Source organism: Rana temporaria, chromosome 6 (assembly GCF_905171775.1).
Source record: "Rana temporaria chromosome 6, aRanTem1.1, whole genome shotgun sequence".
NCBI classification, from domain to species: Eukaryota; Metazoa; Chordata; class Amphibia; order Anura; family Ranidae; genus Rana; species Rana temporaria.
Genome location: NC_053494.1, coordinates 20,617,802 through 20,741,815, shown reverse-complemented (window position 1 = coordinate 20,741,815; position 124,014 = coordinate 20,617,802). Strand labels below are relative to the sequence as shown.

Sequence of the window (124,014 nt, the reverse complement as noted above, 5' to 3'; positions counted from 1 at the left end):
AGACCCAATCAGAGGCGATTCTGGGGGATGCGCCACCTGGTTGCTCAGGTCTCCCAGTGTGATGGCGAGCTGTGGAAAGAGGGGGGCGAGCCAACCTTCGGCTCTAAAAAACAGTACCAGGGTGATGCCTACAAGCACTTGAAGTCAATAACGTACAGGTACGTGATTTGGCGGCAAGTGGTTAAGGAGGCTTTACTATTATTTAAACCATATAATTTCAGTTAAACTGATAAATTATTTAGAAAGGGAATTTTTTTTCTTTAAAAACAAATAATCTTTTGTTATGCTGGGACCCCAGGGCTTGAAATATACACTGGTTTAATTCGATAAACAAAAAACAAAAATGCAGCCATCCAAGTATGTGCGTGTATATCACAATGTGCATAAGGACAATGGGCATATGGCCAACCACTCATCATATCATATGAAAAATATCTTCATCCAGGCGCAGGATTACACTTTGCCAAGAGGCCCACCAACAGTCTAGATCACACTTCCATGTATCTTTTACGTTTCAACCCCAGAAGCCTCGTGCTGTTCGATTAACACATTCCAGGCCTCTGTAAGTTCTGTCTGTGTTTATAAAGCGGCTTCTGGTTTCTCTATATACACTATGGGATTTAGCTTACATTAATCCATGGCACGGCAAAAACAGTCCTGGGTCATGCTGTAAACAGATCCCATTACAGTTGTGGAGTATAAGAATAATGCTAAACCTATAGCTTTCTTACTGGCAGATATTAAACAAAACTGTAATGCAATCCCTTAAAAACATTTAAAATAAATGTATTTTACTTGCAGCTAGCATAAATACCTGAATCTGTCTTGATAACTTCTTTCATCCGATGCACTTAGATTGGGAGAGGGAGTGATAACAATGAAAGCCAATCAAATGTGCTACATGCACATATGCAGACAGGAGGAGGAAGCAAAATACGGAAAGGGAAAGTATTTTTCTGCTCCTTCATTGTCCAGTGAGTCAGGTTGTGAGTGGGAAAGTGATACCACCATAACTTATCATGTAGGATAGTGTCACCAGGGCCAGTGCTACCACTAGGTAAACTAGGCAGTCGCCTACGGAGCCTGGCCACTGGTGTTCCTTCTCTCTGTAGCAAGCAACTTAGTCTCAGCATTAGCAGGCAGCCGCCGCTCTGTTCGCACATAGTGTCAGAGACCTAGCAGTGGCGGAGGACTGTGTCCCGACTCCTGAATGAATGGAAGCACGCAAATATTCATTGATGGGCGCTGGTGAGGCTGCGCTTGATGGACGCTTGAATAAAAGGGTGGGGTATAAATGGGTAGGTCAAGGGGGTGGAGTCAAGGGCAGAGCCAGGGGGTGGCAAAATGAGGTTTCGGTATCAAAAATCCTTACACCAGCCCTAAGTGACACCCACCTGACTAAGGTGTATGAATCACAGAAAGAGGAACCTTTCTCCTATCTGCTGTTTTTTTAGGCTCATTGAGTCCTAGTAACACTACTATGGTTACATACAGTGCCTTGAAAAAGTATTCATACCCCTTGAAATTTTCCACATTTTGAAATGTTACAACCATAAATGGATGTTATTAGGATTTTTTTTTTTGTGGTAGACCAACACAAAGTGGCACATAATTGTGAAGTGAAAGGAAAATGATAAACCTTTTTACAAATAAATATCTGAAAAGTGTGGCGTGCATTTGTATTCAGCCCCCTTTACTCTGATATCCCTAAATAAAATATAGTGGAACCAATTTCCTTCAGAAGTCACCTGATTAGTAAACAGAGTCCACCTTAATCTCAGTATAAATACAGCTGTTATGTGAAGCCCTCAGAGGTTTGTTAGAGAACCTTAGTGAACAAACAGCATCATGAAGGCCAAGGAACACACCAGACAGGTCATGGATACAGTTGTGGAGATGTTTACAGAGGGGTTAGATTATAAAAAGAAATTCCCAAGCTTTGAACATCTCACTGAGCACTGTTCAATCCATCATCTGGAAATGGAAAGACTATGGCAGAACTGCAAACCTACCAAAACACGGCCGTGCAAGGAGAGCATTAATCAGAGAAGCAGCCAAGAGGCCCATAGTAACTCTGGAAGAGCTGTAGAGATCCACAGCTCAGGTGGGAGAATCTGTCCACAGGACAACTATTAGTCATGCTCTCCACAAATCTGCCCTTTATTGAAGAGTGGTAAGAAGAAAGCCATTGTTAAAAGAAAGTCATAAGAAGTCCCATTTGCAGTTTGCGAGAAGCCATGTGGGGGCAACTTTTTGTCCTAAAAGCAAAACGCTGAGTGGCAGAAAACTAATACTGCACATAACCCTGAACACACCATCCCCACCCTGAAACATGGTGGTGGCAGCATCATGTTGTGGGGATGCGTTTCTTCAGCAGTTAAAGGAAGCTGGTCAGAGTTGATGGGAAGATGGATGAAGCTAAATACAGGGCAATCTTAGAAGAAAACCTGTTAGTCTGCAAAAGACTTGAGACTGGGGCGGAGGTTCACCTTCCAGCAGGACAACAACCCTAAACATACAGCCAGAGCTACAATGGAATGATTTAGATCAAAGCATATCATGTGTTAGAATGGCCCATTCAAAGTCCAGACCTAAATCCAATTGAGAATCTGTGGCAGGACTTTGTGAAATTGCTGTTCACAGACGCTCTTCATCCAATCTGACAGAGCTTGAGATATTTTGCAAAGAAGAATGGGCAAAAAATGTCCCTCTCTAGATGTGCAAATCTGGAAGAGACATCCCCAAAAAGACTTGCAGCTATAATTACAGTGAAAATATTGACTCAGGGAGGCTGAAGACAAATGTACATCACTCTTCACATATTTATTTGTAAAAAAAATTAAAGACCATTTATCATTTTCCTTCGACTTCAAAATTATGTGACACTTTGTGTTGGTCTATCACATAAAATCCCAATAAAATACATTTATGTTTTTGGTTGTAACATGACAAAATGTGGAGCATTTCAAGGGGTATGAATACTTTTTCAAGGCACTGCGGGCTAACATGGAGAGGCATTTAGAGGCAGGGAAAAAAACACCAGATGCCCCTAGAAGCAAATGTAAAAGGTCCAGTGTTCATGAGGTCTTACAATTTCCCCTTGAAAATAAAAGAAAGACCTTTATGGTGGCCACAGACTGATAAAGCAGTCACTGTGTCTGGGCGATAATCGCCATCTATTAGTCAGCTGACTCCTTCTTGTGTTGTTTCCGCACAGATAACTCGTACTGTAAACTCATCACATTCCTTTTCTCCAGCTCTGCCCTATGTACAGTCCACATAATGGCCCATAAATGTGAAGATAAGGACCCAGAATTACAATGGGACAAAAATAATGGAAGTCAGAGATAAAATAAGCAAAACAATGGCTAGAAAACAACAGCAGGCCTCACATATATAAAAAGTAAAGAAAAGCTAAAAGTAGCCTTTTACATTTTTTTAGACATGTTAGTGTGTTCCGTTTAGTATAAGGAACATTACCAATTTCTGCCAAGTTTTTAAAATGTACAGGGCCAAATCCACAAAAGGTATACGACGGCGTAACTGCTGTTACTCTGTCGTATCCCTGTTCCTAACTATGGAACTGATCCACAGAATCAGTTTTCCATAGTTAGGGAGAAGATTCGGCATGTGTAATTGAATTACACTGCCGGATCTTAGGATGCAGTACCGCATCCGCCGCTGGGGGCATTTCATGTCGAAATGCCGCCTCGGGTATGCAAATTAGCACTTACGGAGATCCACAAAGCTTTTCAGCTTCGTTTTTTCTCCGTAAGTATTAAGTTGCATACGCAAAATTAGGGCTGCTTTTACAAGGTGTAAAGTTAGTACACCATGTAAAAGCAGACCTTTCTGTCCAGCGACGCGATTTTTTTTTAAATTTAAATTTTTTTTCCCTGCCGTATCTTTTTTTTTTCCCGACGCAACTTTATTGACCCGTCGCAATCCACAAAGCTCGACGTAACGTAATTTCGCGCTATGCACGTCGGGAAAATGACGTCACGAGCATGCGCAGTACGGCCGGCGCAGGAGCGCGCCTATTTTAAATGGAAATCGCCCCCATTACAATAGGAACGCCTTGCGCCGGCGGAATTTAAGTTACACAGCCCAAAATTTCTAGGTAAGTGCTTTGTGGATCGGGCACTTAGGTAGAAATTTTAAGGCAGTGTAACTTAAATGGAAAAAATTAAGTTAGGCACGATCTTTGTGGATTTGGCCCACAGTTTCTAGATATGATTTGTAATCATACAGTATATGTACGTGGGAGCAGCCATATTTGTATTACATATTAATGTCATGTTTTCTGTTTAAAATAAAACTAAGGGTTCACTTTTTTTTTTAAATAACAAACATGTCATACTTGCCTCCACTGTGCAGTTCGTTTTGCACAGAGTGGCCCCGATCGTCCTCTTCTGGGGTCCCATGGCGGCTCTCTCGGCTCCTCCCCGCATTAGATAACCCCCTCTGGGAAGCTCTCTCCTGAGGGGCCCCGTTTCATACAATCGGCATCCATAGCCGCCGAGTCTATGACTCGTCCCGCCCCCCCGGTGCCCGTGTCATTGGATTTGATTGACAGCAATGAGAGCCAATGGCTGCGCTGCTATCAATCTATCCAATGAAGTGCCGAGAAGCAGTGGAGAGAGCGACGCGGGATCGCGCCCACTGAAATTCTGGGCTCAGGTAAGTAAAACGGAGGGGTCGGACAGTGCAAAGTTTTTTTTTCACCTTAATGCATCGGATGCAGGACAAAAAAAAACAGTGTTGCTTTATTCCCCCTTTGTGTGGATTATATATACTCACTTTTCTTACTCACTCCCTTCTGGGGGCATTGTAAATAGTGGCAGGTCACTGAGGATTGGTCTAGTGCTGTCATATAGGTCTTTAACCACGTGTAAGCTCCAATTAGAGCTTACACAACTGCCCTCCTTTGCTCCTGGTGGATGAATGGGGTGACAGAGGAAGCGACTGAAAGGTCTAGTCACCCTCACTCTTAAGTGGAGATCAGTGATTCAATGTTGCAGTCTGTGCCTGTCGCTGACCATCGTCTTGAGTCATCACACTGCTGAAGCCTTCTGGAGCCTTATACCCTGTACACACGATCGGTTCATCCGATGAAAACGGCCTGATGGATTTTTCCATCAGATATCAATGCTCAGTTCAATGCTTCTGAGCATGCGTCGACTTGATTCTGAGCATGCGTTGATTTTTAACCAATGGATTTCCCCACAGACGATCGTTTTTTTCTATCGCTTTTTGTTAACCATTAGATAATTTTAAAATAGGTTCTAAGTTTTTTTCACCGATGGGGAAAAAAACTGATGGGGCCCATACACGATCGGTTCGTCCATCAGAGCGTTTTCATCAGACGAACCGATCGTGTGTACGCGGCATTAGAGGATCCCACTATTGGACAGCCAATAGAAAGTGTATAAGTCACCCAAATAATCCTTCCACTCTGTAGTCTAGAAGGAAGAAGACTCCTTAAGGTGGCAGAGACTAGTGCCCAGGGTGCTGCAGCAAGAGCTGCTTATTTCGCTTTAACTACTGTAGGTCCCCAGAGTCTTACATATTTTTCTGATAATAGAGTTGGGCTTTAAACAACCAAGGTGTTTGAGTTAACTGGCAGCTACTGAGTTAATCCACAATGCTTCCTGGCATGAGTGGGTGCTGGTCTGTAGAGTCTGGGAACTGAGAACACACACTAGGGAGAACTTGTCATTGGCATCCAGCTGGTGCACCATCCATGTATCTCATATTAATGCCACCCAGCTGGTTCCTTTCCTTCTTTCCTTCTCAGGAGTGAATTGGCCATTTCCAGACCAGCCCTTGGCTTCCGACAGATTAGCCAGATGCCCAATTAGACTCCGGCTTTACCAGGAATCACAAGCAGCCTGGCACAGTTCCCAGTTCGCTGTCCGCAGCCGCTTATCTAAAGAGTCTCTGTGAACAGACTATGAGGCTGAGCACACAATGCAGCCTCAGGAAGAGCTGCATTCATCCACTCTCTTCCTTCCTGACACTCTCTTCTAAACCTGGACCCAAATGAGTCACCCCCATCTGTGCTGGCAAAATGCAGAGACATTTCTGCAAACTTAAGCTGAATAAAGTGGCTTGTGGTATTCCATGGTAGTCTGCAGGGGGCGCTAATCCATGGAGAACGCACCGTCTGATATTTTACTCCCTCTTCATATTATGAACATTCAAAGCTCTAATTGTAGGGATGTGCCAATTTCAATAACATACATATATCCCAGGGTTCCCGTGGAACCCAGGGGTTCCTCCAATGGTTGCTAGGGGTTCCTTGAGCAATGACCAATTTTTGCCTTTGAAATAAGTTCCCAGGGACACCAATGATCTTTTTAGCTATCTGTACAGGGGGAATTCTTCCCCAAGACCACAGATGTAAGGAGCACTCTTCCACTGACCATTACACCAATGTATCATGAGTTGTAGTTATAGCCATTTTTTACGGGTTCACCTGAGACCGAAAGGTTATTTCAAGGCTTCCTCCGTGTTGAAAAGGTTGAGAAAGTCTGATATATCCACTTGCCCTCGGGAAGATTTACCCCCTTCATGACCAGGCCATTTTTTGCTATGCAGCACTGCGTTATTTTAACTGACAATTGCGCGGTCGTGCAACGTTGTACCTAAACAAAATGTACCGTATTTTCCGGCGTATAAGAAGACTTTCTACACCCAAATCATTCGGCCAAAATAGGGGGGTCGTCTTATACGCCGGGTGCAGAGGCCGCAATGTTGATGTGACGCCTGCCGGGTGCTCAGTATCTGTTATGGAGGCCGCCAGATTGAAGAGGAGACACCGCAGTGCTCGTTACCGCGTGAAGACGCCGGTAAAATCATGCTTAAATCCCCGCCTGTTACTCGGTACTGCCGTTGTGGCTGTCGGGTGTCGCAGTGTAATACAGTGCACGCCGCTCAGCCAATCCTGGCGGCGATGCGCTCTGTTGCTGAATGAAGCCTGATTGGTGCGGCGCAGGCTGATGATGTCACAGCCTCTGCCAATCCGAGCAGGCTTTGCATCCATCAACAAGCTAGTCAAATGCATTGCCTGCCGTGATTGGCTCAGCGGTGCACACTGTATGCACACAGTATTCTGCACTGTAACGGACCTAAAAAGCAATATTAACTATACTGAAGTCTTCTACTACAATTATACATTACGGTATACTAAAAGTCATTGATTTTAAAGCCCTACATCAGAAGTTTACAGTACCTGGAAAAAAGCATCATATATTACTGTACCTACTAACATATTACCGTACACTGTGTGTAACAGGCGCTACTTTACGGTATATTACAAAGCATCATATACTGTGTGTACCTGGCGCTACTGTACGGTATATTACAAAGCATCATATACTGTGTGTACCTGGCGCTACTGTACGGTATATTACAAAGCATCATATACTGTGTGTACCTGGCGCTACTGTACGGTATATTACAAAGCATCATATACTGTGTGTACCTGGCGCTACTGTACGGTATATTACAAAGCATCATATACTGTGTGTACCTGGTGCTACTTTACGGTATATTACAAAGCATCATATACTGTGTGTACCTGGCGCTACTGTACGGTATATTACAAAGCATCATATACTGTGTGTACCTGGCGCTACTGTATACGGTATTACAAAGCATCATATACATCCCGTACTGCACATCCAGCTCCAGATTTCCCCTTCATATAAAATACCGGTATGATTTATGGTGCTTTGGAGGAGAGGATTTATTGTTGCTACCCACCAATTGTGGGATCTTTGGGACTTGTAGTTCACCAGTTTCCTTTTTGATTTAAAAAAAAGTGATACCGTAATACCTGACAGATTTTAGAAATGGCTGATAGACAGGGCCCCAGCATGGCTCCAGCAAGGAGAAGGAAACATGAAGCCAGTTTTAAGCTCAAAGTTGTACACTTTGCGAAGGAAACTAATAACTGCGCTGCTGCAAGACAATATGGCGTAACGGAAAAGATGGTCCGACACTGGAAAGCAAAGGAAGATGCATTAAAGAGTATGCCAAGGGCTAAGTGTGCATTAGGAAGAGGCAGGAACTCGAGAAGCATGTAGCAGAGCAAAAAAAGTTTGAGTATGGCCTCAGATAAATAAAATAGTCTTAAAAGTGTACCATCATGAATGAATGACTTGTATAGCGCAACGCATGCGAACTGAATCGCCTCTGGGCGCTTTTTCCAGCCAGGTTGATATATAGAAAAGGGGTGGGGATAAGGGACAGTGGCTAAAGCTGATCCTCTAACATTCCCTCCCCCCAAAAAGGCGATTAATGAACTATCTCGGTACTGGGTAAAGAAATGACATACATATAAAATAATAAGACATTTTATTACATAAAATTGTTGAACAAAGAATACATGATAAATTGGAAAAACAGGACCTCAGGGATACCCCTGGACATCAAGTCCGCCGTACCTGCCGATCAGCTCCGCTGTGTCTAATCACAGCGGGAGCAGGCTGCCTCCGGGTCGTGACCCGGAAGTGCAGAATCATGTACTAGGTACATGAGCCTGCAGAGCAGAGCCGCCTTGCCACCGTATATATACTGGCCCAGATTCAGCATAGCTTGCGCTATATTTGCGGGGGAGCAGGGCAACGATTTTGCCCTGCGCCCCCGCAAATATTTTGCGCTGCCCTCGATTCACGGAGCAGTAGCTCCGTGAACTGCGAGGGCGCGCCGGCAAATTTGCCCGGCGTAAGCGCGCGCAAGTTAAATGATCCCGCCGGGGCGGGAATCATTTAAATTAGGCGCGCTCCCGCGCCGAGCGTACAGCGCATGCTCCGTCGGGAAACTTTCCCGACGTGCATTGCGGCAAATGACGTCGCAAGGACGTCATTTGCTTCAAAGTGAACGTGAATGGCGTCCAGCGCCATTCACGAATCACTTACGTAAACGCCGTGAAATTCAAATTTCACGGCGCCGGAAGGCCGGCTATACTTTAGCATTGGCTGCCCCTACTATTAGAAGTTAAAGTTGCCGTACGGAAACTCCGTACCTGGCTTGCACGGGGCCCGCGCAAGCTTGTGAATCAGTGGTAGTATGCAATTTGCATACTACACGCTGATCACAATGGGAGCGCCCCCTAGCGGCAAGCACAAGAATGCAGCCTAAAATCTGCGAGGCATAAGTGCCTTATGCCGCGCAGATTTTAGGCTGCAGTCGGTGTAACGAGGTTCCTGAATCAGGAGCACTCGTTACACCGGAGCAAGTAAGCAATTGCGCCATGTAACTTATGGTTCCACGGGCGCAATTGCTTCTTGAATCTGGGCCACAGTGTATAACTGTGTGTGTGTGTGTGTATATATATATATATATCTATCCAATATCTCACAAAGTGAGTAAACCCCTCACATTTTTGTAAATATTTTATTCTATCTTTTCCTGTGACAACACGGAAGAAAAAACACTTTGCTACAATGTAAAGTAGTGAGTGTACAGCTTGTGTAACAGTGTAAATTTGTGTGTGACTGGTATATGATTATTTTATTTAGGAAGAACTTTTCTTATGTTTAGTTTAGTAATATGTTCATTGTAACACTATAGCGCCCCCTTACTTGGCATTGCTTTGAACCGATATTTTGATTGGCTGATTTCTTTCCTTCAATCTTCATACCTCAGCCCCGCAGTGCCTTTGTTCTGGAGATCTGTAGGCGGATGATATACACGTATTGATTCAATATGTAGCTTGCTGACTGTGGAAGAACTCTGCATTTTCACTTGCTGGTACTTGTTGTTCCCCAAGAGTCATGCCCTCTGTTAGGAGAAGTCCTCAGACTCTTTGGAGTCATCCGGTCTTTCAGCGGGTTAGCGTGGCGGTTGGATCTGGCGTGAGCACATGTCAGCCTATATTTAGTTCTCTGCCGCCATCCAGCAGCTTGGATATTGCGAGGGGACAGCTGCCTTCAGCTTGTCACACCGTGTCATGTGTCCGAGTGGTCGGGGACATTCGCAGGTCATTCCCTTCCACTCTCACGGAGGTCCAGCTGTTAAAAATAAATAAATATATCTAATTTTCAAGCCTCATTTCTCTTACTGTAGACAATTTAAAACTTTAAAGATTTAAAGTGGATGTAAACACTTACATATACCCAATAAAGTGACTGTCCTCTCTCTGTGATACCCAGAGATTAAACAAATCCTCCCCGTACATTGTACCTGTTTATCTGCAGTCCTCTTTTCTTTGTGTCAATTGCAAGTACAAATACAATATTTACAATAGTTAAATACACAGGATCTCTCAGCTTTGAAAAGCAGGGGGTGGAGAGAGGCAGTTACTCTACAGAGCTCAATGAGGAGAGCGCTGAGAGCTGATTGGAGGGAAGGGACACCCCTGTCACACAGGAACAGAGCTCTGAGGCTCTCAATCAGTTGGAGGTCCATCCCTTGTCACCATTTTTCTCTTGGTGTCAGGAAAACATGTCTGAAGTGACTTGTGCAGATAGCAGAGAAAATTACACTTAGTGCTCCTGATTGAGACAAGTACACACTATAGAGGTATATGCTTTGTTCTTATTTCATGTCTGAGGTTTACATCCACTTTAACCAGTTGCTGACCGCCACACTCGATATAGGTTGGCAGAATGGCAAGGGCAGGCAAATGGGCGTATGCCCGTCGCGTTCTCCATGACCATGCCCGCAGGCCTCCCCGAACGTGTCACGGAGCTGCCAAACGGGGAGATGTAAACAAGGCATTTCCCTGTTCTGCCTAGCAACATAACAGGGATCTACTGCTCCCTGTCATTGGGAGCAGTGATCACTGTCATGTCAGTGGTAGTCCACCCCCCCACCCCCCCCACAGTTGGAATCACTTCCTAGGACACACTTAACCCCTTGATTGCCCCCTAGTGTTTAACCCCTTCCCTGCCAGTGTCATTTACACAGTAATCAGTGCATTTTAAAGCACCGATCGCTGTATAAATGACAATGGTCGCAAAAATTTGTCTGCCATAATGTCGCAGTTACAATAAAAATTCCAGATCGCTGACATTACTAGTAAAAAAAAATATTAATAAAAATGCCATAAATCTATCCCCTATTTTGTAGACGCTATAAATTTTGCACAAACCAATCAATAAATGCTTATTGCCATTTTTTTAACCAAAAATATGTAGAAGAATACGTATCGGCCTAAACCGAGGAAAAAAAATGTTTTTTTTTATATATATATTTTATTGGGATAATTATTATAGCAAAATGTCTAAAATATTGCTTTTTTTTTTTTCAAAATGTACAAAATTATTTTGTTAATAGCGCAAAAAATTACTGTATTGATTGGCGTATAACACTCACTTTTTTTACCCTGAAAATAGAGAGTAAACTGTGCCTGCGTGTTATTCGCAGGGTGCTGTGGAATGTTTTTTTTCCTGAAACTTCCCTCTTAAAGTTAGGGTGCGTGTTATACGCCTGTGCGTGTTATACGCCGATAAATACGGTAGTTGTATTAATGGGGTAGCATGTCGAATGAGTTGTATGAGTCTGGGGTAGACTTTTACACTGGCTGGTCAGAGAGGAAGAGGCAGCATGGGGGATGAGTTGTATGAGTCTGGGGTAGACTTTTACACTGGCTGGTCAGAGAGGAAGAGGCAGCATGGGGGCTGAGTTGCATGAGTTTGAGTAGTTTTTGTTACAGTGGCTGATCACAAGGCATCAGGGAGCTGGTTTGTTTGAAACTATGATGGTGCTTTCTAGAGCTCACTTGTGCACAGTCATGCAGGAATAGGAAAGGGCCTTATCCCAAATGTAGTCGCAAGGTTGGAAGAATGTCTTTGTATACTGTAACATTAACAGTACCTTTCACTGGAAACCCATTTAGAAGGATATCCACATTATACTTAGCCATATAACCATATGGTGTGTGATGGACAGGCAGGCATTTAAAAACGTTTAGCCAGATATATAGTCATGGTAATTTTTTAAATAAAAATAATTTAATAATAATCTTAAATCCTAGTCTGTTCAGTTCTGCCCATCATTTTAAATCACCATTAACATTTTTATGAGTGCTAACAAAGGTGTGATTCTTCATAAATAAAGGCATTTTAAATGTTACAACGCCTCAAGTTACAATCGTATTACAAGGTGCCTTGTATGATCAGTCTGTAACCCAATAAATGTACTTGTAATGTGATGTTTTCAGTCTGCGCAGTCAGAACCTTCTGATGGAACAGAATACCAACTAGTAGAACATTTCTCGTGTCAGCCAATGAATCCCAAACAAGTGGTCAGCTTGTATGATTCTTGTTATTGGCAGATGAAATGTAAGTGTAATAAATGAGTTTTAATTAATATTATGCACAGTAATCATTTTTTTTAGGGTCGCATCAAGCAGCATAGCAATACAAAAAATCAAATAGATGTAACAAAAAAATAATAAATGTCTTGAATGATTGTTAACCACTTAATTAAAGTGGAGTTCCACCCATTTTTTTATGTTTGTCTGTGCTGCATGCTCTAATCTCATAGTGTTCAGAATGGACAATTTTTATTTAATTTGTTGCTTGTAAATACCTTTATTTTGTAGTCCTTCATTACTTCCTCCTCCTTATTTGCCTAGGCTATTTGCAAGGGTTTCTGGGAAAGGGATCATGTTTCCCAGTAGTCCTTGCAAACCTGACTGAAACCTATTACATTGCTTGTGCACTGAGCATGTGCGAGATATGCAAAGCTGAAATCCAGGAAGTCATACAGTCTGGCTTCATGATGCCCACACTTAAGATGGCCACGGTCTATTTCTAGATTATAAACTATTTAAATGCTGTAACAACCTAACAAAACGGACCTTAGTTTACAGACTAACTTTACTAGAATACATTAAGCTTGTGTATTACAGGGGTATTTATATTTAAAAAGTGAAATTGTGGGTGGAACTCCCCTTTAAAGACCAGTGTATTTCTGACATTTGTTGCTTACAAGTTAAAATCAGTATTTTTTGATAAGAAATTACTTTGAAGCAGAGACCCTAGAGAATAAAATGGCAGCTGTTGCAATATTTTATGTTACACTGTATTTGCACAGCGATCTTTCAAACGCAATTTGTTTGGAAAAAATACACTTTCATGAATAATAAAAAAAAAAAAACAGTAAAGTTAGCCCAATTTGTTGTATAATGTGAAATATGATGTTACACTGAGTAAATAGATACCTAACATGTCATGCTTTAAAATTGCGCACACACGTGGAATGGCAACAAACGATGGTACTTAAATATCTCCATAGGCGTCGCTTATTTTTTTTTTACAGGTTATCAGTTTAGAGTTGCAGAGGAGGTCTAGTGCTAGAATTGTTGCTGGCGCTCTAACGCACACGGCGATACCTCACATGTGTGGTTTGAACGGCGTTTACATATGTGGGCGGGACCTACGGTTGTGTTAGCTTCTGTAATAGGAATGGTTTGTGACAGGTACTCTTTATGGAGAGATGCAGGGTCAATAAGACCTCACATCTCTCCTCCAGGTTGGAAAGCATGAGATCGTGAAAAAAAATTCACAGATCTCATGCTTTCAGTCGCGATTGCGGCTTTGTTTACATTCTGGTACGCGGGCGTGACGTCATAACATTGTGCACGGGCCGCCGACGATCATAGAGATGACTGGTGACCATCTGGTCACCAGTCATCTCTATGCCTCCCATCCGACGCCGGCAGATTGTTTCTCCGGGTCTCCGATGGCACAGGAGAGCCCGGAGAAGCACCGGATGGCGGCGGGAGGGGGGGGGACGTCCCCTCCTGTCGCCTATAACAACAATCAAGCGGTGGAACTGCCACTATGATCATTCTTAATGTGCACAGAATCGCCGGCTGAAGAGATGGATATCTGAATGATGCCTGTAGCTGCAGGCATCTTTCAGATATCCCCACTGAAAGTCCAGGACGTCATATGAAGTGGTTAAAAATCTCCAAAGGCGACACTTTAAAATATTTTAACGGTTGTCAGTTTAGAGTTACAGAGGAGGCAAAGTGCTAGAATTATTGCTCTCACTCTAACAATAGCAGCGATATCTCACATTGAACACTGCTTACATTTGTGGGCACGACTTACGTATGTGCTTGCTTCTGCGCACAAGCACGGAGAGTAAGGGTGCTTTAAAAAAAAAAATATATATATATATATTTTTTTTTTACACTGTCCCTTTAAAAAAAATATCTGATCGCTAATCAGATGTAAAAATCTTTTGTGACAGTAATAGGCAGTGACAGGTACTCTTCATGGAGGGATCTGGGGTTTAAATGGCATTGTTGGCTGCCGAGTAAACCGGACGTGACGTCGCTTCCGGGTTACTAAATCCAAGACCCGATCAAGGCTGATTACGTACGTGCCGTCTGGTGGCGCCGGTCTCCTGGGGACAAAAGAGCCGCAGAAGGTGGGGGGGGGGGTCAAAACACCCGACTGCTACCCATGTTTGGGGTGCGATTAAATTATAACGGCACTGCAGGCACGTGTTTTTTGCATGTAGCAGAAACGCTTGTTTGATTTTTTTGATTTGATTTTAATATTTGTAAAGCGCCAAATACAGTTCAAGAACTGCACCTAAGCGCTAGACAGACCAAATACATATACTGACATTCAAAATTTGCATAACAGATATCATGTACAGGATAGATTAATAGTAAATAACAACTGAGAAAGCACAAGGATCATCTAAACAAGGGAAAAGAAATGAAAATAACATTTAAATAAGCAGCAACTAGTCAGGGCGGGCTGATCAGATGGTTAGTAATAGATTGCACACGCCCCTTATCCATATACATTGAAAAGTAAGTGGGCGGAGGCTCCCGTGATGGCGGCTTAAGCTCGGAGCTCCGCACTGCCCCGGCCATTCCGCCGTCCTAGCCTCGAACGAGGGCAGCCGGCAGCCGAAACTTTTGGCCGTACACCTCGGGGAAGCTCAGGGCTGAGAGCCCATGGACAACAGCTCGGTCCGGCGGGACCGGAGGACAAGTTCTACGCCGACGGAGGTGGCGGTCGAATCCAACATGGCGACCGCACCTCAGGTAATAGAAGTTAACGCTGAGGGAAGGAAGGAAGGCAGACAGGCTGTATCCCAGAACCCGGTCTCCTATGCTGAAATGGCTGCACAGGGAGCTCCTATCCTCTTGTCCCTCTCACCTACTACCTCAGAGCCTCATAAAGGGAACCCATCACAGCAGCACTCTGTCCCTCATATTACTCATATGGGAGCCGCTCTCTCCCCCTCAGGCGCCATTTTCTCCTCAGGCAGCCAGGAACCCATCATGCCTCAAAACGCAGGGGAACTCTTCTTAAAATTATCTGAATTGCTAGAAAGGGGCCTAGCCACTACTGCTAATAAGATAACTAATGATATTAGATCCGATTTCCAGAACCTTGGTTCCAGAATGGAGGTGATAGAGCAAAAATTGGATATCACAGTCTCCAGGGCTAACCAGAACACTGACCATATACATTCTTTACAAGAACAACTTGACACTGCTTTGAATAGAATTGATGACCTCGAAAATCGTTCGAGAAGAGAGAATTTTAGGGTCAGGGGGCTCCCTGAATCCATTTTGGACGTTCCCACAGCAGTTCAAGACCTTTTAAAACACCTTTTGCCATCAATTAATGGTCATAAATTAGAACTGGACAGGGCTCACAGATCCTTAGGCCCTCTCAGGAAGGACGGCTCACCCAGAGACATTGTAGTAAAACCACATTACTATTCAGTGAAAGAGGAAGTAATGAAAGCCTCACGTCAACATCCTTCCATTTTGTTTCAAGGAAGCAACATTCAAATATTCGCAGATATATCCCCCCTAACCATCCAGAGGCGCAGGTCCCTAAAGCCCCTACTATTGGTTCTGTCTCAAAAGGAAATTCGGTATTGGTGGGCCTTTCCATTTGCCCTGAAATTTTCATTTAATGGAAAAAATCACTCCTTCTCATCCCTAGCTGAGGGAGAAAAGATCCTATTGTCCCTGAAGCTCATTTCGTTGGATCCAGCAATGGACACTTCCACCCCACAGACAGGATCCTCCAAAAGGCCTACTCCCACTAGCCCTATTTCGCCGCCTTGGAAATCCAACAAAAGCAGACGCATAAAAGAATCAGCCGCAACTTGACTTTCTCATGTCAACACTCCTGCTTTCCTCTTAAAGGTTTCCTGAGATGTCCCTAATGGGGGCTTCTCCGTCGGGATTTCCCAACATCATTGGGGACTCTCTGGTCTACTTGGACCTAAACATGTTTATCCAATTTCGTTCACTTTTGCTCCTCCTCAGGACCGACTTTTGCAAGTCTTATCATTACCGGTGTTTTTTTTTTTTTTTTTTTTTTTTTTTTTTTAAGTGCTACTATGCTACATATTTAAGTTCATGTTTGTTCCAGTTAGGTGAGAAAATCTGAGATAAATACTCTTTTGGTATTTTTAGGTATTTTTTGACAACATCTACACTTATTTTTGGCCCTCTCAGAACCTTACGTTAGGTATCATTGACTCAGGGTCTTTGAACGTAGACGCAAAATTTTGCAATATGATACTGTTCTAGAATTACAGGTTGCCGGGTTTGATTTAATTCTAGTCCTGATTCAGGGGCCTCGGCTGCCCTCGTTCAACAAGTTCTACTATGTCACAGTTTTTTCTTTTTAGATTTACATAACTTTGATAATTTTATGAGCCTTATTCCTCCCAGGGATGGCTTTGGCCGGGGCAGATGCTCTGTGCCCTCGTCCAACCTTCGACTGTGGATACCTCGCAGTCGGGAGTTGGACTGGTAGCCCTTAATTTGGGCTATGTGAATGTTTTGTTTGGCGGGAGGGGGTTGGGGTTTTTCTCCCACCACTCTCGTCTGTATCATTCATTATGCTTTATTATATGCATTTTTCTTCTTCTTTCCTGTTTTTCTAGTCTATATTCTATTATCGCCAGTCTATGGACACAGCACCTTCCAGGCCCTCTCCGGGGGTTTGGTCCCATTGGTACTGTCTGCTCTAGGATCCCACGACACCCACTGTCAGGGGTAAGTTTTCATAGCTATGATATGATATTGTTTTTCAATGGTTATGCCACGTAGTACCACTCCGTCTCCACTCCTTAGAGTGGTGTCCCACAACGTACAGGGTCTAAATTCCCCGGTCAAACGCAAGAAGGTGTTCCAATCCTATAGTTCTCAAAAGTTGGGAGTACTTCTGCTACAAGAAACCCATTTCCCTGCAAGCTACTCCCCCTCGTTCATCCACAATCATTACCCACAGTTCTTCCTGGCAAATGCTGAGGATAAGACCAGAGGGGTCGCAGTTCTTTTTGCCAAATCCTGCCAATTTAAATCGCAGTTAATACACAGGGACCCGGAAGGTAGATTTATTCTAGTGAAGGGGTGGTTAGATGAGCAGCTCTTCTCTTTTGTATCTTACTACACTCCTAATAGAGGCCAACTTAAATTTTTTCAAGATATGTTTAACACTGTAGATCCACTACTGGAGGGGATAATCATATTTGGAGGAGACTCCAATGTGGCTTTCGATCAAAGTCTTGATAAGTCCAGACCTTTATCATCTCAATTAACCCATCCTACTAGGATTAGTTCAAAAATAGCAAAGCTGATCTTCCAACGAGGCCTTGTTGATGTCTGGAGGGAATTTAATCCCTCTAAAAGGGATTATACTCATTTCTCCAACCCCCACCGCTCCTACTCAAGGATAGACCACATTCTTGTCACCTCGAGGCATATCCCCCTGATCACTAAAGCACTTATAAAGGATACGTCTCTCTCCGACCACTCAATGGTGATCTGCTCCCTGAGAGGTCGAACAAGTGACTATCGCCAATTTCATTGGCGCCTGAACGAAACCCTCCTTAAGAACCCAAATGTTATTATGGACATTGAGAAAGCATTACTGGAATACTTTAGTTTAAATGATGTGGAAGGCATCTCAGTTGAGACTTTGTGGGCCGCGCATAAAGCCTCGATCCGTGGTAAGTTGATACAAATTGCCGCTAAACTGAAAAAGGCCAAAGCTTTGGAAATAGAAAAATTAGACAGAGAATTTTCAGAGCTATGCAAACAACACAAAAAAAAACAATCAACCATTACGACTTCTCAGTTGGAAACCGCTAGAATTAATCTTAATTTAGCGCTTACCGTAAGGGCTGAAGGGTCCCTGGGTTGGAGCGGAGCAAAATTTTACCAACATAAGGACCGAATGGGCACTATGCTGGCCACCAAACTATCACCGACTTATCGCACATTCTCTCTCCCAAAAATTAAAACTCGAGATGGGACTACAACCCTCAACCCTGAAAGCATACTTAAATCCTTCCAAGGTTTCTACTCTACACTTTACCAGTCTGATGTCTCAGCTGGGATTCCTGAGATTCAGTCCTATATTGCCAAGCTACCTATTCCTAGCCTTCACAGGGAACATGTGGAACTCATGGAGGCGCCCATCTCCGTGAGGGAAACATTGGAGGTGATTAAGAATTTGAAGGGCGGCTCGGCCCCTGGGCCGGATGGCTTCTCAAACCATTATTATAAAAGCTTTGCCGATACCCTCGCCCCTCACCTTACAAGGTTTTTCAACTCCAGGAGAACAGGGGAGGAACTGCACCCTCATCTGAACGAGGCGTTCATATCGGTTATCCCTAAGCCTGATAAGGACCCGGAATTAGTAGAAAATTATAGACCCATCTCGTTGATTAATAACGATATGAAAATTCTTACAAAAATTTTGGCTAACAGAATAAACTCGTTCATCTCCCATTATATACACAGAGATCAAGTCGGTTTCATACCAGGGAGACAGGGTCCGGATCAGATCAGGCGGGCAATCAATGTGGTCTCATTATTACAGTCAGGGTGGGATGGAGGTCATCCCCAGGAGGGTATGCTCCTTTCACTGGACCTTCAGAAGGCCTTCGATTCTATATCATGGCCATACTTATTTGAGGTTTTAAGGCGGTGGGGATTTGGAGAGAGTTTTCTGGGTATACTGCGTTCCTTATATTCAACACCACAGGCGAAGGTCAAACTACAGGGGTACTTCTCAGACCCGATACAGATTAGAAGAGGGACCAGACAGGGTTGTCCCCTGTCACCGGTGATTTTTGCATTGGCAATAGAAACCTTGGCCATTGCCATTAGATCTAATCAAGACATCTCTGGGGTTGGTTGCGGACAACACACTCATAAGTGTGCTTTGTTTGCTGACGATTGTCTCCTTTTTGTTACCTCCCCAAACACATCCTTAACGGCCATTTGCAAAGAACTTGAATTTTTCGGACATGTTTCAGGACTACGAGTGAATATGAACAAATCACATGCTTTGAATATAAATTTGCAATCCACAATGGTAGAGAGTCTGAGGGCCTCCTTCGGGTTCCAGTGGGCGGACTCTTCCATTCGCTACCTTGGGATAAATCTAACTAATAGATTTGAAAATCTTTATCAGGCTAATTTTCCTCCTATGTACCGCAAACTCGAAATGGACCTAAAAACATGGGCCACTCACAAAATATCTTGGCTAGGGAGAATTAATTCCGTCAAAATGACGCTCCTACCCAGACTGCTATATTTATTCAGATCCCTCCCCATTGCAATAAAAAAAGATCAACTTAAAAAATTCCAGGGAAAGGTGCTGAAGTTTGTGTGGGGAGGCAGAGGATACAGGTTGCCCCAAAATGTTTTATATGGGCCCATAACTAAAGGGGGTTTAGGATTACCACATCTCTTTCGCTACTATCAAGCAGCCCGGCTGGCTCAGTTGTCTTCTATCTACTCCGGTCGTGAGAAACCGGATTGGATAGAAATGGAGGGTCAGGCAGTTCCTCACAATTCTCTGGATGACTTGCTATGGTGTCCCCAAAGATTGAGACCGGCCATTATGGCCCCTACACTCTCCCAAGCCTTCAGGCTTTGGGACGACTTGCGGAAGTCTCCAGCTATAACCTCTGCCACTCAACCTTTAGCTAATCTATTTCAAAATCCCTATTTTAACCCGAAGGGGGACTCTACAATTTTTCGTTGGTGGTTGGACAAGGGACTTTATAGGATTGGACACTTTCTTGCCCCATCGGGACCGATCTCGTTAGCACATTGTGTGGGGACCTTAGGAATGCCGGATACAGAAAAAATTAGATACTCCCGAATATCTCAATTTATTAACTCAATCTGGAAAAATAAGCCAAATCCCCCCGATTTCACTCCTTATGAGAAATGGTGCATCAAATCTACAGAACAAAGAGGTGGCATTTCCATTGTATACAATTCATTATCAGAACCTACATCCAAATCTTCCTACATCGAAGCGTGGGAGAGGGATCTACAGATGTCATGGACCATGGAGAAGTGGCATGAGGTGGGGTCGAGGGCTTCCAAGGGTCTAATCAACATCTCTCTAATAGAAGCTAACCTCAAAGTATTTATGCGGTGGTATTTGGTCCCCTGCAAGCTAGCTGCAATGTTCCCAACCACTTCCCCATTATGTTTCCGAAATTGTTTAGCCCAGGGTTCTATGTTGCATACTTGGTGGGAATGCCCTAGAATCAGGGGTTTTTGGAACAAGGTGTTCTCCCTCATTAGGAAGGTGACCGGGATACCGGTGGATAAATCTCCACAAATAGCGTTATTGGGGGCTGACGTCCCCCAGGCCAACAAATACACTCAAAAATTGATAGCATTCTTGCTCACTGGGGCTAGGATCACACTGGCTGGGGCGTGGAAACAACAGTCTGTATCTTTCCAGAAGACCAAAAGTAAAATCTCTTGGATCATGCACCAGGAGAAAATGGTCAGTACAATACTCAATTCTTCTAAATCTTTCGAGGCTGTATGGGAACCCTGGGCTAGATATATAGGCATTTCTCTGTTATAGGGATAAGGGAGGGTGGAGGATATCCATCCTTTCTTGACTACTGTTATTTTTTGAGGTTGGGACGTATAGAGCGAATCATATAGTCCATAGCTGGCGACAATAATCTATGTTCTCTTTCTCATTCTTTCTTGTCTTTCTCTGTCTCTCTGTTTCTTTTCTTTCCCCCTTTTTTTCTCCTTGTTTTTTTTTTCCCTTTCTCTTCTTATTCCATTACATATCTCCAGAAAAACATTAAGGTATGTTAGGCAGTTGCACCTTGAAAAGATTACAGTAGAGAACATTTTCTTTTCTCTTCTTTGTTTATGCTTATCTGTTATATTGAGCACTGGAGATTATTGATTGTTAAGTAAGCTCTCCTCAGGAGTCTCATGCCTTCACTAAGATATGGAATTAGGATAGGTTAATCCCAGCGTTGGGATGGATCTAGGATCCCGGAAACATCAGTTATTCCGGGACGGGGGTCCACTTTCACCCTAGGTAGGCACACATTCCGAGTTGAAAGTATTCACTGGTTCCTAGGCACAGTATGATCCCACTGGGGGTGCCGGGAATGCAGTCAGTACCAGTTGCCATTTTATTATTTTTTAATCGCATTCATATTCTCGTTTTCTCCATTTTGAAGACTTTAGTCCCAAAGTGGTGAAAATATCCAATTACATGTATAAGTCATGTCCTTGATCTATACTCCTTTTGACAATATTGTTACTTTAGTCTCTATACTGTATGTATACCTTTTAGCCCCAGGTTGTGCTGGAGGCTCATACTATGTACTGTACTGCCTTTCAATAAATTATTTTGAAACTGAAAAAAAAAAAAAAAAAAAAAAAGAAAAAAAAAAGTAAGTGAGTCTTCAATACCTTGCGAAAATGGATTAGCAAATTAATTTTCTGCATACTCTCCGGAAGATTATTCCATAGAAATACACCAAAGACTTGGAGAGATTTTCCACCAGCTGCTGCAAAATTATATGGTTTAGGCATAAGGCGGTTTTGATTCGCCGAACGTAAAGATCTTGTAGGAGACTATACTTGATAAATAGATTGGACCTTGACTCCAGTATGCCTTCAAAACAAGGCAGAGGGCCTTAAATTCGACCCTTTTGGCAATTGGTTGACAGTGAAGCTCTCGAAGAGAGCTTGTGACGTGTTCTCTGTAATTTAATCCTTTGATAAGGCGGGCAGCATGATTTTGAAATAACTGCATTTTAGCAATCTATTTCTTTGGGAATTTTAATAAGAAAACATTTGAGTAATCCAACCTGGAAAGTATGAATGCTTGTCCTATTTTTTTCTGATTTACTTCGGTAAACAGATCTTTTAGCTTCCGAAGAAAATATAGATAGTAGCTTGCATTTTTCACAATATTTAAGACATGTGGTATAAATGTGAGTTCTGAGTCGAACTAGACCCCTAAGTTCTTGATCTTTTTGGCAGCCGTTGGAATAGTGCCAAATGATATAGGCCAGTTAGAAATTGGTGATATAGATGTCATTTTATTGATTAAAAGAACTTCGGTCATAGCAGTGTTAATACCGAGCCTACTAGTAAGCATCCATTGATGTATTTCGGCTAAACAAAGTTGGAGTTTCAATTGCATGTCTGTGCTGCTAGCCACATCTACCAGTAGTTGTGTGTCATCCGCGTAAATTTGAGCCTCTAAGCCATATTTTGTTATAATGTCTGGCAATGGCCGCATGTAACAGTTAAAGGCCAGTGGTGAGATGGCACTGCCTTGAGGAACTACACAATGTAGATGGCGAGGGAGAGATCTATAATCTCCTAAGCGAACTGCATGTGTGCGATTTGAAAGAAAGGACTTTTGCCAATTCAGCACTTTGCCCTTTATCCCAAACAGGAATTCCTATGCGATTCGTCAGGATGTCATGGTCTATCGTATCGAACGCTGCCGAGAGGTCTAGTAATACCAATGCGGCTGATCCTCCGGCGTCCTTAATCATATGGAGTCTTTCACGCATGACTAATGCATATACTTCTGTGCCTCCACCCGGCCTAAATCCTGATTGGGTTTCTGTATATCTGCAGTTGTTTGGCTCTGGATATATTTTACTCCATTTCCAAGTCTTCTGCATTGTAATAGCATCACTACGGGGTACAAAGCGATGACTGTAAACACGTAAGGAGAGAACAATCAGATGCTGCAGGCAAAATGGCGTGTTACACATTTAGCTATGCCAGGTAACACACCACACCCATGTCTGTGGAACAGGAGGACCATTCCCAGCCTCTGCTAACTGCTATTCTTTCCAGAAGGAGTCTTCCAATGTATTTAAAGAGGAACGTCAGTTAGGATACTAACACCAGTAAAGGTACAATATATATTTTTATGTACACTCGCTAGGGGAGGGCTAGGTTGGAGGATAGGGGGGCATCAGATATGATGGCCAACGGGCCCTGAGTGGAGATACTTCACTTTCCAAACCAACCTTTCTCAATCTTTTTACCTTGGAGGACCCCTCTTGAACCACAAAAAAAATAGATTTGCAGTAATAATCATTTAATGAAATTAACAATATTGACCAGAAAAGAAACAGTCATTAGAAAAGTGTAGTGGCTCCTTTTACTTTGGTGATCAGTGGAGAATAAGGCTTCATTTCCACTGGCGTTTTTACAGCCACTGTTGTTAGGCTTTTTTACAGCTTAAAAACGCCTGTCTATGTTTATTTTGTAAAAAAAAAAAAATTTTGTGAGCTGCAGCTTTAAAAATGCCGCGATCGCGTTTTCGCGCGTTTTTGAGCGTTTTTTAACGTCTGGCGTTTTTACAGCTCTACTCTGGAGCTTCAGAACGCCCTGGTCCTGCGTTTTTTTTACAGCTCAAAAACGCCTATGCCATTTGCAGCTCAAAAACGTCTATGTGGGCATGATGCCATAGAATAACATGGACAGGCGTTTTTAAGCTGTAAAAAACGCTCAGAAAAGTGGCTGTAAAAACGCCAGTGGAAATGAAGCCTAACCGCACAGAAAACAATTTCCTCTTCTTGTGGGTGGAAATAAGGAACCTCGTTAGAGGCCCACCTGCTGCTGAAAAGCTCTCTGAGCTCCCTGCAATCAACTATTTTAAAAGCGAGATTATTTAATGTTTTATAAATGTACTTGCGAAAGATATAGTAAACAAAATAATGCAGATAATAATCTTTTCCGTGGATGTTAAAGCGGACCTCTCAGTCTGCATGAAAAAATTACTGTACTCCAAAGAAGGTAAATCTCTACTGATGGAACCTCCTTGATGAAGGAGCCTTTTCCCTCTCCTCTCCTATTCTGTGTACCCAAAGGGAAAACTGTATGTAACTTATTTTATTTTTTTCCCAATTTACTTTTCATGACGCTTTTTTTTTTTTTTTTTTTTCTTTCTTTTATTTCTGTTGCTCTTCCCTTTCCCCTCCAAATACTCTGAATTTGTTTTATACTTCCCATAGGGCTCATTTATACTTGCTTCGACTTCAACACTCATTAAAGCACCTTCCTCTTCAACATGCTTTTTTGATGCTTAGATGATGCTTCGGTGGTGCTTTTTTGAACCTTTAATGAGGCTTGGCAGATGCTCTGTGTGTGTTCAGATATCTCATACCTGCAATTTCTCCAAAGTGAAGCTAAAGCTGAATAAAAGCCTCTCAAAAGCTTCAGATGCTTCAAACGAGATTTGTCATAGACTTCTATGGAAGCTTTGAAGATGCTTTGAGGCTGGGTTCACATATTTGGATCCTCGCATCTAATTCGCATGACAGGCGAGTGTGCCCGGCTCACAATGGAGCCAGTTCACACATGCCCGTGGCGGCCGCGGTTCGCATTCCAAAAGGGTCCTGTGCATCTTTGGGTCCAATTCAGGTAAAAAATTCGGACCTGATTCGCACCTCAACAGGGACTCACCAGACCCCATGCTGTGAACCGTGGCTGCACATATGTGAACCCTGCCTGAAGCCACATGGGGTATAATTTTTTAAGCAAAGCAACACTACTGTAGCTGTAAACAGGACTATAAGGCTGCATTCACACCTGAGCGTTTTGTCGCCTGAAGCGCGACGCTCAAAAACGCTAGAGGGGAAAAAATACATTATTCCCTATGGAGATGGTTCACACTCCAATTCGCCTGACGCCGAACACCTGAAGCTCAAACAAGTTCCGGACCCTTTTTTGTCGCGCGTATCGGGCGGTTTGGGCGTTTTTGAGCATTTCCATTTCCCATAGAAAGTAATGGAAACGCTCGATTCAAGCGACTAGCGCGACAACAAGCGTTTGCTACGGGCGTTTTGTCGCTTTAATCAATAGAACATTTCACCCAGGCAGAAGATAAAAAAAATCTACCAACATAGCAACAAGTGATGAAAAGATGATAATTTTTCCTATTGGCTAAAATAAAAAATGTTGAAGTACAAAAACGTCGGACGCTGTATGCAAACGCACAAATAAGCATGAATACGTGCGACAAAACGCCGGAAAAAACGACCGAACGACCTACGCTCAGGTGTGAATGCAGCCTTAGCTAACCATTTTACTTAGTGACAGGAGCATTAACTGGTGTTCAGGAAGCTTTAAAAGCGTAAGCGCGTCCGAAACCATGTTTTGAAGCAAGTGTAAATGAGCCCTTTCCTAGTCATACTTACCTATTTCCCTGGTTATTTCATAAATATAATTTAATTCAGATTCAACATCTTGAATGTGAAACTGGTTTCTGAACTAACATATGTAAGTCATTGCATCTCTATCACTACACCATTGGGGAGATTTATCAAAACTGGAGCAAACAGAATCTAGAGCAGTTGTCCATAATAACCAACCAGCTTCCAGATTTTATTGTCAAACCTTAATTGAAAAAGCTGAAGTTAGAAGCTCATTGGTTACTCTGCACAGCTGCACCATATTCTGCATGCACCAGCTTTTGTAAATACCCCACATGTGTCATGTCTATGAATATTTAACTCATGAGAAGACTCCATTGAAATTTTGTTCTGCATCTACATCCTTTTATGGATGCCAATCATTTCTTTATAAAGGATGCCATGATCTTTTTTTTCTCTATGTATTTTGTATGCAGCGCAGGATCACGTGGTTACACCTATGAGTATTGGGCGCAAGTGTGCATTGGCGGCGGCTTACTCCTGCTGTGATTCTACACAGTGGGAGCTAATCAGTAGATCCCGTGGACCCGATGACCGCTGGCACACGCTGGTCATTAAGTACACAGGCAAAACGGCTATCTGCCTATGTAAACAAGGTCAAATTGCTGTTCTGTCAGTAGGGAATCCATGCTTTCCCCTAGTAAAAGCACCTCCCACCCTACAGTAAAACACCAGTTAGGCACACAGTTAACCCTTTGATTGCCCGTGATGTTAACCCCTTCCCAGCGAGTGTCAGTACAGCGACGGTGCATATTTTTAGCACTGATCACTGTATTAGTGTCACTGGTCCCCAAAAAAGTGTCAGTTAGTGTCCAGTTTGTCCACCGCAATATCGTAGTCCCGCTGTAAGTCGCTGGTCACTGCTGTTACTAATACAATTTTTTTTAAATAATCCCCATAGTTTGTAGACACATATTGCAAAAAATGGCCTGGTCAGGAAGGGGAGTTAACTGCTGTGATAGCCAATCATGGCAATCGAGTGGTTTGGGCGCCACCTTGACCTCCTGGCATTAATATCTAAATAATTCCCATAGTTTGTAGACGCTATAACTTTTGCGCAAACCAATCAATATACGCTTATTGGGATTTTTTTTTACCAAAATTATGTAGCAGAATACACATAGACCTAAAATGGAGAAATTTGATTTTTTTATATTTTTTTATTGGATATTTTAGTTTTATAGCAGATAGTAAAAAAAAAACCATATATATATATATATATATATATATATATATATATATATATATATATATATATATATATATATTTAAATTTTCAGTCGTTTTTGTTTATAGTACAAAAAATAAAAAACGCAGGGGGGATCAAATACCACCAAAAGAAAGCTCTATTTGTGAAAAAGAACAAAAAATGTATTTGAGTACAATCATGGCAATCAAGTGGTTTGGGCACCACCTTGACCTCCTGGCATTAATATCTTGGGCCACGGGAAGAGGTGAAAAGGCGGTCTACAATCGTTTGTCTTTTATATCTGCCTTGAGTTCTGCTATAAGTTTAAAAAAGCTAGAAGAACAGACAGACTAAAGTGAGTGTCTGAAGAGGCAGTTAAATGCCATGATATAGTGTGGGTGACATTGGAGGGGTTCGGCACAGTTTTCGGTTACAGCAGCTCTCCTGGATTTTAACCACACTGTACCTTTCCGCCCCTTTGTTATCGTTACTTATCTCCCGCTCTCATGCCTGAACAATGACTGTACTTAGATGAATGCTCTGAGAAATGGCATGTGAGTGTGACAATGGATGTCAGAGTAACACACCTCCCTCCCCCAGGCATCGGAATACCAGCTCTAATATTCTTCCCCAGACACACCCATACCTCCATCAACCGCAACGCTCCATCCACCACATCAATGGAGAGAGCAGATGGAGCGCATCTCCAGGTGCTTCCAAATCAACACAGCAAGATGGCAGGAGAAAAATAAAAATTAATGTTAAATGCCAATCCTCAGCTGGGTATACAAATTCGAAGATTCAAGCATTATGTTTAACCATTTGTCATGCATGGCAATTTTGTAATTTTTCACATACATGTTAAAATCTGCATTTTGTTTTTGCTAGAAAATTACATAGAACCCCTTAACATGATATATTTTCTGAAAGCAGAGGCTCTGGAGAATAAAATGGTGGCTGTTGCAATTTTTGATGTCACACGATATTTGCACAGCTGTTTATCAGACGAAATGTTTAATGGAGTTGTAAAGCTTCATGTTTTTTCACCTTAATGCATCCTATGCATTAAGGTGAAAAACACCTTGCACTCTCGGGGCCCCCCAGTCCACCCTGTTTTACTTACCTAAGCCACGAAACTCGTTCCCGCGATGGTTTGCCCCAGCTTGAGACGGCTCGTCATTGGAGATTGATAGCAGCGCAGCCATTGGCTCCCGTTGAACCACCAGGGTGCCGGCAATGCTGATTATAGCACATAGACGGAAAAAAAGTAGCCATGACTAAGCGCTGAATTGCAGCGTGAAACGCGTCGGCCATTCTGTACTTGTTGTTTGCAGTGTCTGCATGTGCTTTTGACAATTAAAGACCAACTTTATTTTAAAGTCATTTTGGAGTGCGGCTATCCAGAGTTTTTTTCGTCTATGTGCTTCTCTTGTTCATGGAGCACCAGTAGGGGACTGTTCTCCATTCCCATTTCTCTTCCACAAATTTTTGGATGATGGTACCCCTTACCTACTTTATGCAATTGATATGCTTTGAGGGCCTAGTCTTTCAATAAACCCAGATGTAATCTCATGGGAAGATTGCTGTTGAAATCACCCGTCACCTTTCCATTCAGGAAGGAAGGGGTGCTGGGGTAATGCAGCAAAGGCAGTATAATTGGGTCAGGGGCTATGAGACCCTGTCACATTTCTTCTAATTGGGCAAAACAAAAGGATCTCTTTAGGAAGTTTTTAATAGCTGACAATGTATGATGTGCTGGTCTGACTCACAGGAGGGTTTCCTTCTCAAACACCACTTACTTCCTGTCCAGACAGCAGTGTTTCCTTTATATGGGCTTTTTTGTTTTTGTTTTCAGGCACATTGCTGAAACATCACTGGATTGCCAACAGTTATAACATGATATTTGTGTCAGTTGGGCCTTATAAAGCGTGGAAACTTCAGAAAATGCTTACTAGCTTTCTTTCCTGTAGATTTCTAATTCCCCGTACACACGGTCGGTCGACAAGAAAAGTTCGATGTGAGCTTTTGGTCGGAAATTGTGTGTAGGCTCTATCTGACTTTTCCTGTCGTAATTTCCGCCAACAAAAATTTGAGAGCTGGTTCTCAAATTTTCAGACAGAAATAATTAAAATCGTAAATTCCAATCGTCTGTAGCAATTCCGACGTGCAAAATTCTGACGCATGCTCGGAAACAATTCGACGCATGCTCGGAAGCATTGAATTTTCCCGGCTCGTCGTAGTGTTGTACGTCACCACGTTCTTGACAGTCGAAAGTTCCAAGAACTTTTGTGTGACCGTGTGTATGTATGCCAAGCTTGAGCGTAATTTCGTTGGCAAAACCATCCAAGGTTTTTCCGACGGAATATCTGATCGTGTGTATGCGGCATTAGCCTCAGTATTTAGCAACTCAGAACATGTTTACATATAAGGAGTTTTTACTTCACTCTGGTCCAGCCTGCGGCATGTTCATTCTGGGTAATTGACTCAGGGTAAGATTGTTACAATGAATGTCCAGTGTGCTGGTCACACTAAATTTGGGCATACACATTAAGGCCCGGATTCAGATACAAGATACGACGGCGTATCTCCTGATACGCCGTCGTATCTCTGAGTCTGGCCGGTCGTATCTATGCGCCTGATTCAGAGAATCAGTTACGCATAGATATCCCTAAGATCCGACAGGTGTAAGTGTCTTACACCGTCGTATCTTAGGCTGCATAATCACGCTGGCCGCTAGGTTGCGCAAGGAATATGCTAATTAGGTATTTACGCCGATTCAGAAACGTACATTTTTTTACGTCGTTTACGTTAGGCTTTTTTTTGGCGTATAGTTACCCCTGCTATATGAGGCGTAGCTAATGTTAAGTATGGACGTCGTTCGCGAATAGGGATTTGCGCAAGTTACGTTCACGTCGATACCAATGAGGCTTTGCGGCGTAATTTCAAGCATGCGCACTGGGATTTTTTCACGAACGGCGCATGCGCCATTCACAAACAACATCAAATACGCGGGGTCAAGTGAAATTTAAATTAAACACGCCCCCAACATCCCCATTTGAATTAGGCGGGCTTACGCGGCCACACATACGTCACGCCGCCGTAACTAAGGGCGCAAGTTCTTTCTGCATACGGAACCTACGCCCAAAGTTACGGCGGCGTAACGTATCGGAGATACGTTACGCCAGCAGAAAGATCCGCTGATCTTTCTGAATCTACCCCATAGTTTTTTGCAGGCTGAATGGAAAAACAAATTCACAGGTTCCTCCGTCCACACTACATAGTGCAGAATGGACCAATCTTCTGCTGCGGCTATATGGACAAATCCCCTGCCATCCCGTCAACTTTCGAAAAATATCTGAACAGTGCCTGCATCTTATTGGATGCAGGACCCTTTAGGTCGACAATTTTCCTCCCGGGTCCTTCCATTTTTCTATTGAGGTAATGTATATCAGGTGGCAGGTAGCTGACAAGGCACCCACTGAGCGAATTCTGGGAGGTTCATCAAGAACTGGACAGCGGTAGGAAATCAGAATATTTATTTATTGTGATTTCTACATCACACAAGAAAGACAATAAAGAAACAAGGGGACTCAATAAAGGACAACTGGTAGATCGTCATCAGCTCTTATTGTTCTTCTCTTCATGAGCCCATTACCGTTAATACACATCTCCCTGGGGCCCATGTCTCAGCATCTGTGGCCCCCTGACTTATAATATGGTGAACCATAGACTGCAAGATGCGTTTGAGTGCCTATGAGATCAGTACATTAGCTGAATATTGATGTCACCCTTCACTTTGCACCGGCTGAGGTCATGGGGCCCCAGCTGTTGACGGGCCCCTTGGGAAACCGCAGCTCCTGGTCTGCTGTAATAGACGAACATGTCATTATCAAGCCCAGCATGTCGATTTACTGGTAGTGACATCCCAGGGGAGCTAAGACCTGTCACAGGCCTCACTTCTCCAGCAACACTTACATATCTCATTATTAATCATTTATGTGTCTTCTGGAAAGGACGAGGAGGACAGCATCAGTTATATTAGTAATGGCAATGGATGGTAATTTTAGATCTTTCACCGGTCCCTTCTTTAGACTCAAATCCCTATTTTTTCTGTTATGTATGGATCTGTATACATAATACATGTATATGTGCTATTTATCTACCGCAATTATTTTAATATAAGCAATGTCATAAAATATCAAGGTGTTGTATCATGAAAAAGATATATAAAATAATATAAGTTAAATTCTATAGTGTCCCAACAGTCCACACATAAAGTGCTCTAATAGTGCGTCTTCATAAGAAAAAATGTTTGTGTAGCTCTTTAACCACTTGCTGACCGCGTATTGTACATTTACTTTGGCAAAGTGGCTCTATTGCGCAAAATCATTTGTCATTTTGTGCAATAGCCTCACGAGGGGCCCACGCGCGCCGCCGGAGACCCGATTCTGCGCTGATTGGACTGAGGGGGAGCCAAATAAGTGTGTCCAGCGGACTCGATGTCCTCCGGCCACCGGCGATCATTCCTGTCTTCCCCCAGTCAGAGCAAACCCCCCCCCCCTCACACAGTTTGCAAGCACTCCCAGGGAACACATTTAACCCTTTGATCACCCCTGATGTTAACTCCTTTCCAGTCAGTGTCATTAGTACAGTGAAAGTGCATATTTTTTTTAGCACTGATCACTGTATTGGTGTCACTGGTCCTCAAAAAAGGGTCTGTTAGGTGTCCGATTTGTCCACTGCAATGTCGAAGTCCCACTACTAACTTGACAGTTAATTATGAAAGCACTCCCATTAGCAGGGCAGCCATCAGAAATGTTGTGGCCCCCTCACACAGCTTCAGGCATGGGCCCCCCTAGAGCAGAGATCCAGGGGGGGGGGGTGCTGTAGCGAATTGAGAACCGGGGGGGGGGGTTGCCGAAAATGACTGGCATCTCACTCACTCCTCCGGCCGCAAAGTGAAAGTGTTTTCTCTCCTCTCGCCGCGACATAGGAGGGGGGGGGGACTACAGATGGAAATTTAAGTTTTCTCCTCTTAGCCACGAGCTGAGAAGGGGTGGCCGGGCCCCTGGGAACATTCGAGCCCCTTACAGGTGTAATGCCCGTACCCCCCTGATGCGGTCCTGCACATTAGACCCATTCAGCACCGAGAAACACATGGATTTCTTCAGAATAACAAAAGGTAGGAATCTGTACCAAAGTTTGATATAATCCTTGCAATGTACATCACCCGTAGGGGAATGTTTTTTTCTCGACAAAAGTGAAGTTACACTTTAAGCTGTTCCTTTCAGAGAAGGATCTGTCTGTCCATCTGAGAGACTCTTGAACTTAATGCTTTGGCATGTATGCCTTTTATCAAGTACTATCCTGTGCTATTACTCAAGGAACCATACTTTTCTGTAATCGCTAAAAAAAAATTGCTTCTTTTCAAAGGTGTAAGCTTCTCTACATGGTTAATTGCAGTACAGAGAATGTTTTTCCAGTCTTTTGAAGTGTAAGAAGACAATGACTTTCCTGAGCACTGTCTTTGCGGATCACTAACACTGACTAGGGTACATGGAAGAGGTGTGTGTGTTGTGTTGTGTTGTGTGTGTGTGTTGGAGTGGGGGGGCTTGGCTAACACTAAAATATCTAGCACTAAACAGGAACGGAGGACAGAGGAAGATATCAAAATGACATTAGCGAGCAAGTTGCAGTGGCCCAAAACTGCCGCTAGATGTCAGCATACTGCAAAACAAAAAATGCTAACAAAAAAATACATGAAATGGGAGCATCACAGCTGTTGTAGTGAATCAATACAAAGCATTCCCAATATAAAAAGATATACAGAGACATACAGTATATTACCTGTTTGATAGCTGATCTATTGGCGTTACCTTTAAAGTGTATGTTCACTCCCTGAGCAATATTATACAGTACTTTTTAGGATACGTATATAAATGACTACCGTATTTATGTGGGTATACCGCGCACTTTTCACCCTTAAAATCAGGGGGAAATCGTGGGTGCGCGATATACGCCGATCCCCGCTGTCTCTGAGCCGCTAGCCTAGAGCCGAGCCGAGTATACTGCGCACTCGGTTAGGATCGGCCACGCCCGCAGTCACGCGAGAGAAGCCGAACACACAGGAAGTCCGGCTCCTCTCGGCTCACGCCAAATCCAAAAACGAACACCGGACTCGCTGGACGGAGACTAACACCTGGATGGAGGCCGCAGACGGACACCTCCAAAGCCGCAGATGGACTCCGCACAAGGCTGGACGACCCGGCGCAAGGCCGCAGACGGACGCCGGACAAGGCCGCCGATGGACGCAGGGCAAAAATGTAAGTTTTCTTATTTTACCTTTCTAAGCTTGGGGTGCGCGTTATACGCCGACGCACGGTATACCACGATAAATACAGTAATTATATTTATTTATATTATTAATTTCTGGTACTTAGCGTCGTCAATTTAGGCAGCGCTTTACACATACATACATATTTACATTCACAGCTGTCCCCGCCCTCAATATGAAATTAATTTCATGAAGTATTTTTGTAGAAAACGTGTTGTGAGCAAGAGAGGGAGCCAGAGCCACCACATCCCTAATTGTAAATGAAGGAAAATTAAAAAAAAAAATGTAATGCGATTTTCAAGGTGCCAATTGTCAACAATACATAGTTTGTTTAACCACTAGAATACCACCCACCGTCAAATGACGGCGGGATGATAAGCCTTTCGTTCTGGGATGACGTCATATGACGTCCTCGCTTTCCAGAGCCACTAGGGGGCATGCGCACCCGACGCATCACTGGGAAACCTGCCCAGCAGTCGCAATGTCTGCCGGACACCCACAATTGCCCAGTAACTGAGCAAGACCGTGCCCGGTATTGAGGTGGTTAAAAAGATAACAAATTTATTCATTTATTTATTATTTTATTCATTTATTCAGTTATTCAGTACTTCCTTAAAATCAGAAACCTTGTTAAAATGATCTAAAATGATTTAAACAACACAATTCATAATTTGAATGGTACATATATTGTTCAAACTAGTAACCACAAGTATGTTGCTTACAGGAATTATTTGGACATATTTCGCCTTTTATACGACTTCCTCAGGAGATTATATTACAACATACAAAGTTCATCAGAATATGAATGTGATGATGGGCATCTCACCAAATGGTTATATATGTAAAAACACAAAGCACAAATGAATGGCGCAACTTGGTCCATACAACTGAAACAACCCAAAATGGCCTCCAGATTGTAAAGGCAAGCCACAGGAGGGGCACCAAGGATAGTCCCAATATTTGTAATTCAAGAGATCTGGTGGAGTGAACCAAGTGGAGAAGGGATCTCAAAAAATCTCCAGGTATATGTTAAACAGATCCTCTTGAGAGCCAATGGCCATATGTACTATAAAGATGGATTGTCTATTGGGCTGGAAAAGCAGGTTGAATCCTCCAGCCAAAGTGTTTTTTTTTTTTAAGTATTTTTGTGCTGCGTTGTTTCGGTTTTACAGAACTGGAGTTCACTGCTGCTTCACTGCTGGTCCTGCATTACATGTGATGACAACGGAATATCTGCAATCGGGCGGACTGACAACTCATGGGGCACCCGGGCAATAGGAGATTATGGGGTCCCCAGGCAATAGATTATGGGACCACACAGTATACACACATACAGTATACATACATAATATACACACACTGAAAAGGTACTGGATGTTGTAATATGTTGAGGCGGGGCAGCTATAATCTTTTTTTTTTATTTATTTTTTTAACACAGATTTTTACATACTCTCCCTGGTTTTACTGAGGCTGGCAACCCTGACCCTAGTGGCATGGGGCCCTCGGGCAGTGCCCGAATGATCAGTCCGCCCCTGTCTGCAATAGAAGAGAAGCAGCTTTGGGGGTCCGAACAATTGTGCAGCTGGTAGGAAGGAGCGGGAGCAATGAATTGGGTAAGAATAACTGCTTTTCTTCTCCCCTCCTGTACAAAAACAAGCATTTAACGCTCACAGTGCAAAAGGAAACCCAATAATAATTAATTTTATACATTACTAGAATTCAGCTTTCAGGCTGCTCAAATGAAAGACCCCATGTTTCAATAGCAGTGTCTAAAATAAAAGCAAACACCTGATTGGCTGATCTGAACTAATATTGATTGTGCCTCAGTCCTTGCTGGAAATACTCCTAGCCCTGTCTTCTGTCAAATGCAGGGAAGGCAGTTGTGCTGAAAGCTTGGTGTGTCTGAGGCCCGGTACACACGAGCAAACATGTACGATGAAAGCGGTCCGTCGGACCGTTTTCACCGTACATGCCTGCCAGAGGGCTTCTGTACGATGGTTGTACTAACCATCGTACAGAAGTCCGCGCGTAAACACTACGCGGGGCGTGTCCGCGGCGACGATGACGCGGCGACGTGGGCGGGCCTGCCATTTAAAGGCTTCCACGCATGCGTCGAAGTCATTCGACGCATGCGAGGGACGGCAGGCGCTCGGACATGTACGGTAGGTCTGTACTGACGACCGTACATGTCCGAGCGGGCAGGATTCCAGCGGACGGTTTTAAAACACGTCCAGGAATATTTGTCTGCTGGGAAAAGGCCCGGCGGGCAAATGTTTGCTGGAATTCGGCCCGCTCGCGCCTACACACGACCGAACATGTATGCTGAAACTGGCCCGCGGACCAGTTTCAGCATACATGTTTGGTCGTGTGTACGGGGCCTTAGATTTAACAAATAACTGATTGGTGTGCAATCTAGTGAGCTTAGTGATGTAGAGAAATAATTTAGCTTTTTAAGCAAAAAGAAATCTGCAGTACCACTAATAAACCAGCAGATGGTACTAATTCCTTGCATGTCAATATAGATTTGACTAGTTTTCCTAGTCTACCACTTATGCCGCATACACACGATCGGACACATCACATCAAAACCGTGGATTTTTTTTCCAACGGATTGGTGGCTCAAACCTTTCTTGCATACACACGGTCACACAAATGTTGTCGGAAATTCCGAACGTCAAGAACGCGGTCACATACAACACTACGACGAGCCGAGAAAAATGAAGTTCAATGATTCCGAGCATGCGTCAAATTGATTCCGAGCATGCGTAGGATTTTTGTGCATCGGAATTGCATACAGACGATCGGAATTTCCGACAAGAACTGTTGTTGTCGGAAGAATTAAGGGCCAAATCCACAAAGATCCGGCGTAACTTATTTTTTTCCATTTAAGTTACACTGCCTTAAAATTTCTACCTAAGTGCCCGATCCACAAAGCACTTACCTAGAAATTTTGGGCTGTGTAACTTAAATTCCACCGACGCAAGGCGTTCCTATTCAAATGGGGGCGATTCCCATTTAAATTAGGCGCGCTCCCGCGCCGGCCGTACTGCGCATGCTCGTGACGTCATTTTCCCGACGTGCATAGCGCGAAATAACGTTACGCCGAGCTTTGTGGATTGCGACGGGTCAATAAAGTTGCGTCGGAAAAAAAAAAGATACGGCGGGAACAAAAGAATTCAAAATTTAAAAAAAATCGCGTCGCTGGACAGAAAGGTCTGCTTTTACATGGTGTACTAACTTTACACCTTGTAAAAGCAGCCCTAATTTTGCGTATGCAAACTAAAACTTACGGAGAAAAAACGAAGCTGAAAAGCTTCGTGGATCTCCGTAAGTGCTAATTTGCATACCCGAGGCGGCATTTCCACACGAAATGCCCCCAGCGGCGGATGCGGTACTGCATCCTAAGATCCGGCAGTGTAAGTCCCTTACACATGCCGGATCTTCTGCCTAACTATGGAAAACTGATTCTGTGGATCAGTTCCATAGTTAGGAACAGGGATACGACGGCGTAACAGCAATTACGCCGTCGTATCCCTTTTGTAGATTTGGCCCTAAGATACCAGTTCTCAAACATTTGGTGTCGGAAATTCCGATAGAAAATGTTCGATGGAGCCTACACACGGTCAGAATATCCAACCAAAAGCTCACGTCGAACATTTGTTGTCAGAAATTCCGACTGTGTGTCCGCGACATCACAGTGATTTCAGAGTATGTATAGAAGGAAACCAAGTCACCGCTCATTTGTTTTCTGCAAATGCTAGTTATATGGCGGCTATACAGACTCGCAGGCTTCAATACTTAGGGAGTTACTAGAATGGGACAAGTATGTCTGTCGGGAGAGGTAGAGGAAATGCATTTATCCTTATTCTATACATGTTTCAAGGCAGAGACAGAAGCAGAGTTTTAAAGCCATGCAAAGAGTGAGCATGACAGCCAGGCAACTAGCATTTGCAGCAAAGTTAGATTTTCTTTTTTTCCATGATGGCTTACATAAAAATTATGTAGGGAGGGGACGGGGAACGTAGACATTATTGGAAGAGGAGAGGGCTATGTTGTGGAAGGAGGGAGGGGGCCGTGCTAGAGCATTGTCTCTTCTTCTTGGGTGTTCAAATTTTTTAGCAAGGTCAAAGACACAATGAAAGTGAAAAACATGATAATTTGTGGAAGGGAAAAACACTGCATGTAAGCATTTAAAACACTTGGGGCCAGATCCACAAAAGAGTTACGCTGGCGTATCTATGGATACGCCGCATAACTTCTATTTTGCTCCGGCGTATCATTGTTTTGTATCCACAAAACAAGATACGCCTGAAGCTGTGCTAGATCCGACTGGCGTACGTCTTAGTACGCCGTTAGATCTTAGGTGCATTTTTCCGCTGGCTGCTAGGTGGCGTTTCCGTAGAATTCCGCGTCGAGTATGCAAATTAGCTAGATACGGCGATCCACGAACGTGCGTCCGGCCGGCGCATTTTTTTACGTCGTTTGCGTTTTTGGCTTTTTCCGGCGTATAGTTACCCCTGCTATATGAGGCGTATCCTATGTTAAGTATGGCCGTCGTTCCCGCGTCGAATTTTGAAAATGTTACGTCGTTTGCGTAAGTCGTTCGCGAATAGGGATTTGCGTAGAATGACGTCACCGTCGTAAGCATTGGCTTGTTTCCGGTTTAATTTCGAGCATGCGCACTGGGATACCCCCACGGACAGCGCATGTGCCGTTAAAAAAAAACGTCATTTACATCGGGTCACGACGTATTAACATAAAACACGCCCCCATCACATAGATTTGAATTGCGCGCCCTTACGCCGGGAGAATTACGCTACGCCGCCGTAACTTTAGAGGCAAATGCTTTGTGAATACAGCATTTTCCTCTCAAAGTTGTGGCGGCGTAGCGTTACTAGGATATGCTACGCCTGCATAAAAATACGATCCGCTACGTGGATCTGGCCCTTGATCTTTATGTGCTTTTACCAGCTATTTTGTAAGTTGGTGACAGGGTCTCTTTAAAAAAAAATTAACGTTTTGTGCTAGCTTTCATTGTTTGCCAAGGGGGCTAGCAAGTCGCAGTCCTTCAATACATTTTTCTATAGGGTTACTGGATAGAAAGTCAGAAATATAACAACGTGCACCTTGGTTGGTGACAAAATCTCTTTAACAAAAACATTTAACATTATCCAGGACAATTTGTGCTTTAAGAGGTCAAAGAATAGCACCGGAGATTTCCAAGATGCCCGGTGCTGGCTGCCATAAAAATGAAGGATAATAGGCGTTGGGCGCATATCAGTGTTCACCCAACAGGGGTCAAATTAGTCCCCGTGAGGGAATAAATAAAATTGTAGACTTGGATCCAGAATCTACAAACTTTTGGGCACTTCCACCAAACATGATACACCGTTCCCTCTTGGTTGCACCCTCGCAAACACAAGGGGGAAGCTCCTGGCACCCAATGGGCAATTCTAGTACTAACATTAGTACTTTGTAGTTAGCTCCTATGAGTGAGGTGTATATAATTGATTTTGCAGCTCCTTGCACCAGTCTGTGCCACTCCCCGGGGTCCAAGACCTCCCCTATATCTTGTTCCCATTTTTCCATATAAGGGAGTTTTCTATCCATAGATATCAAAATGCTGTAAACCTTGGATTTATATCCTGAACAGATGTCAATGCATTTACATAGATATTCCATTGGAGTTGTTGTAGATAAGTCGGAAACCCTTTTCAGTGAAGTGATAAAATGAGCTATCTGGTTATATTGATAGTATTCCGCAGGAGGTGAAGCATATTGTTCCTTAAAGGGGTTGTAAACCTTCCGTTTTTTCCCCCTTAATGCATCCTATGCATTAAGGGGGAAAAACATCTGATAGTTTACTTACCTGAGCCCTCGAAAGTCCTGCGTCGAGAACGTGCTGGCTTCTCGGCCGGTCTTCTCGGCTCTTCATTGGATAGATTGATAGCCATTGCTGTCAATCAAATCCAAATGATGCGGGCACATGGGGGGCGGGGCCGAGTTTGGCATTTTTGTCTGTGGACTCAAATGTTGGACACAGGAGCGCCTTTAGTATCACTTTAAGAGTTGCCAGTGACAGAACCCCTCTGTGGTTGTAGAAATCGGCAATTTGCAAAAGCTCCTTATTTTTCCACCATGCAAACTCCGAAGGGGTGAGGCCTGGGCTGAATGCGGGAATTGCTAATAGCGAAGCAAGGGGAACGTGGGTCAATCTAAAATTGTGTTTGGAAGATAGTCTGTCCCACAATCCTACAGAAAAAGAAAGTGTGGGGCATAACATAAGTGGTTGGATTTTGGCTGGTAACCATAACAAGTGGCATGCTGGGTTTGTGGGTAGGATGGGGGATTCCAACTGCATCCAAATTGGATGACGTTGTTTTGTGAAAAGTAATTAATGGGGACAGTTGGGAAGCCTGAAAGTATCTTGGCAGATCCGGGGCTCCTAAGCCTCCCCTTACTTTAGGAGAATAACGTGTCTTTCTCTTCACCCTGAGCCCCTTGTCTCTCCAAACATACAATAACAGTTTTCATTGAAATTTCTTTAAATCAGACATATTTAAAGACACTGGTGGTGTACGAAAGAGAGTGTGGTCAGTTTTAAATCGGAAAGCAGAAGGACTGGCAGGGATACCACATAAGGGAAGCAATACAAAGAGAACAGGAGACTTTCTCATACAAGTACATGGTAGAGCAGGATCATATCAGTAATATGAAATGTTGGTGTAACAAACACTTTACGACTCTGGGGTAGATTCAGAGAGAATTTACGCCAGCATATCCATAGATAAGCAGCGTAAATTCAAATCTGCGCCGGCGTATCTTCTTTCTGTATTCAGAAAGCACGATACGCCGACATTAGCCTAAGATACGACTGGCATAAGTCTCTTACGCCGTCGTATCTTAGGGTGCATTCTCACGCTGGCCGCTAGGTGGCGCTCCCGTCGTTTTCAGCGTAGAGTATGCAAATTAACTATTTACGCCGATTCACAAACGTACGTGCGTCCGGCGGTAGTTTTTTACGTCATTTGCGTAAGTCGTTTTCGTCGTAACGTTGCTCCTGCTATTAGGTGTCGTAGCCAATGTTAAGTATGGACGTCGTTCCCGCTTCAAAATTTGAATTGTTTGCCTAAGTCGTTCGCGAATAGGGCTGGATGTAATTTACGTTCACGTCGAAACCAATACGTCGTTGCGCCGTACTTGGAAGCAATGCACACTGGGATATGTACACGAACGGCGCATGTAAATCACGTCAGGTCATCACATATTAGCATAAAACACGCCCCCCCTTCCACATTTGAATTACGCGCGCTTACGCAGGCCCCATTTACGCTACGCCTCCGCGACTTATGGAGCAAGTGCTTTGTGAATACTGCACTTGCTCCTGTAAGTTGCGGCGGCGTAGCGTAAATACGATACGCTGCGCCGCCGTAAGCTAAAGCGCAGCTACGTGAATCTACCCCATTGTTTACATTGGGTTGGGGGGTGTTACAAATAGGTGGTTGAGCCACGGTTTTACTGGCAGGTGACAGGGTCTCTTGAAATAAGGCACAATGGATTAAATAAAAAAAAACGAACTAAAGATTTTGTCAAAGTAGAAAAAGCATGGCGGTTACAATATGGTACAGCTAGAACAAAGAGTAACACTTATTAAAGGCACATGAGAACCAGAATTTAATGTAGAACTAAAAGCAACTTTTTTTTTTCATTTCGTATAGAGTAAGGAGGGGGTATAACCCCTGTCGGGGTTTTGTTTTTTTGCCCTCTGTGTCCCATTGTCGAGAGGGAGGAGTTTGGGACTTTAAATGAGGCACAATAAATGTACCTCCATCCCGGGTTCAAGTACATAAAAAAGGTCACACATTCCTTTCTTATGTCTGTGTCCCATTGGGGAGATTTCTCTTCACTTCCTTTCCCATAGCCAAACAGGAAGTGAGAGGAAATCCCTCCAAATAAGGCAATCATTAATTGACAACAGAATAAGTGTCCCGATTGGAAGATTTTCCCTCCTATACTGTTCTGGTGACATTTCATTTTTACTCTTAAGTGATAACAATCACTAGGACAAATAGAGAGGGTGAATCTCCCTAATTAGGGGAACAAACAATAAAATAGAACCTGACAGAAGTTCTAATCCCTTTTCATTCTATCGAAATCTAAAAAAAAAAAAAATGTTGTCTTTAGTTAAACTTTAAAGCGGAAGTTCACCCTGAAACAATTATATACCATCCCATCCAGCATACTGCCGACATGTACAGTATGCTGTGTTTTTTTTTTTTTCCCGCTGTACTTCCCGTTTGATCGTTCTTTTTCTTTTCAGCCTCCCGTGGGGAATAGGCGTTCCTATGAAGAGGCGTAGATGATTGACGTGCGGCTAAGGCGCGTCACGCATTTCCGAAAATAGCCGAACTGTACACTCACTACTTTACATTGAACCAAAGTGTAATTTCTTGAGTGTTGTCACATAAAAAGATAAAATAAAATATTTACAAAAATGTGTACTTACTTTTGTGAGATACTGTATCTCCAGGGCGGCTGCTGAGTGGATTGCACAGGGGCCCTCTACGTCTTTGGCTCCATTTCAGGTCCAAATTCAGGCACAAATTCGGCCCTGATTCATGACTGATTTGTCCCGGAAACGGAGAACAGGGACCCATGGGACCCCTGCTGCAAGCCGCACGCGGCTTAGATGTGAACCAGCCTTATATTTTTCTGGCATTAAGCTTTAAATGGTACACTCTCACTGAGCTGCTGCAACCTTGCTAACCCATTGGAGCACAAGAGGGAGGTTGCATGCCATATAATCTTTTGATGAAGCTTCATTCCCTCTAGAAGCTCAGGTGAAAACATCCTCACCGCCCCATAGCATATTCATATACATGATTCTGCACCTCTGGGTAGGGGGTGGGTGCACGCTGATGGCGTGCCACTTCTGCTGTGATTAGTCACAGCAGAAGCCAAATCAGTGGGTGCCGGCCAATGAATGTCCACCAGCACCCGCTGATCATCGAGGAAAGAGGCTGGCATATGTAAACAATGCAGAGCTCCGTCCTGTCAGTGGTGATGTGATGGATTTTCTTTCCTTACAAAGCATCACATCCCTTAGTAAAAGCAGCACACATATTACACAAAAACATTGGTTAGGCACACATTTAACCCTTTGATCGCCCTAGATGTTTAACCCCTTCCCAGCCAGTGTCAGTACAGTGACAGTGCATATTTTTAGCACTGATCACTGTATTTGTGTCACTGGTTCCCACAAAGTCTCAGACTGTCCCCCACAATATCGTAGTTCTGCTATAAGTTGCTGATCGCTGCCATTACTAGTATAAAATAAATAAATAAAAGTTTTAAGTATATACTGTATATCTCATAGTTTGTAGATGCTATATCTTTTGCACAAACCAATCAATATATGCTTATTGGGACTAGCAAAAATATGTTGCAGAATACATATTGGCCTAAAATGTATTTCAATTTTTCTTTTACTTGATATGTTTTATAGCAGAATTATTTATTTATTTATTTTTTCTAAATTGTCAGTCTTTTTTTTTTTTTTTTTTTTTTTTTTTGTGCAAAAAATAAATAAAACAGTGGTGATCAAATACCACCAAAAGAAAGCTTTATTTGTGAGGGAAAAAATTACAAATTTAATTTATGTACAGCGTTGCATGACAGCGCAATTTTCAGTTAAAGTAACGCAGTGCCGTATAGCAAACAATAAACTGGGTGTCAAGGGGGGGTAAATCTTCCAGAGGTTAAGTGTTTTAAAATACATTGCATCGATATAGACGTCATTCACTCTCTGTACCTGATTTCCTCCAAGACGACCACAAAAAAAAAAAAGTCAGTGATATAACTAACATTCGTTTTTAATAATACCGTATCTGTGTTGCTTATCCTGTCATACAGTCTCGAAGTTTGGCAGCCTCTTTTACAGCGACATCCTGTTTGTCTTTATCTTAAAAAAAAAAAAAAAGGTTGCAAATGCACAGAACAGCTCACAAGATCAGTAGAGCGGAGGTAATGCTACAGCTGGAAGTGGAGACATCAAGGTGACAACAACGAGAGAGGCTATCGCACTGGAGGGGAGATACACAAGCAAAGGCTATCACAGAGGTATCTTGTGGCATTACTTAATCCATGGAAAACTGATATTTTCATTATTTCAATATAATCTAAATTTTTTAATGCATTACACAGTATGATGGGTGCAGCAGCAATGAGACTCCAGGGTGGAATGTGGATACAGACCATGAAAAAGTGTCCCCCGTACAGGTCGACATCGACTGCACAGGGCACCAGTGAAGGAAAATAGGTTTCAGACCTCACCGTCCGCCATCAGTTTTGCCAGGATGATGCCTCTCCGAGGGTGGCAGTGTTTGTCTTCGTTGACTACCATGCCCCTAGAATGTAGTTGACACCTTTTATAGGAGGGCATGGATGAGCAGCTGACCATCTAGTCTCCAAAATGTACCTGCTGTCAGTCCTCATGGGTCTCCACCCAGTGTCTCATGTACCTGCTGATCTTCACTACTGGCAGTCCTCATGGGTCTCCACCCAGTGTCTCATGTACCTGCTGATCTTCACTACTGGCAGTCCTCATGGGTCTCCAGTGTCACATGTACTTGCTGATCTTCACTACTGGCAGTCCTCATGGGTCTCCAGTGTCACATGTACTTGCTGATCTTCACTACTGGCAGTCCTCATGGGTCTCCAGTGTCTCATGTACCTGCTGATCTTCACTACTGGCAGTCCTCATGGGTCTCCAGTGTCTCATGTACCTGCTGATCTTCACTACTGGCAGTCCTCATGGGTCTCCACCCAGTGTCTCATGTACCTGCTGATCTTCACTACTGGCAGTCCTCATGGGTCTCCAGTGTCACATGTACTTGCTGATCTTCACTACTGGCAGTCCTCATAGGTCTCCAGTGTCTCATGTACCTGCTGATCTTCACTACTGGCAGTCCTCGTGGGTCTCCAGTGTCTCATGTACCTGCTGATCTTCACTACTGGCAGTCCTCATGGGTCTCCAGTGTCTCATGTACCTGCTGATCTTCACTACTGGCAGTCCTCATGGGTCTCCAGTGTCACATGTACTTGCTGATCTTCACTACTGGCAGTCCTCATGGGTCTCCAGTGACACATGTACCTGCTGATCTTCACTACTGGCAGTCCTCATGGGTCTCCAGTGTCTCATGTACCTGCTGATCTTCACTACTGGCAGTCCTCATGGGTCTCCAGTGTCTCATGTATCTGCTGATCTTCACTACTGGCAGTCCTCATGGGTCTCCAGTGTCTCATGTATCTGCTGATCTTCACTACTGGCAGTCCTCATGGGTCTCCAGTGTCTCCCAGATGTAAGAAGCTATCAGAAGCCTGCTTCTACCCATTGGTAAAGAATGGGTTTTAGGTGGACTGATCCTTTAAGCAGTGCTGGCGAAAAAAGGTGGCAGTCTTGGGTGCTTCAGCAGGAAGGGATCGCAAAAAGGGCAGGACAACCTATGTGGCTGAGGTAATACAGAGCTCATGGGGACAGGGAAGACTTTGGCCTTTACATTCTGGGTGCTAAAGGACCTGGTTTCACTATTACCTTTAAGTAGCTGTAACAGTAGGTGTGTGAGCTGATAAGTTCTGTGCATTCTGTGTGTGCTCCAGTCTTATTATTGTTTACTGCTACCTATGTTAGAGACGAGGAGAGAGGGAGGTATGTAGTCCTAACATGCTTCCTTGCGAGGGTGACAATGGTGCTCCACCATAGGTACAGTGCCTTGAAAAAGTATTCCTACCCCTTGAAATATTGCACATTTTGTCATGTTACATCCAAAAACATAAATGTATTTTATTGGGATTTTATGTGATAGACCAACACAAAATGGCACATAATTGTGAAGTGTAAGGAAAATGATAAATGGTTTTCAAATAAATATGTGAAAAGTGTGGGTTACATTTTTATGGCGCCCCCCTGAGTCAATACTTTGTAGAACCCCCTTTCACTGCAATTAAAGCTGGGGATGTCTCTACCAGCTTTGCACATCTAGAAAGTGACATTTTTGCCCATTCTTCTTTGCAAAATATCTCAAGCTCTTTTAGATTCTAACACATGAATATGCTTTGATCTAAACCATTCCATTGTAGCTCTGGCTGTATGTTTAGGATTGTTGTCCTCTGGAAGGTGAATCTCCCCTCCAGTCTCAAGTCTTTTACAGACTCCAATGCCCCGTACACATGATCGGAATTTCCGATGGAAAAAGTCAGACAGACTTTTTCCATCGGAAATTCCGACTGTATGTATATCCCATCGGAGTAATTCCATCAGAAATTCCAATGAATTCCAGTTTACATAGAGAACATGTTCTCTTTTCCTCCGATGGAATTCTGTCGGAATTTTGATGTGAATTTGATCGGACAAAGGTCCGACCGTGTGTAAGGGGCATTACAGGTTTTCTTCTAAGTTTGCCCTGTATTTGGCTCCATCCATCCTCCCATCAACTCTGACCAGCTTTCCTGTCCATGCTGAAGAAAAGCATCCCCACAACATGATTCTGCCACCACCATGTTTCACGGTGGGGATGGTGTGTTCAGGATGATGTGTTGTGTTAGTTTTCTGACAAAGTCTGACCAGAGCACCTTCTTCCACATGTTTGCTGTGTCCCCCACATGGCTTCTCGCGAACTTCAAACAAGACTTCTTATCTCTTTCTTTCAACAATGACTTTCTTCTTGTCACTCTTCCATAAAGGGCAGATTTGTGAAGAGCACAACTAATAGTTGTCCTGTGGACAGATTCTCCCACCTGAGCTGTGGATCTCTGCAGCGCCTCTAGAGTTACCCTGGGCCTCTTGACTGCTTCTCTGATGAATGCTCTCCTTGCCCGTCCTGTCAGTTTAGATGGACGGCCATGTCTTGGTAGGTTTTCAGTTGTGCCATACTCTTTCCATTTTCAGATGATGGATTGAACAGAGCTCCGTTAGATGTTCAAAGCTTGGGATATTTTTTTTATAACTTAACCCTGCTTTAAACTTCTCCAAAACTTTCTCCCTGACCTGTCTGGTGTGTTCCTTTGCCTTTATGATGCTGTATGTTCACTAAGGTTCTCTAACAAACCTATGCGGGCTTCACAGAACAGCTGTATTTATACTGAAATTAAATTACACACAGGTGGACTCTATTTACTAATTAGGTGACTTCTGAAGGCAATTGGTTCCACTAGATTTTATTTAGGGGTATCAGAGTAAAGGGGCAGACTATAATTGCATGCCACACTTTTCGCATATTTATTTGGCAACAATTTTGAAAACCATTTATTATTTTGTTACACTTCACAATTATGTGCCACTTTGTGTTGGTCTATCACATAAAATCCATTTACGTTTTTGGTTGTAACATGACAAAATGTGGAAAATTTCAAGGGGTATGAATACTTTTTCAAGGCACTGTACATGCATGTACACCCTACCCTATTACGCAGTCTATTTTTTAAAAAAAATGCTGGATGGCTGCATTCGCCAAGCTGTCATGAATTATCATCATAATTTACCTAATACATTTATTTCCTCTGATCGTCAGCTCCATCTATTGACCATAATGCTTTTTGTTTCCGGATTGAGATAGTTCAGGACAATACTGCATTATGGCTACTAGCTGGAGTTGACATTCATAGGAGAAGATGGCAAATGGCGTTGATTATTTTTCATGGTTTGGCAATTGCTTGTGACGTTCATCCAGTGAGAATAGTAAGAATTACCAGGTGAAAATACTTTAAAAAAAAAAGCCTGGAAAAAAAGGAAAATTATTACTGCCACCACATCTAATGATAAGATACAATTAGCCAGATTCAGTAAGACTTACGACGGTAGATACGCCGTCGTAAGTCCGAATCCGCGCCGTCTTATCTTTAAGCGTATTCTCAAACTGAGATACGCTTAACTGTTGTTAAGATACGACCGGCGTAAGTCTCCTACGCCGTCGTATCTTAGCTGCATATTTACGCTGTCCGCTAGGGGCGTGTACGTGGATTTACGCCTAGAATATGCAAATGAGCAAGATACACCTATTCACAAACGTATTTGCGCCCGATACGCTGTTTACGTAAGGCGTTTTTCAGGCGTAAAGATAAACCGCCAAAATTATGGCGCAGCCCATGCAAGGTATGGACGTCGGAAGTGCCGTCGAATTTTACGTCGTTTGCGTAAGCGTACGTGAATGGGGCTGGGCGTAGGTTACGTTCACGAAAGCAATGAGTATTTGCGACGTGATTCTGAGCATGCGCCGTACAAACGGCCCTCATTTACATGGGGTCACGGGTAATTTACATGGAGCACACCCCCTACCTGCCTATTTTGAATTAGGCGGGGTTACCCTGGGCCATTTGCGCTACGCCGACGTAACTTAGGAGGCAAGTGCTTTGTGAATACAGTACTTGCCTCACTATGTTACGTCGGCGTAGTGCAAATGGGATGCGCTACGCCGAACTAAAGATGCGCCCGTCTTACTGAATCTGGCTAAATATCTTTAATTTTTGTTCTTGGGTTTAGATACGCTTTAACCACTTAAGGACCCCTTCACGCTGATATACGTCGGCAGAATGGCACGGCTGGGCACATCAACGTACCTGTACGTTGCCCTTTAAGCCCAGCCGTGGGGTCACGCGCGCTGCGTGCACGCGACCCGGTTCGAAGCTCCGTGGCCGCGGGACCCGTGGACCCGATCGCCGCTGGAGTCCCGCGATCGGTCCCCGGAGCTAAAGAACGGGGAGAGCTGTGTGTAAACACAGCTTCCCCATTCTACACTGTGGCGCCGTCATTGATCGTGTCTTCCCTTTATAGGGAGCTGCTGAGACATTGCTGGAAGAGGGAACAAAGGAGAGCTCAGCTGCTAAGCCACTGCTGGAAGAGGGAGCAGGGAGAACTTTCCTGTTGAGGCAGGGTGCTGAGTTGCAGAGTCACTGATGGGAGGGGGGAGCAGCATTAGCTGAGCTACTGGATCATTGATGGTAAGTGGAAGCGCTGAGCTGCTGAGTCACTGTTGGGAGGGATCGGGGGCAATGCGAACTGAGTTGCTAAATCACTTTTGGGAAGGGGGAGTTAAAGCGGGGGTTCACCCTTAGAGGGCACTTTTCCCCCTTAGATTCCTGCTCGTTTTTACTAGGGGAATCGGCTATTTATTTTAAAATATGTGCAGTACTTACCCGTTTACGAGATGCATCCTCTCCGTCGCTTCCGGGTATGGGCTTCGGGAAAGGGCGTTCCTTCTTGATTGACAGGCTTCCGAGAGGCTTCCGACGGTCGCATCCATCGCATCACGATTTTCCGAAAGAAGCCGAACGTCGGTGCGCAGGCGCAGTATAGAGCCGCACCGACGTTCGGCTTCTTTCGGCTACGAGTGACGCGATGGATGCGACCGTCGGAAGCCTCTCGGAAGGCTGTCAATCAAGAAGGAACGCCCGCTCCCGAAGACCCATACCCGGAAGCGACGGAAGAAGATGCAGCTCGAAAACGGGTAAGTACTGCTCATATTTTAATACAAATAGCCGATTCCCCTAGACCGAACGAGCAGGAAGCTAAGGGGAGAAATTTTTTTTTTTTTACAAATGGGTGAACTCCCGCTTTAAGCTGCTTAGTCTTTTCTTAGGCGGTGGGGTGGTGTTATGACTAAAAAGCTGCTGGGAGTGCAAAGCAGAGGGGGAGCTAAGCTGATAAGAGAACAACTTGCTCGTGCTGACGGGTGGAGAGAGCAGAGTAAGCAGAGGGATAACCTCTTCAAATCTGCTACTCTTCCACTGGCCAATCAGCAGACAGGTGGTTGCTAGTAACCAAGCTGTGCGGTTGGCACAGTGGAGGTTGGTGACCTAGCTGTACTGTGTGGGTGGAACAGTTCCCATATACTGTATGTAATTCAATGTGATTTTTGCTGTTTTTTAATAAATAAAAAAAGTGTTGATGCCTTTAAGCCCTGCCATTTGCAGGACAGTTTAAATACCAGACACAGACAGTTGATTTGTTTTTCCAGGAAGGCCTCTGCATGAAACACCCTTTTCTGATTTCCCAGTCTTGGTCCCACACTGCGGACATGCTTGAGTTGGTTTCCACTATCGGGGGAGCTGTGAACATTTTCACTTCTTGAGAACAGAGGACTCCGTCACCCACCCACACGCACTTTCCAGCTGTGTATGCCACCTGGTGTAAGTGTCACTTAAACCCACCGAGCAGCGCACACATTAGTCCCCATCTCCACGTCAGAAGAGATGGAGGCCGTGGCCATCTACAACTTCAAAACCACAGAGAGAGATGAGCTGCCCTTCAACAAAGGAGACATACTAAAGGTAAGACCTGACTGTCATGATATGAATAACATCCCAGCAGGTATTTATTCTACTTCATAGCGTGCTGGTACTTATTTTTTTTAAGCACCATTTACAGCAGTCCCTGCCCTGAAGGAGCTTACAATCTAATTTCCTTATAATTTTTATTCATTCGGCACTGCTAGTTTGAGTTGAAGCCAGGTAACCTACCGTGTGATGGATTTGTATTACCAGAATCTGTAGGTGCCCAGCCATTGGCACCCAAAGCAACACCCTTTTGATAATTGCACCAAACAATCTGTTGCTTTACTTGCCCCAACCTGACACTGAGTATTGTCAGCCCATATGAGTTAACTGTAGTCCTACCGTTAATATTTATAGTCTGTACCACAGGTTGGGGAGCTCCTCCCCCCACCCCTTCTTTGAGAGCCGCCGCGGGTTGGTTGCGCGTGGCGGCCTTCGGGCGTACCCCGGGGGCACGGGCGCCCTTTGGCGCTGGCGGTCCGCGGGGGGTTCCCGAGGGGAAGTTAGCAATGGCTTTAATGCAATGTGTTCTGTTGTTGTGTAATTTTATGCATTGCGTGTACTGTGTGTACTATTGTGTTTTATGCTTGTCGGCCCACGTGGCCTTGTCCCTGTTTTACAAATAAAAAATTAAAAAATATATATATATATATTTATAGTCTGTACCCTGTACCCCTCATACCTGTAGGTTATCAGAGTTTATGAAGAAACCACATGAATCCCACAAGTTCAACAACCAATAGCTTTTTAAGCCCCGTACGCACGGACCGAATGCTGGGCAACTTTGGTGGGTTCAATAAAAACTGTCCGACATTCGGCCCGAGTGTATGCCAGCCGCTCCGACACAAGCCGCCCGTTTCTGTTGGATGTGCATGCTGGAAAACCAGCAGCTGACCAGCTCCCTATTAGAAATGTTTTGGTCTGGGGTTTGTCTCCCTGTCAGAACACAACAGCTCAGAGGAGGAGATTGTTGTACTAACATCAGATTGTTAGTACAGTGGCTCCGATCAGATCTGACAGTTTATAATTTTTTTCGTACCTGTGTACCAGGCTTTAATCTCGGGCCTTCAATAGCAAAATCTCCTCACTCTCGAACTACCCTACCCAGTCCCCTTAGAGCAGGGTTTCTCAACCAGGGTTCCGTGGAACCCTTGGGTTCCTCTAGAGCAGGAGTGTCCAAACTTTTTTCAAAGAGAGCCAGATTTGGTGAAGTGAACATGCTTAAGGGCCAGCCATTTTGCCCGACATTCTTTGAACCATTAAAATTTGGTCTAAGTGTGTTCGTCCGAGTACTAATACACGGCCCAACAAGAATTCTCCTGCCTTCGTGGTCGTGTGTGGTGAAGAGATGAGCTTGGGCGTATTATTTGGATACATTGTATTTATCGGCGTATTAACACGCACCTTCACTTTAAGAGGGAAGTTTCAGGGGGGAAAAAATGTAAATAAAGAACTGTGAAGCAAAATAAGGGTCATTGCCCATCAATGCAGCCCAATCATTGCCCATCTGCAGTCTCGCCATTGCCATGAATGCAGCCTCTCCATTGCCCATCTGCAGCCTCGGAGGGGGGGGGGGCAGACGAGCGCCAACAGATTATATACAGGAGAATCTCCTGTTTACACAACAGCCTTCAATGCCTCGCCTCCTAAGATAGACATAGTAGTCATCCAAGCAGACGAGACTTCCTATTACAGATGCCACAGAGTAAACAGGAGATTTTCCTGTATGTAATTTGACAGCACTCGTTCCCCCGCCCCCTCTGAGGCAGCGCTGATAAATACAGTATATATCCAAATTACCAGGGGGGCCACATTAAACTGGAACGGGGCCGCAATTGGCCCCCGGGCCAGACTTTGGACATACCTGCTCTAGAGGTTGCTAGGGGTTTCCTGAGCAATTGTCAATTTCTGCATCTCAGATAAGTTCTCACTGACACCATTGATCTTTTTAGTTATCTGTAAGGGGGTAATTCTTCCCAAGTGTAAGAAGCATTCTTCTCATTGACCATGATACTAATGTATCATGAGTTGTAGATTTTTCATTTTTAGCAGGGGTTCCCCAAGACCGGAGAATTATTTCCAGGGTTCCTCTGTGTTGAAAAGGTTGAGAAAGGCTGCGTTATGCCTTGTACACACGATCAGAATTTCCGATGAAAAAAGTCAGACGGAATTTTTTCATCGGATATTCTGACCGTGTGTGGGCCCCATCTGACTTTTTCCCATCCGAGTTTAGAAATAGAACATGTTTAATTTTTTTCCGATGGAAAAAAATCCTATCGGAAATTACGATCGTCTGTGTGGGACTGCGACGGAGAAAAAAACATGCATGCTCTTTGTTCCCTGCAAAGTAAAAGCATAATGCCCATTATGTGCCACTCACCTGCAGAAGAAGCCTGCAATGTCACCGCTGTCCTTTTTTTTGTCACTTTGGCAGAGGAGGGGCAGGACAAAGCGTAGATCATCGCGGATACTGCAGCGTTTTTTTGCTGGAAGTTGAAGCAAATACCTGAATTAGATAGGTATCTGCTTCCCCCTCTTCCATGAAAGGTGCCAAAAATCCACACATGCTCAAAATCAGCAGAAGTTCCATTTCTGGGTGGAACTCCGCTTTAAGGTTTACACTTAGAGCTCCCATTCACATTACTGTGCTTTGCATGTAGGGCAACCCAATTCATTTTAATGAGCTGCCCTACAAACGGCAAAGAAGCTCATGTATCTTTTTTAGCTTCAAGCTTTGCGTGTTTTTTAAAAATGCGTTTTTTTTTTTTCGCAGCATGCTTGGGGTGCCAATAACATTAGGTGACATGGTAAGTTAGACACGTGCTTCTTGACCACGAACAGTTGTGCAATTTTGCACTCTTTCTTACGCTATGCTATTGTGAATGTTGGCTGACTGTATGAGCTCTGTGCATGGACTAAAAATGTGGAATATCGATTCCAATTCTGATACTACATAGTAGGATCTTGATTTGAGAATTAATATCATTCCCATTATGCCCTGTACACACGATCGGAAATTCCGACAGCCTGATGTGAGCTTTTGAATGGAAATTCCGACCGTGTGTAGGCTCCATCTGACTTTTGCTGTCAGAATTTCCGCCAACAAAAGATTGAGAGCTGGTTCTCAAATTTTCCGACGATAAAAATTCCTATTGGAAAATCCGATCGTCTGTAGCAATTCCGACGCGTAAAACTCCCGACGCATGCTTGGAAACAATTTGACGCATGCTCGGACGCATTGAACTTAATTTTCCCGGCTCGTCGTAGTGTTGTACGTCACCGCGTTTTTGGCGGTCGAAAGTTCAGAGAACATTTGTGTGACTGTGTGTATGCAAGCCAAGTTTGAGTGGTATTCCGTCGGAAAAACCATCAAAGGTTTTTCCGACGGAAAATCCGATCGTGTGTACGCGGCATTAGACTACATGATTTCTGGAGGTTATTACATCATAATGTTAAAGACTTTGGGGTAGATCCACAAAGAAAGTACGCCGGCGTATCTAGTGATACGCCGGCGTAATTTCAAAATTCCCGCGTCGTATCTTTGTTTTGAATCCTCAAAACAAGATACGACGGCATCTGGGTTAGATCCGACAGGCGTACGTCTTCGTACACCTTCGGATCTTAGATGCAATTTTTCGACGTCCGCTAGGTGGTGTTCCCGTCGTAATCTGCGTCGAGTATGCAAATTAGCTATTTCCGACGATCCACGAACGTACGAGCGGCCGTCGCATTCTTTTACGTTGCTTCCGTTCGGCTTTTTCCGGCGTATAGTTAAAGCTGCTATCTGGTGGTATACTCAATGTTAAAGTATGGCCGTCGTTCCGCGTATAATTTTGAAAATTTTACGTCGTTTGCGTAAGTCGTCCGTGAATGGGGCTGGACGCCATTTACGTTCACGTCGAAAACACTGACGTCATTTGGAGCAATGCACCTTGGGAGTTTTGACGGACGGGGCAAGCGCAGTTCGTTCGGCGCGGGGACGCGCTTCATTTAAATGAAACACTCCCCCTACTCGCCGCACTTGAATTCCGCGCCCTTACGCCGCGAGAGATACCCTACGCCGCCGTAACTTACGGCGCAAATTCTTTCAGGATTCAAAGAATAGCAAAGTAAGTTACAGCGGCATAGCGTATCTCACATACGCTGCGCCCACGCAGATGTATGTGGATCTGCCCCTTTACCTATCCCCCCACCCATTTAAAAATACTCAACAATAGATTACTTTTCGTGTCCATAGATCCTATGTACAGTATCTATCGGACCAACATCCCCATAACCTTATCATTTCCAGAGACAAACTGTAGAACAACATTTGGAGATTAGACAAAAGTTCAGAGAACTTTTGTGTGACCCGTGTGTGTATGCAAGCCAAGCTTGAGCAGAACTCCATCAGAAAAAACATCCAAGGTTTTTCATCTAATCGTGTGTACGCGGTATTAGTGTTGAGAATTTCTTTTTCCCCCTATTGAATCAAATCAGAGCATTCTCTATCTGATTTATTTTGCCTTCCTTTGGATCATCTCATACATCCAAGGTTTTGGTGACTTGTCCTTTTTTTAGCCTATCTATGTACTGTCACTGTTTCCCAATGACTTCAAGCTCATTAACCTTTTACTTTGTGACATTAAATGTTTGTTTTGGAATTTACAGAACGAGTTAACAATATGTAGGATTCAATGTCAATGGCCCAAAAAAAAAAAAAAAAAAAAAATATCCTTGTTCATATAAACAGGATGTTGTCTTCCTGCTGGTGTAGTACACAGATGTGCGGAGATCAGGCGACTTTAAGAAAAATAATAATCAGATCCTATGTTATATTCCTATGATAATTCCAAAATGTTTTCCTCCTCTAGAGCAGTGTTTCTCAACTCCAGTCCTCATGGCGCCCCCAACAGGTTATTCCATTATTTTGCACAGGTGATTTAATCAGTTTCACTGCCTAATTTTTTCGCTTAATAGTTGCAAGTAGAAATTGAATAGGTTATTAGAGTCTCGAAAATTCTCGTACGACAGGAAAAAAAAAAAACGGAAGTGATGTCATGTGCTGTAATGTATTTGTATTGTATTTTCGGACAACAACTGTACTGACTAAATAAAAATCGTACGATCTGGCATCGTACAAGGAATATTTTCATGCTTGTCCGACCGAATAATATCAGATGAACTGTCGTGGTCGGCTCTCGAAAGTAGTGTACACACGATCCGAAAACCGTACAATTCTTCCTCGGACGATCGTTTTCGTCCGATATTCGGATGGTGTGTACAGGCCATTAGGCTGGCCATACATTATACAATTTTCTTCTATAGATTTCTTTTAGATATACCAAAACCATATAACATGATGTCAAATCTAAGCACTTGCATTTGTGTGTAATCAGGCAGGCCCTTGTACTACTGTAATCAGGCAGGCCCTTGTACAGTTGAAGGTAAATCTAAAGGAAATTGAATAAGAAAATTGTATGGTGTACGGCCAGCTTTAGTAATTACCACAGCCGTTTCAACTGAGGGAAATCCTGAAAACATGACCTGTTGGTGCGCCTCGAGGACTGGAGTTGAGAAACACTGCTCTAAAAGACACATTCGTTTGACTTGAAATAAATTGTTTAGGTCATTTTGGGTGCAACAGTTTCAGTGACACTTTATCACACCCAAAAATTTATCCTTAAGCCCTATACACACACGATCGGTTTGTCTGACCAATGGACCGTTTTCATTGGACAAACCGATTGTGTGTGGGCCCCATCGGTTTGTTTTGCATCGGTGAAAAAAAATAGAACATTTTCCTATGGTTTAAAAAACGATCGTCCGTGTGGAAGTCCATCGGTCAAAAATCCACGCATGCTCAGAATCAAGTCGACGCATGCTCGGAAGCATTGAAATTCATTTTTCTCAGCACGTCGTAGTGTTTTACGTCACCACGTTGGACACGGTCGGATTTTTGACCGTTGGTGTGTAGGCAAGACTGATGAATGTCAGCTTCATTGGATATCCGACGAAATCAATTGGATTAGATTCCATCAGATATCCGATCGTGTGTACAGGGCTTTATTGTAAGCTCAAGTGAAAAGGGCCATCCGATTCCTCCTGTATTTATTTGTAGTGTAACTGTACTGTCTGCCCCCATGTTGCAAACTGTTGGCGCTTTAAAAATTCTGTATAATAATAATAATTATTGGAAGAGAACCATTTATGTCCCTGCTTATACAAGAATTAGAATGCCTAGTCTTAAATCAGAACCCCAGCTAAAAATAACACTAAAAAAAGTTATAATAGCCTGTTTAAAATAAAATAAAATAAAAAGCAGCTTTTGAAGCAATTTCCATCTCCACTCTGGAGCTGGTATTGGATTTTATGAGTCTTCTGGGTCATTTAGCCTAGGTTCACACTGCTGCGAATTCAAAATCGCGGTAAAATGCGCGATTTTACCGTGATTTCGCGGCCGCGATTTGCCGTGATTTCGGCCGCAATTTAATGTAAATCGCGGCCCGAAATCGTAAAAAGTAGTACAGGAACTACTTTTTGAAATCGCAGATGCGGCGTCGCACTGATTAGGACAGTGCCATTGCCGACAATTGCCGCCGATTTGAGATGCGATTTGACATGTCAAATCGCATCTCAAATCGTTCCAAATCGTACCCAGTGTGAACCAGGGCTGAGACTGCTTTCTCTCAGCCTGGGTTGTCATGGACCCGCCCCCCAGCAGAGAAGCAGCACAAGTGATGAGCTCATCTTTTTATCACTCTGCTTTTTCCTCCTATCAGCATGTTTCTTTAATGTATGAACAAATTGGCTCCTTGTGCAATTTATGACAGCCATGCAGACCAATTTGATGCAGTGTGTGGCGTATGGTCTGAGCACTGACAGGCTGACCCCCCACCCCTTCAGCCTCTGCATCACTTATACCTCTATTTCCCAAAGACAACCTCTGGATATGACGCTGAGCACGTGCACTCAACTTCTTTGCTCGATCATGGTTAGGCCTGTTCTGAGTGGAACCTGTGCTGGTAAACTGCTGTATGGTCTTGGCCACCGTGCTGCAGCTCAGTTTTGGCAAATTTCTTATAGCCTAGGCCATCTTTATGTAGAGCAACAATTCTTTTTTTCAGATCCTCAAAAAGTTCTTTGCCATGAGGTGCCATGTTGAACTTCCAGTGACCAGTATGAGAGAGTGATAACACCAAATTTAACACAGCTGCTCCCCATTCACACCTGAGACCTTGTAACACAAATGAGTCACATGACACCAGGGAGGGAAAATGGCTAATTGGACCCAATGTGGACATTTTCACTTGGGGGTGTACTCACTTTTGTTTCCAGCGGTTTAGACATTAATGGCTGCGTGTTGAGTAATTTGGAGGGGACAGCAAATGTACACTGTTATACAAGCTGTACACTCATTACTTTACATTGTAGCAAAGTGTCATTTCTTCAGTGTTGTCACATAAAAAGATAGAATGAAATATTTATAAAAATGTGAGGGGTGTACTCACTTTTGTGAGACACTGTATCTACAGCGAAAGGAAAAGCCGTGGTTGCCCGAAACAAATTATTTTTTTCTGTATGTAAAAACAAGGTTGGAATATCCGATGGAGTAGGGTAGGGGCTTTGTACCAATCTGAATAGACCTTTAAATTATGCTCCTGAAACCTTTGTGCACGGTGTTGAAAGCTGCTCTCCAATCCTCTTCAGATAACACAATCCCCAAATATTTTTCCCAGTTCTGGACATGAGGGGACAGATTGAAATTAACAACAGCTGGCTATAAATAGTAGAGATGCAATGGCATTGTCGGGATTTGGAAACACAGCTTCTCAACAGTTGTAAAAGTAGAAGTTTAGTGCGTCAGAGAGAAAGAGGAGCACAATGTCCACAAACACAGCTATTTTGTATCCCCTATTGCCTAGCCAAATATCTCTCACTTATGAATTGGTAGATAAACTACACAGGAAAGGCTGCAAGGACAAGACAAAAACAATGGGTGACAAGGGGCTTCCCTGGCACGTGCCATTTGTTATCGGGAAAGCTTCTGACATGCTACTATAAACTCTCACCTTGGCCTGTGAGGAAGTGAATAAGGCTCAAATCCTGCTGCACATGACCTTCCCTATTCCGAGCAAGGATAAGACTGCCATCATGTAATCCCATACCACTCTGTCAAATGGCTTTTGACATCCATTGATAGAAGGAAACCAAGGGTGGCATGCTTAGTTAGGCAGTGATGGATATTCCATGGATAGGTAATCAGATAAAATGTTCCTTCGTATTCCAATAGGATTTTTTCCGTCTGAAAATTTGAGAACCAGCTTTCAATCTTTTGTTGGCGGAAATTCCTACAGCAAAAGTCCGATGGAGCATACACATGGACGGTATTTCCGTTCAAAAGCTCACATCGGAATTTTCTATCGTGTGTACGGGGCATAAGAGTGGTGAGTTGGAGTTTGATCTGTTGTAACGATCTGAACGGGACTGCAAATAGACTGTAATGCCGCGTACACACGGTCGTGTTTTGTGATGAAAAAAAAACAACATTTTTAAAAACGTCATTTAAAATGACCGTGTGTGGGGGAAAATGTCGTTTTATGTCTTCTGAAAAACGACCAAAAAATAATTCGAGCAGGCTTCAATTTTTTATGTCGTTTTTCAAAACGTCGTTTTTTTTTTGTGTCATAAAAAATCACCGTGTGTAGCTGAAACTACGTTTAAAACAACGTTTTTAAACCCGCGCATGCTCAGAAGCAAGTTATGAAGCGAGCTTAAATGGAACAGAGTGCCGCCGTACGTGCTGAACGTAACCGCGCTTTGCTAGAGCATTTTGAAGAAACGATGGTGTGTAGGCAACGTCGTTTTTTCATCACAAAAAACGACCATGTGTACGCGGCATGAGGTGACCATATTTTTTAAATGAAATCCTGGGGGCCTTTTTTTTTTGCTAGTAATGGTGGCAATCTGCGACTCTGCCTGTCGCCGCCTGCCTCGCAGCCTATCAAGTCTTACTCTCCGGGCCCCAGATACTACTGGGTGGGGAGCGCCAGGGAAGGCAAGGAGATAGGCAGGCGGCTGACCGGCACTTGAGTCAAGGCAGAAGAACATGCAAGCGGAGCTGAATGGGCATGCAACCGAAACTGAAGAAATATTCCCTCCGCTCCGACCAGCACATGATCATCAGAAAGGGGCACAGATAATGGAAAAAATACAGCCCCCCAAGCTAGTAGGAGCGGCGGAGCGTGGGGGGGGGGGAGTAATTCAGATTTTTTTTTAATTCTGCTCTGACTGTCTTTGAAATTCCCCCAGCCCCTGTTGAAACCCAATCCGGGGACAGACTTGGTCTGGGGACAGTGTCCTCAATCCGGGGACTGCCCCCGGAAAAACGTGGATGTCTGGTCACCCTACTATAGAGGAATCTAAAAGAGGGTTTAAAGGCAAGTTAATGTCTCCCCCAAACACTAGAATACCCATCTCAAAGGCAGTAAATTGGTCACATACAGTCCAGAGAAATGTCATGTCTTCCAAAGTTCCTATGGTACCTTTGAGGAATAAAGATCTACCATTCTGGATCTGCCAATTGCTCATTGATTTGCAGGGAGAAGTTTTTAAAGATCAATATTGCAATATCTTTGGTATATGCTCCCCAGAGTAATCCCCGCTCCCCATATTATTTATGTCACAACTCTTTGTCTAGTAGCCTAGAAAATGTCCATTACTTTTTTTAACCTTCGGTGCCCATTGATTTCAATAAGGTTTGGAATCTGCACCTTAATATTAGTAAGGTTCACACCAAACCTAGGGGGAATTCCTAGTCAGAGGGAGTACTATGATCTCTGTGAGTGGTGATAACTACCTGGAAGAGTTACACCAACACATTACTCCTTTTGCAAGCACTTATCATGAAAAAAATATATCCAATGATATGAACACTGTAGTAACACTAACATGTTTACTATGAATACTTCTGTTTTTCTCAGTATAGTTTAATACTTATTTTTAAAAATAATTTTCTCTCTCCAAAAGAGGTGTTTGTGATTAATTGTCAGAAAGGAAAAACTCTAGGTCGGACTTTGGAAGCAGATTGGAACAACAATGTATTATCTTAACAAATTGGATTTTATTGAACATGGATACATAGGAATAAACAATATTAAATTAGAAAAAAGTTATCGCCTATTGACGGCCACGCAATGGCCAGAAGAGACGGACGTCACATATACCCAAAGGAAGAAATTATGTTTCAACAGTATGGCATCAGAAACATGCGTGAGCCCCTGTGCATCAACGCGTCTCGCTGGATCGCTTCCTCAGGACACACTTTGGGGGGTATAGAACAGGTCTCGCTGATCCGGGCATTCGCCACTGTCTACACAGGCAAAATGAGAGCTTGTATGGTATACTTATCATCAGACAGACGTATTCGCTGAATTGCAGTCAGTAGTCACATTCACATGAAATAATGAGTATAGCCCTTCAAAAACTTTACAGTTGCATGAAGGTTATCTACTTCACAGCTATAACCGCATAAATCCACAAGGGGGCAGCACCTATAAAATGTGCCTGTGTATCTTCTCCTAAAAACTATAACTGCATAAATCCATGGGGGGGGGGGGGGCCAGCACATGTAACGTGTGCCTGTATATCTTCCCCCGAATGTACTATTCTTGGTACTTTCGGGGGAAGCTACACAGGCACAAGTCAAAGGTGCTGGCCTCCCCCCACCCCCCGTGGATTTATGCAGTTATATTTTTTAGGGAAAGATACACAGGCACATTTTACAGGTGCTGCCCCCTTGTGGTTATCTACTTCACAGCTATAACTGAATAAATCCACAAGGGGGCAGCACCTGTAAAATGTGCCTGTGTATCTTCACCTAAAAAATATAACTGCATAAACCCATGGGGAAGATACACAGGCACATTTTACAGTTGCTGCCCCCTTGTGGATTTATGCGGTTATAGCTGTGAAGTAGATAACCTTCATGCAACTGGAAAGTTTTTGAAGGGCTATACTCATTTGTCGATGTGAATGTGACTACTGACTGCAATTCAGCGAATACTTCTGTCTGATAAGTGTACCATACAAGCTCTCATTTTGCCCCTAGAGGCTGAACCATCTTTTCAAACTTGAAACCCTGGCTTTGGTTATTCTGGTGTTATGACACCCTTCCAGGGAGAGTGCTGTGTAGACAGTGTCATATGCCCGGATCAGTGAGGCCTGTTCCATACCCCTCAAAGTTTGTCCTGAGGAAACGATCCAGCGAAACGCGTTGACACACAGGGGCTCGCGCAGGTTTCTGATGCCATATTGTTGAAACATCATTTCTTTCTTTGGGTATATGTAACCTCCGTCTCTTCTGGCCATTGCGTGGCCGTCAATGGACGATACCTTTTTTATCAGTTTATATTGTCTACGTCTATATCTATGTTCAATAAAATCGAATTTTTCAAGATAAAACATTGTTGTTCCAATCTGCTTCCAAAGTCCGACCTAGAAGTTTTTTTTTTCTAATACATTTTACGGATGTGGCACACGAGTGATTCACTATAAACTATGATTAATAATCAGAGAAGTCATGTTCTCTTTCAGATCCTCAATATGGAAGATGATCAGAACTGGTTTAAAGCAGAACTTAAAGGACAGGAGGGCTACATTCCGAAGAATTATATCAAAGTAAAACCCCACCCGTAAGTAACCCCAGATCAATGTCTTTCATCTAGTCCTGATTTCCAGCAGTGACCAAGAAATGGCTATGTTGAAAACCACTGCAGATATGACGCTTGCCATGCTGGACAAATAATCTGAGTCCTTCTTGTTTTTTGGGGGGAAAATACAAGAAACCACAGAGAGACAGGAAATTACATCATAACCATGTAGCTCCACTGGAAGAATGTTACATTAGAACTAAAAATTGTACCAAATAATTACATTCATTTTCTTTTTCTGGCACCAATCCATTGCAACACATGTTTGGTAGTAGCCCTGTCAATCCATTGGGGCATTTATGTGGTAAGCGGAGCTACTACTACATGTATGCTGCCATGGTATACTACTACATGTATGCTGCCAAAAAAAAAACATGTTAACAGTCAGCAGCTACAAATACTGCAGCTGCTGACTCTTAAAATATGGACACTTACCTGTCCAGGGCGCCCGTGATATCGGCACCCGAAGCCGATTTGTACCTCGGGTGGAGGCGCCGCCATCTTCAGTAAGGGAATCAGAAAGGTGAAGCCTTGCGGCTTCACAGCCTGGTTCCCTACTGCGCATGCTTGAGTCGTGCTGTGTATTCTCACTGATTCCAGCTGTCTTCTGGGGCCTGTGTGTCTCACAGAAGACAGCAGGTGGAGGGGGCGGAAATGTCGCAGATAGCCGCAGCTATCTATGCCCGGTAGTGGGAGAAAATACCTGGATTAGACAGGTATCTGCTCCTCCCTCCCCCTGAAAGGTGCCAAATGTGACACCGGAGGGGGGGAGGGTTCCGAAAAGCGAAAGTTCCATTTTTGGGTGGAACTCTGCTTTAAACATAACACTCCTAACACCACCACCTAGTTGCAGAAGCATTAATCACAGTGAGCAATGGGGAGCCAGATTTTTCAGCCAGTGTAGCTCTTGAACAGCTACAGCACCTTTGTGCTGGGAAGACTGAGCCACTGCGCATACGCAGGAGTGATGTTATTCCATACTGGCCAATCAAAACAGCTGAAGAGGCTGGAGAGAAGATGCTGGTAACGGCAAGGGACCTTGTGGGAGTCGGCCCTTTGAAGCAGTGGAAAAACTTCAGTTCCGCTTTAAATACAAAAGGGCTAGGAGGACCCTGCTTGTGAGAGATTACATTGTAAAATGGAGGGCGAGTGATACACACTGTAAGGGATGAGCTGATGGAGGAAGTTGAAGTACAGTCTATTTGGTAGAGTTTGTATAGTCTTCCCTGAATAGATTCTTTTTCAGGGATCACCTAGTATGAGGTAAGGAGCTCCAGGGGATGGGAAAGGCTCTGGAGAAGTCCTGGAGGCAATAGGAGGAGGTGACAAGGAAGCTAGACAGCAGAGAGGTCTTGGGAAGAAAGGAGTGGGTGGTTTGGATAACATTTTGAGATGAGATTGGTGATGTAGCTGGGTTTGTGGGTGTCTTTGTATGTTGTTAGAATTCTGAATTTTATTTGTTGGGCAAGTGGAAGCCAGTGGAGGGATTGGCTGACACTGAGCAGTTGGATAAGTGGATGAGTCTAACAGGTAGCCTCTACTATGATAGACTGAAGGTAGATTATCCTTCGGAGAGGTAGGCCAAAAAGAACAGAGTTGCAATAGTCAAGGCGGGAAACCAGGGAATAAAAAAACAGGGAATGAAATGGTACCTTGGTGGTGTCATTGGCTTAGAAGGGGCATATTTTGGAAATGTTACAGAGGAAGAGAGCTGCTAAAGTTAGCTATTCCATAGATATTCAAAGTGCTGCAAACAGTCCAGCGCCCGATGACTGAGCCACACATTGCATGGGATTCCCACAAAACAGAACTTTCATTGGTGGCATGTTTCTGCTATAAAATGGGTAGTAATGTACGTGAGGCTGAAGCTACATGAGCTCTGCTGTACTGAAAGGTGGAGTTGGATATATTATTTAGACATGAAGCTGTAGGTGCCCTTGTTCCCAGCACTGGTGATGAGACACATCTGTTGTGTTGGGTTATTTCCCTGAACTCAGTGAAGCACATAGGAAACCCACAGAAACCACAACTTACATTGCAACACGTGGTGGAATTCAGAGCACTGTACCGATCTGCAGGTGGAGTGTGCAACAAATACAGCCTACGCTATGTTTTTATAAGGAGGAACCCCACTAATGGTTTACTTAGATTGTACAGCAGCATTTCTCAACCTTTTTTACCCTGGAAATAATTTTCAGGTTGCAGGGAACCCTTGCCAAAACCAATTCATTGGTGGTCAGTGGGAAAAAATGGCCCTTACATGGGTGACAAGTGGGAAGAATGTCCACCAAGCAGCAATGCTCAGAATGCCACACTTATAGATGGCTTTGGGTTCTTGTGGATGGCCTTGTCAAGTTGCACTGACCCCAGAATGCTGCAGGCACCATCAAATGGTAGCTCAATCGGCCACAGCTTAAGGAACCCCTAGCAACCTCTACAGGAACCCTGGTTAACCTCTTAAGACCCGGACCAAAATGCAGGTAAAGGACCCGGACAGTTTTTGCGATTCGGCACTGCGTCGCTTTAACTGACAATTGCGCGGTCGTGCGACGTGGCTCCCAAACAAAATTGGTGTCCTTTTTTCCCCACAAATAGAGCTTTCTTTTGGTTGTATTTGATCACCTCTGTGTTTTTTTTTTGCGCTATAAACAATAATAGAGCGACAATTTTGAAAAAAAAACAATATTTTTTCCTTTTTGCTATAATAATTATCCCCCAATATATATATAAAAAAAACAATTTTTTTCCTCAGTTTAGGCCCATACGTATTCTTCTACCTATTTTTGGTAAAAAAAAAAATCGCAATAAGCATTTATCGTTGGTTTGCGCAAAATTTATAGTGTTTACAAAATAGGGGATAGTTTTACTGCATTTTTATTAAAAAAAACATTTTTTTACTGTAATTAGCGGCGATCAGCTATTTTATCATGACCGCGACATTATGGCGGACACATCGAACAATTTTGACACATTTTTGGGACAATTGTCATTTTCACAGCAAAAAAATGCTATAAAAATGCATTGTTTACTGTGAAAATGACAATTGCAGTTTGGGAGTTAACCACTAGGGGGCGCTGAAGTGGTTAAGTGTGACCTCATATGTGTTTCTAACTGTAGGGGGCGGAGCTGGACGTGTGACATCATTGATCGGGTTTCCCTATATAAGGGAACACACGATCGATGACAGCGCCACAGTAAAGAACAGGGAAGCTGTGTTTACACACACCTCTCCCCGTTCTTCAGCTCTGGGGACCGATCGCGGAACTCCAGCTGCTTCACAAATGAAAAATTAGCTAATTCCATATTGCCTAATACATAGGGTCCAATACATGGCTACCTATACTCCCACTACTCCCTTGCGCCATTATAATGATTTTAGTACATAAAATACATGCATATGATGGGAGCTGGGCAACATCATTGTGGCACCTAAAAAGTCCCAGTCTGATGACAAATTAACATGTTAATTCCAGATCACCAACAACAAAGCGATGTCAAAGAAAACCTGTCCCATCGTCTATACTTCCGACAGACCACACCCATTAATACTTTCCCAGTGCTCCCATGCCATGCTATTCATCTGCTGTGGCCCTCAGAAATACCTAGTACTTCAGGCACAGGGAAGCATTTTACCTTGTTCCCATTACTCTCAGGATGCAGTGCTTAGATCAAAGTGACCAGTGTCCAGGCCTGAAGACTTTCAGGTGGGGGAAAAAAGAAAGTCATGGACCCTGTGTAAGCTTCAGGGATTAGACCCAGAACTCCAGACAGAGAACAGACCTGCACAATAGTGTGGGGAAGGTAAGTATCATTTAATTAAGGGTGCCCTATTAAGAAAACCTGTGACTATACCATAAATGAGAAAGTGAAATATCATCTTTAAGCAGTGGGGTAAGCTGATGTCCTTTAAATTATGACAGTAAGAAAAGCAGAAGCCTTTTCTGATTTTCAAAACCACAATAGTGCAATTTGTCTTATTCTATGCAACCTTAAGTAATGGAGGCTCTTATCTTCATGATATAGTTGGTACGCCGGTCGGATCTCCAGGCAGGTAGCGGAGGAAATCCTGCTGAAAAAGAGATTTCTAGGCGCCTTCCTGATCCGTGATAGTGAAAGTTCACCCGGGGAATTCTCTATCTCTGTCAAGTAAGAAATAACACGTCTGTATTCTGTATGGATGTTTTTTTAATGCTCCCTTCTACAGTTTTATCATTTCTTGTTGAGAAGACAAGTCACATCTGCTGGCTATCCTTAGGCTGAGTGACCGGTCTCCTCCTTGACCCCCTCTAGTTCTGTAAGGTGAGTCTATAGGACAAAGTTCTGCAGACTCCTTTTGTTATGCTGGAGAAGAAGATCCTGAAGCTTAGTGATGACACTGGGCTTTAAAGAAGGTTTTCCCCTGTCAGAATCAGTGATAAAATCAGGATGGATTAAGGATTAGGGTTAAATATCTGATTTATATTAAAGTGACATTACACACTGGTTCACAAAAAATAAATTCTGTGCAAGTATGTATTCTTCATTTAAAAATAACCTCCTGTCCTCAGGAGACAGTAAACTGGCCATTTATGTACAACAGCTGGACAGCAGGTCATTAAGTGACTCTAAATTCATTTTTTTTAAAAGAAAATTGTATTCAAGTATGCATTCTGAACTAAAAAAAAGTCCCTTCTATTGCTCTTGGGCTCCTCCAAGTCTTCGAAAAGAAGTGACGAGGCCAGTAGACTTCCAATGCTTTCCTTCGGGAATGGTATGGCAGGGGAGTTATCATATTTTCGGCAGTGGTGGACAGCACCTTCCCCATTGTGGGCATGCTTCATCCTATCCCTATTACTACTCCCAACTGCGAATAGCACCCCGACCAGTCCCCCGGGTCCAACTATACCCTGCCTCATCTCTCGCCCATGTCTGCCCAAACTCTCCTCTGTTCTCTCTTTGCATAGAATTTATAACTTCTAAGAGGTTGCCACCTACTGGCCAAGCTGAGAATTGTTCTAAAACTCCCTTACATGCTCCTGAGCCGGACTAGAAACTATGAACTATGGGATGTGTAGTGCACATAGAGCAGTGTACATGATCGCAACTAAAATGCACTACGCTTTTCAAACAAACAGAAGTGGAGAAAAGGAAATATTTGGGAGTTCATAGAGGATGTTATGAACTATTTCATGAACAATAGATTGCAGGACCATTTATTTGTGGATGTTTATGGATGATTTTTGGAGAAGAAGGATGTTGTTTAGTGTCACTTTAAAGCGGAACTTTACCCATAACAATTTGACAAAAAATAATGTTCTTTAGCAAGGAACATACATTACACATATAAGACCCCCTGACTCCTAACTACCTTTGTATAAGACCCCCCCCCTCTATATTTACCGATCCCTCATCACCAAGGAGTGCAGGGAGGTAATCAGAGAGTGCCTCCCTCCCATCCAGGAATACTGACCCCCCTCAGGAGAAGAACACTTCTGAACAGGAGGAGTGCATGGGGGATTAAAAAAGACCCCCACCCCCAATCCATTCAGGAATACAGACAAATATAGGTAGACCCCCATCTAGGAATACAGGAACCCCCTCCCCCTGGACTGTAGAGGGGACCCCAACCCAGACCCCCCTCTCCAGGAGAAGGAGACCCCAAGCTAGGGGGATACAGGAAGGTGATCAGAGGGGACTAACTACTTTTTTTGTTTTGTTTTGTTTAATTCATTAAAGTGTATTTGTTATGAAAAAAATTGCGTTTGAAAGACTGCTGCACAAATATAGTGTGACATAAAATATTACAATGACCGCCATTTTATTCTGTAGGGTCTCTGCTAAAATATATATATATAATGTTTGGGGGTTCTAAGTCATTTTCAAATTTTTCCTTGTACAGTAAATAACAAATGTCAGAAAAAGGTCTGATCTTACACGTGTTTTCTATGTTTCTCCTCCTGATAATTACTTGGAATTGCTGTGCCTTTCTGAGCCCCAGAATCCCATGACGATGTAGTTGATTTTGTTTTAACCACTTGACCACTGGGCACGAAAACCCCCTTAATCACCAGACCAATTTTCAGCTTTCGGTGCTCTCACAATTTGAATGACAATTACTCAGTCATACAACATTGTACCCATCTGAAATTTTTGTCCTTTTTTTCACACAAATAGAGCTTTCTTTTGGTGGTATTTGATCACCTCTGCGGTTTTTATTTTTTGCGCTATAAAAGAAAAAAGACTGAAAATTCTGTAAAAAAAAAAAAAAAAATTCTAGTTTCTGTCATATTAGCAGGTTATTTCTCACACACATCATATGCATACTACAAATTACACCCCAAAACACATTCTGCTATTCCTCCCGAGTATGGCGATACCACATGTGTGAGACTTTTACACAGCGTGGCCACATACGGAGGCCCAACGTGCAGGGAGCACCATCAGGCGTTCTGGAGCACCCAGTCCAATTTTGACATTTCTCTCCTACATGTAAAAATCATCATTTATTTGCTAAAAAATTACATAGAACCCCAAAACATTATATATGTTTTTTTTCAAATACCCTAGAGAATACAATGGCGGTTGTTGCAACTTTTTATCTTGCACGGTATTTTCGCAGCAATTTTTTGAACGCGTGTTTTTAAAAAAAAAACTGTTTTGTGCTTAAAAAAAAAGAAAACAGTAAAGTTAGCCCAATGTTTTTGCATAATATGAAAGATGAAGTTACGCCGAGTAAATAGATACCCAACATGTCACCCTTCAAAATTGCACACGCTCGTGAAATTGCGCCAAACGTTGCTACTTAAAAATCCCCATAGGCGACGTATTGCAAGGTATTGGAGTATTGAGGGTATTGCGGAGTATTGGGGGGGTATTGCAGAGTATGGGGGGGTATTGCAGAGTATGGGGGGGTATTGCAGAGTATGGGGTGGTATTGCAGAGTATGGGGTGGTATTGCAGAGTATGGGGTGGTATTGCAGAGTATGGGGTGGTATTGCAGAGTATGGGGGGGGGGGGGGGTGGTATTGCAGAGTATGGGGGGGGTATTGCAGAGTATGGGGGGGGGGTATTGCAGAGTATGGGGGGGGGTATTGCAGAGTATGGGGGGGTATTGCAGAGTATGGGGGGGGGTATTGCAGAGTATGGGGGGGGTATTGCAGAGTATGGGGGGGGTATTGCAGAGTATGGGGGGGTATTGCAGAGTATGGGGTGGTATTGCAGAGTATGGGGTGGTATTGCAGAGTATGGGGGGGGTGGTATTGCAGAGTATGGGGGGGGTATTGCAGAGTATGGGGGGGGTATTGCAGAGTATGGGGGGGGTATTGCAGAGTATGGGGGGGTATTGCAGAGTATGGGGGGGTATTGCAGAGTATGGGGGGGGGGGGTATTGCAGAGTATGGGGGGGGTATTGCAGAGTATGGGGGGGGGGGGGGTATTGCAGAGTATGGGGGGGGGGGTATTGCAGAGTATGGGGGGGTATTGCAGAGTATGGGGGGGGGTATTGCAGAGTATGGGGGGGGGGTATTGCAGAGTATGGGGGGTATTGCAGAGTATTGCACTTTACTTTTTTTTTTTACTGCAGAGTATTGCGCAGGGATGGCTGGATCTGTGACTGCAATTGTCACAGATCCAGCCCACAGTGCGGCGGCTGCTGCTGCCGCCCGATCCCCCCCCCCCCCTCCTCTCACACTGTACCGAACGGTACAGAGAGGAGAGGGAGGAACCGGCGTCATTACATGACGCCGGTTTGTTTACAAGTGATCGCGCCGTCATTGGACGGCGCGATCACGTGGTAAGGAGCCGCTTCCATTGGCTCCTTACCGCGATCCGTGTTGCTGCGGGTCCCGTGGACCCAGCGAGCGCCTGTGATCGCGTGTGCGCGCCCGCTCGGGCGCGCAATTCTGACTCTCTGGGAGGACGTATATTGACGCCCTCCTAGAGTTAGGGAACCGCCTTGTAGCCGTATTTCGGCTATAGGGCGGTTACCAAGTAGTTAAAAATAATTAAAATTGTTCCATTATGGGGACTGGTTGGTATTTGGTGGTGTACATATTGTGTCCATGATGATATACACCTTTGTGATAGAAATGTACTTTGAGGTCCACTGAGTTGTAGTGGCTTCTAGTGCTGACACATTGAAGTCAGGGTTGCCACCTGTTCGGGATTCACCCGGACAGTCCAGGTTTTGAATCATGTTTTCGGGTTCCAGGTTGACCGAAACCCGGACACAGGATTCAAAACCTGGACTGTCCAACATTATTCAGACAGGAATGTGGCTCGGAACAGGGCCTAACAGGTGGGTGACGGGGCACTATGTGTGCTGCATTACTATTCTCTTCAGATCTGTTACAATCCTATAGTGCAGGGATATGCAAATAGCGGACCTCCAGCTGTTGCAAAACTACAAATCCCATCATGCCTCTGCCTCTGGGTATCATGCTTGTGGCTGTTAGGCGTCGTACACACGACCGAGTTTCTTTTTTCCGAGGAAACCGGTCGTGTGTACACTTTTCGACGAGGAAACTGTCGAGGATCTCGTCGAGCCAAAAAGAGAGCATGTCTTCTTTTTCCTCGATGGGAATGGAGAAATTTGGCTCGCAGAGATCCTCGACAGCCTAACAAGGAACTCGACGAGCAAAACAATGTGTTTCGCCCGTCGAGTTCCTCGATCGTGTGTATGAGGCCTCAGAGTCTTGCTATGCCTCATGGGACGTGTAGTTCTAAAACAGCTGGAGGTCTGCTAATTGCATATGCCTGCTGTAGTGTATACTGAAAAAAATAAAATAAAATTGCTGTGCGCCGCTAAAGTGTTCAGGTTTGGCTTGAAGAAAAAGTGGCAACCCTAATTGTAGTGCTTTTTTGTTTTTGTGGTTGTAACAGTTTTTATATGCTATTGTTTAAAAAGAATAAAAAAAAAAAGAAAGAGCAGGGCATGTTTCTGGCACTTTTATTAGACTTTTAGATAAGTGATAGAATGTTTTTTTAAATTATAGAACAAGTCCAGTTGAAGGTGACAAAAAACTACCAGCTATACCATGACTTGGATAAATGGGAGCATGCTGACACCAGCAGATAAGAACAGGCAATACCAATGTTTATTTTTTTGCTTGCAGCTCTTCTTTGACCCTTCCATGTGATAAAAGAAAACCTCTATCAGGCTCCTTGTTTTTCTTGAGATTAGAAGTCGCCTGCATCTCCAAATGATCCCATACGGGGGCAGCATAGGAATAGAATTGACCTGCAGACTGGATAGGGAAGAAATCCCAGAATAGTAAGAACATTGGACTTTAAGGGGTCAGACACTGCTGACACAGAACAGACACGGCCATCCTGTTCTAAATATAACCAGCTAGGTAATCACAATACACAAACAAATACACAAACACAGCTGAATGCACCTGGAGGTAGTGGGGGTGTAAAGGTGAGCAGCCTGTAGTGGTTGGGGCCTGCTGAGCCCCTCCCACAGCTTTACGCTCTGTACGGGCTATGTACAGCACAGTGATGATGTCACCACTACATCTACAAGATAATATCTGGGTTTACGGACGCATTTGGTGCACACAAAGCGAATTTTCTATAATTTGTGGTTACCTCGGAATATATTCAATTCATAGTTTTTGGGCCAGATTCACAAAGAGATACGACGGTGTATTATCTCCTGATATCTACAGATACACCATCGTATCTCTGACTTACACTGGTCCTATCTATGCGCCTGATTCATAGAATCAGATACGTATAGATAGGGCTAAGATCTGACAGTGTTACACTGTGTTACACTGTCGGATCTTTTTTTCAATTTAAAAATGGCGCCGGGGGCGTTCCCGCTGATTTACGATTAATATGTAAATCAGCGAGATACGCAAATTCACGAACGTACGCGGACCCGACGCAGTCTTCTTACGACGTTTCCGTAGCGGCTTTCCCGGCGTATACTTACCCCTTCTTTTATCAGGTGCAGCCAATGTTAAGTATAGCCGTCGTTTGCGTAAGTCGTTCTCGAATACGGACGGACGTCGTTTACGTAAGCGTCGAAACCACTGACGTCCTAGCGACGTCAGTGGGAGCAATGCACGCCGGGAAATTTCGCGGACGGCGCCTGCGCATTTAAATCGGCGCGGGAACGCGCCTGATTTAAATAGTACACTCCCCTAGCCGCGGAATTAGAATTCCGCCGGGGGATTTAGGATCCGCCGTCGCAAGTTTGGAGGTAAGTGGTTTGTGAATTAGCCACTTGCCTCCTAAACTTGCGGGAGCGGATCTTAATTCACGTAGATCGAGCGGATCTATAGATCCGCTGAGCTACGTGAATCTGGCCCTTTGTGTCTGGAGTTCAGCTTTAAAATTTTAAAACTAACATTAATAAAGCAAAGTCCACCTTTAAGGTACCATTTGTTTAATTAGAATTCCAGAGCAGGCATCCTCATAGCTTATCAAAGAACGCACATCCTGTATCAGCAAACAAATGACATCCAGCTCTGAGCCCTTTTTCGAGAACATGTCTTCTTTGGCTGGGCTCCCATCAACGAGGCGGCTGACTGCAGAGGCAGGAAGACTTGGCCCGCCACAGGATGTGGGTGACACTGGTTGAGCCTATTATCTGTGCAATCCTGTCTATAGAGAGAATGCAAGGTGTAGATTTCTTGACCGCAGTGCAAACCTGACACTGTAGGATCTGCTATGTACTGTACTGAGGGAGAGGGAAATACAGTATCTTCTGCCAGGTCTTAAAATAGAGGTGGGGGGGGGGGTGGCTCTGATTTCTAGGGACAGCATCAGACCCTTCAGTCTTTTAAAACCTGAGGGTTTAGAATGCTGGGAGGCAGGGTTTATGATGATGTGACTGCCGTGATTGGTGTGATCGGGAAGCTTGCAATCGCAAGCAGCGATCAGAAACTTTCCTTTAGCTGCCATTAACTGTTCCTCGGCACAGCTGTATTTGCACTAATGCACACTAATATGCGTGCACTTGTTGCCAAGGCCCACCCGCAGAGAGGCCGCATATTTGTGTGTGCGGCTGGCACCAAGAGGTTAACCGGTTCCCAGCCGGCTCACGTACTTATACTGCGGCAGAATGGCAGGCCCCCCACAAACCACCCCCTCCATTACTACAGACCCTCCACAAACCACCCCCCCCATTAGTACAGACCCCCCCCAGGACAAACCACCCCCCCTTCATTAGTACAGACCCCCCTTAGGACAAACCACCTCCCCATTATTATAGACCACCCCACAAACCACCCCTTCGTAGTACAGACCCCCTCCATTAGTATAGACACCCCCCTCAGGACAAACCACCCCCTCCATTACTACAGACCCTCCACAAACCACACCCCCATTAGTACAGACCCCCCTCAGGACAAACCACCTCCCCATTATTATAGAACACCCCACAAACCACCCCTTCGTAGTACAGACCCCCTCCATTAGTATAGACACCCCCCTCAGGACAAACCACCCCCCCTCCATTACTGCAGACCACCCCACAAACCACCCCTCTCCATTATTATAGACCACCCCACAAACCACCCCTCCGTAGTACAGACCCCCTCCATTAGTATAGACATCCCACAAACCACCCCTCCATTAGTACAGATCCCCCTTCATTATTAGTACAGACCCCCCTCCATTAGTAAAAACCCCCACCTCAGGACAAACCCCACCTCTCCATTAGTACAGACCACCCCACAAACCACCCCTCCATAAGTACAGACATCTCACAAACCACCCCTTCATTAGTACAGACCCCCCTCCATTATTAGTACAGACCTCCCCTCCTTTATTAGTACAGATCCCCCTCCATTATTAGTACAGACCCCCCCCCCCTCCATTATTACAAAACCCCCCTCAGGACAACCCCCCTCAGGACAAACTCCTCCCGGCGGCAGCTGGAGAGGTGTGGAGCCGCGCCGCCCGGGTGGAGAAGAAGATCGTGGCAGAGAAAGCAAATGTATTGTCGGCAGTGTCCTGCACTGCACGCCACGGACCGCCCCGCCCCCAACGACGCCACTAAGCGAGTCTCTCCGAACAGAGGCAGACGCATAGATCTCGTATGATCTAGGGGCAAGGGCAGGAAACAGCGCGGCGGTGCAGTGTCCAAAGGGATGTCGTTAAGGAGAGGAGGAGGGAGGGGAGCACTCTGGCGCTTAAGCGCCCCCACCTCTGTGGCGCCAGGGTGAACTGCCCTGCCCCCTATGCTAGAGCGGAGACTTTGGAGGAGGAATAGGCGGACCGAGGGAGGGGAGGACGGGTGCGCCTTGCTAACAACGGGAACGGCGTTCCCGCTGTGAAGGAAGTGGGGGAACGTCGTTCCCATGCTTTCCCGCAGGACTCGAGCCCTGTTGATATTGATATTGTAGATTGCCCCTCCGAGCCTCGTCACAGTCACTACCCTGCTGTCATACAGGATGAGTGACAGCAGCTTAGTGAAGGTATAATGGTTGGTTACTGATTGCCCAAGGTTTTTCCCAGAGATTTATCAGGGGGATGGAAGCAGCCTATACATCACTCAGATGTCCTGTCGGGATAAAAGTAGTAGAGTATTGTGATTTGTGACCGATGGAGTAACTATCGAGGAATATCTACCCTAGGGTCCCAGGGCCATTCAATCTCCCAAGCAGCTCTGTTTTTGTGATTTTTGGCATCCCCAGCATTCTTGTAACACATGAATTAATGTTTGGTGGGTTCTTGTGCATGATCAGATGTGCTGTTTCATAACTTGTGTTCCGGGTGATTTCCGGCCTGTGGTTCGCATTCAGGTAAATAGAGACACGCAAATACCTGAAATTTCAATGAACCCAACAACAATGAGCAATAACAATGATACAGAAAGAATAATAAAGATACTCAGGTGATCAGCTAGCATGTAATGGCTTTGGAACTTTATTATTACTTAACCACACAGAGATTAAATAACTTCTATAAACACGGAACACCCCTAAAATAAATTGGAAACGTAATTTAAGAATAGGACAAACCACTATAACTGCCCAGCCAACTGGGCCTAACTATGAGATGACTAGAGAAACTGATTGGGATAGAAGTATAGACGCTTCAATTGCTGAGTTGATTTTAAAGAGAGAAGGTGCATAGAGAAAATAAGGGCCACACCAAAGGTTTCGGAGTCTGAGTTTATTTATTTCATCACAAAAGCCAGCAAGGTTTCCCCTTCATTGGGGCTTAAACGGCTGTTCTTTCAGGCTTAAAGCGGAGTTCCACCCAAAAATGGAACTTCTGCTTTAAGTGACACCCTGACATGCCACATTTAGCATGACATTTTTTTTTGGGGGGGGGGCAGATACCCTCTTTTTAGAGGCACCCAGGCCTGCTAATGCGTTACGTAAACGGCGTATCTGTACTGCGTCGGGCTGGCGTACGTTCGTGAATAGGCGTATCTACTGATTTACATATTCTACGCCGACCGCAATGGAAGCGCCACCTAGCGGTCAGCCTAAAAATTACACTTTAGGATACGAGGGTGTAAGACACTTACGCCGCTCGTATCTGAGCCTAATTTAAGCGTATCTGGTTACCAGAATACGCTTAAATTAGCGCCAACGCAAATTCTGACTTAGGCTGGCGTATCTACTGATACGCCAGCCTAAGTCTCTCTGAATCTAGCTAATAAGGTCCATATATCACCAGGGCCTAGTTTAATTTGTTTTAATATTCAAAGCAAACCCACCCACCCATCCATGTCTCTCTGTGCTTTATTTTGATGAGAAATCACTTTGAAAAACATCTCCCTAGCCTTTCTAGCCACCGCCGTCTTGAATAAGGAATGATGATTTATGTAGCATTTACTTCCTGGAATCCATCTGCCCTTAAAGGAGTTGTAAAGGCAAAAGATTTTTCATCTTAATGCATTCTATGCATTAAGATAAAACACCTTCTGTGTGTAGCAGCCTCCCCAGCACCCCCTAATTACTTACCTGAGCCCCATCTCTCTCCAGCGATGTCCATGAGTGTCTTATGCCTTGTACACACAAGCAGAATTTCCAACGGAAAAAGTCAGACGGAGGCTTTTCTTTGGATATTCCGTCCGTGTGTATGCCCCATCAGACTTTTTCCATCAGAAATTACAACGGAATTAGATAGAGAACATGTTCTCAATTTTCCGTCTGTATGGAATTCCGACGGGAAAAAAAACACGCATCCTCGGAAACAATTCGACACATGCTCAGAAGCATTGAACTCCATTTTTCTAGGCTCGTTGTAGTGTTGTACGCCACAGCGTTCTTGACAGTCGGAGTTTGGTGTGACCGTGTGTATGCAAGACAGCTTGCTTGTCAGGGTTTATTTCGATGGGAAAACCAGCCGTGTGTACAGGGCATGAGCCATCCAAGACTCCTCCTGATTGGCTGAGACACAGCAGCCAGCAGCGCCATTGGCTCCCACGGTTGTCAATCAAAATCAGTTAGCCAATCAGGGGAGAGAGGGGGCAGAGGTGGGTCAGGCTCTTTATCTGAATGGACACAGGGAGCTGTGACTCGGATCAGGTGCCCCCATAGCAAGCTGCTTGCTGTGGGGGCACTCAACAAGAGGGAGGGGCCAGGAACATCGAAGAGGAACCCGAGAAGAGGAGGATATGGGCTGCTCTGTTAAAATCCAACTGCACAGAGGAGGTAAGTATAACATGTTTGTTAAAACAAAATTAGACGTTTCAATCACTTTAACCCAGGCATGCAGACTGGAAAGCTCCCTCCTTCCTGATGACTCCTGCAGGGGATGTATGACATAATTTTGGCTAAGGTCAGAAATCAGAAATGAACTGAAGAAATGCAAAAAAAAAATTCAAATCCATAAATATAATATAGCTTCCTATCTGTTTACTAATGCTAGAAGCGTAAGGATAAAAAAATGTTCATGTTGATTGAGAGAGTGAAGTTCAGCTTTAACTTTAGAGAGATTTTTACTATAAGCTGGAAGTGAAGGCAAAATGTCCCCAATGAGATAAAAGCAGATAAAACAATGCAGAGGCTTTAACTCCTTCCCACCCACAATCTACAGAACCAAAAAAAAGTTTATTTGTAATACATAGGGGCACTTGTTTCAGTGACAGCTAAAAGGAGATTTCCCTCACTTTTGTAGACTTCCTTTCACTTCGCATTTTGTCTCCAGGACAGAAAGGAAAGTGAAATTTCCCAAATGAAATACAGTTAAAAAAAGCTTGGCTGAAATTATGAACAGCAATACAGGGGAAATCTTTTAGTGGGAACACCTTTTCCATTGACAGCAAAAACATGATCTTAAAGTAATACTAAACCCATACTAGATGGGATTTACTAAACCTGGAGAGTGGAAAATCTGGTGCAGCTCTGCATAGAAACCAATCAGTTTCCAGGTTTTATTGTCAAAGCTTAATTGAACAAGCTGAAGTTAGAAGCTTATTGGCTACCATGTATAGCTGCACCAGATTCTGAGTGCACCTGTTTTAGTAAATTCAACCCCACTGTTCACGACTGGCTCACATCTTTTTACGGGGGCAGAATGGCACCCCTGCGCGAAAACCCCGTATATATGCACAACGGTGGACCGGATGCACGTGGCTGGTGGTCGCGATCACCGTCGGCCACGTGCAATCGCATGCACGAGAGCCAGCACAGGGATTTGTGTGTGTAAACACACAAGTCCCTGTCCTATCAGGGGAGAGGAGACATATCGTTAGTTCCTAGTAACTAGGAATAACGATATGTCCTCCCCCCAGTAAGTCACTTCCATATACAGTTAGAACACACTGAGGGAACACACATTTAACCCCTTGATCTCTCGTAGCTACAGATCCCTGCGCATGCGCAAAAACATTGCATTAACCCCAATAATGTCGTTCACAAAAACGGCACGCTCAGTGCGCCTGCGCAGTTGTCTACGGCTCTCGGTGCGCCTGCGCCGTTGTCTACGGCGTGCATACGCCGTAGACATTGGTGCCTGTTTTTGTGAAAATATCTCCTTATCCCTGTAGCTTAAGGAGATATTTCTTGCACCTACAGGTAAGCCTTAAAGGAGTAAAAAAAAAAAGTCACCTTAATGCAATCTATACATTAAGGTGAAAAAACATCTGATGCTGCCGAGCCCCCGTTATACTTACCTGATCCCTCGAAAGTCCTGCGCGTGGTCCCGAGATCCTCTTCGCCGCTCAGCCTGGCCGCTGATTGGCTAGAGCGGATGGCTTGAGAGCAGTTTAGCCATTGGCTGGCGCTGCTGTCAATCACATCCAGTGACGCGCGGCGTGCCGAGGGGCTATGGCCGCTCGCTGTATCAGGGGAGCGCGCCCGCAATTACTCAACACCATGCAAGCTCTCTTGCATGACTGTGGTCAGTACTTGCGGGGAGGACCCGAGACAGCCGCCGAGGGACCCCAGAAGACATGGATCGGGGCCACTCTGTGCAAAACAAACTGCACAGTGGAGGTAAGTATAACATGTTTGTTATTTTAAAGGAAAAACATTTTTTCCTTTACTACCCCTTTTATCTAGGCTTACCTGTAGGTGCAAGTTGTGTGGTTGGGTTTACAACCACTTTAAAAATTACTAGGGTTGTCCCGATACCGATACTAGTATCGGTATCGGGACCGATTCCGAGTATTTGCGGGAGTATTCGTACTCCCGCAAATACCCCCGATACCCAAATAGAATACTTCCCCCCCCCTCCCCCTCCGCCGCCGTCGCCGTGACGCCGCATTCCGCCGCCATTCGCCGCATCCCCGCTGCCGCCGACTGTGTCATACGCCGGGAACATTACAGCTTTGAATAGCTGTAATGATTGGCGCCGCGCATAGACACTCCCCCTCGCTCGGGTGAACTGTCCAATCCCGAGCGAGGGGGAGTGTCTATACGCAGCGCCAATCATTACAGCGATTCAAAGTTGTAATGTTCCCGGCGTATGACACAGTCGGCGGCAGCGGGGATGCAGGTAAGTGGGACATGGATACATGGGGGGGAGACGCTGGATACATGGGGGGGAGACGCTGGATGGGGGGAGACGCTGGATACATGGGGGGGAGACGCTGGATACATGGGGGGAGACGCTGGATACATGGGGGGAGACGCTGGATACATGGGGGGAGACGCTGGATGGGGGGAGACAATGGCTGCATGGGGGGGAGACGCTGGATGCGGGGAGACGCTGGATGGGGGGGGAGACAATGGCTGCATGGGGGGAGACAATGGCTGCATGGGGGGAGACGCTGGATGGGGGGAGACAATGGCTGCATGGGGGGAGACATGGCTGGATGGGGGGTGACAATGGCTGGATGGGGGGGTGACAATGGCTGGATGGGGGGGGTGACAATGGCTGCATGGGGGGGTGACAATGGCTGCATGGGGGGAGACGCTGGATGGGGGGAGACAATGGCTGCATGGGGGTGACAATGGCTGCATGGGGGGTGACAATGGCTGGATGGGGGGTGACAATGGCTGGATGGGGGGTGACAATGGCTGGATGGGGGGAGACAATGGCTGGATGGGGGGAGACGCTGGCTGCATGGGGGGTGACAATGGCTGCATGGGGGGTGACAATGGCTGCATGGGGGAATACATTGCTGGATGGGGGGTGACAATGGCTGGATGGGGGGTGACAATGGCTGCATGGGGGGAGACAATGGCTGCATATGTGGGGGGACATCGCTGCATTTGGGGACACATTTAAAAAATAGTATCAGTATTCGGTATCGGCAAATACTTGAAAAAAAGTATCGGTACTCGTACTCAGTCCTAAAAAAGTGGTATCGGGACAACCCTAAAAATTACCATTGTTAAAGAGGACTAAAATTCGGAAGAATCAAACATTTTGAGTTGTCACTTGAACAGCAATCCTGGTTGAAATCTTTCAGTTGGGACACTTGTTCCATTGACTACTAAAACAGGAACTCCTTACTCACTTCCTATTGCACCTCCAGAACAGGACGCACAGGCAAATCTCCCTAATGTGATACATGCAGTTAAAAAACAAACAAAAAAAAAAACATAGGGGTTTTAGTCCTATTACTACTATCCAGAACAAAAAAGTTTGGACTTTACGTATACTGAAATGAATTGTGAAGACACTTGAAAAAAGGGGACATTTGTTCCAGTGACATAAATGAGGCATTCCCTAACTTGTTGAGACTTCCTCTCACTTCCTGTTGTGTGTCTTGAACACAGAAAGTAAAGGAAAATCTCCCCAATGAGATGAAAAGAGTATAAAAAAATCATTGTCACAGGCACAAAAAATTCTGCAAAAAACAAACATTTTGAGTTGTCAACTGAACAGCAGTACAGAGGAAACCTTCCAGTGAGGACAGATAAAACGTTACAGAGATTTCTACTCACTTTATATTGTACTTCTAGAACAGGAAGTAAAATAAATCTCCCTAGTGAGATTTACACAGTTAAAAAAAAAATATCATAGAAGTTTTAAAACTTTCCTGTCTTCACTACCCAGAACCTTTACATACAGTATACCTAACATTTTTGTGAAGACACTCCAAAAATAGGGCAACTTGTTCCAGTGACACTTCTTTTATGTCTGCAAGACAGGAAAGAAAGGGACATCTACCAAAGGAGACACAAACAGTTCAAAGAAACTTTGATGACCATTGTCACAGAGACTACAAATGATGAAAAATCAACCATTTTGAGTTGAGCAGCAATACATGGGGACACTTGTTCCAATGACAGTTATAACCAGATTTCCACACATTTTGAGAATCTTCTACTCACTTGCTATTGTGCATCCAAAACAGGATGTAAAGGAAACTCTCCCAAATGAGATACAAGCAGTTATATATATTTTATAGCGGTTTTAAACTTTCCTTTCACCTACTTTCCAAAAGTAAACCAAAGCTTTGGCTTTAGAAATACATAAAGTATTTATAAGATATTTACAAGCATCTATTTTATTACATACTTACATATACTGTATATGAAGTTAACATACACTTTAATTATAGAAGTGGAGAGTTTGTGAAAAAAAAAAACTGGTTTTGTGTTTTTCTTTATACCCAATCACTGTGGAATGTGAGCTGTGCCATTACTCTACGGTATAACCTGTAAAATTCCTTCTCATTATAATCATTACATTTAACCCTTGACTGGCTGTCCAATTTGGTGACAGTGACGGGCATATCATTGTCTGTCTGTGGGAATCTGATTCATCTTTAATGTGTATTTGTTTTCCATTGTCCTGTGACTCATGGCCTGATAGGACAATTCATTAATCTCCAGTGTTTAAGAAATAGCATATCACTCCTATTTGTGATTTAATTACTGCCACACAAGGTGGAAATTGCTGGGTGCAATAACTGTATTCGCTGTCTAAAGACACGTAGATAGAAAAGGCACATAGACATGTTGGAATGTTGGAATTCCGGTGAAGAGCACCTGTCATTGTACAGGAAATATTGGGCCTAATTAATGAAACTGCAATAGATCTTAAAGAGACAATGTAGTGTTTTTGTATCTATTTCTTTCTTTCTCTTAGCAAGTAAATGTGAAATATCAATTTTTCATAAATGCTATTTTCAGAATGAATCTCTAGACTGCTGTTATGTGTTTATCAGATTGTGGTGTGCGTTTAATAAACCGTGATAAGCCGAGATCATGATGATCACCACTTATCTCAGAGCATTGCCGGTTTAATAAACTGAGATATGTTCTCCGCTTCTCATCACAGCACATGGCTGTTTTGTCACAAACGGACAGTTTAATAAACTGAGATCTGAAGATCTCACAGCCCTTCCACTGAAATATCTCCATTCCAGATTCACCAGCTCAGAGGTGGAGAATCTGGCAGAGAAGCTGGTGTGATAATAGGAAAAAGGCTTATTTCTTCCTAATATCAGCACCAGTGGGTTAAAAATGAATATTAACAACATATATATATATATATATATATATATATATATATATATATATATATATATATATATACACACACACACACGTGTGTGTATATAGATACTGTATATATGTGTGTGTTATATATATATGCGCTCTGAAGCAACTGAATGCCCGTGTTGTTCCTTCAAAGTCCTGTGCCGTGAATAGCGGCTCCCATGTGCGGGGGTGACGTCATTATCCAGTTGAGACCCGCGCTATGGTCGAAAGACGTCCACAGCGCGGCTCTCAACTGCCGGGTGGACGTCCCTGGACGTCCTGCTGTTGTTGTTCCCCGTGCGCGCCGCTGGGGGCGCGCAGCGGGGAAACAACGTGCCCGGCACACCGCTCGGGAGCCGATGCGAGTGCCTGGCGGCCGCGATGTCCGCCAGACACTCGCGATCGTCGGTAAACACAGCCGGTAACACAGCAGGACGTGGAGCTCTGTGTGTAAACACCGAGCTCCACGTGCTGTGAGGGAGAGAGGAGACCGATGCTGTGTCTCTTTACATAGGGACACAGCATCGGTCACCTCCCCCAGTCAGTCCCCTCCCACCACACAGTAAGAACACAATGAAGGGAATACATTTAACCCCTTCCTCACCTCCTAGTGTTAACCCCTTCACTGCCAGTCACATTTATACAGTAATTAGTGCATTTTTATAGCACTGATCGCTGTATAAATGTGAATGGTCCCAAAATTGTGTCAAAAGTGTCCGATACGTCCGTCGCAATATCGCAGCCCTGACAAAAAAAACGCAAATCGCCGTCATTACTAGTAAAAAAAAAACAAAAAAAAAAAAACATAAATCTATCCCCCATTTCGTAGGCACTATAACTTTTGCGCAAACCAGTCGCTTATTGCGATTTTTTTTTTTTTTTTTACAAAAATACGTCGAAAAATACGTATCGGCCTTAACTGAGAAAAAAAAAAAGTTTTTTTAAAAAAAAATTGGGATATTTATTATAGCAACAAGTAAAAATATATATATTTTTTTTTAAATTGTCGCTCTTTTTTTGTTTATAGTGCAAAAAATAAAAACCGCAGAGGTGATCAAATACCACCAAAATAAAGCTCTATTTGTGGGAAAAAAAGGACGCCAATTTTGTTCGGGAGCCACGTCGCACGACCGCGCAATTGTCAGTTAAAGCGACGCAGTGCCGGAAGCTGAAATTTCGCCTGGGCACGAAGGGGGTTTATGTGCCCAGTAAGCAAGTGGTTAAGGTGCAGCCAATAGGCCAGAGGATGTGACTGCAGATGTGAAGATGGGAGCCCAGTCAGTGCGTCGCTGAAGGGCTTCGGTCTATGGTAAGCTTCACATATTGTGCTAGTATGCTATGCATACTAGCACATTATAACTTTACCTTGCAGGTTTAAACCAAGAAAAGAAAAAGCATTGCGGTTTACTACTGCTTTAACTGGAATCCAACAGAGGATGTCATTTTAGATGGGTCACACTATGAACTGTTCCAAAAATGTTATTGCCTCCAAAGCCCCCAACCGCCAAACCTTTAACAATGGTTAAAACCAATGCAACACAGGGCGGGAAGATTCCTTCTCATCCATTGCTCCAAAGGGATTTGCCATGTTTTAGGATCCCCATCCTGCAAAGCCCCCAGCAGCCCCACCTACACTCTACAAACCAGCCAAGAATAGTATGTGACCATACACAAGACTGTATTTAACTTAAAGGGGTTGTAAAGGTTCGTCTTTTATTTTCTAAATTGGTTCCTTTAAACTAGTGCATTGTTGGTTCACTTACCTTTTCCTTCGATTTCCCTTCTAAACTTTTTTTTTTTCTTTGTTTGAATTTCTCACTTCCTGTTTCTCCTCAGTAAGCTTTCCACCATCATCCGAGTGGTGGAAAGTCATTTAGAACAGCTTACTGAACACCTTACTGAGGAGGAACAGGAAGTGAGAAATTCAGACAAAGAAAAAAACATTTAGAAGGGAAATTGAAGGAAAAGGTAAGTGACCTAACAATGCAGTAGCTTAACCGCTTCGAGACCGCCGCATGTACATATACGTCTGCAGAATGGCACATCGGCGTACCTGTACGTCCCTGCCTTTCCGCGCGTCGGGGGTCCGATCGGGACCCCCCCCCCCCCCGCGCGACATGCAGCGTTTGGATTCCTGCGGGGAGCGATCCGGGACGAGGGCGCGGCTATTCGTTTATAGCCGCTCCGTCGCGATCGCTCCCCGGAGCTGAAGAACGGGGAGAGCCGTATGTAAACACGGCTTCACTGTGGCGGCGCATCGATCGAGTGATCCCTTTTATAAGGAGACTCGATCGATGACGTCAGTCCTACAGCCACACCCCCCTACAGTTGTAAACACACACTAGGTGAACCCTAACTCCTACAGCGCCCCCTGTGGTTAACTCCCAAACTGCAACTGTCATTTTCACAATAAACAATGCAATTTAAATGCATTTTTTGCTGTGAAAATGACAATAGTCCCAAAAATGTGTCAACATTGTCCGAAGTGTCCGCCATAATGTCGCAGTCACGAAAAAAAAACGCTGATCGCCGCCATTAGTAGTAAAAAAAAGAAAATTAATAAAAATGCAATAAAACTATGCCCTATTTTGTAAACGCTAACAATTTTGCGCAAACCAATCGATAAACGCTTATTGCGATTTTTTTTTTCCAAAAATAGGTAGAAGAATACGTATCGGCCTAAACTGAGGAAATTTTTTTTATATATATATATGTTTTTGGGGGATATTTATTATAGCAAAAAGTAAAAAATATTGCATTTTTTTCAAAATTGTCGCTCTATTTTTGTTTATAGCGCAAAAAATAAAAACCGCAGAGGTGATCAAATACCACCAAAAGAAAGCTCTATTTGTGGGGAAAAAAGGACGCCAATTTTGTTTGGGAGCCACGTCGCACGACCGCGCAATTGTCTGTTAAAGCGACGCAGTGCCGAATTGTAAAAACCCCTTGGGTCATTTAGCAGCATGTTGGTCCGGTCCTTAAGTGGTTAAAGTAACCTATTTAGAAAATAAAAAAATTAACCTTTACAACCCCTTTATCTAAATCATTCCCTGTTTCCCCTTTCCACCTGTCATGCAGCCCTTCGCCTATTTCTTTCTTTATTTTTTGCTTTGCTTTGCTTTGGCCTATCTTAACCATGGCCTTGAGAGAGGGTCCGTGTCATTTACCACAAGGGGTTTGAGATGAAGCATTTAGTTATACGGTTGATAGATCTAGCAATTCCAGTTGAAGAGCAACAAGGTTATCCACAACTTCATTGGGTCACCCCGACCTTACTATTAAAACTGTATGGCCTTTCACTGCTTAACTATTCCAATTCTTGTTCAATCATGTTGGATTGTCAATTCACCCCTTACTGGTGTGAACATGAGCCTCCACTCTGACTCACTGACAAAATACAAGCTAACCAGCATTGTGCAACCCTTGTAAAATAACCATCTCTGACCACCCACGTTCTTTTTGATGCCAACTCGGTCCTGACATGGCATCCTGCTTACTAGTCCTCATCCAGTCTATAATCAGCAGCACCATTCACCTAGTCATTGCAGATGTGGTGGAGTAGTTTGTACATGTTACAAGAAAAACACGAATCCTTGCTACATATAGATCCAAAGAACATTGCACAATCTGATTCCGCCGTGGATTCATTATGTTAATTTCAGATGCATTATTAATATGTAAATTATACTTTATTTTACATAGCTAAGAATAGAGTGCAGACTTGTCTGTGTTCCAGTAATCTGTAATCAGATGGCATTTAGATTTTCCTTGTCGCATAAAGACAGTGACCACACAAAAGAGGACAGAGCTTGCCAGTAAAGGGAGATACAGTACTTCATTGCTAGAAGAGGCGTGGCTTGCATAAACACATGTTGTATTTATCTATTCTAAGTATGTCTAATTTAATGGGATTCTGTTGACATAAACAGAAAATGCAGGTCAGCACACACCTGACATGCAAAATGCTGGACTTTCTGCAACTTGTTAGTGTGAATAGGTCACATTGATTTTCATTAGTCCCTGTATTTTGCATGCCATGGATTTTCTATACTTCATGCATTTTGTATCCAATTAATTTTCCTTAGTTTCTGTATTTGTATGCGCTGGAATCCAAAAACCAATGGGGAGGTAAAGAGATGATCTTAATGGCTTTGACCACTGTCCTGAAATGAAGAATAATCCTATTTTTGGGATATGTGATTTAATGAAATATAAATATCTTCTGTTTTCGGAAGGCTTTACTATGCTTAGCAATGATTAAGTTGGAGGGATTGTTGATTGTTTTAGTCCTTTCTCACCTGTGATATTAGGGTGATTATACCTATGTGGTAGGTTCTTTTTCAATGAGTTGGGCCAGTCCAAACTGCATTGTGATTTATTTATTTTTTGTGTTTTTTTGCACTTAATATTTTTATTTAACATTATATTATACATGGATTTCACTTTTAAACATGTACACGCTTTAGCAACGTTACAGTATCGAAGTTGGTATATAATGATTAGTAAAGTCAACTAAGAAAGCAAATTAAACTAGAGAAACAAGGTTGGGCACATCTCATTAAGGTAAGAAACACAGGATAAATCTACAATAATGGAAGTAATTTAGGGTGACTTCCCAAAGGGTGGAGTACTAGTGGCATGGCAGCCCACTTTTATTGAACAAATCAGAATCACATACACATCAGTTGTCCACGAAAATGCAGAGCCACCTGGGTCCCTTGTCAGCAGCTCTGCTGCTCTTCATACCAGTCCCTCTGACTGTGATGCCCAGCTCTCCTGGTTCACTGGACTCTCTTATGCCGCATACACACAAACGGATTTTCCATCGGAAAAACCTTTGATGATTTTTCCGATGGAATTCCGCTCAAGCTTGGCTTGCGTACACACGGGTCACACAAAAGAACGCGGTGACATACAACCAGGGCAGCCATCACCCTCCTCTCTCCTGCCGCGAGATAAGCGGGAAGGGGGGGGTTGTGGTAAAGAAGGTGTCATCTCTTCTCTCTCCTGCCGCGAGATGGGGGGGGGGTTGGTGCTGACGAACAAAGCAAAGTCAAGTCTTCTCCTCTCTCTCCTGCCGAGTTGCTAAAGTCAGACGTAAAAAAAAAACGGTGGGCGGGGGGTAGGGTCAGACGAAAAAATAAATAAATTAAAAAAAGAATAAAAAAACGGGGGGCCTGTCGCGAGTTACTAAAGGTGGGGGGGGGTTTAGACTAAAAAAAAAAAAAACATTGGGCCCCTTACAGGTGTAATGCCTGTACCCCCCTGATGGCAGCCCTGCATACAACAATGATTAGCCGAGAAAATTAAGTTCAATGCTTTGAATTATTTCCGAGCATACATCAGACTTTTGCGTGTCGGAATTGCCACAGACGATCGGAATTTCTTCCGTCTGAAAAATTGAGAACCTGCTCTCAATATTTTGTTGGCGGAAATTCCGACAGCAAAAGTCCGAGCATACACACGGTCGGAATTTCCAAAAGCTCACATCGGACTTTTGCTGTTGGATAGGGGGTTCTCCTTAAAACCTGATAGGAGCTGAACTGACTCCTGGAACAAGACCTTCTGGCTGGGGCTCCTCTGACCCCTCGTGAGAGCACTTGTCTCTTGACTCCTGGCTGGGGCTTCTCTGACTCCTGTCTCCAATATGGAAGCTGTCTCCACTCTGGGAGATTTGAGCTATCCTCAGGCTTGAGTATATAATGACCCTGCACACCTGTGTACTCACACAGGCTGCAGGCACTTTATAAAATCCAGACACAGGATTGAAGGTTTCGTCCCACCCAATACGCTTTGGAAACTTCAAGCTCTATGTTCCAATCCAGGAATACAGAATTTGGAGAAAACCAAAAACACAGCTTTCTTTGCTCAGAAACGATAGTCTGGATCTTCACATTAACCCTTAATGCAAATCATGTGTCCTTTTCTCCTACAGTTTGACAGTGGCAGAACATCGCACTGTCACACACTCTAACTTGTCTGGTTATACTGTCTGGTTGGGTCTCAAGCCCTACTCCATAGAAGTCATGTTTTCTGTATACTGAAGTGATGATGGCTAAAGAGCCTGAAACAGCTGAATGCAGTTTGGAATAAATGACTCAATATTATTAGGCGGTAGTTGCACTATACGGCCTCATTCACACTTCGGGCCGTTCACAGACCTGAACGGCCGCTCCATGCATCGCTATGGAGTGTCGCATGTCAGCGGAGACATGTCCGCTGACATCCGACCCGACCTGCTAAAAACCGTCGGCTCAGCAGAGATCTGCTCAGTCCGCCAAGTGTGAATGAGGCCTACACCAGTTGTTCAGGAAGTGTACCTGGTCAATGGGGTGTAAAGCAGGGCTCGACAAATCCCGGGCGCCAGGTCGCCATGGCGACTAGAAATAGGGTCCTGGCGACTTTCAAGAAAGTGTTACTGTGCTACTTCCTTACCTGAAGAGCTGGCTCAGAAATCACACAATCGTGTAAATCCTGGTGCCTGTCCAATTATTAGCTGTGTTCACAAATGTCTGACACAGATCTTATGCTGCTGCCTCTCACCTTGTCATTTTTTACTTCCCAGTAATTACAAAAATTGTTCTTTGCCCCTTGTCCTCATCTGGGGGATGTCTGTCAGTGTATGACCAGCCTAACTAAGATGCTTTTGCACCACTTGGGGTTTTTTGTCTGGCTAAGGGTAGACACCAAATAGACACACCTCACCCCGAGATTTAATTAGAAAATTGAAGAGGAAGAAATTGGACTATAGCGGGGCTTAATTATGTAGTACCAAAACAATAGAAGACTCAAATACAATTTGAAAAAATACAAAAAGATTTCATTTTAATTATACAAAATTGATAAAATATAGAGCGATAATACAATAAAGGTTGTTCACAATGTAGTAGTTTCGAGTAGTGGTTGCATTGGAGATTTAGTCATGGGTTGAGTAATCATACGTTATCCCGACATGTTTTGCCTTTAGGCTTCATCAGGAGATGTATGCGTCAACCATAAACAGAGAAGGCAACTATACAAATATGAAGAGAGAAAATTATAATGTAAAAATTACATATATAGTTTTTTTGGGGATTTCATTGTTGACAGGTCCACCAGTGAGAAAAAGGACTTGCCACCAAGGGCCCTAATACCCCTATGCAGAAGGAAAAGCCACAGAGGCATGGGAAAAGGGGGGGCACCTACGTGGACCAATTTATTTATTTTATTTGCAACTGCCATTCCTTGTGGGACTCTGACTACAATGAGTTTAAGTCTGCGGCTGGATGCAGGGAATATAAATAAACTTTAAAGACCCGTCATCACTAAAGTAAACATCTTGATCAATTGCCTATTAATCACTGTGCCTCGATCCATACTTGTCATTCCTCCTTGCAGACATCCCATTCCTAAAGCATTTTGCTTCCTAATCAATCACAATGCTCCTGTTGCAGGCCACAATAGAAGCTCTTCATTGATGACGATCCACCTTATGTCACCTGACAAAACACAGCCAAACACATATATACGCAGGACACAGAACTGATTTACTTTTTGTCACTGAACAATAACACACACGTGAGGGAGGTGCGCAAACATCAACCAAGTTCTCTAATTATAGCAGCGGTTATCCAAATATCCACCGTGGTCTGTAATGAGTCAAGTAAGGATGTTCCAGTAGATGTTCAGTGGCTGGTGTTTGATCTTTATTTAAAGAGTATACAGTATGTGGTCAAAAGAAAATGTTTTAATTTTGAAAAGTGTGGGAAAGGGTTAACATCCTTTACCGCTGTTCATTTAGGTGATTTTGCTTCACTTCCTGTAATGAAGAACAGGAAGAGAGAGGAAATGTCACTAGCGGGAACATAATGACAATAAAAAGGCATGTTATTAATAAGGTACAGCAAGGAACTTTAAAGCTAGTAGACTAGAAACAAACGTAGACCCAAAATTTAGAAATAGAAGGAGGTCTTTGCAGAGACTTGCTACTGCTGGCAAGAGCTTCACAATGTGTGCTCCAAAAAGACTGAGCACACTGCACCAGCATGGCACCCAAATCAGGTTCCCAGTTGAAGTGGAACTTAAAGCGGTAGTAAACCACAGCCTATTGTTTTTTTTGTTTTTTTTTTTAACCTGCAAGGTAAAGGCATAATGTGCTAGTATGCATCGCATACTAGCACATTATGAAATGTTTACCTTAGAACGAAGCCCTCCAGCAGCGGGCTGTCATCGCTGACAGGGCTTCCATCTTCACCTGGTCTTCCTTCCTGGATCGCAGTCCATTCAGAGCGCATGCGCCAGTGACGTCACCAGCTGCATGCAATGTGAATATCTCCAAAACTTTATTATAGGCTTACCTGTAGGTACAAGTTCAAAAACAGGGTTTACTTCCACTTTAAAGGGTTACATAAAGATAAAGAAGGTGAACTAACACCCTACACACTCCCCAGTCCCAAAAGTACTTATCTTGCGGGTTGCTGAGCTTTCGACGCCCTTGCAGCTGGTCCAGTGGTCTAGGGACTTCAAATCCCTCCTCTTCTCTGTGCAGTGCTTCCAGGATGGACCAGATCAACTCACTGTAACTGTGCTGACCAATAAGAGCTGATGTGGTTCATCCTGAAAGCACTGTATGGAGAAGAGGGAGAAAAAGTGGGATTTGGTGGGGGTGGGAGTGGTGGTCTTAGGGTGTATAGTGTTAGGTTCACATTTGTTCTGTAAATGTGAACTAACACTTTAATAGGAAGATGTGCCCAAAACTTGTCACCAGTTGTGCCTGTGGTCCCCCTGCAGCTGATCTTTCCCCATTGTGTCTATGAGGGGACTGGGCAGGTGGCCATTATGGTAGATGCAGGCTATCTCAGAACCTTCAACAAAAAGAACAACAAGCAGCATAATAGTAAGCCTTAGGTTTTATACTGCAGATATACAGCTATGAGGCTGGAGGCACAGGAAGTATACTGCTAATTTTTCAAAGGAATTGCAGACAAAACTTAAATTTTCAAGCTATTTCTAGGCACAATGAACATTTATAGATCTTCCCTACATAGCAAATCTTCACTTTTAATCCAGGTGCACTTTAAATTGAATTTGGTGTCATGCTGCAAATACCATTTAGTATGAGAGCAAAAACTCGCTACACTCTGGATATACAATACAGAGCACCAAAGAAGCCCCAAAACCAAGGACACTGTCATATGCAAATACCAACCTTCACCTCTACCGCCATCCTATGCCTAATGACTGATCCATCAATATGACACTCAGCCCCACTGACTAAATGTAAAGCCTTGGAGGCAGGGTGTGAAGCTAAATGATGACTGGTGGAATTCCCATAGCCCCAAGCATACTGAGTGTTTAGTCCCAGTGCATGAGGCTCTGGTGTTTTAGAACAAGCAGTCTGCGTTCTGTACATTCATCCCTGGGTGCATACTGGCAGGATTGCCAGGTAGAAATACATGAAACCTAAGCCTTAAAAAAAAAAAAACAGCCCCCATCTCTTAGGACTGTTAAGCTGCATTATTTATGAGTGTAGGTACACTTTAATCACTTGCCTACCCCCTTCTTGACTAGGCCAATTTTCAGCTCTCAGCGCTGTTGCAATTTGAATGACAACTGCTCGGTCATGCAGCATTGTACCCATATGAAATTTTTTTATAATTGTTTTCACACAAAGAGAGCTTCCTTTTGGTGATATTTAGGCATCACTTGGTTTTAAAAAATGTTGCTAAACAAACAAAATAAGACCTTCTTAGCTTCTGTTATAAAATTTTGCAAACAGGTTATTTTTCTCCTTCGCTGATGTGTGGAGAATGATAAGGCTGCACTGATGGGTACTAATAGGCAACACTGATAGACTGCACTCATGAGTAGGCACTGATAAGGCTACACTGATAGGTGACACTGATGGGCACTGTAGGGGCTGCACTGATTTTCAGTGCACATGTCCCCTTTCACACTAGCGTATTACCGTCTCTCCCCATGCTGTGAGGAAAGGAATACCGATAACCGGCAAGTGTTTTTACATCTTGATCAGCTGTGATTGGACACAGCTGATCACTTAGTAAAGAGCCGCTGTGATTTGCTCCTTATAACTATACGCGATCAACCAAAGGACACAGCAATCACAGAGCATGACAATCACAATTGACGCCCTCTTAGAATTGGACAACCGTGCTGTGGTCAGCAAGTGGTTAACTAAAAGGGAAATATTCAACACTACTGAGAATTAAACAGAACAAAACAAGATACTTATGGCTGCCTTCCCTTCCCTACTTTCCATAGCATATTGTTTGCTGTAAAATGAATGGTACACTTTAAATCTTTGATCCCAGATGAGTGGGATTAGTGACGTTAATACTGATAATTGAGCTTCAATGTGTTGTACATCGTATAAAAAATTTACAGGGAAATGCCACGTATGGACAAGCTTGTGGATTACACATGTATTTTGAAACCATACATCAAGGAAAAGTGCCAGAGGGAACGACACCCTGCCCTTATCAACCTTCCGGTGTTTTGGGATGCACATGCTGCTTTCCTAATCTCCCTCGCCTCTCTCCAATGAATAGACAGATTTAGGAGCATAAACAAGTGTGGAAGAGGCTGGGTGGATCAAATGAAAATTGAGTCACCAGAAACAACCAACACAGTTCCCTCCTGGAGAGATTTGTAGAAACCTGACTCTCAAAGCTTCCCTAATCACCGTCCCAATCACCGAGATGGAATGGACCCTAGACGAAGGGTGGCGGTGAAACGAAGGGGGTCATACAAGTCAAAATCTCAATTTTGACTTGTATGACCCCCTTCCATCTCGGTCATTGGGACGGTTGGTCGTACAATATGTCTACCATTTTATACTGCTGTTTTTTTATGTATTTTATATTTATGTGTGTCTCCTGTTTTTTGATATTATGTTAAATAAACTGATTTATATATTTTACCCTTACTACAATTCCTTTCTAAATTTTTCTTATCTAGTACCGATATAGTTTCCCCGCCCCCTATTTGTTCTTGGTTTTCTGGGCCTTTGGGGTCCCATTAACCCTTGTTCTATTCAAAATGTATCTCAAAATTGGATAAAGTCTATGTAGAACCCTAACGATAAATTTCCCTTAGTTTGACCATTTTGGCTTATTAAGTGTTTTCTTGGTATTTTGGTCTTTCAGAGATCTCCGAATTTCCTAAATTGTCAGCATGAGGTCAGCGACTTCCATACCATGGGGCTTCTGTCTACTCTTGACTTTCAGCTGAAAAGTTGTTCTCAGACAAAAATAAGTAAAGGTTCATAATGGATTAAATCTTTCATAAATAAGACTTCACATTTATGATAAAATAAAAATGAATATTTTGATTCTTGCATCAACTATTCTTCACTTCCCACATCTTGTGCTGAATTTTAACAGATCCATTTCTGTTCTAGAGCGTACTAAGTGCCACTAATCCCAAGCCAACGAATACACTTATAGTGAATTTCAATAGAAATCATAGTTCAGTTCTGCACCCTGCATCCCACAAATCACATTTGGTCATTAGGGCCAACTACCATCTTGATGGTATATAATTTCAGCTGCCTATGTCTCTGGATTTGTTAATCATTTATGGCATGCAGTCTTCATTGTAGGGAAGCTCTGCAATCTTTAATCCTGAAGCAGCTTTACTGATGATGATCAGAAGAGCGAAATTATGCCAATTACAAATCATACAAGAACAATCGCTGAGCTTGTCCTGTCCCATCATATCGAGAGCGTGATACGGCTGTATAAACTTGTATAGCCTCTCCCTCTCTTCAGGCTATAGAATGAAGTAATCATATTACAGTCCGTCTGCAGTTTGGCACCCCACTTGGTGCTTCCTATACCTTTCTCTTCGCACCCCACTTGTCCTGTTTTTTGGTAATTTACATGCAAACCCCCTCATTTTCCAAATGCCACTATTCCTTCCTACTCCGTCTCTCAGTCTCTGCCCATCGCTAGTGAGTACTATTGAGGCCTGGTCTTCATTCAAGGTATTGGTTGGATTGTACTGAGCTCAGTCCCTTGCAAGCTATTGGCTGGGTTCTCTTGGGGCTCGGTTTCCCTAACAGAAGTTCCTTTGGGACTCAAATGGATGAGTTCTCCTGGGGTTTTACCCCCTGCCAGGCATTGGTTAGGTTTACCTGGGGCTCAGTTTCCTGTCAGTTAATTTTTGGGGTTTTTCTGGAGATCAGCCCCTTGTGAGTTATTGGTTGGGTTCTCCTGGGGTTTGCTGATTGTCAGTTTTAAGTTGGGTTTTCCTGTGCCTTGGTCCTCTGTTAGTTGTTAGTGGGATTCTTCTGGGGCTTGGTCACATTTCAGTTATTAATTGATTTCTATTGATGCTCTGCTTCTTGAAGTTCGGTCAAATGTAAGATTTTTGTTGGGTTGTACTGGGGTTCCATCCCATGCTTTATTAATTGGGTTATACAGGAACTCAGTCAAATGTCAGTTAATAATTGGATTCTACTGGGGCTCTGTGCCCTGTCATAATTGGTTGATTTCTCCTTGGTCTCGTTCAAATGTTTGTTGGTTCTGCTGGGGCTCCTTGTCATTTATTGATTGACTTCTCCTGTAGTTCTGCCAAATGCCAATTATTACTCAAGCTCTAATGGGACTCTACCCCCGGTGTTTTATTGGTTTGGTATCTCCTGCAGCTGGTTCACATGTCAGTTATTAGTTGGGTTCTACTGAGGCTCCCACCCCCTATCATTTTTTGATTTAATATCTCCTGTTGCTGGTTCACATGTCAGTTATTAGTTGGGTTCTACTGAGGCTCCCACCCCCTATCATTTTTTGATTTAATATCTCCTGTTGCTGGTTCACATGTCAGTTATTAGTTGGGTTCTACTTGGGCTCTGTACCCTCTCATTTTTTGCTTGGGTTCTCCTTGAGCTTGATCTTCTATCATTTGTTAGTGGAGTATTCTGGGGCTTGGTTTTATAGGGGACTTTTATGAGTTCTCATCCAAGGACAAGAGTTTATATTTTTAATTCAATGTACATTCAAAGATCTCTTCCTCTTCTATTGTTTGGTTGTTGTAACGGTCACTACCGTTTACAACCTTCCATCCCATCCACGACAGCTCATCTGACACACAGACAAATCAGCAGGCATCCCATTTTCCCAGAATCAAGACGAGACACAGCTCTGTACTTGTTCCAAATGTAATGATCCTTTAATGGTTTCTTTCAGTCTTGTATACAGTCCAAGGCATTTGACAGTATTCAAAGGGACAATGAGATCTCCACCCCCCTAATCACACACCAAGGCTAATTACTTAAACATTCTAGACAGGTCGGCGCCGGCCTATAATTATCACTACACTTTCCTTCATTAACAGCATAACAAACAAAACATCATCACACACTGAGTTCCCTAGGCAGACGTTCTGTCTCCGCATACAGCTTGACACCTATTCACACCTCTGAGCATCAATATGTTTTAGACAGGGTTATCACACAATTAAAGGTCTTTCAAGAGCCAGCCTTATTTAACATATTAACAGTCTTCACAGAGAGATGAGTAACTATTGACTGGTTGGGGTCATAATTAACCAACAACTTGCAATCTCTCAAGATCCTGCAATATGGACTATTATGAATGTCCCATCTCATGTAATACATGAATTATGATTCACTTGCCACCCCATGCCCAAAAGGCACAGGGTGGACTCAGACCCAAGAGTTATCAGTGACGCTGACACAGGAGTATCCCCCATCCTCACAAAGTCTCTGGGTGTCCCGGGTCATTCCGTTACAGTTGTCATGACATTTTCACCAATATTATTTTCAGTTGTGGTTATTTGTTTATAATTAATTAAATGGCTTGCTTGCCCAGTCACATGGTGGTTGTGGTGATTTCAGGTAGAAGTATACAGGGGAAGTATTAAAAGAACAAAAAAAAAAAAGTGAAACCTTTTATTCAAATGGTGAGCGAGTAGAGTGCCTTATGACTAGCAAAGGATTTCCACATTTTGAAGAATCTTTATTCTCTTATGAGCTCTTCATCTGGTAAAGCATTGGGAATTTTTTTTTTGCTCATTATGACACAGGTATATAAATATTCACCAAAGTACAGGGTTGAGAAAGATACACCCAATATCATGTTTCACAGCTGCAACCTGGAGTACTTGAGTCATTGTTAACCCATTCAGGGTATTGTTATTGCCTTGTTAAGCCTAGTACATACAATGAGATTATCGTCTGTTTTTTTGTTTTGTTCTTTGCATGTTAAGCCTCGTACACACGACTGGTTTTCCCGTCGGGAAAATTGCCATGAGAGCTGTTGGCCAGGAAAACCGGCCGTGTGTATGCTCCATCGCAGTTTTCCAGACAGGAAAACTGCCGGGAAAAAAAAGAGAACCAGCTCTCTTTTTTCCCACCGGGATTCCCGGCGTTTTTTAACCCGGCAGTTTTCCTATGGGAAGCACTGCAATGGAGCATACACACGGCTGGGATTCCCGACCAAAGCTCTCATGGCAGTTTTCCTGTCGGGAAACCCTGTCGTGTGTAGGGGGAAAAAGATACAGAGCAGGTTCTCGGTTTTCCCCTCGGGTTTCCCAGCGGACTTTTTACCGCTGGGAATCCCGTACATGTGTACGAGGCTTAAGTCTCCATGTCGTAAATTAAGAGGTTAATCTAATGATCTGGTATCGTATGAGAATTTTTTTGTGTCTGTCCCTTCGGATAATTTCAGATGAACTGTCATGATCGGCATTTGAAGGCTGTGTACTAACGCTCAGATTATCGTACGATTATATTGAAAGTGGTATTTTTCATATGATTGTCTAATCGTGTGTACTAGGCTTTAGTCAGTTAATAAAGGTAATTTTTCAGGCTTGAAAACATGATTAGGCTTTGTGCCAAATATGATGTGATGGGCCACTAATACTAATTCTAAGCAAAGAAGCGGATCCTTATCAGAGCCCCTGGCCTGGAATAAGTTTACTGCACCGAGCTGAGGAATAGTTCTGTCAGTGCCTGATCACAAAGTCATAAATATACAGAGGGAACTGTTTTTTACCCATGATGGCTTCTTTTTATGAGCCATTTGTAAAACACTGATCACGAAAAAGGAACTGAAGTCCATCCCCTGTTTCTGTGGCCTACAGACAAGTACTTGCCCTTACACATATTGCAGTCCCATCAGGCAGCATTACTCCATTGGTGTTATTCACAAAGCTGCAAGGAGCTGGTTTGTAGACTGTCAATTGGTTTCTGGAAGATATTTTATTAAAACAATGGTTATGTCAGACCATCTCATCACTACATCTATGGCCAGCATTGTAATGCTTTGCTGTCAATATGGTTGTTAAATAACATCTTACAGAGAAGAAAAACTGCCAAATTGTAAATTTAAGCGAGGGTGCCAAAGAAGAGAAAAAAAATGGCACAACCAGTCAGAGATGGACTTGGCAACGTAATAAAATGAAGCTCAAGGGTGACCATTGCATTTTATTATGCTGCCAAGTCCATCTCTGACTGGTTGCGACATTTTTTGTCCCTCCTTTAGCACCCTCACTTAACTTTACATTGGTAGTTTTTCTTCTTGGTCTCTGTGTGCCCTCTGTGGCTTCACGGTTTGTATTGTGTCCTGTGCGGCGCATCTGTGGCTCTGGGTTTGCACGACTGGGAGACTTCACTGGTGACCTTTTTAATAATCCCCTGTGGAAGCCCTTATGGGTGAAACATGTCGGGATAAAAACACCATGTTATCTTCTACTTTGAAAATGTCATCCAGGACATGAATAAATATCAATCTGACAACTACTTTTATGCTACATAACTATTAATGATGTTAAAATAAAATGTGTTAAAGGGGTTGTAAAGGTTCGTTTTTTATTTTCTACATAGGTTCCTTTAAGCTAGTGCATTGTTGGTTCGCTTACCCTTTCCTTTCATTTCCCTTCTAATGTATTTTTTCTTTGTCTGAATTTCTCACTTCCTGTTCCTCCTCAGTAAGCTGTTCTGACTGAATAACCCCCCAGCCAGAACGGTTCAGATGATGGGGGCAAGCTTACTGAGGAGAAACAGGAAGTAAGAAGTTCAGACAAAGAAAAAAAACATTAAGAAGGGAAATGGAAGGAAAAGGTAAGTGAACCAACAAACCACTAGCTTAAAGGAACCTATTTAGAAAATAAAAAACTAACCATTAAAACACCTTTAAATTTTTATTTTCTTCTCCTTTGATACTATGGGCCAGATCCACAGCCCCGCAGCGCAACGTAACTTAACAGATTTAAGTTACACTGCCGCAAATTTTCTAAGTTAGGTATCGATCCACAACACACTTACCTGGAAATTTGCGGCGGTGTAACTCAAATCCGTCCGGCGCAAGGCGTTCCTAATCGAATGGGGCGAGTCCCATTTAAATTAGGCGCGCTCCCGCGCCGGACGTACTGCGCAGGCTTGTGACGCAAATTTCCCGACGTGCTTTGCGCGACGTGACGTCATTTTTTGATCGGCGCGTAGCGTATTTCCGTATTCCCGTACGGCTTACGCAATCGATGTAAAATTTAAAAATTCGCCGCGGGAAGGACGGCCATACTTTACACAGCAGTGCGCCTGCTGTGTAAAAGTAGGGCTGCTTTACAAAAGTGTAACTAAGCGACGGGAAACTAACGTAGCGAACGCGAAAAAGCTTTGAGGATTGACGTAACTCCTCATTAGCATACCCGACGCGTAATTTCGACGATGAATGCCCCCTGCGGCGGTCGCGGTACTGCATCTTAAGATCCGGCAGTGTAAAACTATTACACCTGCCGGATCTTCTGTCTATCTCTTGGAAACTGATTCTGTGGATCAGTTCCAAAGATAGAAACAGGGATACGCAGGCGGAACAGCAGATCCGCCTGCGTATCGCTTTTGAGGATCTGGCCCTATGTGTCTAAGGCACTGCCAAAAAACATCAACAATCCTTTCTTGTATGTATGCCTTATCTAGGGATGTTGGTGCCTCCATTTAGTATGTCATTAGCCCACACTACCACTTTTCTCATTAACATCTTACAGGGGTGTATTGTCCATCTTTATCTTTATTTGTAAAGTTCACAGAATAAACCGCAGGATATTTGCCACCATTTGTTTTTAGATGTCACGTTTGGATGATCATCGCTCTCATGAAATATACCTCTAAGATGTTTATTAGTAATTCGTAAGGCCGGCAGGGATCTGCATTCAGCAGAATTGCCGCCATTGAGAAGTGTCCATCATGCTCTTGACAGATATTTGAAAATGATTTGTGGGTGCAATAATTTTAATTGCACTTTATTTTCATGATGAGCTCCTATTAGATAACATTTATTGAGGAAAGAAACAGAGGGTTACATCATCCACACCCCACGGGTAATCCTCGGCCTTTGTGTCGGCTTCACGCGATCAAAAGGCGCTTTTTACTAATTGATGACAAGCCTAGTTACAGGATGTCTTTATGTGAAAGTGTCACTCACTGCCCAATATGTAATAATTAAATGTTATTTTCTTTCATAGAACGCATTGAGTAACCATGAAGATCCTATTTATACCCTTACTCTGTGCAGCAAATAGCAGTGACCTGCAGCAACCAATCAGAACTCATATTTTATTGATATCACATTGGTAAATAAAAATTGTATGTACTGAATAGGCACAAGTCTTTTTTGCTGTGGATGGAGTAGGAAATGTTTATACCCCTATCAGTTTTTTTTTTTTTTTTTTGCTGTCTGGGTTCCATTGGGGAGATTTCCTTTAACTTCCTTCCCAGAAACAGAACAGGAAATTAGTAGAAATGTTTCCAAAGTGAGAAGAATTTCCTTTCCTAGACAGTTGTCGCCAGAACAGTTGACCTCATTGCTAGATTAACCTACCATTTTTCCTCTGTCTTTTTTTTATCGTATAGAGCAGGGATATGCAATTAGCAGACCTCCAGCTGTTACATAGTTAGTCAGGTTGAAAAAAGACACAAGTCCATCAAGTTCAACCATAAGAAATAAAATAATAATAATATCATACAATCACATATACCCAATTCTATACCCACAGTTGATCCAGAGGAAGGCAAAAAAAAACAGCAAAGCATGATCCAATTTGCTACAGCAGGGGAAAAAATCCCTTCCTGATCCCCCATGAGGCATTTGGATTTTCCCCGGATCAACTTTACCTATAAATGTTAGTAACCAGTTATATTATGTACATTTAGAAAAGTATCCAGGCCTTTCTTAAAGCACTTTACTGAGCTGGCCAGAACCACCTCTGGAGGGAGTCTATTCCACATTTTCACAGCTCTCTGTGAAGAAACCTTTCCGTATTTGGAGGTGAAATCTCTTTTCCTCTAGACGTAAAGAGTGCCCCCTTGTCCTCTGTGTTGACCGTAGAGTGAATATGGACCCCTTATATATTTGTACATGTTGATTATATCTCCCGTTAATCTTCTCTTCTCAAGAGTTAATAAATTCAGTTCCTCTAATCTTTCCTCATAGCTGAGCTCCTCCATGCCTCCTATCAGAACTACAAGTCCCTTGATGCATAGCAAGATTCTGACAGCCAAAAGCATGACATCCAGAGGCAGAGGCATGATGGGACTTGTAGTTTTGCAACAGCTGGAGGTCCGCTAATTGCATATCCTTGGTATAGAGCATAGCTTTGATGTATGCCAGCTAATTGACGGCGTATCTAGAAACAAAATGAAATTTCCTATAATGTTTCAGTCTATCTTACATGTAAGTCAAAGTCGGGAAAGCATTAGAGAAGCTTAACATAAATAAATAAACAGGACCAGATGGATTACACCAGAGAGTCCTTAAAGAACTTAGTCAGATTATAGCCAGACATATTCATAATCCTCATGGACCGCATTCTGACAGGATTGGTACCAGCTGTTTGGCGAAAGGCCCATGTGGTACCAATATTCAAAAAAGGGCAGAGATCTATTCATGGGAATTATAGGCCTGTCAGTCTAATGTTGGTAGTTTGTAAACTATTTGAAGGAATAAGGGATCATATCCAAGAATTTGCTGATGAAAACAGTGTAATTATCAGTAATAAGCACTGTTTTTTTTTGAAAGGTCACTCTTGCCAAACCAACCTATTAACCTTCTAGGAGGAAGTGAGCTGCCATCTGGACAAAGGTAGAGCGGTGGATGTGGTATATCTAGATTTTGCAAAAGCATTTGATACAGTCCCCCACAAATGCTTAATTTACAAGCTGAGGTCTGTAGGCATGGACCATAAGGTTTGTTCTTGAATAGAAAACTGGCTATGGGGTCATGTCCAAAGGGTTGTGATAAATAACATACTTGGGCTAATGCATTTCAAATGGTTTAACATTGAAAAATGTATGGTAATGCATTTGGGGGGGTAAAAATATAAACACAAGTTACTCATTAGTGGGAGAACCCCTATGGGCTTCCAGGATGGAGAAGGATCTAGGGGTCCTAGTTAAAGGCAGACTGAGCAATAGCATTCAGTGTCAAGCTGCGGCTACCAAAGCCATCAGAATATTAGTATGCATTGAAAAACGAATTTACTCTAGAGATTAAGGGCCAGATCCACAAATAAGTTACGTCGGCATATCTATTGATACGCCGCGTAACTTCCAGGATGCTCCAGCGTATCTTTGTTTTGTATCCACAAAACAAGATATGCCTAAATGGGGGCTAGATCCGACTGACGTACGTCTTAGTACGCCGTCGGATCTTAGGTGCATATTTACGCTGGCCGCTAGGTGGCGCTTCCGTTGATTTCCGCGTAGAATATGCAAATTAGCTAGATACGCTAACGTTACCCCTGGGTCTATGAGGCGTACGCAATGTTAAGTATGGACGTTGGGCCAGCGTCAAATTTTCTGTTGTTTGCGTAAAACGTTCGCGAATAGGGATTTGTGTAAATTACGTTCACGTCGAAAGCATTGACTATTTGCGACGTGATTTCGAGCATTCGCACTGGGATACCCCCATGGACGGCGCATTTCATTTACGTGGGGTCAAGTTGAATTACCATAAAACACACCCACATCTTTGTCATTTGAATTCCGTGCCCTTACGCCGACACATTTACACTACGCCGCCGTAACTTATGGCGCAAATTCTTTGTGGGTAAGGATCCTCCACTCTAAGTTACGGCGGCGTAGTGTATCTGAGATATCTGAGATACGCTACGCCCGCATATATTTACGCCAAGGTACGTGGATCTGGCCCTATATAATTATTCTGCCACTTTATAAGACTCTGGTTCGGCCGCATCTGGAATATTCCATTTAGTTCTGGTCACCAATCCTCAGAAGGGATGTGCTGGAGCAGGAGAGAGTCCAGAGAAGGGCAACTAAATTAATAAGGGGACTGGAGGACCTTAATTATGAGGAACGACTGCAAGCGCTAAATTTATTCTCCCTGGAGAGGAGATATTATAGCGATATGCAAATATCTCAACAGTGATCCCAACATAAGTATGAAACTTTTCAGTCCCAGGGAGTGTAAGAGGACACGGGGGCCACATGATGAGACTGGAAGAGAAGCGGTTTAACCTTAAACTGTGTAGGGAGTTTTTCACTGTCAGGGCAGTATGGATGTGGAACTCCCTTCCATCTGTGGTGTCGGCAGGAAGTATGTATAGTTTTAAAAGAATCTTGGATGGGCATGTTAGCAAAAAATTTACAGGGATATGGGAAATGAAAAAACACACCTACGCAGGTTGAACTGGATGGACTGTTGTCCTTATTCAACCTTACCAACTGTGTAACATTAGCAATCTTGCATGTGTTTTTACAAAAACAACAAAGCATGGGGTGTGCACTGATATCACTGAACGTAATTGCATACTTATCGTGGGATACTGTCACCCACATCCACAGGCCACACTTGACAGGCCCACCTTCCAGGAGGCCCTTCCTAGATCACGCCCATATTCCAGGCAGTCTTTTCCTAAATATGCAGTAACTGCCCGCTCACAGCTGTGAAAACTTCAGTTAATACCTTGTTTGAGTTGATGAAATAAGGTTGATGCTGTAATCCCAGAACACAGCCCTGGACAGAGGACTGAGATGCAGGACTGTCTTGGACAGTTGGCATCCTGTAAAAAGACTACTCAAAGTAAATAAAGTTATAGTGCATGCTTCATGGAGGGTGTTACAGTGCATGCGCTTAGAAGCACACTTTGACCTTCACAAGCACACATATGTACAGTAATTCCATAAGCCAGCCATTCTCAAACAGGGTTCGGTGTAATTTTAGGGTTCCTCCAGAGGTTGCTAGGTGTAGTTTAAGCTGTGACTGATTGACCTCCTATTTGATGGGACCTGCATAGTTTCCGGGGTCAACACCACTTGGTAGAACCAGCTGCATGAAAACAATGTTGGATTTAGTTGTCTATAAGGGTGGCGGGGGGGGGGGGTATTCTACCTGCTGACCACCAATGTAAGGGACAGTCTTCAGCATAAGTTCCCCCAGCAATCTGAACAAAAACAAACAGAAGAGCTCAGGAGGAATCGGTGTACTATTGTATTGTATTCTGACAGGGGAGCAGCCTCCCTGCCAGAACACACCGGTGCAGGTGCGTAACTAGAACCTTCAGGGCCCCGGTGGACCCCCCTTCCATCCGATCCCCAGGCTTACAAGTTTGGGAGGGTGTCCATGGATATCCTCCCAGAACTCTGCCTCCTGTATGCCCCCTGGGACATGCATCCAGTGCAATCATGGTGGCCCTTTACCATGTGTAGCTCATCACATGTAAACAGACTTGCTGGGTATCAGCAGCCCTTTCCTCCCAAGCTGTGTCTGTGTAAGGAAAGGAAAGGCCGTAACTGCCAAGAATGTCAGTAAATTGTTTACACTGATAATCAGTGCCACCTATAAGTGTTTGGCAATGTCACCTATTAGTGTCTATCAGTGCTCGGCAATGCCACCTATTAGTGTCCATCAATGCTGCCTATCAGTGCTGCATTTCAGTGCCGCCTATCATTGCTCATCAATGCTGCTTATCAGTACCACCTACCAGTGCCCATCAATACTGCCTATCAGTGCCCATCAATGCTGCCTATCAGTGGCCATCAATGCCACCTATCAGCATCCATCCGTTCTGCCTATCGGTGCTCAATGCCCGTCAGTGCCGCCTATGAGTGCCCATCAATTTTGCCTATCAGTGTCCATCAATCATGCCTATCACTGCTACCTATTAGAGCTTATTAATGCCACCTATCAATGCCACATATCAGTGCTTATCATTGCTGTCTATTAGCGCCTATCAGTGCCACCTATAAGTTCTCAATGCCTATCAGTGCCGCCTATCAGTGCTTATAAATGCCGCCTATCAGTGCAGCCTGTGAGTGCTGTCTATCAGTGCTCATTAACCTCCCTGGTGGTCTGATTATGTCAGTATTTGTAAATGTCAAAGCGGTACCGGTACATTGTTTTGCATGGAAATTTGTTGTTTTATATTGTAGGCCTGTACTGTAATTCTAAGGAATAAGTCACTTAAATCTGTCCAAACAAGAGTCTAATAGATATCTCGGGTATGATAATGTTTGAAACACAAAATCATAAGTTATAATATAATAAATTATAAATAATTATAACAAATAATAATACATTTAATTCAATAATGTAAGAAAAAAAAAAGAAATTTGTCCAAATGAATCACTATCGCTCCATTCTGCAAGTGATTCTAATTTACTATCGCTGTTTTCTAGCCGGTCTAAAACCGCTTTTGACCTCAAGGGACGCTTTTTGGATGCCATGGACGTTCTCAAGTTTCCAGGCAGAAAAAACTGTAAAAGTGCAGGCAGGGCACTGGACAAAGCACTAGGGACAAAACTGAGGTGAAATGGTTTGATACAGTAATGTAATCCTAACAGATTACAATGTATTGTGTGTATGTCATGTTTTGTTTACTTTTTTTAATTCCGCGCCAGTTCCGCCCCTCCTGCGTCGTGGCCGATTGCAGGGTATGGAACCCGAAAGACGGATGACGGTGTTCCATCTGATTAGGCGACCCGTCATATCTTGTAACGGAAGTGACGTTCCGTCGCCACCATCTTGCTACACCCCACACTTGTCCACAGTAAGAATACCAAGAAGGCACCAAGCGGACATCTTTTTACACCCACCAGAGTTTTGCATCTCAATTTATTTGTAACAGCAAACTGCTTTCAACATCAAAAGAGTGTCACATATTTCTTAATACTGTATTTTAGTATATAAGCTCAGTATATTGTTACAAATAAGTGTGAGATGCAAAACTCTGGTGGGTGTAATAAGATATCTGCTTGCCGCCTTCTCACTGTGTCTGTACTGTGGGCGAGTGCGAGGTGTAGCAAGATGGTGGTAACGGAACATCACTTCCGTTACAAGATATGTTGCGTCGCCTAATCTGACGGAACACCGGCATCGGCCGGAGGACATCGGGGATCGTAGGGACAAGGTAAGTAACACTATAGTGTAATCACGAGTGTGGCTCAGGGTTACCGCTTTTGGTACTGAAAACTAACCCAAAACACACTCGGGATTACCGGCAGGAAGACTATTGCCACCTATCAGTGCTGCCTATTGGTGCAGCCTATCAGTGCTGCCTATTGGTGCAGCCTATCAGTGCCTAAGAGTGCCACCTATCATTGCTCATCCTTGCCACCTATCATTGCCACCTATCAGTGCTCATCAATGCCCATCTGTGCCGCGCCACATATCCGTGCCACAGATCTTTTCTCATCAATGCCACCTATCACTGCTACGTATCAGTGCCACCTACCAGTGTCACCTATAAGTGCCCATCAGTGGCACCTATCAGCACTGCCTATCGGTGCAGCTGATCAATGCTGACTGCCTCCTCAGCACGGCTCTGAGTACAGTGCATCTCTCATACAATTCAGAGCTGACAGTTCTCCCTGCTCCCCCCTCCATCCCTTCTTCCTCTCGCATGGGATGACACAGCCGATCTGCTCCTTCTCCCCCCCCTCTCCTGTGCGTATGCTGTGGGAAGTCAAGAGTGAAGCTAAAGAGCTCACACCTACCGCGGGACACACACAGGAGAGGGGAGGGGGAGCAGATCGGCTGTGTCATCCCATGTAAGAGAGAAAAAAGGGAGGGAAGACGGAGGGGGGAGCAATGAGAACTGTCCACTCTGAGCTGTATGAGAGACGCACTCTCCGCTCAGAGCCTTGAGACTAACAACAGTGGCGGAATGCCAGGGTCCAGTCGCAAGTGTGACTACTGCGACCCTGGTAGTTCCACCACTGCACTGGTTAGAGCTGCTCAGCCATTGGCTAAGAGTGCTGATCGGATGCCGATCGGCAGACCTTTTTTAGTCATGCCCCTTCAACAGAAGCTGGCTGAACGGCTTCTATTGAACCGGCCGATGCCTCCCAATATTCAGCCAGTGTGTACTAGGCTTTACACTACAGTTCCATCAGAACACTAAGGAGGAAGTTGAGTGGTGGAATAGCTTTTAGCAGACTGCACTGGAAATGTCTTCCTCTTGGCAGTGTGGGAGTACATGTGAGCACATCAGGCCGTGTGCACACATCTCTGCAGAAGACCAGACCCGTGGGGCCCAGAGCTTGCGGCCTGATAGCAATGATATGGGGCAAGTCGTGGTGATCCCATTAATCTTGTCCTTGCTGCAGGGAGACTGGAGCGCTCTCTCAAACTTCACTCCTGATCACTGGAGCTATCTGCATGGAGACAAGAGGCCCCATTTTCTACAGCAGCAGTCTATAGTCATACCGCAGGGACTGGTGAGAGGGTTCACTGCTCACTATTTGCACATTTATAGCCAAGACTGACTTACTGGAAGCAGGATATTTTGTACTTATCGTCTACACTGCATACAGGTTCACCAAGACTCTTGTTAAGTGCACCAACACTGCTTATGGGCCCCAACTATAGCCAGCAGAAGAACACAGTACAGGACTTCCCCCATAGAGCCATTCTACACCCCCTATCTATTTCTCATTTAACCACTTGCCCACCGGGTTAATTCTGGCACTTCTCTCCTTCATGTGAAAATCACAATTTTTTTGCTAGAAAATTAATCAGAACCCCCAAACATTATATATTTTTTTTTAGCAGACATCCTAGGGAATAAAATGGCAGTCATTGCAATACTTTTTGTCACACCGTATTTGCGCAGCGGTCTTACAAGCGCACTTTTTTTGGATAAAAATCACTTTTTTTAATTAAATAAGACAACAATACATTTTGCCCAATTTTTTTATATATTGTGAAAGATAATGTTACGCCGAGTAAAATGATACCCAACATGTCACGCTTAAAAATTGCGCCCGCTCGTGGCATGGCGTCAAACTTTTACCCTTAAAAATCTCGATAGGCGACGTTTAAAAAATTCTACAGGTTGCATTTTTTGAGTTGCAGAGTAGGTCTAGGGCTAGAATTATTGCTCTCACTCTAACGATCGCGGCGATACCTCACTTGTGTGGTTTGAATACCGTTTTCATATGCGGGCGCTACTCGCGTATGCGTTTGCTTCTGCGCGCGAGCTCGTCGGGATGGGGCGCTTTAAAAAAAATTTTTTTTGTTTTCTTATTTATTTTTATTTAGTTTTATAATTTTTTACACTGAAATAAAAAAAAAAAAAATTGATCACTTTTATTCCTATTACAAGGAATGTAAACATCCCTTGTAATAGAAAAAAGCATGACAGGTCCTCTTAAATATGAGATCTGGGGTCAAAAAGACCTCAGATCTCATATTTAGACTTAAATAAAAAAAAATAAAAAATGTCATTTTTTCAAATGACAAAAAAAAAAATGTTTCTTTAAGAGGCTGGGCGGGACTGACGTTTTGACGTCACTTCCGCCCAGCAGAGCTATGAGGACGGGTGAAGGAGATTTCTCCTTCAGTCCCGTCCCCGCTCAGCTGCCGGACACATCCGATCCCCTCCGCTGCTACCGACGGCTCCGGTAAGCGGCGGGAGGGGGGGGGCCCTCTCCCGCCACCGATAACGGCGATTCGCCGCGGAGACCGCCGTTATCGTGTACACCACCGCCCCCTGAAAAGATGAATATCTCGGTTGTGGCAGCAGCTGCTGCCGTTATCGAGATATTCAACTTTAAAAACAGGACGTCTTTTTGACATGGGGCGGTGGTCAAGTGGTTAAAGGGAACCTCCTTCCAGTTAGCCTAGACCTCGCATAGTCACCCTTAATGCACTTTGGCAGTATAGTCTCCTGAACACAGTTATTTTAATTACATTACTGTCCATTGTTGTACTCACAGTAATCTTGCCACTGTTTGTTCTGATTCTGGTGGATAGTGTTCTTCTTTTCCTACTGTTGACTATAGATCATACTACATGTTGAGTTGCTACTATTGCTTATCCACTTTCATGCCTTTATCGTTACCAATGATACTGTGTGACAATATTTTGCCTTTTCTAATTGTTTGGTGTCAGTTTCTTAAATACAGCATCATTATTGTGTATCTCCTATTGCATTCTGTGATCATGCAAGCTGTCTTCATTTAACCTAGTGTGTCAGAGGGGCTGTAGTCCTTCAGGAGGTCTAGGTAAAGAACAGGAAACACATCCTATCAAGCAGCTCCTGTGTGGGTAGAGCTACACTTGAACACAATAATTAGATTTTAAAAGTTGCTTGCAGTCTTTTTGAATCTGCAGCTGTCATTAAAAGAATGCCTGGTGATCCTACCATGAAGGTCCTTGTTCAGGCACTTCCTGTTATAGGCTATTAACTGTCTTTGAATATTCTGTTTCTTCGTTGTCACACTGCTGCATTTGCTGGCAGTGCGCACATCTGCGTTCTCATGCAAACTCACAACACGAGCATGCCTATCATTTCCATAGTCATTTTTTGCCCGGCCTTTGCACTCTTCCTCTGAATTAGGTTCTCTGTCTACAGTTTGTGGAGGAGAAAATCCACTTTAACAGAAGTGTCAGTGTTTCAGTGAAGCTGTAAATCTTGTTTTTCCAATCCATCTAAAGCTCAGACTGATCCACATTCTATTCTCACAAAGCAGCCTAAGTATTAAAATATCATTAGTGTTCCAGTCTAACTGGTTTGCATGCTCATTATTTCATTCCTTTTATGTTAAAGCAACTTGTTTTTTGTTACAAAGTATTTTCAGTTGCCATTTTGTACAGATTTAGGTAGAGGTAACCCAAACTGAATGTAACTGTATCATGAACAAATGCTGCTTCATGTTTACATGCACTTCAACAAAGTCTGCCTGGCATTTCTCAAGGCAGGACCAGTGGACCATACAACGACCAATATTTTGGGCTGTGCAGTGAGGGAAAAGAAGTATTTGATCCTCTGCTGATTTTGTATGTTTTCCCACTGACAAAGAAATGATCAGTCTATAATTTTAATGGGAGGTTTATTTTAATAGTGAGAGACAGAATAACAACAAAAAAATCCAGAAAAACGCATTTCAAAAAGTTATAAATTGATTTGCATTTTAATGAGTGAAATAATTATTTGACCCCTTTGCAAAAAAGTCATTATGGTTTGGGGGCTGATATTTGGTAACCCGAACCTTCAGCTCCCTCCATATATTTTCTATGAGATTAAGGCCTGGAGACTGGCTAGGCCACTCCAGGACCTTAATGTGCTTCTTCTTAAAGCGGTAGTTCACCCTCACTTACATAATTTTTCCATCGAGACAGGCATTGTAGCGCGAGCTACAGTATGCCTGTCCCGATTTTTTTACCCCCGTACTCACTGTGTACCTGTACGATAAAGATTTCGGCTCCCGCGGGGAATGGGCGTGCCTATGGAGAGGGAGGATGATTGACGGCCGGCCCTGGCACGTCACTCTCCCCGAAGACAGCCGGAGTAGGTCTCGGCTCTTCACGGCGCCTGCGCACAGGCTATGCGCAGGCGCCGTGAAGAGCCAAGCCTATTTTGGCTATTTCCGGAGAAGCGTGACGCGCCAGAGCCGGCCGTCAATCATCCTCCGTCTCCATAGGCACGCCCATTCCCCGGTATCTTCGATGTACGAGTACAAGGTGAGTACGGGGGTAAAAAAATCGGGACAGGCATATACTGTAGCTCGCGCTACAATGCCTGATTTTATGGTAGAATAAAAAAAAAATTTTTTTTTGCGTTCATAGGGTGAACCCCCGCTTTAAACCACTCTTGTGTTGCCTTGGCTGTGTGTTTTGGGTCATTGTTATGCTGCAATGTCCATGTAGGACACATTTTCAATCCCCTGGCTGAGGGAAGGAGGTTCTCACCCAAGATTTGATGGTACATCGTCCCTTTGATGCAGTGAAGTTGTCCTGTCCCCTTAGCAGAAAAACACCCCCAAAGCAGAATAATGTTTCCACATCCATGTTTGATGGTGGGGGATGGTGTTATTGGGGTCATAGGCAGCATTCATCCTCCAAACATGGCGAGTTAAGTTGATGCCAAAGAGATTGATTTTGGTCTGCTCTGACCACAACACTTTCAACCAGTTCTCCTCTGGATCATTCAGATGTTCATTAGCAAACTTCAGACAGGCCTGTATATGTGCTTTCTTATACAGGGGGACCTTTTGGGCACTGCAGGATTTCAGTTCTTGACGGCTTGTGTTACCAATTGTTTTCTTGGTGACTATGGTCTCAGCTGCCTTTAGATCATTGATCAGATTCTTCCGTGTTAGTTCTTGGCTAATACCTCACCGTTGTCATGATCATTGAAACTCCACAAGGTGAGATCTTGCATGGAGCCCCAGACCGAGGGAGATTAACAGTTATTTTGTATTTCTTCCATTTGCGAATAATCGCACTAACTGTTCTCACCCTCTCCCCAAGCTGCTTGGCGATGGTCTTGTAGCTCATTCCAGCCTTGCGTAGGTCTACAATCTTGTACCTGACATCCTTGGACAGCTCTTTGTTCTTGACCATTGTGGAGAGATTGGAATCTGATTGATTGCTTCTGTGAACAGGTGTCTTTTATACTGGTAACAAGCTGAGATTGGGAGCACTCCCTTTAAGGGCCAGTTCACACCAGACGCAGTTCCGTTCAGTTCTGTGTGCTTTTTTTCTGCACAAAATGCATCCAATGTTTTGCATGTATTCCAATGGCTCTAGTTCACACCATGCAGCCAGTTTCCGGTCAGTTTCTGCACCGGAAACGGACTGCATGGTGTGTACATGGAAAACACTGTGCATGCATTTTTTTTTTTTTTTATCAAGCAAAACGTACTTATTGAGCACAAAAGGAATTTGTACACACATGGTTCAGAGCAAAACAAATACAAAAGAACAGTCAGTACCGACACATACTGCAGTAACGTATTACGTAAGAACAATGGCAACCCACTCTTTACTGCAGATAAAAGGAACATTCCGCCCCCCCCCATCCAGATAAGGAAATTAGAGCAACCATATATACTCTATGAAAACAATCGGTCATAGACCAGATCCAATGGGGCCAGTCCGGGAACACCTAGCCATGGGGCCCACAGTTTATCAAATTTACCTCTTTTGCCCCTATGTTGATAGATCAGTTTTTCTAAACGGATAGTGTCACCCATTTGGGCAAGCCACTCACTCCTGCAATGTGGGGGGTTCCGTGGATTTCCAGTGCCTCAGGATTACCTTCCTAGCTTGAAAGAGAGCCCTTGCCACCGCCTGCCTGTGGGCGTCCCTGTGCATGCATTTTTAGTGCAGAAAAAATGCACAAGAAACTGTACAGAATTGCGTCTGGTGTGAACTGGCCCTTAGAGAGTGCTCCTAATCTCAGCTCGATACCTCTGTAGAAGACACCTGGGAGCCAGAAATCTTGCTGATTGATAGGGGATCAAATTTTTATTTCACTTATTAAATGCAAATCAATTTATTACTTTTTTGAAATGCGTTTTTGTGGATATTTATGTTGTTATTCTGTCTCTCACTGTTAAAATAAACCGACCATTAAAATTATAGACTGATAATTTCTTTGTCAGTGGGCAAATTTACAAAATCAGCAGGGGATCAAATACTTTTTTCCCTCACTGTAGGTGCACTCACTCAGCCCCCCCAGCACTGTCACCGACAACTCCCAGTCACCGTTTATGATCAAGAGCCAGTAGGACAGGCTCCTAATCACGTGACCACTGTGACAGCCAATCTCAGTGATCGTGTATTCAGGGGGTACAGAAAAAGCCTCCAGTGTTAAAGAGCCACTTAAGGGGCCAGTGTTGCCAGCAATAAGTGATTAGGTATATGGTATGTTAATATTTCTCCAGTTTCTTGTACAAAGAGTTTTATTGAAAAACACATCAACAATCAAAAAAAGAGAATACAAAAGAAAAAAAGCAGTGGAGGACACACCATAAGCTTATCATATATCAGAAAAGATAGTCCGTAAACCTGAGGTTAGTCCAGCTCCTAGGGATCCGAAAGCAAATCTAGAAGGCCGGCAATAGAATGTCCTCAACTCAAGTGGCCTGCTAGAGTGACCTAATGCTGGCTTAGGTAACATTCCGGTTATCACACCGGGGTAAATGTAAAACTTAAAAGCACAGTTGTTATACGATACACAACCTTAAAAAAAAATATATATATATATACATATATATAAAAATAAATGATATAACAAAAATAATTAAAAAAAATATATATATATAAATAAAATTCAAGCAGGCACATAGCAGAGGATATCAGTATTCCAATTTGTAAAATAAATAATGCATCCTGTGAATATTTCTCCAGTTTCTGAGCAAAACAATTGTAATTTTTGTATAGTGTCTCCATTAAGCCATAGATTATACAATTTTCTTTCCTTCCACCACAGGAAAAATAATTCAATAGCCTTTTTGGTTTGTGCGCTCATGCACAGTGTAGTTCAGGTTTTAAGTTTTCTATGATCCAGTGTTGAACCATCTTTGACATGTGTTTTTTTCAGTATGAAGACGTCCCCATGTTGCACCGTCGGTTTAATATTCTCCTATTTGTTCCATATCCCTAGTTATGGCCATCACGTGCAGCATTTTAAGGTTCTTCGAGAAAAATCTGGAACCTACTTCCTGTGGGAAACCAAATTTGGCTCGCTCAACGAACTTGTGGAATTTTATCGATCGAGTTCCATCGCCAAGACCCATCCAGTACTTCTGCGAGATGAAGAGGAGAAGGTAAAGATTTGGGACGGTTGTACGTGTCCACCCTATGTACTTCAACTGTGTATTTTAATCCCAATTCCAGACAAAACCAGATATTATGTTTTGGATAAATTGTGGAATGATTGGATTGTTTTAAAACTGGAAACGCCCCAGTAGAATTTGATTCAAACGTTTGTGCAAAAATTCTGAAAATCGTTTGTCAGACTATAAAATTTTGCCAAAGTTTAGTTAACTAGTTTCATTCAAAAGGTCCTAAATTTTCATCTAGGATAAGGGTCTGGTATAGATGAAGGGAATCCCCAGCTGTTTGCTTACAAACAGAAGTAAAGTGGCTGGGATTTGTCATTTACTGACAACTTAAACAGCATTTTTTTCTTGTTGTTGTCAGTTTTGCTGTAGTAGGTTGCATCCATCATACAGGTGTTCCACTTCTCAGGCAGAGCATCCCAAGGCATGTTTAAAAAATTGCAGTTTTAATGTTGCCTTCAGGTGCCAATAAAATTGCTGCTCCCTGCCAAACTGATTTATTTTTTTAACTTTTTTTGCTTTTATACATATCTCCAGGGCAGTCCCTATCCCCCTTTGTAAGTTCCTTGACAATCTCTTTCCTGTTAGCGTAGAAAATGGCCATTATTGTTTTTTAACATTCAGTCCTGGTTGACTTCAGTGGGGTTCATATTCAGCACCTGAACCAAGGCCACTGATTGGGGGGTACCCCTGGTCCTCCTGTAGGGTGCTCGGACAGAAGGGGCAGGGGGACAATTACAGAAGAATGCCCTGTGCTGCTTTCTGCAGCAGCTGAATGCCGGTTTCTCTCCCTCCCGCCAGCTTTTAGCTGCTGCAGGGAGAGACAGGCACAGGGTATCATTCTGTAATGGCCCCCTCCCTGTTCTGCCAACATCTTTGTCTCCCATGTGTGCCCGAGCCCCCTCCCGCAGCTGTGCCTGCTTACTTGTCCCAGCATGGGATGTGTCAGAATGGAGAGTCATGAAAAGGTAAGAGAAAAATATTATTTTGTGCTAAACCCTTTAAAGAGATTTATTTAAGAAAAAAATAAGTTTTTAGCCAAAACAACTCCTGCGCTTGCACACGCATATAATTGATCCCACCACCCAGCAGATTCCAGAATTGCATACTGAGCTGTTGTGCAAATATACTGCCACTACCTATAATCCCTGTATCATGTCTAATATGTATATTTCCTATGATCATCAGCTCCATCTAGTGGCCATAATGTGGTATTTTCCTGAAATACTGCAATCAGGAAAATATTGCATTATGATAACTAGATGGACCAAACAATCATGGTAAATACACATTAGACACAATACAGGGATTACACTTGTCAGAAGACTTGAGACACTTGCACAGCTAATTGTTTTAGAAATAGACGTCACAGTATGTCTCTTCTGCAGCAGAAAGTCTGACTGTTCGCAGATTTTTGGTGCCGCTTTAAGTAATATTTCATGGAGAGGCACAGCAGCATTGTCCTATGTTATATTCCTGTGGTCAGAGGTTAGGTTAGGTTATCTTGGTGTTTATGGCTGATATATCAGTGAAATTTCTCATGCCCTTCCTATTCAATTACACATTATATACAAGAGCATTGGGATAAGAGTCGTCCTTTAAACTTTTCGCTCTGTTTGTGTCCCGGGCATTTACAAGCAGAACCGGGCACACAACTCGCAATAAAATCCTTGGCTGCGGCACCGTGTCATTATTTTGGTATTAACTCTCATCCAATCACACACCCTCATTGCCTTTTTACAGGTGGCAAACCCTAAACGTATAACGCTGTAAAGATTTACCCAGAGAAAAAGCCACATACCAATAATTACTGACATGCTTCAGGCCTTTGGACCTGCCCAGCTTGTACATAGGCTGAACATCAAGCTCACCGGAGAAAATCACATTCATAGGTGTCACGGTGTGTGTTTACATCGGAGGATCCCCGAGGCATTCCTGAGATATAGATCTGTTTTATGCTGGTCACACAGGCAGATTTTGTTTACCAGCAGCCACGTGGTGTGAGGGTGTTCCTGATGGGGTATAGGGTGAATCAGTTACTTAGAAATGGTTTGAAGAAGGCAAACTGGTCTCCCAATTTTGAGCATTGCTTGTGATTTTTGGGCTGTTATTGATCAGCAGAAGATCAGCACTATAAATGCTTTATATCACACAGGGAAAATTTCCCACCTTGTTGAAAAGATTCAGAACTGATCATTCACTTGTCTATGGAGAAGGAGCAGTTGTAGAAATCTGGTTTAACAAACATCCAATTACTTTATTTCACCCATGCAGTCTGCCAATCGGACAACCGATGGGTTATTTTTTCAGTTTTTGTTTGCTTCAGGTGCTAAAGACACTGGGTGGACCTCCTCAATATGCTGTTCTTGACACCATATATCTGAGAGGAGATCAGTAATGACCTGTTCTTTCAAATTTCAACAAGTAGGAACAGCAAGAAGTGGGTAACTCATGTGACTGAGGTGCAGGGCTTTCCATTGAATGCAAGGCCCCAATACAATGCCTACATCATTCTCTAGTTTTTTGTCAGAGTAGTATCAGGGGAACTAGGTTGGGTTTCACTTCTGCTACCTGCTAGCAGAGCTCATGGGACCTCTGAGCTGGTGGATGCAGGTGGGGACAGCCATGCATGGAAGGCGCATTCATTTTATATTCATTCTGTCTAAAGTCGTTTGTTCTAATCTTTTTCCACTTCACTTTTTTAACAAATAAAAAATATTGACGTGTGAGGGTTTTTATAGATGAAGTAGTACCGGTCCTTTTCTCTTTCTTTTTTTTGGTGATTATAAACTAATACCTATCAATTGGTGGTACTTTATAATGCTGCCTTATTTAGTATTTCAAGGTTCTGTCTTGTACATCTTTGGATGTCGTTGTGTTACTTTTTACGTGACTTCTTTCTCCTGATCTTACAGAAATGGCCATAGATAGAAGCACAGGCTGCACAACAGTTTGTCTCAGTGCTGAACAGGTTTATTTTTCTGAATCGCTCACACTTCCCCTAGACTCTGCACCCATCCAATGTGTTTCGCCCTGCCTTAGGGCTCATTCACATGGGATAACCCAAAACATGACCAGTTAAAGTGTTAGGTGCCACACCACAACCACCCTGCAGCCACGTGCAATGCTAACTGTTGTGCCAAGGTGGTTCAGACTTTTTAGACATATCACCTCCTCAGCGCGTGTCAAATGCCCTTTGAAAGGGGATACCCTTGAGACTGCTTTTCCCAGGGATAAATATTTAAAAAGGCACCTGCTCACCTGTGACTTACAAACAATAGAGCTGCCTTCCTTTATAGTGAAAAACTATATGCACATAAAACCAAAACAAGGGTATGGCACTAATGCACATTTATAACATACATTTAAAAAGAGTTTTAATAATTGACTGAAAAGTCCATAAACAGCGTGATAAATCCACACCATAGAGTGTAATCTTCTGGTGACTAATCTTCCAATAAGACACCAAATACCACCACCAGGGTGAGAAGTGCACACTCACCATCACTCCAGTGACCTCCAAATGAATAAAGGTCAAAAAGCACTTTGGGATATTTGGTAAATGTCCTATATCTCCAATCATCTCTTCAAAGGGTACTACCACAATAAACCAAAAAAATGTACTATGGTGTAGTATTTTTTTGCACCAAGTATTAAAATATAACAAGGTATTGCACTCACTTGTAGATGTACCCTGACTCGGCACAAATGAGGTCTTAAGCACTGCTGCAACTCCCTCAAGGGATCTCCATTCATTCCACTAATAGGAAGGTTGGGCTGGACATGACGTCACTGGCGTGGCTTCCTGAGGACGTGGTTTGCAAAACTAGTTGAGGCTCCACGGGTGTTGTCACTTCCGGCTTTGTTCTGACGTCACATCCAGCCCCGAACTTCCGTTTGGTGGATCCCTTGAGATACAGTGGTGCTAAGACCTAAAATACTGTTTACATTTGTGCCGAGTCAGGGCACATCTGCAAGTGAGCGCAATACCTTGTTATCTTTTAATACTTGGTGCATACTTGGTGCAATAAAAATACTACACCATAGTACTTTTTTTCTGGTTTTATTGTAGTGGTACCCTTTGGAGAGATGTTGGGAGATATAGGACATAATTGGAAGATCTAATTAAGAGATGTTGAATGTTTTCGATGAGTTACCAAATATCCCTAAGTGCTTTTTGACCTTTATTAATTAAGCTGGGGTGATGGTGAGTGTGCACTTCTCACTGTGGTGGTGGTAATTGGTGTCTTAAGGGTGTCCTGGCCTTAACCCTCTTTCCCCTCAAAATATAAAAAGGACTTTTGAGAGATATAAAACCTCTTTTACATCCAAGAAGTGTCTGGCGCCCAATAACTTTATCCACCTTGCACCCACTATGCCTCACAACCCTCCACATACAGAAGGATGTCAGCTCTCTTTGGCCCTGAAGGTTCTCATTAGACTGGAGGAGGCTAGAGACTTTTCTACATCCACATCCCACTTGTGTTCCGAACACAAGCCTTCTGCGTTTACAAGAGCATGGCCATTCAAAGCCTTGTGTGCATGGACCCTCAATCCAGAGATCCTCTTTGTGTTCTGAATAGTTGATATATGTACTCTATAATAAAGTTTCAGGATAATGAAGAGAGATTTTTATCAGGAGTCGGGCGTGTTTCGTAGGCTTGGCCTCATCACAGGCGATTTTGTAAAGTCAATCACCTCATCGTTGGCAAGCCTTCAAGTCTTTAATGTATATTTTTTTTCAACGACAGTTTCATTACAGTGATGCTAAAAAATGCCAGGCCCCCGCCCAGCCCAGAGGTGCCGAGTCTGTGTATGTAATTGTGAAAGCGATAGGACACGTGATTGGGACTGATGAGTGTCAGGGTTGTCATTGCGCTGTCTGGTTACAGAACCAGCCCACAGACACGAGACAGAAGCAATGTCGGGCCTCATTATTCAAAATGTCTGGTGAGCCTGCTGCATTGCTGCCCAGCAATCATTTAGTGTCTGCATGTTCTTCAGAGGTCCCTGCACAGTCAACGTACTGACATTGGTGATTGGAGCGCTGTAGATGGGACTATATAAGAGGGGCACATTGGACTCGTGGAGATCCAGGATGCTGCTCTCTCTCACAGCAGTACAGATCTCAAGTGTGCTGATGTGGAGGTTTATATAGGGATCAGGAAAAAAACACTACAAATACTTTTGTTTCTATGTAGGTGCTGAACAAGAAAAAAAAATACAATTGGGCTTTGGGCATGCAAAGCCGAACGCCAGCGTAGAATATCGGTTAATGGGTTAGTTCACCTTTTCAAAAAAAATGAAGGTGAATTTACTCCCTACACTCTCCCCACACCCCCCAGTCCCCACTGCACCTCCTTCCTTGATTATCTTCTGTTGCCCATGCAGCCAGTGTAGCAGGTCAGGGATCTGAAAAATATAGTTCACAGGGGGCGGAGGCTGTGAAGCATTGTGGTAGTGAGCAGGCATTGGTCAACGCTGGCATGTGGCCTTGCTGACCAATGAGAATTGCTCTGAGTTGTCCCGACATTCCAGAAGCAAAAAAGGTAGCAGAAGAGCACAGCTTCAAAATGCCCGGAACACTACACTGGCAAGTGCATTTGTAAACCCAGGTATTACCATATATGATGCAGTGACATCATTGGTGGGCTGTACATAGCCTGTGCAAAGAGCAGAGTTGTAGAAGGGGTCCAGCAGGCCTACCCCCTTCAGGAAATAATGGGGGGGGGGGTATAGACAAGACCAGTCACCCTGAACCAGGACTGGGACTTGGACAGGAGGAGCGGCTGCCCTGGGCTCAGGCATTATGTGATGTGGGGGGAGTTCCTGATGCTGCGAGCTGACAGGAGTAGTGGCAGTGGCTTCATTACTACTGTCAGGGTTTGGTGTAGGAAGGGAAATATAGGGGGGATTTTTGCTGGGAGAGGGGATGGGGGAAAATAATTTGTGCTAGGAGGGGGGATTGGGGTGGACTTGCGCTAGGGGGAGGGAAACTGGGGGGGGGGGGATGTGCTTAGGAGGTGTGGGGGGATTTTTTTTTTTTTTTTAGGAACAGGAATTTGGGGATGGGGGTAGGGTTGTCCCGATACCACTTTTTTTAGGACTGAGTACAAGTACCGATACTTTTTTTCAAGTACTCGCCGATACCGAATACCGATACTTTTTTTTAAATGTGTATCGGATCTGGCATCGGTATCGGGACAACCCTAGATGGGGGGCAAAGATTTGTGCTGGGAGAAGGTATTTCGCGCGGGGGGGGGGGGGTGTTTGTACTGGGAGGAGAGGGGAAACAATTTTGTGGAGATTTTTGTCTTGCAAATGTAATTTATGATTAGGAGGTCAGCGTGATTTCAGATTAGTGCTCTAGGGGGGGTTCTGACACATAATGCTCATACATCCTGGGGGGGCACAGTTGGGCATCTTCACTCTGGGCTCTAGATGACCCTGTCCTGGCGCTGCCCTGCACAAGGAGAGAGATCAGCAGTGAGCGGTCTTTATTACAGGAAGCTCCTGCACAGAGGGGAAGTCTCACTGGATTACTGCACAGATCTGGAAGAAATACACAAAGCACACCAAGATTCAAGTAAGAATACACAGGACTCTTCTATTTAGACAATATTTACTTATCACAAAGTTCACCTTTAAACAGTTTACTTGCACAAACTCTTCTGGAACTTTCACAATCTGGATATGTTGGCTGGATCATAGAGGAATCCAGTCCGTCACGGTTCCCCCAATCAACTTTCATCTCCTTCACTTGTCTGGGAATACGGCTAATGTTCTTTTCTTCTCTTTTCCGCAGAAGAAGAAGATTTTTGTCCAGGCCCAATATGACTACCGATCAGAAAAGGCCTACGAGCTCTCTTTCCAGAAAGGGGAAATCATTGAAGTCCTGGACAATGCAGATCCCTGCTGGTGGAATGGAAGGATTTCCGAAAGGGTTGGACTCTTCCCTCGGAACTATGTCAACCAGATCAACATGTGATGGTGTGACCATCGCTCCTCTGCTTAATGACTCTGAAACCAAGCTGTGTCAGCAGGTGACAACGACCTCAACCAAACTGAGAAAAGGTGGAATACCTCCTTATATTTTCTTATCATCATAGAGACTTTCCTATGGACTTTTATTTTTATTTCATAACTTATCTAGTAACAGAAAATCTTTTTTTCTTATTAAAGGGACAAATTATACATAAAATAAGTAGACTTTTATGTTTGCATCTGAAGTAATGCTCTAAAACAGGGGTTTCCAAACTACGGCCCATGGGCCACCTCCAGCCCACTACAAGATTTTATCCAGCCCTCAGCTAGGGTCAGTGGCGTATCCTCAATGGGCACACATTGAGGGTTACGATGAGCAGAGGATACCTATGGTCTCCGCCTTAACAACCACTCCCCCCTTAAACTGTACCTTGACTTTGATGGGGACACTGATATTAGGGGGACTCTCATATAAGAGAGACTCAAATGGGGGCCCTAAAGTAAGGGGCTCCGATGGTGACCCTGAGGTATGGGGGTATTCTGATGTACGGAGAAGTCTGATGGGAACCCTGAGGTACGGACGGGGGTTCTGATGGAGACCTTAAAGTAAGGGGGAACCCTGATGTAAGGGGGTATGCTGACGTAAGGGGAAGTCTAATGGGGACCCTGATGTAACCCCCTTGTGCTAAGGGGGGACTGTGATAGGAACCCTGATGTAAGAAGAGACTTTGCTGGGGATTGTTTGTCATACTGCAAATATTCATAACGTATACAATATGGTCCTCATGCTCTAAAAAAGACACCTGACCAACAAACAAACCTGGAAACCTTTAAGAGTAAATTGTGTTGACCTAAAGAGTGTAATTCATTTTTAGAGTCTTAAAAAGTGTATGCAACTGTCCAAGTTTCAATAAGACAACCTTTACTCCATTTCAGTGGAACTCCAGGCATACTGGTAAGTACACATGAAAAGAACTCACCACTCCAGGTGTAGCTGTTACCCACACCTGAGTGCTAGCCCCGGCTCGCCTCCATTGTCAAATAAGAAACGGCTGCACCTCAAGTGGGCTCCAAGTAAAGTTTATTGGAATATAAAAATATTGAAAATTACACCAGTGGACACCAGCAGTGGTCAAGGTAGGCGTGTTCCACATAACATAAATGTGCTTAATCATTACCTGGTACTGGTAATCCAGACTTGGACACATGCATTTTTTAAATATATATATATATGGGGACAAGTATTATGGATATAAAAATTATTTGTTGATGATAAGGGTGGAGTTCCTCTTTAAAGTGCCTTCATTGTTTAAAGTGTGTTATTTATTAAATGACATAGCTGTCTCTAAAAAGAACATCCTCTGACTTATATATAAGAATTTATTTTTGATTTCTTTGCTAAAAAATGTTTGTTGCCTCAGCAAGCCGCACACAAACTGGAGAGAGGCCGTGGCCTTTAAACAGCGCCTGGACTGTACAGTTTGCTATAATGTTGTACAAGCTATTAACAGAACAAAAATAAAAGTGGTTAGACGTTCATTTTATCAATTCTGAGAAAGACCGCTCCTGAGAAACCACCAAATCTTGTGTTTGTTTTTAGCCATATATGTCTCGAAGCAATCGCTGACCTTTCCTGATTAATCTTTGACTTGTTAGAGTGAGATTGTGTCTTTGGTGAGTGCTTCTATGAGTATGTAATGTTTACATAAAGTCATGTTTGTGTAACTTGTTGTAGACGTGTTGTACCATATCTCTAATATTATGTTACATATACAGATCTGTGCGTTTATTCTCTAGTGCCTCTTTGTATTGCAGCTAGTTGCTTGGTCTCCATCATCAACAATAGCTGAGATAATCTAAAATAAAGATTTGTTTTCCATAGTAGATAGCTTTCAGTGAGAAGAACAGTATTGTATAGGTGATGTGCACACTGCTAAGTAGGAAGCAGCGGCTGCAGAGGGAAGGAACATGTCCTCCTGCGTGCCATTAGTGGGTTTAGGTCACAAAGAAAGGACTCGTGTCTCTGCCAAGACCTCCTTGGTCTTTGGGTGAGCCTACTTATGATCGCAAAGTCACTTAAAGTGAAAGTCCACATAAAAAAATATTAAATGCCAGCAGCTACAAATACTGCAGCTCGGTGAGGGAATCAGGAAATTAAGCGTTGCGGTTTCATTCCCCGATTCCCTACTGCGCATGCGCAAGTCGGGCTGTGCGTTTTCCTTTGTGTCCCCCAGAAGACAGCGAGGGGGGGGGGTGAAAAAAAAAACTTGACTAATGAAGACTCCTGTGCGTCCTGCCTCAGCTTTTCTTGTCTGGAAACATCACAGGGGGTACACTAACATGCACAAATCTGGAATTTTGCTGCACTCCTTGGTATCTTGAAGCATTAAAATCACATCACATGTATGACAGGAACATTAAAAGGTGACGCGTTTCATGTTAAACTCAGCGCTTACTCAAACCTCGGGGGGTACAGGGTTGCATCAACAGAAACCTCTCCAACAATCAATAATACAGCACTGGATTTGTGTTATCTTCACATGCAAACAGGATTATTTTATGTTTATTATGTCTTAACAGCCTTGCTGATGGGACCCCTCCCAGCCCCATAGCAACCACATGGACAGCTATGGCTACAGCGATGCCACTGCATTTATGGTTGTATGTTTTCAACCCAAAGATCAGATCAGGATTTACTGGACTTGTCAGCTCATCCCAACCAATCGTATTTAAGCTTTCATTCTTTATTTTCCAGGTATGAATTGAATTTGAGTTGTCTCAACTGTAATAGAAAGGACAATGAAAACAGGTTCTTTATCATAACAATTACCAATGATTTGGGAAAGCAGTAGTAGTAGTGTCACAAAAATATGAGCTCTGAATATATTGGTGTTTTGGGGTATTAGAGTGCTTTTCATTTCTCATTGGAAGATTCTCTTGATTCCAGACAGGTTGTATGATACAATATGATTATCACAACTATTAAAGCCTCACCTACTGTCTCAAAGCTTCTTAGCCCTTAATTGCTTTAAAGAATCTGCATACTAAACAAGGGCCTGGTGACTATAATTGCTTTAATGGGAAGCAATGTTCAGTGGTTCTGCCAGATTTCCAGACAGCTCAGCGATTTACTCATTAGTGCCACTTAATTTCATTTTTCCTGCAAGCTGATCCCAAAATGTCACATGGAGAGTTGGGGTGATGAGTACCTTTTTATATAAAGGAAGAATACTACACATGTGTACAAACATAAAAATAAATAATGTCAATCACCACCATTACAGTGTAAATTGTGAGGCGGCACCACAAAAGTGAGATATAATCACAATAATAAACAACATATAGAAAAAAATGATGCGCTAAACAAAAATCTCATTGGGTTATTAAAATCCAACTGTAGAAAACACAAATCTGTGATAAGAAGTTGAATCCAAAAAAAACTGCCCCTTGAAGAAGTTCTTTTTGTGATGAAACCGGTCGGGTTAGGAGCTGTTTTCTGATATCGCGTTTGTTTGCACAGTGCTTGGATACCTTAAAGTGGAGTTCCTACTAAAAAAAAAAAAATGTTAAAGTCAGGAGCTACAAATACTGCAGCTGCTGACTTTTAATAATCAGACACTTACCTGTCCCAGGGTCCAGCGATGTGGGGGAACGAACCCCCGCTCATCTCCCCCTCCTCTCTGCGGTGCCGGCATTGTCACTGTGGGCGCCCGCATGCGTGAGCCGTGCTACGCACCGTGACTGGCTGAGCAATCATCTTGGACCTGTGACGTGTCCCAGATGATTGCCGAGGGGGAGAGGGGAACTTCCTTCCGGTGCCCTGGGAGGAAGTGGGAGCTGGAACCCTCTAAAAAGAGGGTCTCCGCTCCCCCCCCCCCCCCCAAAAAATGATATGCTAAAAGTGGCATGTCAGGGGGTCACTTTCCCTTAAAGCGGAAGTTCATTTTTGGCTGTAATGTACACAACGCTGGTTTTACCTGTACTAATGTAAGTGCAATACTTTATATTAAACAAACCTTTTGGGATTTTACAGCATCTGGCGTCTCTTTCATCTTATGATCAATCTGATGGTGGGGTGGATGGAGATTGGTTTGAATATCCTGCTTATGCCCTGTTTGATCCAAGGACACATCTCCAGATGACCCCTGCAAATATTGTTACATCAAGCTTGTTTGGCCCTTCATAATAAAGGGTCCAGGCTGTCTGGTAAGAGTCTATATTGCCTGTGGTGACGGTGCATGGACGCACAAGGTGGTTTTTGTTTTTTGGATTCAACTACTTATCACGGATTTGTGTCTTCTACAGTTGGATTTTAATAACCCAATATGAGATTTTTGGGTCATTTTTTTCTACATGATGAGTACCTTTGTCTTGAAGGCATCCAAAGGTGTGTTGCGTTTGCCAATGGCAGCCAATAAGCTTGTCCAACAATCCATTTGAACCTTGTAAGGGAGATTGGTTGCTGTGGACAGTGATATAATTTCTTCAAAACCAACAAAAAATGGCCCCACATACAATAGTAGGTGACAAGATCCCCAATACGCTTGCTATCACCATACTATCCATGCCATCGGGCTCTTACAAACAAAACAAGAAGACAGTACTTTGTCACTTTTTGACTGCGGCCAATTCTATCATATCCAGGAATTGGAGCAAAGCAGGTGATTGACAACCCTTGTGAGATGGACTCCCTTTGCCACCCAGAACAGATGGTTTTCTTGGAAACTGACAATTCCGAAGCTTATAAGATTACCTGGACCGTCTGGTCATACTTCAGAAATTATTCAGTCTTTGCTACATACTTTAACTGACACAACCTTTTTTGATAAAGTACACTGGTCCTGATTTGTAGCGATAAGTAATTTCAAATGTGTCAAAATTAGAACTACAGTAAAACCTTGGTTTGAGAGCGTTTTGCAAGACAAGCAAAATGTTTTAATAAATTGTGACTTGATATACAAGCGAAGTCTTGATATAAGAGTAGCGTCATGTCACAACTGAGTATAAAAAAGAAGAGAGGAGACTCTAAAGCCTCGTACACACGCTAGGTTTACTCGGCAAGAACCAGCAAGAAAACTGCTGACAGAGCTTTCTTGCCGAGTAAACCGAGCGTGTGTACGAGGCTT

The 124,014-nt window shown here is 43.6% G+C and overlaps 1 protein-coding gene across 2 annotated transcripts; it reads left to right on the top strand.

Annotated features, from left to right (window-relative positions):
• The first annotated feature begins 34,515 nt into the window (after positions 1-34,515).
• Positions 34,516-120,425, top strand: LOC120943234 (GRB2 related adaptor protein). Of its 2 annotated transcripts, XM_040356424.1 has the most exons (7): positions 34,516-34,627; positions 42,995-43,133; positions 49,025-49,337; positions 60,915-61,012; positions 65,054-65,176; positions 111,727-111,889; positions 118,710-120,425. In XM_040356424.1, the coding sequence occupies exons 3-7, from the start codon at positions 49,260-49,262 to the stop codon at positions 118,890-118,892; spliced, it is 645 nt and encodes a 214-aa protein (XP_040212358.1). In that variant the 5' UTR covers positions 34,516-34,627; positions 42,995-43,133; positions 49,025-49,259; the 3' UTR covers positions 118,893-120,425. The 2 variants fall into 2 exon arrangements, with proteins under 2 accessions (XP_040212358.1, XP_040212359.1); XM_040356425.1 differs by lacking the exons at positions 34,516-34,627; positions 42,995-43,133 and adding an exon at positions 52,114-52,147 and having other exon boundaries at positions 49,248-49,337.
• The last annotated feature ends 3,589 nt before the right edge of the window (positions 120,426-124,014 follow it).

What these genes read in the sequence shown, in the direction of transcription:
- LOC120943234 (XM_040356424.1), top strand. Translation starts at nt 49,260, where the DNA reads ATGGAGGCCGTGGCCATCTACAACTTCAAAACCACAGAGAGAGATGAG. An exon ending in ACAAAGGAGACATACTAAAG is followed by an intron (nt 49,338 to 60,914) that starts GTAAGACCTGAC and finishes GTTCTCTTTCAG; the next exon opens with ATCCTCAATATGGAAGATGA. An exon ending in ATCAAAGTAAAACCCCACCC is followed by an intron (nt 61,013 to 65,053) that starts GTAAGTAACCCC and finishes TTCATGATATAG; the next exon opens with TTGGTACGCCGGTCGGATCT.